This window comes from Clupea harengus, chromosome 8 (genome assembly GCF_900700415.2).
Source record: "Clupea harengus chromosome 8, Ch_v2.0.2, whole genome shotgun sequence".
NCBI classification, from domain to species: domain Eukaryota; kingdom Metazoa; phylum Chordata; class Actinopteri; order Clupeiformes; family Clupeidae; genus Clupea; species Clupea harengus.
Window position 1 is genome coordinate 7,227,972 of NC_045159.1, and position 119,551 is coordinate 7,347,522.

The window sequence follows — 119,551 nt, forward strand, 5'->3', positions numbered from 1 at the left end:
TGTCTGTAACAATGATCAGTCATGGACTGAATGACAACACTGTTAAAGTGAATGTGGTTGTGTGTGGTGCCACAAATGGAGATAAATTCATTGCATAAATTTACATGTATTAATCATGTCACTTGTTTATCAATAGCAACCAGGATTACTCTAGAAAACAATGATTGGTTCATTACTGGTAACAAGGGCAGGAAAAAGGGTGGGGTGGGGGCTGGTTATCAGAAGGTCAGAAAGTCCAATATGATGGCAACCATGTATGAGGTCACACAAAACAAAGTGCACCCCCATCCTCTATATAAAAGTTTCATTCATAACATAAAGGAAATTTCAGTATTTACTGTTGAAAAAAGCAAAAGCAATCAAGAGTTGTACTTTCTTCTTTATGGGCATGCAATACCTGTGTAGAAATCCCTGAAGGAAATCACTTGAAGTGTTCTTGCACATAATCACTGGATTGGTTTTAGTTAATGATTAGAGCCTCCTACTGGGCCTCTATCTCCTGCAGACGTTTCACCTTTCAGGTGGCGGGTGTTCTAAATGGCCCTGTGCTTGAGAGGAATTGCTGCCCATTCACCTGGTAACTACGGACGCAACGCGATGAGTGTTTATAGGTCCAGGAACAGCCAGGAGACTGATGGTAATCTCCAGTCATTTGTCTTTCTTTACAGGGGAGGTGTGACAGATTTCATTACTGATCCAAGTATTGATTCCGGCAGGCGTCCAAGACACAACCAAAAAATAAAAAATAAAGACGGATGCCTCCGATTCCTTTACAGACTCAGTAGCCTGTATGTCCGTGTGAGTGATTATGACGATGAGACTCATGACTGTGCTAAGAATACTGGAATTGTTCTCCCCCCAGGGCAACATTAGATGACTTCCCCTCAATCTTCACAACTACTAAACTCCTCCATCACAAAGGAAAAGAGCAAATGTCCTTAATCTTTAGATGTGTAGCACTTTACATTCTTCTTCTTCACATATACCCTACACTTAATAACTCGATAACTGCCGTCAAGACAGTAGTTGTGTAATTAATTCTACGGAAAAATCATAAAAACAGCATGATAGCACTAGCTTGATAATAAATATTGTCCTGAGTGACTGTAGACAGTCATCATCTGCAAAATATTCTCAAAAGTATTTCAGAGGCAGTGGAACTGTAATGTGTTAAATATCAGACCAGAAATTCCTGTTTATTGACTACTGTAGTGTGAACAGTATTGTTTTTGCACTTCCTTAAACTTATTCAAATTGAATAGTTTTGCTATGAGTAACATCCATGGTAAGTTTCCTCTGTAAAAGATGAGAAGCATAGCTTACAAGTCCAGCTATCTAGTCATGTTGTCTGCATGATTGCTGATTGGCTCTCAGTGGCTGTGATGTCACTGCTGGCTGCTATAAGCGTTCTGAGAAATAGGCTGAGAGGCACATTGAATCCAAGAGACCTCATGTGTTCAAGCGGCAGGACTCCTGTGTGTCTGTGACCAACGAGAGGACACCACAAACACAGGCAGAAAGAGGAATTGAGAGAGAGGGGAGGCAACAGGCTCGGTGGTATGAACACTACATGAGGGTAAAGCACTTATGTAAGCTACAAAACATATCGTTGGACTTTTTTTTTTGTGGAGACAACACAGTATTTCATTCGAAGGATTGTAAGGCTCTCTCCCGTTTCAAGTAAGTACATTTTATTCACTGTAATAACATTTGTTAATTACATTAGCAGGTTTACATTTGACCTTTTTATAAAGCTACATTCTTAATTTGACTTAACAACATGCAAAACAAACTACAAGCTTATTTCCTTTCTGATTTCCTGATCTTATTAATGGTATGATGACAAACCTGTACTGTCTGTTCAGCAGCGGCAGTAATTTCCTTGTCTTATGTGGCTGTTATGTGGTGGAGCTGCATAGCTTTCCAAGCGTGTGTGTGGTTTAAGGCTTGTTTGCTACTGACTGACTGACTGACTGTCCCAGTCTCTACTAACGTTTATTTTGTGGTTGGTGGCTGCTGCAGGCCATGGGGAGCACAAGCCCACAACCTCCACTGAACGTCTTAGTGGGGACAAACTCCTCGTCTGCAGACTCGGAGAAGAGCGAGGCTGAGACCGTGCTGCTGGGCATCCTGATGGGCCTGCTGGTGCTGGGCATCGTCTTTGGCAACGTGCTGGTCATCACGGCTATCATCCGCTTCCAGAGGCTTCAGACCGTCACCAATTACTTCATCACCTCACTGGCCTGTGCCGACCTGGTAATGGGGGTGCTGGTGGTGCCATTTGGCGCGTGCTACATCCTTCTTAACACCTGGCACTTCGGCAACTTCCTGTGCCTGTTCTGGACGGCGGCGGACGTGCTGTCGGTGACGGCCAGCATCGAGACGCTGTGCGTGATCGCGCTGGACCGCTACCTGGCCATCACCTCGCCGCTGCGCTACCAGTCGCTGCTGACCAAGCGCAAGGCCTGCGTGGTGCTGCTGACGGTGTGGTTGGTGGCGGCGCTCATCTCCTTCCTGCCCATCCACATGGAGTGGTGGGTGTCGGACGAGCCTGAGGCGCAGAAGTGCCTGCAGGACTCGCACTGCTGCGACTTCAACACGAACGCGCCCTACGCCGTGGCCTCCTCCATCGTCTCCTTCTACATCCCCCTGGTGGTCATGGCTTTCGTGTACGCGCGCGTCTTCCAGGAAGCCCGCAAGCAGCTGCAGAAGATCAACCGCAGCGAGGGCCGCTTCCGTCTGCAGAGCGGCCACTCCCAGGGCAGGGCCGGCGAGGAGACCAGGAGCAGCAAGAGGACTAAGTTCTGCCTGAAGGAGCACAAGGCGGTGAAAACCCTTGGCATCATCATGGGCACGTTCACCCTCTGCTGGCTGCCCTTCTTTGTGCTCAATGTGGTCGCGGCCATCTGGAAGGTGGACAACATCGGACTGACGTTTCGGATACTTAACTGGATAGGCTATGCCAACTCGGCGTTCAATCCGCTCATTTATTCCCGCAGCCTGGAGTTTAGGAGTGCTTTCAAGGAGATCCTGTGCTGGGGAGGGGGGTCGTACCCCAGACACAGGAAAGCTAATGGATTAATGTATGGCGGACACAGCTGGCGAGCTGACTTGAGGACTAGCAGCCAAAGCAGGGCATCACCAGATTTAGGTGATTTGGAGTTGGGGGCTGACACTCTCACCGTAACATATGAAACACAGATGGAAACCGTACTAGAGAAATAACATCTACCATCTATGACATAACATCTACCATCTATGATAATCTCAAGGTATTTTTGGTCTTTGAATGTCTTGGGGGAAAATAATTACTGGTACTGGTACAAACTGGTAAGTTCAAAAATGGATGGTGTATTATACACCAGATGTATTCCTGGATGGATGTTACACTGCTGAATTCTTTAAAAATTCTACCAGTATACAGTCAGGTGTGTATTCTCATGCATGAGGACATGAAAGATATGAGGCAAACTCATGCCCATCTTTGTCTCTGTTCAGCAATGAGGGTACTTACGGTGCACATATGAACATTAAAATGAAATGTGCATCGAACAGGAGAGAGTATACACCATGACTATTCTACCTACCTCATAAAATATGTTTTTCTGTTCTCATTTTGTTACTTTCAATTTTACATTCAGTTTACACTAATGTATATAAATGCATACACAAACACAGGAGAAGCATAATACATAACAAGAGGTGCATACAGCATGACAGAAGGAACGTGCTGTTTTGGCCACCTTTGTTATATGAAGAACACATTCCGGAGGGAGGGATGTACGTTTTTTTTTGTTTCTTTTTCATTTCCAAAACCAAGGGGCCCCTGTATGATGCAGATCCCTTGTCTAGAGAGGAGAAATCGAAGTCTGACAAGGGTCAGCAGGTGCCATTTGCCGCCTGTGCTTCATGCAGCTGCACTTTTGTGCAAAAGAGAAAAAGAGAAAAAAGAGAAGCGCTGAGCTTCTGACATCCTGTAAAACCTGCACTTCAGCTCTTCGCTCTTTACATTTCCTGTTAGTACTGTAAGGTTACTTGGTGACTTGGGTTGGGTGCGTCATGTGAGCCTCGACATAAACTAAAGATAGTAGCATTACAGAGATAGCAACCCCTGTCAGAGGCTATGGTTGTTATTGAAATCGGGGAGAGGGCAGTGAGGGTATTGAAAAAGCATATCAACATGTATAGCTTTTTCAGTGGGTATTACAGTATTACAGCGCTCAAAGCTGAACAATTTACTGCAATAGGTAATGTTGTCTTTGTGAGATACAGATAAATTGCCATGGTCAGAAAATATAAAGGTTGTAGGCTACAGATCTGCACTGCGGTATCTTGGGGGCTCGTAAGTTTGTAATTTGATGTCTGAAGTCATAGCTGACACTGAACAAATATCATTGCTGTCGATACAACACCAGACTACAGGTATTTATGTGTGAAAATATGAAAATATGGGTGTTAGCACATCCAAAAAGACCCCACAGTGCACCTTTAAACCTCTCACATGTAAGCACTTTCAGTGGAAGACAGAAGAGGTGAACTAAAATCTAAAATGTTATTTTTTTATGTTCTGTGTACTCAAAACGAATTGGTCTACACACATGTGTGTGTGTGTGTGTGTGTGTGTGTGTGTGTGTGTGAACGTGTGTGTGTGTGTGAGCGTGTGCATGCGTGTGTGTCTGTGAGAGGAAATTGAGAGATTTTACTGTTTTGCATAAGTGTGCACACCTGAACTCCTTTGACACAGTGGCATTTGTTCGTATGTGTTCTCATTGAAAGTACTGCTTTCAGGTAAAACTGTGACGTATTTTGAACTTGTTATTTTTAGAAAAAAAACCAGTGTTCAGTCAAATTTCTGAACTTTGTTGTGTTTGTGAAACACTGTTGATGTACAAAATTAGTGAACATAGCATGCCTTTATGTGGAAGTATAACTTTGAATAATGTGTTTATGTTTTCCCACTGATGAAGACCACTGATGGTAGTGCATTGTGATTGTTGAGTGTTGATACCTGAGATTCTACTGTAAAAGTCTGTTGTTTTATTGTTTGAACTCATTCCAAAGACCCATTTTTTCACAGTGACATGAAAAATTATGGGTGTAAAAAGAGGACTGTATTCAGATTGTCCCAGAAAACATCATCCACTTGCTTGATATTGCTTAACGAGTCACTTTAAGAAACAAAAAATTAAATATGGATTTGTTAACTATTGATTTGTAGTTATATACATGATTGTTTGAGATGTTTGTAAACACTGCCCTCCACTGGCCCTGCACAGCTTACAGTCATTCCTGGTTTGAAACACACTCAGCACATGGCACATTGTCCTTACTGTCCCCTTATGTCTGCAACCGGTTCGCTGCTCTATGTGCTTTTTGCTGTTCGACATCCATGGAGGGAGACCAGCCTTTTTTTACTGGACCTCCTTGCTTGCAGTGAGAACATTTTCTGAAGCAGATTATTTTTTTACAAACTGTGAAATGTTGGTTACAGACGTTGTATTGCACATTCTTTCATTTTCTATAACTTTTCATTTTTTTTCAATTTAAACATTTTCTATAATTTATCATACGCAGCTGTGGGAAAAAAAAGTTTCTCTGGTTTTACTAGTTATAGGTGTGTGTGTGAGTAAAATGAAAATTTTTGTTTCATTCTATAAACTACTGACAACATTTCTCCCAAATTCCAAATAAAAATGTTGTCGTTTAGAGCTTTTATTTGCAGAAAATGACACCTGGTCCAAATGGCAAAAAAAAAAGATGCAGTGTTTTCAGACCTCAAATAATGCAAAGAAAACAAGTTCATATTCATTTTAAAACAACACAATACTGATATTTTAACTTCAGAAATCAGTCCTGATCCACCACATTGCTTCCACATTGCTGTTGGGTGACTTCATGCCACTCCTGGCACAATAACTCAAGCAGCTCGGCTTTGTTTAATGGCTTGTGACCATCAATCTTTCTCTTGGTCACACGCTGCCATGACAAAGTGTTCATCTGGTAGTCCTCAATCCACCCACACCTTGACTGACCTGGCTTTGTGGCAAGGAGCATTGTCTTGCTGGAAAAAACAGTCCTCAGAGATAGGGAACATTGTCAGAGCAGAAGAAAACAAGATTCCTCCCAGGATAACCCTTTACGTGGCTTGATGCGTCCCTCCCAAAGACAAAGCTATCCAATTCCAGCCTTGTTTAAGCACATCCAGATCATCACCTATCCTCCCTTCATAACCTTCCAGTTAGCCTAATTTTCTTTCATTTTCACACTCTCTTTTATTGTGTATCTTGCGGGTCAAAGCCTACCATGATAATATTGCACAATGGTTGAAATGTGGTGGCAGACATTTCTATGGTACATGAGAGTGCTGTCATCTATATACTCTGCTCGTTTTGTGTGTAGATTTTAAATGAATGTGAGCCTACTGTCTATAGTGAACACACTAAAAGTTATTTCTGTGCCTTGAAAAACCTCTGTGTTATTTTGTGACAGGGGGTGTTTTTACCACTTTTTACCAGTAATGGTCTTGGCGCCAACGTAATGGTGCTTAATCAATCATAGCCCAACCAAAGCGCCATTATGTATAACTTCGCCTGACTTCTGTTTTCAAACTATCTTTGAAAACACTTCAGGTCCAAGCACAAGGTTTTTTTTTATTTGAGCTTTCACACAACAATTATAATTTTGCACGTCTGACTCACAGTAACAGAAAGATTATGAGTACAAAATACATCATTTGCAACAGAATCTTCTGAACATTAGATTCAACAGCAAGTAAATCTAATCATTGCCTTTTATTTGTGAAGCCAAAATATGATAATATATAATACAATATAATCAGCCTGTGTCAAATGTCCAAACTATTGCAACGTCTTACACTGTTTAAAAACATGAGGCAACAGTCAGGTTTGTCCAACAGGATTCAACCCTCGTCCTCACTCACTACTCTCTCCCCAGCTGCTTACAAATGGTCTTTTCAACTTAATCCAAACAGATTAAAGAGAATCAGCGGCTCACCCCAAAGGCTAATCAATGGCCTCCCAGAGCTGGACACTGACAGGCAGGAATGTGGGAGAGGGCTGTGGAATTAACAGCTCAGACCGGCCCGAGACCACAGGGGTAACCAAGTCCATCACAGATGCTGCCGTCAGTGGCAAAGGTCCCATTTCATGGACTGTGTTTATGTGTCCTGGGGTCCCATCTTGTCTAATGGCCATCGAGCTCTTGGTTTATGAAGTGCTAGTTTGTTTCTCTGGACAGCAGGAAGTTTACAGATCTTACCACAAAAACTGTGTTTCCCGTTAATCTTCCTCCAACTTTGAACTTTCGCCATCTGGTTCTCGTCCAAAAGGAGGACAGCACAGCTGATGGAAGAGCTTTCACTGAACTGCTGAAGTTCCAGTCTCAGCCGCCACATAGGACACATCTCAGCCCAGAGAAACCACCTCTGTATGTCTCCACCTTTCTGTTCCACTCAGCTACCCCATATACATGTAGTGCCAAGTTGTGTGTGTGGAAACCCATTATCTCTACAGTTTGTGATGTAACCGGAGATTTTCTCTGAAAGGAGCCTCGAGTTTAATGTCACTCACAGCAAACTCATATAGGCAGCAGGTTAGAGGCTCTCCTTGAAAGAGGTCCAAATGGCCTAAATGTAAGGAACAAGCCAATATTACCGAGACTGGGTTTGAGTTTGCATTATTCAGCGCATATCTCACACTCAATTTTATCCCCACCTTTTCATGCATTTATTATTCATGATGTTTTCAGAGTGCGTTAGGAGAACTTCCACTGATGGAATATTTTCTTCTTCTGAGTAATTGACGGACATAGAATATGAATATCATCAGCGCAGGATTCATAAAGAAAACAAACTGCCATGAGGCCCAAACTGCCAAATCTGGCTTAATCCTCCTAGGGAAAAGAAAGCTATGATCATTCGTGACTCACCTCTGCCCTGCAGTATCTCATGCTAATCTACAAAGTCTACCATTTGCACTGAAGGTGAAAGAGCAGAAAATCATATAAGCTCATTACTGACTGTGCTGAATCAAACTGAGCCATTGGTTTAGCTATATGTGAGAACAATCATTTTTGGTTCATAATATATCACCCTTGTGAAAGGAAATTTTTAACACCGGCGGTTGTTCTACGTTTCAGCTGAATATAAACATGTTGAGTTAGAAGTATAAAGTCAGATATTTTGAAAGAAATATACGTTTCAGGAGAGGACGAAGAGTTCCTGCTTCTGTACTTTACTGGGTTTCCTTTCCAGTCAATGAAAAAATTCCAAAACTCCTGACATATCTGTAACCTAATCATCTCAAGAGTTATACATGTTCATGGTTGACTAAAATAGGCCATCCAAAATAGCCCCTCATTTTTCTGTATATTTTTCTAACGTCTTTCATTAGCTAGTTAATGATCTCAAATTGAATCAGAAAAGAAAAGGTGAAAGGAAATGGTAGATGAGAAAGACAAACATTATTGGTTCCCACAGCAGATTCATTAAAGTACACAGCGAGGGGAGCAGGGGCTAGTGACTGGGTAATTTGGTGGAAAAGCTTTGGTGAAGTTCTCTAACATTTTCCTACTTTTGACTGTTAGAACATAAACAGTGGCAGTGAGTGAGTTAGAGTTATGGTGTAGAAGGCATGTAGTGATATACTAGAGAATACTTTTGGACTAAGTGTTTCTACAAGAAAAGCATAACATCCTCAACTATGGCTTTTTTTAAACTAGTCATTCAACGAAATACATTGCTCCTCTGCTTGATATCGGGTACCAAGGTTATAGTAACTCAACTGGTGTAACAAGGTGTTAAAAACACCATGGCAACAGGGAGCACACCTACTGATGAAATGTCTACCTGTACTATCTATAAAAATAAAAACATTTAAATGTCTGCTAAATTAATACATGAATTGCCACAATCAACAATAAAGGGCTTTGGGGTAGCGGTAGCGTAGGTGTCCCATACCATACACGGGGCCCTGTGCCCACAAGGCCTGAACTCTGGCCTGAGGTCATCTCTTGAGCCCACTCCCCATCTCGCTCACTCTCTTCCTGTCATATCTTTACTGGCCTGAGGTCATCTCTTGAGCCCACTCCCCATCTCGCTCACTCTCTTCCTGTCATATCTTTACTGGCCTGAGGTCATCTCTTGAGCCCACTCCCCATCTCGCTCACTCTCTTCCTGTCATATCTTTACTGGCCTGAGGTCATCTCTTGAGCCCACTCCCCATCTCGCTCACTCTCTTCCTGTCATATCTTTACTGGCCTGAGGTCATCTCTTGAGCCCACTCCCCATCTCGCTCACTCTCTTCCTGTCATATCTTTACTGGCCTGAGGTCATCTCTTGAGCCCACTCCCCATCTCGCTCACTCTCTTCCTGTCATATCTTTACTGGCCTGAGGTCATCTCTTGAGCCCACTCCCCATCTCGCTCACTCTCTTCCTGTCATATCTTCACTGGCCTATCGAATAAAGGCTAAAAAACAGGGAACGGACTCAGTTTTAGCTTGTGCACCACATTTTTAACCGTTTGGAGCATTATGACCAATAAAGTGGTTCGTAACCTGAAAAGTTGGTTCGCAGCTGTTTTTTTCCAGTGTGAACCGTATCTACATGGATCGCTTGCAGGTAATCAGTGGGATCGGGCATTTGTTACTTTTTACTTCAGTTGTGCAGTGCCCTCCTGACGCATCATTGACTACACTGGTTCTGCTCAAAACTGGTGGAAACAGGGGCTAGTTGGCAAGATGGCAGTCCCCCTCACCCAGGTGACCCAGCGCTGCACCATGGATCAACCCTCTTGATCCACAGCAACCTCTACAGCTGCGATTATGTCCTTGGTGGCTCTTCTCTCCTGCAACCCTCTGATGCCAAGGAGAGTGTCCGATGTAGAGACTGCCCTGCAAAGCCCCTGCCACCCACCTCAACGGGTCCCCCGCCCATGCCTTCTACATTCTTCTACCAGACTGGCATATTTGGCGTTCTTACGCTTGTGGGCCTCCTCTATCCGGTCTTTCTAGGGTGACAGTGAGTTCCAACATAACCGCTTGCTTATAACAGTCAGATGCTAAGACCAAATCTGGCCTGAGTGTCGTCCTTGCAATATGTTCCGGAAACTTCAGCTGCTTCCAAAGGTCAGCCTTCAGCTGCCAGCCATGAGCTGAGGCTAGCAGCCTAGGTGAGACCCTACGCTCCACCTGAGGTTTTTCCCCCACCCTGACAGAGGCGATGTTGTGCCTTGTTGGGAGCTGATGTTTGCTCTGATGGATTCCAGTGCAGATGGTGTCAGCTACTGCCTTCAGCACTTGGTCATGGCGCCACCTATATATTTCAAGCAGCAGCTCAGGATGTGCTCCAAGGAACCTCTTGGTTGCCAGGTTACAGTGGACATGCTGGGGCTAATTGCTGGACCCTGGCAATGCAGGTTGGATGGGCGTCGAAGGACATTATACAGAATGGATCATAAACTTGAGTCTGGCTGGTTCTGACATTCAAAGTTCTGCCAAGGTGATCTAACGGACAGTTGCACGGTCCCAATTAGTTCAACGTTCCTCTCCCATTTCAGCATTGGGGCTGATGTCTCTCAGATGTCAGATGATGTGTTTGTGTGTGTGTGTGTGTGTGTGTGTGTGTGTGTTTGTGTGTGTGTGTGTGTGTGTGTGTGTGTGTGTGTGTGTGTGTGTGTGTGTGTGTGTGCTGTTAAAATGGATCTTGAGAGAAACAGAGCGATGGGTGTTATAATGAAGATTGGCGCTGATTTCTGAGGGGTTATGGCATAGGTAGGACTACAGTGATACACTAGAGAACCATTTTGGACTAAGTGTCTTCTACAAGAAAAGAAAAGCATCAACTATGGCTTCTTAGACTAGTCATGAGTCATTCTACAAAATATATACATTGCTCCTCGCCAAGGTGATGGTATATAATGGTTCTACTTGAATAAAATATTCCAATAGCTCAACTGGTGAATAGGTTATTACTGTAAATACATCATGGCAACAGGGAGCACACCTACTGATGAGAAGTCTACCTGTACAATCAGTCACTTTGGATACAAACATCTGCTAAATGAAATGATTCAGCTCTCAGAAAGAGCATGCTCCACACCCAGTACCCACACTGCACTCCAGTAATTTGTTCTCTTTGACCTTTGAGCAAACTTGTGGATTTCTTCATCTCCATGGTAATAACCCCTTTAAAATTGTGCATTGATCTTTTTGAAGCTGTTGCTCATAAAATAATTTGATCTGACCTTGGAATCCTTGTTTGAGAAAATATATCACACATATTGACCTACCCTAAATCCTCAAATAAAGACCGGGACTCAATTAGAGGCCGGGCTTCAGATAGTAGCCGGGGGCGTGGTCGATACGGACAAATAAAGGCCGGGCCTCGAATACAGGCCGGGGGAAAAATGAGGTAGCCTATTTTACTGTAGCCTACCAGCATCAGTCCATCAGCACAAAACAGACATCACAATTGATTTGAATGCATTTCATAAATACATGTTCTCCTCATGTTAAATGTTGTTGGCTAATTTCATGGGCTGTTTTGCAATAAAAAAAGACATTTCCCTTTTCCTCCGTGACTGACAGTGGAGACCATAACTTCGTTGTTACGTTGACACTACACATAAAGCGCTAGGCGATAAACTTTTTATTTGGCATTGGAAAAGATCTGTAATAAACAATGTCTCTTAAGACTGACTGGTTTTTTACTGATTCATTTATACATTTTTAGCCTACAGAAAGTTGATTAGCCTATAGGCTTACTGGTTTCATTCTACCGGTAGCCTACCGGTAAATGGTTGCAGGAAGTGTTTAACACATATGCAATGAATGATATTAGCCTACTGTAATTATGCCCATTATTTGATTTAAATAATAAAATTCTACAACAGAAGATAAGTAAGGCCTGCCCCTAATACAAGCCTGCCCCAAATAAAGGCCTGTGCGCTGTGCAGCCTAAGTAAATAAAAGACCCCGGCCACAATTTGAAGATTTACGGTAATTATGATGCCTATTATAGAGTAATTACAGTATCTTATAGACATCGATGGAATTTCAACAATATGAGTGACCAGAAATCGATACACACACACACACACACACACACACACACACACACACACACACACACCATATATATATATATATATATATATATATATATATATATATATAATGAGAGGCATAGTTGGGCACAGTAGAACTGATCTAGCTTAGATCCAAATGGTTCTAGCCAAATTAGCAAAGACTGTGAATATCATGTTTTTCTTACAGATCTATGAATGCCCCTTTTAACAGTAATATTGAAGTTACATACCTGCTGACATGTAGAATTACTAGTGTTGCCTATGTTGCCTAATTGATGACTGACTGACAGAATCATAGGCAAAAGTCAATGTAATTATTAGCTTTCAACTTTTCTTCGTATATTCCTATGGCTTCACCAACACAGTAAAGGTGTCGTCACTAAAGATTACTCAATACAAAAAGAAACTTACAAGTACATATTCGAAGCATGATCATTTCATATTTACAATACCTTACAAATGAGTTTAATGCTCCAGTAACTGGGCCTACAATTTCCCCTTCCGCTTTTAAGAGGGAGCAACTAGAGTCAAACATGTGACAATGAGTAGGCTATGCTTTTGCAGGGCTGCTGAGGTCTTGTGACATGTCTAGAAAGTCCTTGTTCCTATCAGCAGAGTAATAAACCCTGAGTAATGTCACTTACTAAGACATTGCACGAAGACAACACAAAATAAAACATACATTTCAAATGTGAATAATTTAGTCCTAAAAATTGACAATGTTCTTCAGTGTTCACAAACTGGGTCTTGTTTTAGACACCATGTAATCAGAGTCCAACGAGGCCGCTGTGATTTGCCCCTGCCTGTGGCCTAAGCTTGGCTCCATTTTCTTCTCTCTGTCGGGTTGTAACTGTTGGCGTGTGCTCCCGGTAAATGGCCCCCAATGATGTGTGCATCAAGTGCACACACCACTGACTGATGGCTATGCCATTTAATGTTGATAGGAAATCCATATTTCTAACATCAGCCTCCACCTGCTGTGACTCTATGAGGCGCTCGACAGTGCGCCCCACCCCCACCCTGATCAGACACACTGTGAGGCCTGGGTTGCCATGGGTTACCCTGATGTCATCAGTGTTACATTCCTTGGGGGCATTGTAGTGTTACAGTAATAAATGAGAGTGTAATGTTGTAGCGACCGTGATGTTAAATCAATATGGCTGAATAAAGATATGCTCCCTTGTGGAAATGTCAAAAGAAATGAAGAGAATAAAAATACGGCGTTCCCCTAGGCTACTTTCAGTTCTGCACCTAGACTGCTGAGTATGAATAACTGACTAAAAATCAAAACTCTTAAAGCAGCTATACGGAGTTCTATTCCAAAACTAGTACGCTAACTACCTGCAAAGGCATGCAAAAACCTTGCAAACACCACCAACAGCCCAGCTGGCACTGATAGAAGCTTGCCAACACACTAACTGGTGTCTTTTGGCAGTATAGATTCCAATGTCATGTGTGTGAAAGCTTTTCTTCCATTTTTGCAGGGTGTTCCAGCTCGGTACACAGAACTACATAGGGCATATCCTGGATGGCTAGTGGGGAAGACACAGGTGTTTATCTGTCTTTCACATGACCATATGCTATCAAAATAAATTTGAGGATGGTACCAAAACTAGTTGCATATAAACCATACCTCAAAAAGTGTCAAATTGTTGCATAGTGTTACTTTTACAACCAATCTTAATAATAACTGCCGTTCTGTGAGACATGCTGATCTAAGACACCTGCATCAACTGTCATGTTTTAACACAGGACACAGAGACATCTCGAAGTAAAGGAAAGGGTTAAGTGGTTTTGGACGTAAATATATTTTAGGTAGTCCTGATTTGAACACAGTGTTTTTTCCACTCAATGCCCCTGCAATTAAAATAAGGGAACATTGTGAGCGTATAAGAGCATCACCTTGTTGCACACAAATGTACTCTCTTGAGGGGAAGCAATATGAATATGGTGCCTGTTGTGTATTCATATTGCCACTACAGCTCCCATGATCCTTCAGGTCATGGGGGAACTATAAAGGGGCTGCGCTCCCCACTTTCACCCTCTTGTACTCTGACTCTGCCTTCACTCCACTCTGCGCTCCTGATGAGCCAGGGCTACCTGTACTTACTAGTTAATAAATACCAGTTACATTAGCATCTCCAACGCCTCTTACTTCTTTAATGCGTGCCCCAACACGGACATAACAGTGCCTTGTATACATTTGAGGGTAAATACAGTTCAGGTCAGTTCAGTGTCTAATCGGGTATGCACAGGGATGTATGGGACATGTTAGGGAGTATTTAGAATACAACATATGAGTAACTGTACTCAGACGCAGTTACAGTATATATTGGTGGCAATCAGAACACAGTTCCATTGATCATTCGGGGAATTACTTTTTAAATCGCCATGTGTTGGCTCTCAGAATCAAATATTTCCATAAGCCAGCGTTGGCGAGGAAACTGACGGTCTGAAGAGCCCTGCCACAGTCATTGCTCGGTGCTTCTGTCACTCGCCAGGTCCCCGCACCCATGGCTGAACTTCTTGCCTCGTAACTTTTTATTTCCTGCTACCCTTGTTATAGTTCAGTCATGGCGTATTCAACCCATGCAAGTCTGGATATCCTTTTAAGGAAACAGCCAGCAGCTGACAATGCAAATTTAAATGAAGAATCAGAGGAAAAGAACATTGCCGTTTCCTCGCAATTACGACCCATCTTATATGAAATTTCATTTCATTTCTGGGGATAGCGTCCTTCCAAAGCCAATGTGTGGAATTTACCAAACCGTGCTGAGCAACGAAACCATTGAAATTGCGCCGGCATTGAAAATCAAAACATGTACATCTAAGAGACCAATCGGAAGACTCCTGTAAAAGGAAAAGGGATGAATTGGCCAATAAAACTAAAGTACCGAAAAACACTTTATCTGAAAATGAGAAATCTGCGAAAACTTAATATTATTGCAAAATACAGGAATAGACTCATCTCAGGAAACACAAGAGACCATGTCATAATGTGTTCCCCCTTCATCAATTGCAAGAAAGCAGGCGCACCTATCACATTAGAATGACATAATTAAGCTCTCTATTCATTGCATTTCCTGCCAAACCATGTTTTTAAATTAAGTCATATTTGTTTGGTCAGAGGTCAGCCTACAGTGTGCAAAAGCTGTCCAGGTTCAGGAACATCCTTTCTCTTTCTCTCTCAGGTTACAAGAGCCTGAACAAAATCTTCTCAACTTTGTGTTGGGAATGCAATATCAGTTTATCATGTTGTAGGCCAATATATCCAGCCGGTACGTGTTAGGCCAGTCATGGGTACAGGTTTCTTGCCACAGTGTTCTACAAAAAGGCTTATACGTTATAAGTTATTTGGACATTGTTAGGTTACAAATTACATTTTAGGACATGTATTATCTTAACTGTAGTGGAATACATTTTTAAAGTGATTCTCCCAAGACTGGGTATGCAAAAACGGGTAGGCCAATATTCCTAAAAGACAGTGCCAAGAAAAAGGAACACTGACATTTAGAAAGTAACTTAAGCTTAAAGTATATCTTTTCACAATGGATTGTGCTGTCCATGATCAGTTCTTTTTTGAGTAGCTTTTCACATCTTTATTCTATCATCATTAATTTACCTTTGATAATAATAGTTTTACTTTCATTCAATGTTCCTTGTTTTGACACTTTCGTTTCATAGCTGTACCATTTGATTACTTTTTATTTGAATAGCCTATTCGGTGTTTCCTTGTGTACACTGTATTCAGGGGTCTCCATGGTTTCATTTTTACCTTGTTTTCATTTCAAATATAAATACTATGCACCTGCTTGATGGATTGATATAAATTATAGACCTACTCTGCTATCAATAAATAAATAAAAAAAATATTTATCACATCTTAAGAATTTCAAACCTTTAACATTTGTAAGAACATTCTGAGAAGAAATAGAGTTCAAATGTGTATGATTTTCCCTGCTCATGTAATATTTCTCACATGGTGTTGACTGTGAATACACTCCACATACCACTACTGACACCATCTGGATGTAAAAGGAGTCCATGCTGTGCAACTGAGATAAAAAAAAAGTCAGATAGGTTGCCTATAACTTTGAATTTTAAGATTCATGAAAATGTTTAGCAATCAGTCGAAGAGGCTCCAATGTGACATGGTGGTATACCGATATTCATAGTTTTCCTTCCGTAACAAATTTTCGCTCCCAGGTACAGAGCTATATAACACTGTCACATATACACATATAAAAACTTGTGCCTGAGGTTTCAAACAGTAATAATAACTTTAGAACAAGCTATGCCATTCCATCATGTAGGGAATCTAGTACATACACCAAGAATTGTCCTCACCCAAACATCCTATGACTTCTTACAATAATTTATAGTACCACAAGATGTCAGTAAATGCTCTTGTGTCCACAACGTTCAGTTTGCATGATTATCATTGTCCTACCCATTACAGTAGTAAAATAAATAATTTCACATAGCAGAAACCGTTTGAACTCTTCAATGTCCAATATGGAATCATCAATGGACATGTGAAAAGCCAAAAATAGGTTGTGATTCATCACTGAACAGCAGTGTCTGAGACATCAACAGAAAATGTTAGTTAATTTGAGTGTAGTCTAATCTGCCCAAGAAGTTAAGTATCCAAAATCAACTGAAATCTGTGCTGTTTCTCTGTTTACTGTAATGTCACCTATTCATCCACCCCGCTGGATAATTAATTATAATGCAAAGGTCAAAGGGCATAGCCCATGAATCAGGGAAATAGCCTATATCCGAATCCTAAAAGGCAATTTTATGAGGTTAATCTCAAACACACATTAGCACAAACATTTTTAAATGCCACCACCACTGATGTCATTATATCTGTGAATACGTGCATCCCTGTAGGCTAATTAGTGTTGTTCTCCCGAACCAAATAAACCCCGGCTGGTTACAACTCTGAAGTATTGACGGGCATCTGCCGAGAGGTAAAGCAATGCATCCTTTGTCCTAACACAGCGAGGATTTCGGTCACCACGCCTGTGACGGTGTGAGTTTGATCCAACACCAATACCATGGTTTGATCGTGGCTGACGCTACATGGCGCTCGTGGGCCGTATCGCGGCAGCCAGTCCCTTAGCAGAGAGCCGCTCGAGCCCTCTCAGGTCAGAGGAGAAGCATCGCGTCGCAGATTGGAGCACAAGTGACGGCATCTAACACAGCGCTGAAGTAGCCTCCGCCTCATATACCATGCAACGGTGCTCTTTAGGAAGTAGGATGCTCTTGCCTGCAAATAGAACGTGACTGAACTACGGTGCACCACCAGTGCAATCCGGATTTAGTCAAATCCTCAACGAACAGCAGTCTCAACAAGAGCATTGTTGTAATCGGCTTCTCCACACAGGGAACACCCATAGCTCCATTCAGATTCCTGCTTTATTCCTCACCTTGTCAGGAGAGGACATCTTACAAGTCGGAACTGTGCACGGGGCTCAGCGCGCGTTCAGGAGTTAAGAGTTTATGAGGGTTTATTGCTGGCTTCTCAGAATTGCCAGCAACTATTAATTGAACAGTTCATTTTAAATATTATGCTAAAGACGCTGACCATGTGTTATACGAGAACTGAATAGTCGTTCCCCGGTGTAACTTCCAGTCGAATTCAAGGATTCATTTCATCATGAGTACCAACGGTAAGAATTTGATATCTCCTTTTTTTAACTAATAGATTATTGACTACTGTGAGCCGGTAGACCTTGTATTTCTAGAGAAGGATTATGCTATCACATGGCGACTCAGGTAAGCATAGGCTACTTTGCACCTGCCCCCCTTTCGCTCTGCACGTTATAGTCCACGTAAATACGATTCTGTTTGATTCAATATTTATGAAGCATCGATGTGCGATTTAACGGAAAATAGCGCATGTTACGGTTTCCGAAATACGCTTCATGAAAGCATTTTAAAAGCACAGGTAAATTAATTGTATGTTGATAAAGTTGATAAAGCAGAAGTTGCTCAGAGTAGTTTAGGTGATGAGGCACTTGACCAATATTTATAGTACAATTCCGGACAGTAGGCTCCCAATTAGAAACATCGCAAACATTTGCCATGCATTTGCATTTTGTAATCTTTATATCTTGTTAGTTGAAAGATTATGTTGATGACAGAGTGGGATTAGTCGAAACAATATTTTACTAACATGCATCAAATTGATACAGTGACACAATTCAAGTCGCCTACCTACTTTATCCTGTAATAGGGATGGTAAGGCTACTAGACAGTGTACTGCAATTTATGCAAAAAGTGATTCTTTATTTTATGCCCTATACACATTTGATACAACCTTCCCAAAGAAACATTTCCATGTCCATGCAGTGGGAGATAATTTCATCAGTAAAACTCAGAGGGTCTTGGCAGTTTCTCTAGGTGATAATCAGCACAGTCTGGCGTAAATACATTTCCCCTCTGGTGTGACATTTCTGTTTCTGTCATGTTGTAACAGAAGTTGTGCAAAACTTTTGAAGATAGTGTGTTTTGGGGTGAAATAGCACAGCTGAAGTTGTAGTGAGATATTACTACATAAAGGGTATTACAGCGTTTGATCTTAAGTCGCAATATTGACCCTTCATGGGTAAATAAAGAAGGCAGACATAGTACACACACACAAGGGCAGCACACAGTACACATGCACATGCAGAGGAGCTTGTACAGTTGGTCTATCAAAGGTCATGTACAACTGCATTCATGTCTGGGATTACTGTCCTAAATCTCCACTATTCTCTTGTATGAGTGATGTTATTTTGTCATGGTATTATTCTCCATTCTTGTGACACTGCCAAAAAAGTAGCTTTCGGTGCTGGCCCTCCACTGAAATGGTGGCACGTGTCTCTGCACTTCATGTTTGAATAGATCTATTGTTGACATTGCAGTGCCTGGAATTCTTTTGTTAATCTACAGAGCTTAGCTGACAGAAGCAATGTGGCAAATGTGTATAGTTTGTGGAAAACCATCAGACAAACATGGCCCATTGTAAACACTGGTACTTTTAAGCGTTTCTTTTCATAATTTAGGGTTTGCATAAGGGATAGTTGCTTTTACCTCATGCGTTGATAAAATCAGGGAAAGCATGTGAAATGGTAATTATGATGTACTCCAGTGAGTCATGCGCATGTTTGGAGTAACATCTCAATACGAAACAGATTAAGCAAAAGGAGGTTTGGAGCACTGCTGTCGCTGACCTGGTATGCCAGGATATAACTTATTTTGCTGGTGGAGGCAAAATGGATTCCAAACACCACTGGAGCCCAGAGACACCTTGTTGTGCTTCAGCAATACTAACCTCTATTGACCTCTGCTCCATCATTGCCCCCCCCCCCCCCCCCCAAAAAAAAAACACACACACACCTTCAGCCTTCAGAAAATAGACTCCAGAGAATAGGAATTGAGAAGTTGCGAGAATAGCGAGATCAACTTGATACATTTTGAAATCTAAAAATGGTGATTCAAGTGGACTGTGGTCAGTCAGTGACCGTTGCCTTTTGAACACTCAGCTAATCATAGAAGTATAAGTTGTAGAAGAACTACTGTATAAGAGTCCAGTGCGCGTATGTCTGACAGCCTTCTCAGGGACCGTCTGTTCAGTGTACTCTGCACTTCTTCATTCCCTAGTTTTACCACTCAGGATTTTAGGTGAGATGGATTGATGTTTGAATTAACTTTATTACTTGCATTGCAACACAATCCTGTTCACACAGTGAAAAGCGAAATTAAAATATTCATTTGATCAATCGTGTTAACCAGCTCATTATAGATTATACTCAGGCCTCTTTAACAGTAATGGATTTTGGTTAATGCTATAAAGATTTTATTTGGAGGGAAGAGTGTCTTAGCATCACCTTGCATTATTCTTGTCACGTTCAGTTAGAGTGTTATTCCTGATATACTTTCCCCATCCTCCAGCTGTGGTCCTTTGAAGATGGCCATTTTTCTTTGACGACCTAAAGACATAATAAGGAAAGATCTCATTAAAAGAAAAACACTGTGTCAGTAGATGCCTAGCAGTCTTGCATGTTTATGACTCTAGGTTAAAGGCTTTAACCCCTAGAGGTCAAAGAGTATCCAAAAGGATGCTGTCATGTTGCATTTTTGCAGAAACTTGCAACTGCACACATTCTTATGTCCTTCTGGAACATTCTGTGAGCAGCAAGAGGTAGAAACTTGGTAGAGATGTAACTTACACTACACTGTATTTATTTTGTGTAAATACTGGATGTGTGCCCTATTCAACATCATTTAGTCACTGCCACCTCAATAAAATGGGTCTTTGACCGTGAGGCTTAGATTTTCCGCTTCTCATGCTGCGCTGCCTGCCGATGCTAGTGAGATTATAATGGGATGGCACACTCTCCACAGACAGTTCTGTCTGTAAACACAAGGGATTTGGTTGTGGTTTAGATGGCATTAGTGGGGCATGGAGTCGGGCTGCATAGTTTCCATGCCAAGCCTTGATAGATCTAGATGGACATGTGTGATGCCACAGAGTCTCCGCAGCACTGAGTCTCTCTTCACCTCTACTACTCATTCTCTCCTTTCCCTCTCACTAGTCCCCTCCTTTTCCACTGTGTGTTGTGTGTCTGTCTATCTATCTATCTATCTATCTATCTATCTATCTATCTATCTATCTATCTATCTATCTATCTATATATCTTCTTTTCAACTGTGTGTTGTCTATCTATCTATCTTCTTTTCCACTATGTGTTGTCTATCTATCTATAATTTTTTCCACTATGTGTTGTCTATCTATCTATCTCCTTTTCCACTACGTGTTGTCCATCAATCTATCTATCTGTCTGTCTGTCTGTCTGTCTGTCTGTCTATCTAGCCATCTATGGTCCCTGATGACCCTTCAAATGAACTTGACAATTTATGTCAACAAAAGGATTTGTGGAATGAGCGGCAAATGACAAATGGTCAATTCAAGCTGTCGCTCTGGATTGTTCTGTGTTTTAAAAGATTTGACCCCCAAATCCCAACCACACAATAAAATATCAAGATGTTGAGTTACTCTATTCACATCCTCTTACTGTTTTATTTACTGTGTAAATCATTCAGTCTTGTCTGTGTTTTGTGTTTGGGCACATTGACCTGAAAATAAACAAAAGAAAATTAATAATTTTCACCGCCACAATATTGTTTCAGTTGTTGGCAATTGTTGGTAGTTTTCAGGAAAATTCCCCAATCTTTGACGCCAGCGGTTCCTCTCCCCTTGTTCTCAGCTGGAGATCTAAAAGATTCACTCCTGACTTTAGTCTGCATCCAGCCTCATACAGCACACATTGTGTTCCTTTTACACCCCTGTGCTCGCTCGTTGTTTATCGGAGAAAAGGCTGCATCAGCACTTATTCCCCCCAAGGCTGTCACTGCTGGTCACAGCAGACCATCACCAGGCAGAAATCACCTGCAGCCGTGACCCAGCTCACCAGGCACCCTCCTCTCATGTTACCGTGACCCCGCTGTGCAGAGGACAGTGCTGGCTTTATGGCCTCTTCACACCTGGCTGTACAGTACAAGAAAAGTGTGGCACAAGACTAACACAGAATATATTACTGTAATGATAGTTTAGTATAGTTCATTAAAGCCTTAGATGGCATATTTTCTAATATTGTTTCGTTGTATTGGTCACTTTGCCCGGTGTGCTTTTGTATATGTTTTCTGTAGGTTTCTTAGCCTCTCTAGCTAGTTAGGGCTTGTTGAGTTGACTACTAGAGTTGTGTGGAATGTCTAAAGCTGGGGTAGCTTAAAGGCAAATGAGTGCCATACACATGACACAGCATTGTTCATGTTCTGCAGTGGAATCCTCAGTGCCATACACATGACACAGCATTGTTCATGTTCAGCTGTGGAATCCTCAGTGCCATACACATGACACAGCATTGTTCATGTTCAGCTGTGGAATCCTCAGTCCCATATACATGACACAGCATTGTTCATGTTCAGCTGTGGAATCCTCAGTCCCATATACATGACACAGCATTGTTCATGTTCAGCTGTGGAATCCTCAGTGCCATATACATGACACAGCATTGTTCATGTTCTGCTGTGGAATCCTCAGTGCCATGGGCTCAGCACATGGAGGGAGCTTTGTGTGCGCTCATTACTCTCCCCTCTGCCCACTCCTACGGTGTGTTGCGATAATTACTGCCCATATGGGCATGGTTCATAGGGTCATAGTACACATGTGGCCTTCTCCCGTCCTTAATTCTGCAGTGAAATAGGCCCTTTTTTAGTTTGCCATTCAGCATCTGAGTGCAGTTACATTAAAAGGAACTTACATTCTCTTCCTGGGGAGTCAGTCCTGTGTGGTTCCAAGTGTATAGAGTTGTATACTGTATAGTGTCAGAATAGTTGTAGAAACGGATAGATGGATGGATAGAAGGAAGGGTGGGTAAAAAAGGAAAATAAAGCAGTGCACTTTATTGCTTCTTGCAGCGGAGAAAAAAAAGTTTGTTTGTTGAGTTGACTGATTTGAATCATAGCTAGCTGATGATGAGACGGCTATGGTGGTAGCTTGATACACTTGTAAGTCACTGTGTTCTGTTACTGCTGGTGGATTTTGATGAACAGCCCTGCTTCAGGAAAAAGAAAATTGCTTGATCTCTGACTCTGGTGCAGGGTAGTATATCTGCAGAAGAACTGGAATGGAACAGAACACCAGAGAGCCACACAGTACATAGTTTTTTTTTTGTTGCATGTCAGTTGGAAGGGATTGAAAACCTCTATGCGGTACCACTTCATCTTCATCTCATTCGTACCATCTCAGCTTCATCTTATTCATACCATCTCAGCTTCATCTCATTCGTACCATCAGCTTCTAGGCTTTGCTAATGGTCACTCCACTATGATGTAGTAGCCAAACCTTACCTAGCAACACTATTTGGGAGGCCAGAAGACAAATGCCGTAATGGGTTGGGAGCCAGTTCCGGAGGGTACACCCTGGATGCTGGCACAGGCTCTGTGCCCAGATGGCAGGGAGAGTGGCAGAAAGAATAGTGCTACGGTCAGAGAACTGTGAGCCACCTGGAGTGTGTGTGTGTGTTTGCGTGTGCATGAATGTGCATGTCTGTGTACAAGTGCATGTGATGGCTGAGCACATAATAAAGTAGACCCAGTTGTGTCATCACATTGACACGTATGTGCAGTTGAAGGCAGTATCACATTGGGATCAACTGGTAATTAGCCTGTGTTGCGTTTTGATTAGGCATTAGGTTCAAAAAGCTATTTTTATAACACTGTAGCTGGTTTGCTTCTTAGATGCTGCATCAGAAGTTGAATTGTTGAGTTACAGTAAGTCAGTTGAGATATTCAATACAATAAAAACAAATAGATAAAGACAGCATTTTTCAACCTATTGCAAGCAAAGCATAGCAGTCCTATCAACAGTCATTCATACCTAATAAATCAGTACTTCATGAGCCATTCAGTCATGCTTTCCGTGCCGTCTTCATTGTCTCTATAACCCCCTGAACAAGCTTTGTGAGGCTTAGGCATTCGCAGCCCTCCATTTTACTCTTGCTGACCTTGAAACCGCATGACTGAGCCAATCATTGAGACGCAGGATTGAGTATGACCCCTGTCAACCTACGCCTAACCCTGTCAACTGATGCAAAAAAATACCCATTAATCCCGTAGGGCTACCCTTGACATGTCGGAATCCCTCCGGAGAACGCCGCTGGAATGAAATAACAAGGACGGCTTGCATGTAGCTGCTGTCATGAGATGTATCAGCGTTGGGGTAGACAGAGCCTTTTCAGTTGTAGTATCATTGTAATAGTACCCTGGGGAGATTTTCAGAGGTGGTTATGGTGACCTGTTTAGTATGGTGACGATTTAAGGAAATTACTATCCAGAGTGAGCCAGCTGTGTTCAATGACAGTGAGAAACCTGCGCACTGCGTAGCTCCAAAATGATTGCTTGGTTAGTGAAGTTGTTGGTGTTTTGGCACCAAACGCCTCTTTCTGAACAGAACTGAACAGATATTAAAGGGTTACCATCCCTGAGACCTAGAATAGAAACGGTATCACCCAACCCCAATAGAATCGTTAATTAAATTCACTAGCCTTAATTCAGAGAAGCCAATAAGTGTCACTAAGAAAATGAAGGAGCACCACCTGAAAAGGCCTTGCAGAAACACAGAGTCAATGAAACACAGCAAGGTGAAGCATTGGCGATGATGGATGTGAGATTTTCCAATATGAGCAGCGCTCTGTAATGCTTATGCCAGCGCATTATAATCTGGTGCATAACTCCTGTCAGACAGTGATTTACACCTCTCATACCCTCAGTCAATGTATGTCACACCTGATAAATGCCTTAGTTGTCGCCTGAGTCTAGCCAACAGGTCTGTGGAAGCAGCCACAGCGAAGCCTCTTATAACCCCTGGAATCCTGCATTCCCCCTTTGAAAACAAATAGGCAGGAAGTCAAGTAGTATTTCTCCAATGTTACTGACCCTGGTCGATTTTGGGTGAATGGCCAATTATTAATATTACTGAAACAAGATACATGACAACAATCCAGCTCCAGCTAAATATTGCCAGACTGCCTAAAATGATATCGTTTTCTGACATATGACTAAAACTGTGAGCATCGACTATGTTGTTATTGGCTTTGTAGGTAGGAATAGAGCTGTAGTGGTGTGCTCATTTCATCCAAAGAGGATTTGTTTTTAAAAACACACACACACAAACACACTCATACACACACACACACACACTAACAAGCACACACACACACTCATACACACACACACACACTAACAAGCACACACACACACACACTTGAAACACTCACAGTGAAAAATCCTGAGCCAGGCCTGTCATCTCCAATCTTCACATCTAGGCGCATCCTCTTGGACATTAATCTTCATGGCAACGTTACGATGACAGTAAAATTAGCAGCAGATTCTTCTACTAATTGCTCTTATTTCCCTCGTGGCTGAGTCTCACTGAAGAGTAGATTTCTCCGTCTTAGTCGATGCTCTCTGTCTAGGGACGGACCCAACATTAGTATGGAATATACACAGATACATATATATTTATAGCTGTTGAAGTGTTCTAACTAGACCCAACGTTAGTATGGAATATACATAGATACATATATATTTATAGCTGTTGAAGTGTTCTAACTAGATCCAATGTTGGTATGGATTATACACACATACATATAAATTAGTGCTGTCAAACGATTAAAATATTTTATCGCGATTAATCGCATTTATGTCATAGTTAACTCAAAATGAATCGCGATTAATCGCAAATTTTTATCTATTCTTAATGTCCCTTAATTTATTTATTTTTTCCATCATTTTATTTTTATTTTAATGCCCTTATCAACATGGAAAAGTGGATTGGCTTGCTTTTATTTTATTGAAAACCAACATTGCCAAACAGGGCGGTACAAAATAAAATTATAAAGTGCACATTTCACATTTCGGGGACTTAGCCTATAGTGCAGTTAAACCATGGCTTAATATTGTTTTTTTTTTCAAGTTTGCTGGGAACATAGCAGTCAGGCCTCTTATTTCAGAAACAATGAACCATAACAGTTAGGTTACCAATAAAAGGTAAGCCTACTACTTCTTTGCTTTCAGCCAGCTGCCTGTTGACATTTTCAGACAACAGTGAAGCTTGCTTCTTTTGCACAACACAACTTTTAAAAGTAAACTTTCCATTCAGAAGCTTTCTATCATCCATTTCGCCGTATGGCGCTCACCATTCACTCAAACCGTAACGTTAGCCTACTAAACAGTTTGCGAGGCCAAAAAGAACGTTAATCTAAAAAAAATCGCGTTAATCTTGCGATAAAAAAATTAACGGCATTAAAATGGGTTTGCGTTAAGGCCGTTAATAACGCGTTAAACTGACAGCACTAATATAAATGTATAGCTGTTGAAGTGTTCTAACTAGACCCCACAATCCATAGCAGTACTCAAGGCTTGTTTATGTTAATGTCGTCATGGAATAAGTCTCTTATCCGTTAATACGCGGAGTGCGAATGAAAGACTTCTCCTTATCTAAGATGGATTTCCCTAGCCCCCCAGAGAGAATCACAACTGTGTGATCTTCTCCTGACACCCGGCCCGTGTCCTCCTCCCATCTCTGAGTCGCACTCGTGTCTCGGACAGGGAAGTCGAGAGAGTTCTAGTCCCCTGTGAGAGCTCTCGAGTCTCTAGATTGTCTCCCAAGTACAGTGAACACTTGGAAAGTGTAGTGAACATGAAATCCTTTTCAGCTCAGAGAACACCAGACCGTCGAAACCAAAACCTTGATGTTCTCTGCACCACAAGCTCCACTCTCCACTATGCTTTGGCCTCTCAATACACACTGAGGGCTAATAAAGTGGCAGCAGAGTGGCCATCTTTGGACCCTCGCCAGGCTCCTCTCGCTTATTTATGAATCCGCCTTTGAAATGGTCCTTTAGATGGTCTCAAGGGCTCGCCCTGCTCTGCGGTCATCTAACAGCACCTTTTATTGGTGATGATTTAGATCTGCTATTAGTTATGTGTGGGTCAACAAGCCAGTTTCTCCACAGAATACCCTAGAGAATAGGCTTCAATGGGTCAATGCGGTTCTTTTTTCTATAACTTCTCTCTTGTTGGGGCTCGTAAAGAGACCTCTTCGATATTCCCCAGTCTTCTTGACCTTTAATCCTTTCATTTACTCACGGTGTGTTAGTGCGGAGGGGACTCTGCCTGGAGTTCATGTGGGCATGCTGCCTTACCTCAGGCTTTGAAAGGGCCCTTGGTGATGAACTGAGGCAAAATCCCTCTTGATCCTCCGAAAGTAGGGAGCTTTTAAGAACCATTATTAATGAATGACAATAATCACCCAGACAGATGGCAAACAGCACAGTCTGCCATGATAGGTCTATTTATACCATCTTATTTACATCACTGTGTGTGTGTGTGTGTGTGTGTGTGTGTGTGTGTGTGTGTCGGCGTGTTGCTCTGTTCTTCTCGTGCGCCCTCAGAGCCACTCCTGCAGGCTCTCATCTTTAATTTTGCTCATTTATCTCCCATGGCACAGCTTTCACAAGTTCACCATCTCTCCCCACTGCTGGCCATCTTGATCTTCTTTCACAAGTTCACCATCTCTCCCCACTGCTGGCCATCTTGATCTTCTTTCACAAGTTCACCATCTCTCCCCACTGCTGGCCATCTTGATCTTCTTTCACAAGTTCACCATCTCTCCCCACTGCTGGCCATCTTGATCTTCTTTCACAAGTTCACCATCTCTCCCCACTGCTGGCCATCTTGATCTTCTTTCACAAGTTCACCATCTCTCCCCACTGCTGGCCTTCTTGATCTTCTTTCACAAGTTCACCATCTCTCCCCACTGCTGGCCTTCTTGATCTTCTTTCACAAGTTCACCATCTTTCCCCACTACTGGCCTTCTTGATCTTCTTTCACAAGTTCACCATCTCTCCCCACTGCTGGCCTTCTTGATCTTGCAAGCCTTTTGGGGCGGGACTTGTGTGTGAGAACTCAGGACTCTGACTCTGGCGCCTTCTCTCACTATCACATGTCTGACTACGCACTCGCACTCACACTCATACTCGCTCTTCACCACAGAGGCTGTTACGTTTGACTTCTCCTCAATTCTGTGAGTGCGCTCCGAAAATCTGCTAGCTGCCTCCGAGACATATATGCCTTCCCCTTCTGATGTTTGAGTTGTATGTTGGATATGGACTGCTCCGAGACATATATGTCTTGCTCTTCTGATGTTTAAGCTGTATGTTGGATATGGCCTGCAGGTGGATGTTCAGAAGAGCCTGCAACTCTGGTGAGCTCATGTTGTGGTGCTGCCACAGCTCACTCCTGGCTCTATGTGCTCTCTCTGTCTGGAGCTCCATTGCTGGCTTCTTCTGGCACTGATTGTGTTTGGTTGGCTTTAAGCATGACAGGTCAGAAGACACAGCCCACAAAGTGTGGAGCTAAAAACACAGACTAATAATACAAAATCGGCATTTATTGAAAAGAAAAATGTAAATACTTAAACATACTTTTTTTTACATAGGGTTAATGCATAGCTTGATATGACACTGTTGGCAGTTACATAACATTGTTGAATTTTTACATTATTCTGTAGTCAAACGGTACAACATTTCAATGTTGTTGCTGGATGACTTCAATGAATATTATGTTCATTTCGTACTTTGCTAATGGAAAAAGAAAGTTCTGTTAACTGTGGGTTCATTAACAAAGGAAAGTTCCAGATGAATGAGCATAAGATAATGCATGTTTGCCAAGGTCTCTGATGAACAGTATGAATCACCTTGTGACTGGAAACAAAGTTGTAGAATGTATTACGTTGTAAATTGTTGTTGGTGTTGGGAGTTATATGCGATTGTGAATTTTTTTTACATAATTAACATTTATCTTTTGTCAGAATGGGCTTGGATTTGTTTAATGTTGTGTTGATTTTAGGTCATTTTTAATATATGAAAAGTATATGTTGTAAAGTAATTGTGTTCACAAGTAGATGTTTATACCACATAGAACAAACCCAATTGTTTTTTTTTTATTATTCATCAGCATGTGATTTCTCAATGAGGGAAGGAATATCAAATCAATACTTTTTTTAAGGAATTGCTCCTTTATAACAGCACACAAAATTCTCTGTTGAGAAAATTTACTCTTAAAATGCATTGGAGATGTAAATAGTGATTTTTATACCTTGAAAATGCAGTTCCATTGAAGTCACTGAGAAAAAACAAACTTAGAAATTGGTATATAGTTTGACTATGGAACAACGTTCCTTAGTATGTCACGATTTCACAATCCCACCTAACTGCCAACACTGCCATATCAAGCTTTGAACTTATATGAACAATGTATTTATGCATTTTTACCATTTGAATCGTATTTAGACCTAATGATAATGTATTTCATTTTTATTTGTCTTATTGAGAAGTGGTCCTTTGTTTTGTTTGCCCTGATGTCAATATAGTTATATAGTAGATTGAAAATAAAAATAATATTCATTAAAGTCGTTGAGCGATGAAGTTGACATTTGGATAGAATAAAGACGTAGGTCACCAAGTGTACTAAATGCATCCTGTTCATCCTCAAGTAATTGTCAACACTGACATTTCACCCTTTATATTTACACAAGATTTGGGCAATTTTATTTCTTGTGTCATTCTAGACCTTCACCACAGCTCCAAACTGCAATTTATTTGGTATTATGATGATTATAAGGTTTTCAGATTTTAAGGGATTAGGCATAGAATGACCCAATAAAGAGCAAATGTAACAACCTTCATAATCAGTTTGGTTGTTAGAATGTTGTTGTCACCCTTGATAATCAGTTTGGTTGTTGGAATGTTGTTGTCAACCTTCATAATCAGTTTGGTTGTTAGAATGTTGTTGAATGTTCCGTGGGATTCCCCTTCTTCTTGTCTTCCCCCATGTCAGGCCACGCCCCCGTTCAGAGATGCATTGCCCCTCCCATCAAACCCCTTCCATGCCAAAACAGAGATCAAGTTGACATTGAAAAGTACTGACATCGAACAGTCTGCGTTAAAAAAAAAACACACACACTGAAAAAGGCTGACAAGAAGAAACAAAGAGAAGATTGTCATTGAAAAGGCACATGAGAATAAACAAAAACATCAAAATGAACAAAACAATAAGATGACAAATTATGGTCAAGAAGGATCAAGTGTGTTACATTTGTTCTTTATTGGAAGCTTGGATTAATGTAATGACTCTTTTCAGTGCTTCAAGTGTTCCAATAACAATGTTCTATTCATTATTTTTATTTTTAATCAACATACATTTTTTCAATGCCAATTTTAAAGTCCCTGTTTTTGATCCATAGCAAAGTGTGTTGTAGAAATGAGGTGAGCAGTGTCCATCACAGAGAAATGCACCATTGCAGATTCCATGACGAGCCCTCATGGCAAAGGTTAGAAGCATTCTGGGTGCGGGGGCAAAATACAGTACAAAGAATACCTACAGATACGCGTGTGTGTGTTTGTTTCTGTGTAATCAATGAACTGATTATGCATGTGTCCACTGAAGCACTGAATTGCTTTGTTACTGTAATTAACAAACTGTGCTGGCTGTTTAACCATAGCTGTGGAAGTAGATTTTGTTGTTGTTTTTTAAACTTGAACCTTCGGCTCCGTATAAACTCACCTCTATTGTGCCACTGGATTGCCTTTGTTCTGGTAATCTTTCCCTCTGGCTGCTTTGTCACGCACACTTTCATTTTTATGAGTTGCATTCTGCTTAATCAGGGAGTATTATGACACAATAGATTTTGGGGGCCACTCCTGTGCCGTCCACCACCGTGGACCTGCCAGCTTTGTGTGCGAGAACAATGGAACGGGTGATACACGATAAAAAGCTTCCTGCTGGTGCAGATGTGCATGGGCAGCAAAATTGAGCAAAAGCATCAAATCAAGACCTCTGAAAGAATACAAGTTGTCTTTCCCCTTATTATTTTGGGTGACGATCCAGTAACTGCAAGCGTGACGCTCACTGGCTGATTTAATTGCACAGCGCAAATGGAGTATCCATAAACAATAATATGCCCTCCGTGGGCCCCATTGGAGATGTGCTCATATGCTCTGGTCACATATCATGCTCTTTTGGGTTTAACTCACAGATGTTACCCATGAAAATAAATGGATTATGGTAGCCCGTGCTGGCAGTGATGGGTTGAGTCTGTGTCTGCGCGGGGCGTCTGCCGCCCGCCCTTCTGCCGCCTCTTGTCTGCGGGCCATGTAGTCCCTGGCCCCCTGCCCTGCTGCACGCTCGGCAGATTGCCCCTCAGGGTTGTTTGTGGGTGCAGATGTTTCTGAATGGCGCGGTCGGGTGGCAGCTGTAGCATGTAAATTTGGGTGGCAGGGCGAAAAAAGACGTAGAGACGCTCTGACAGCCATACCAGCACCTGGTATTTTTATGACGAGTGTAATTTCTCTCTTTTCTTATGGAGAGTGGATTAGCGGCAGAGGCATCACTGTATTGTCTTCCTCTCAGGGGTGGGAAAAGGATCTGTATGTTTGGACGGTCCTCCCATTCAAGTCTGCCCTGCCACACTAAAACGCATGAATAGCATCATCTGGTCACAGTGCCTTGAGACACTTTGTGGTTGAATAGCCTTGAATCTGACAGCTGGTTGCTGCTTCTGCTCCTGAGTGTACCATGCTTGGCGTGTGCACAATCACCTTGAAGCCTGATCTTTTGCCTGTTGGAGTCACGGTGGAAAGTGGTTGTGCAGTAGTTCTTCACTGTCCCTGTCCCCGTGGCTTTGTTTATTCTCTGTGAAGAACTTCTGGTAGACGCTTTAATGCATAATGTTAGCCCCTCCGAGGATCGCATCGCTTTAAGCTTGAATGAAGTGAAAGGCACGAATGAGCTTCTTTGGCTGCGTGATGGATGATGGTGTATTATTTATGCAGGGTGACGTGAGTTGGTTACCCATGTCTGTGTGTCTCCTCTCTCTTCTCCAGCAGGTCCTTACCATCCCAGCTCCTACAGCAGCAGCAGCAGCGCCGGCGGCGGCAGCGGCAGAGGCCCTGGCTCCTCGGCCATCCGCTGTCACCGCTGCAGGGAGGTCTGCAAGGGCGAGGTGGTGCGTGTCCAAAACGTCCATTTCCACGTCAAGTGCTTCACGTGTCAAGGTAAGATGGCTTCCTGTGACCAGTGGTGGTGAAAGGGGCGGCCTGTGCAGCAAAGTGGACAGTCCTGTGTGGGTCTAATCATCTGGTCCCTAATGCTTACATGGCATGTAGTATCAAGCATGTTGTGATCACTGGCTGATATCAGTAGCAGCATCAGTAGCGTATCTGGTCCCACAGAGTGTCTCAGTGAGGCAGAGCATTGGGACAGACCAGCAGTGACCCACACCATCAGTCTGGGGAAGGGGAAGAGCCCTGCGACTGATTGGACAATTCAATCTTGGGTTTTCTCTCTCATTCTCACCCAAAAAGGGTCGCTCCTCAGAACGCTCTCATGCATTGTATGCGGTCTTATTCAAACAGGAATGTGAGGGTGTCATGCTGGGAATTTCCCATTTTTTGCTTTTGTTTTTTATAAACATGAGATTTGGAATTACACTTGACACAATGACAGTTAAGCTTGCATTCTTGTTATTGTGCAATGAATGCATTTAGAAACAAATGGCCATAGGCTTCTCATATTTTTGCAGTGGTTTGCATATATTTAGGAGGGTTAGATGTCACAAATACCTGGGCACAGCCGTGTCCTGTTAGCACAGAGATGATTCTGAGGAGAAGAGATTGGTTGGCCACTTAGCCTTCTTTTGTCTGCCTCCAAACTGGTGGGGCTCACGTGGCCTTGTTTATTATGCAAGCTGTTGCTGTGGTAACCGTGTTAAGGGGCAACCTTCCTTGGGTGGTGGTTACACTCAGTGAGCAACAACCAATAGGAACCCTCTCCACAAGCCCTGAAGCACTGTAATAGGTGGGCTTTTTCTCTCCATCTCTCCCTCTCTCTCGCTCCCGCTTTTTCTATCCCTATCATTTCATCTGTCTCTCTCTCTCTCGCTCTCTCGCTCTCTCTCTCTCTCTCTCTCTCTCGCTCTCACTCACTCTGTCTCCCTCACCCCTGCTTATTCTCAGTCTTGTGCTCCCTGATAGGCTTGTTATTTCCCATGAGCTAGAATTTAGATATATTATATCTGGAAAGAAAAATGTCTACGAAGTGATGATCGTGAGCATCAGATATCCTCCCTCTAGGAGGAATACATCTGTGTTGGATTCTAGAATAGGTGCCAAACACAATGGGAAGGAAGAAGCCCTTATCACCGCCTGGACTGTGTGCAGTAATGTGGTGCAGTACAGATTAGACCATTACACACACTGCTGACCTACCTGCTCCACCCCTCGGTCTCTGTTAAGAGCTCCAGGGCTAAATGTGTGCTCTCCTACAGGCCGTGTGTGTGTGTGTGTGTGTGTGTGTGTGTGTGTGTGTGTGTGTGTGTGTGTGTGTGTGTGTGTGTGTGTGTGAGAGAGAGATATTCAGTTTGTCTGCCTCTCAGAACAGATGTACTCCTCCACTTGTGTGCTCTCATGTCCCTGGGCAGGGCATTCCAGAAATATCTGGCCAGTCTGACATGCACCTCCTCACCTGTGATTCTTCTGGCGCTCGCCGCTCGCACTTCCCCTTCCACTGACGCCAGGTTGAACTCACTACAAGGAGTTCACACGGAGAAACATTTAATTATCCCCCCCCCCCACCTCAGCCTCGCACCCCTTCGACTGGCATGAGGGCATTTGGGGGTAGTCTGTTTGGAGAGTGGCACTGGCTGTTTATACCCCCACCCCCAACCTTTCCATAAATGCCATCCACTCGTATGATGTCCTTTTGACACTTTGGTGAGATGGTGGCACCACACGCTGTAGAGCCCATAGAGGTGTGGATGCGTCCGTGCCAAGATGCCAATAAAGAATCTCTGTGGAGTGAGGCCCCCTGTCCAGCCGGGCATGAAATCATGTTCTCTCCCGAAACAAAAAGCCATTGATTGAGTCCCGTGGCTGTTGAACATGTGTTTGTCCCATATGAGGAGGACAAGGGGGGGGGGGGGGGGGGAGAAATGCACAGAGGAATTCTATTTCAGCAGGTTCCCCCTGAGAACTGGGTGAGAACTGGGGACCCCCAATCCAAAAACCCCCACTGTGTGTATGAGTGTATGCGAATAGTAACGACGTACAGCATTCGGTAACAGATCAGCTGGTCTAAGTCAGACGCGGAGTGTAACCAGTGCAGATAATGATCAGCCTCAGATGCAGGCTGACTGTGGCGGGAGAGAGAGAGTACTCCCTCTTGGCAGCACGGCCAACAAGACACTTAATGTGATGTTGTCAACTTTTCCCAAACTTTGAATTTCATACGTTTAAAAAAAAGTCAGCTGTTAGAATGCATTTGATGACTGTTTTTATTGCATGTTGAAATAGTACAGTTGAGCAGAATCTTGGTTGGTGTGTTATTTTTTTTCTGTGCAGCTTCGATTTCCCAATACTACAGCAGCTGTTACCAGCAGAACACAAGCAATTGATCAACTAATGCATATGTGCATCCTGGTCAATATGTGTGTGTGTGCAAAGACACCGTAGCAGTGTATTTATCATCATGTTAGCTTGCATTCCATGATTTGGTGCTCAGCATGACGGTTCTCTGCGCAGTCCCAGCCTTGAAAAGAAAAGGCTGCAGAGGGAGGAGGAAAATATCCATGATAAGATAAATTCTGTATTTATTTTGGGGTTTACAATTGCTCTGTAAATCTAGATATCCTGTTCAACTTAGTATGATTTATACATTTTGGACAGTAGACAATGTTTTAATAGGCATACTGTAATCACTTAATTATATCGATTCAGAATTTTTTTGCTTAATTAAGGGGTAATGACTCCCCCCCCCCCCCAGGAGTTGACATTCTGCTTTCACGGCACTTCCTTGAAGTTTAAGTGCAGTAATAAATTAGCTTGTCTGTTTCTGTATCCTCAAATGGTCTGTCCACTCTGTGTTCCCAGTGTGTGCACACACCACTCCTATCTGATCCAACACAATGCACAACTGTTAGGACAACAAAGCCATCTTTTGTCAGAAGCAATGATGGAAAATTTAGCAAATGTGCTTGGCCCTTCTCCAGGCCCCGGGTAGCCCAGGCCCCACTGCATTCTCTGAGTGCACTGATAAAACAATAGAGATGGGGGGGGGGGAGTGGCAGCTTCAGCCATGGGTGCCCTTGCTCTCCTCTTGTGGAAATGTCAGGGAAGGAGGAGAAGAGGAGTGCCTGCTGGGTGTTTCTCGCCACAACAGAGGCCGCTCCTTCCCTCACTCCCTCAGTCCCTCGCTCCCTCAGGCTACGGGGCGGCCGCAGTTGAAGGCGTCTGTCCACCCGGAAAAAAAAGAGTAGATAAATAAGCACAAGAGAGCAGACGACTACTGAAATAGATCTGCGCAGCCTGTGGCTTGTGAATTTCGGTCTACATAAAACAGATTTCAAGCTGAAAGCACACGGAGCACATTGCACTCACAGACTCATATTCTACCAAACAAACAACTCCCCCTCTCTGTTTCAGCCTCTCTCTCTCTCTCTCTCTCTCTCTCTCTCTGGTGGAAACAAGAATAATGGTGGAGTACACGCTCTACCAGCAAACGGAGAACGTGGCTCAGCTCAGGGAGAAATGGTCTGTAATGGATGGGATCATTTCCATTAATGGCTTTGGGAGGCTTGTTTTCAACTGGTGAAATAGACTGATTATTTTCAATGGTATTTCAGTGGTTTTCAAATGGTGTTTTAAATAAAGGGTTTCCAATATCAAAAAGTGTCTAATAAATTGACCAACTACAGAGCCTTGTCTCCCTGCTGCCTTTTGGAAGTTTACTAAAAGACTCGACACGGATACCCTTTGACAAAAAGTGTCTCTCTCTACTGTTTATTTTGTCCATACATCACAATTCCACACATATGCTAAGCACATAGGTTTTCGGACTGTACAGAAGAGGCACTTGACACAAATTACTCTTGTATCGGTTGGCGCAGTGTAACTGACCTTATGTATCACTATGGGTGAGTTCATATTCTGAACAGCCACTTGATTAAGGAGATAAGAGGCAGATTCATACAGAAACAGACCAGGGTTCCCTATGTTGTAGCCATACGCATACGTACATAGATAGATGGAGTATTCGTGTGAATCCTGTGTCTGTTTCTGCAGTTAGTCAATCCTCTCGACTCCAGATGAATTCCATCTTCGGATGTCTGGTTATTAAGTATACCCTGTCAGGAAATTTCCCCCTGAAAATGTTGACCCTATGATTTTATTCTGTTTATGAAGATTGAACTGCTGATGTCACTACTGCTGTTGCTAATTTTTGGTAAGAACCACAGACTGACATGGCTGTTCATTTCAGACAGATTGTGCACTACCTCCACTGAGCCATAACATTTAATGCTTTTATTTATCTGATCTCTCAGCATAGCTCAGGTATTGCTAAAGCACCAAATCATATCTTAGTATTGCATTGTAAGCACCATTAACTCCTCCATGTGCCAACCATGCTTTACTGAATCATACTCTGAATTATATATCTTTAATTAACTCGCTTTACACTTCCATGCCCTGATCCTTCAGAGGGCAGATGCATGTGATGGATACGGTGGCCTGAGCCCTGAGACTCAGTGGCCTGCTTCATGTCCGTGGGCATGTCTGTCTTTGGAGCCGCTGTTGCTGGTGGCTGGGGAGGGTCACTGGAGAGTGTATTTAAGTCATTGTTGCCTCTCCACTGACTGATCTGGTATATTTTCTATCCGCTCTCCTCTGCCGTAATGGCTACAGGCCCTGAGGTAACAATTCTGAGCCAGTTTCTAATTTCCAGGGTGCTGCTTTCTCTCACCGGTTCATCTCAAATTCAAATTCAAATTAAATTTCAAATTCTGTCTCTGTCTCTGCCTCTGCCTCTGCCTCTGTGTCTCCCTCTCTCTCTCTCGCTTTCTATTTTTCTCTCACAGTCCTGTCCACCCATAATTGCTTTGCTAAATGCCTAATGCACTTCGGCACCATAGCATCTCTTTGATAGGCCTGATAAAGCCAAAGTTAAGCCATTCTAGTGCCTAGTCATAAAGCATGGCATCCTACTCCAGCAGTATTAGGTGACAGTCATACTGGATTTACTTAAAGCTAAACTAAGGCTCCAGCAAACCCCTACACACAGTCCCTGCCTGCAGTGGAAAGAGACTTGCTCTCCAGCTTTCCCCCCGCATCATTTCCCCTCCGTCTGGCTGCCGCTCTTCCCACAAAATGAGAAAAGCACAAAGTATTCCAAAGAGATCCTGTCCCAAATTGTTCCGGCATGTTCCTCCTCTCTCTTGCCTTTGTTGTTCTCTCTCTCTCACTCTCTCACTCTTGTTTTTGCCACACTTCGACTAGTGTTATTTTTTTTCCCTGGGTACTGAACGGATGTGGATTGTTTGTTAATGTGGCATTGCTTTTCCCTGTCTTCCGAGAGAGCTTTGATGAGGTACACCAAACAGATCGTCTGTTAAATGATACATTAGAGCTGAGTTATTCTTTATAACCCACCTGGCTGTTCCCGCTGGAAACAGACAGTACAACCAAAATTGTCTGGATTTCCCTCCATATAAATGATTGTTCATGGTGCTGTAGATATACTGTAAACAGTGCTGATAAAAATAACAGAAATTGAAATTGAAAACAGAATAATAGAAATGGATCTTAGGATATGTTTGCAGTAGATTCCTATTACGTATTCTCTACTCCTTTCAGTAGGATAGTAATGGTTTGAGCCTGCTGCTGGGGTGGGCAGATTAATCTCGACGTTCAAAAATCATAAATGTGCTATGTGATCAGCTTTGGCCCTGTACTCCAGCTCCTGTAAATAATAGTTTACCCAAGCTGAATAATACAGAGCGAGCCATTTAAGAGGCTGCCTCAGGGCACTGTGATTAAAAGCAGACTCAAACACTTAATGCTAGGCTAATGGTGGCAGGCTCAGAGGGGAGCTGTCGGGGTGCCCTGAGTTATTGGCTCTCTGGAAACTTCCAGAAGGAAAAAAATAAGCCACTTTGGGTGGCTCAGTGCTGAGAGGCTTTTGGCTCTCGGAGGAATGCTGTCCATGGTTGTGGCATGTAAGAATGTGTGAGGGAGAACTCTGTGTTGGATTCACGGCAAAGCCTGGCTATGGCTGTGGCCTGCCATAGGTTCACTCAGAGTTGGGGGGGGTCACTCTGTCAGCTTCTCTGGTGACCTCAGCAGGTGGGTCCTCAAAGGAAAGCAGCTGTCCAAAGGCCTTTAACCTGCCACAGCACCTACAGACACATACCCATATACACACGGACACATTTAGATCTCAGCTGAAGCTAGAGGCTACAGTTGTTTGAAAGTCAGATAAGCTGCATGTGACCTCAAAATCTATCCACAACTGCAACCTTGTATTTCTTATTGGGAGATAGAGGTGGAAGGGAGGGTGGGGGAAGTATACCAACACAAATAGTGCAGTTTAGAGTGAGCATGTGGGGGGAGGGGAGAGAGGTGGGTAATGCTACTGTTCCCATGGCAACATGGTTTTTTTTTTTCTTATCGCGGAGCCAGACTGAGGTTTGGTGTGCTAGCGCACCAGTGTAGCCATGTAAAGTGACATATCTGTCCTCAGGAGGAGGAGCCGCTGGTGACGGTGGTAGTGGCGGTGGCAGTAGTGGTGGGCTTGCACCAGACTGGAGTGGCTCTTTGCTTAGCTCCTCACACAGATTTGGGATTTGGGAGGGACGGGATAATCCCTTTACTTTCCTGCACAGCGTGACCCACACCATTTTCACTTTCAGCCATCTGATAGAGACGGAGCTGCTTGGCCTAAAAATGTAAATGAACAGTAAAGGTGAAAAATACCCTGAAGATTGAATCATGTGCAGCCTTAGTCCTAATTTGAGTTATGTGTGTATCTGTTTGTGAGAAACGCTGAAGGCCACACCCGCTAACGCTCTCGAATGCAGCCTGTCTTGAGTCGTGTCGCTGCGCTAATACTATAATTGTCCTTTGCCTAATCTGAAGATCTCATTCCCGCTAATGGAATGGCAGCATGTTAACTCAAACTGAGTTTCCAGCCCCTTCGGAGGGAGGGAGGGAGGGAGGGACGTCTGGGCGCCCTGCAGACATGCAAATGGGAGAGTCACTGCAGTAAACACTATATCTCACTTTGGCCCAGGACTGCTGAGATGCACACGGCAAGGGAAGTCAAAGGTGGCGGTTTGAGGTCGTGTCGGATCAAGGGGCTAACGAAACTGTGGCGAGGGCCCGCCGTGCGTGCGCTCGCCCGTTTGAGAGATGAGGCTACGACAGCCCTGACTCTGCTAATCATGTAGCCCGCTAACCTGGGAGACACTCTTCAAAGCGCCGTGGTCGATTTCTGCTGACCTGCCCCGAGCGAGCGTGACTGAGGTGGGATTGAGGTGGGATTGAGTGCATTGACTTCATCTCGTGTCAGATGGTGGCAGCCTGTTGTCCTGAGGAAACGCATGTATGAGCAGTGGGACCTCGGCTGTTTACCCACAGATATCAGTGCATGTAGTTGCCATTATAAATGATTTTGAATGGGGTGGCGTTAAGGCATGCCAGCCTCTTTCTCACATAACTTCTCCCTTCACAGTTGTTGTCATAGACACACAGTCTCACACTCTTATATAGTACGTAGTATTATTTTATCCCATTTTCACCCCTAGGACATATATATTGTCCTGTCATATCCTTTTACAGTAATGTCACTTGTAGGCAAGGTTGTAAACATAGGCTAGCTTGCCATACACCTTGGCGTTGTGCTGCAGTTTCAGAAATAACTGAACCACCATATACTGGTCATTTATCTTTCAAGGATGTGGACAAGGCCTGGCCATGATCGCCTGCATATTCTATACGAGTGATGATTTTCAGCAGCCTGCAGCATGTTGAACCCATTAGATGTTAGCATGTTGTAAGTATGGTTGCATGTAGCCAAGGCATTAAGTGAGTGATTTCTTAAAACAGTCTGCCAAGTATCCGATTGAATTTCATGTTGTGTTTTTCACCGTGAACCAGCCAACAGAAATCTCGCCCTGGCATCATTTTAATTACGCTCGAGTGTCTGTGATCTGCCATTATAATTATCTGGGTATAAAAAAAAAAAAACGTATTTACTGTGTGCTGTGTGTTCTCTTGCCAATGTTAGAAAGATTTTGAGGTCGGTTCATGTTTCAGGCTCTTGAGTAAGTGTTGGGTTGTTGTTTCCCTTAAGCTTTTAATGGGCTGGCTGTGAGCCTCGTCACCCTCTGTAGATTCAGTGTTAACTGATGGGATAAAAACACAGCTACCTGAGCTGTAGAGCTTGTCTTCTACAAGTCAGTCTTTTAGCACGGGCTATGCAGAAGTGTGAATGATATGTTTTACACACATGGAAATTAGGGCTGAACGATTAATTGCATTTGCGATTTAATCGCGATATGATAGAACGCGATTTTCTAACCGCAACGTTCGCGATTAAAAAACGTTTTTTTTTTTTTTTTTTTTAAGATGGTAAATTTTGCACACAGTGTTTAAAAAGTGCATGCCTAGTGTTTATACTTAAAATTACTTTTTTTAAATTACTTAAATGCACAGTGGCAAAGCCACCTATTTGTTGTTCTTGTTTCTGTAATAAAACAGTTAAATAAAAATGTAAAATGTGGGAAAGAATATTTTACACTAAATGTATCTAATATTGTGTTGGTCATATTTAAATCATTCATTCCGTTTTGTTGGGGAAAAAAAGAGGATACAAAAAAAAATCGCATATTAAATCGCAATCGCAATATTTTGGTAAAAAATCGCAATTAGATTATTTTCCCAAATCGTTCAGCCCTAATGGAAATGACTAATCTGTGTCTCATCCACTGAATCGAATGCTGATTTTGTATTGAGAATGGTGTGAAAACTACAATGCAAACACACATATGATGTATATGTGTACGACGTATGGCGTATGATGACAACAGATTGACCAGTGAGTCAAATAAATTGAAGCTTCTCTGCCAGGAGATTCCTCTGCCTCTATGGTCTTTCAACAAGGATCCATTTTGATATTGTATGAATCTAAAGGTTTTGCAATAAGTGTGTAAGTGTACCGCCTCCTCTGGGTGCCATATTTCCTAGAGTGAAACTAAGGCAGTGTGCTGAGCAGTGTGGGATCAAAGAAAAAAAAAAACCGCACGCACACAAGCACACAAACACACACACACGCATACACACACACACACACACACACACTGATCATGGGAATAGAGGGGGATGGCGGCTTCAGCCTGTGCGTGTGCGTGCGCTCACACCCCCTCCAGCGGGCAGCAGCCAGATGGATGCCCATGGGATGAGGGGTGGCGCTGTGCTGGTGCCCCCCGAAGCATGTGTAGCACTTAGAGAGGAGAAGGTCGCGCTGGCATTTGAGGAGGCGTGGCGGGAGCAGAATAATGCAGAGATGAGGCTAAGATGTGCATTCAGATCCTCGCGCTCCATAACTCGGGTACAACAGTGTCTGGCGGAGCAGACTTGCCGAGCGCACGGGTCCCAGGCGACTGCACCCAGGGCTGCAGAGGCTCCTGATGTTCCTGTGCTGTTATAGTTCCAGTTCCAGTCAGGCCCAGTCAGCGCTCGCCTCTCAACCCTCAGTTCATTTACTTTTATCTTATCTTCATCAAAGAGTCCCTTTAGCTTTGTTGTTCTCCATATCCAAGGCATCTTGCCATTTCCTCGCTCGTGTCGGAGCAGTTTACCATTTGTTCCCACCTTTGTTCATCAAAAGAATTATGAATGCTTCTCTCTGGAGAGTGATATACCTTTGTCCAATTATCTTTAGTCATATACCTTAGTCAAATTATCTTCAGTCATATATCTTAGTTAAATTATCTTTAGTTTTATACCGTAGTCAAATTATCTTTAGTCATATACCATAGTCAAATTATCTTTAGTCATATATCTTTCTGGTTTGTCTGCATTCCAAACCACATGAAGCCACATGAGGTTTTAAACTAGGGGTGGGGTGCAGACTCTCCACAATGCACAATAGAGCCTTGGCGTGGGATTCCAAATAGTTTAATATTTAGATAACTGTCCTGTTGAACCTACTCATTTCTACTCCTCTACACACACACACACACACACACACACACACACACACACACACACACACACACACACTACCCCCATATCTATCTATCTATCCTCTTCTCCCTGTCCGTTCCTTCAGTAACACATGTATTGGGTGTATTGTGTTAAGTATTCAGATTGAGTGTTTTTGCCATCCTTCTAATACAATTCTATTGATCGGTCAGTTAGCAGCAGCCTCTGAAATACCATGGCATTTTACTCACTCTGCAGCTTATTATAGCATAGCTTGCAAATGTAGTGACTGTACACAACTAGATCCTGGGTTCGATTCCCGCATGCATGGGGTGCTGTTCGTACTGGGGGCAGGTTCTCCCCAGGCCTTCAGTGCTCAGGTGGGCTATCTCCCGAGCCTTTCTGTGTGGAGTTTGCATGTTCTACCCGTGTTCCCAAGGGGTTTCCTCCACTAAGAACCCCAACAGAAAAACATGCAGCAGAACAGAACACTCTCCTGTCCGTCCCTGACCAAGACGGACGGATCACTTGACTTGGCCCCGTGCGCCATAAAGGCTGCCCACTGCTCCTGGGGTCCTGGAGGAAGGACAGTCCAGGATGGGAAAATGCAGAGGAAAAATGTACTGCGACCTCGGCGTGTGTGTGTGTGTGTGTGTGTTTGTGTGTGTGTGTGTGTGTGTGTGTGTGTGTGTGTGTGTCTTGTCGCCACCCTAAATACACGTGTGTGTTGCTGTGTGTCGTTTGTGCCAATAAACTGACTTTGACTTTGAACAGTCAGAACAAAGCTACCAGTGGTCAGTGTTAAAGCTGCATAGTACATACCAGTACGGTTATGGAGCATACACATTGCTTTCAATTGCCGTTTGAAACGCCCATTCTATTATGAATTTCAGTTAGGAAACAGGACAAGATGTTAAATTGTTTGGGAACGACAGTAAATATTAGCTAAACCTACATGAGGTCCACAGGTACTACAAAATATTGTATTGTACTCTATGTCTGCATGTAAACATCGAGTCGCTTTGAATTAACTGTTCTTTGAATGTCTTGTGTTAGTCAGCTTCTTCTCTCAGTTGCCAGGCATGCTCACTATCTTCAGTGCCAGTGTGGATAGCTTTCCTAACGGGCAAAGGAACTTGTGGTGCGTGCTAATGCCAATGCCAGGTACTCGCCCGCATACTTAAGAAACGTAGAGTTTTCCTCAGTCGCTGTGATACATTGTCAATATAAAATGATATCCTGAAATTATATCCAAAATTGCTTTTTGTTGTATCTCTTTCACTCACAGTAATTTATCTAGCAAGTTGATATTCATGTCACTGAAAACAATTTAAATTCAGGAAGGCTCCAAGTGATTGTTGAAGCCTATCATTGCAGGATACAGAAAATCACTGGGCAGTAGCAACAAATACAACCTGTTGGGAAACAATGGGACAATCTTGCATGCCACATAAGTCTTTGAGAACCCAGTAATGTTATCCAGTCATAATGATCGTTGACATTTGACTTCTCCTCTCCTTTTGCCTTTGAACAAACTGTAACCGATGAAGCATATGGTTGACACATAATGACAATTGGTTTAAACCATTTGCAAGTCATGACTTACATGATGTATAGATACCTAGATATTTTGGAAGGTAAGACTAAACAGCAGATGATTTTACATATCCTTTTGTATGAATGTGCAAAAGCATTTGCAAAATGTTCCAAAGAATGAGAAATTGCTGTTATGTGATTAGACGATGTTCACTTCGAACAGAACAGTTTTGAGAATTTTAATTCTGATCTGAGAAAAGCACCAAAGGGAAAAACTGTAAAGCATGGTCAGAAGAGAGGCATATATGCTTAAAGAGGCGTGTGTGTGTGTGTGTGTGTTCATTTGTGTGTGCGTGTGCGTGTGTGTGAGTGTGAGTGTGTGTGAGTGTGTGTGAGTGTGTGCGTGTGCGTGTGCGTGTGTGTGTGTGTGTTCATGTACTGTATGAGTATGTGATATACTATTGTCTAGGGACAGGCACTGGTGAGCTGCGCCAGCCTCATGGATGTTTCATTAGCCCATTATGAGCATGGCAGGACTCTGCTGAAACAGCACAGAGAGCAAGAGAGGAAGTCATGTGAGGAGAGTGGGACCACAGCCATGAAACACATTTAATAGGTGGCTGCTTCAACACAGAGCAATCACACACACACACACACACACACACACACACACACACACACACACACACACACACACACACACACGCGCACACGCACACGCACACGCACACGCACACGCATATGCATGCCTGTGTGCACATCAGATACTCACTAAATCCTGCCCACTCACAAGTTAAATCCTTTCTGCTCAGATATTCCCAATGCATATAGGCCATTTAAAAGAAATAGTCTGTGGCTGTCAATCAGTTTGCCTCCTATTCCATCTTGAAGCCATTGTATGGCTGTTGGCAGATGGTGCTTGCGTCTTTGTATTTTGCAGTGTGTTTGAAGTGTTCCGTACATGCACTGATATATTCAACCAGAGAAGCCTGGGCATAGCAGGTGATCATTAATAATGGATGTGTGCCTAAAAGTCTGCTTTTCAATGGATTTCGCCCAAAAAATGGTGATGCTATACCACTAATGAATATAAGGGACATCCACTGTAGGCAGCACAGTCCCTCTAACCTCCTTTGTCTGCAGTATCTGCTCAGTACTGCACATCTTTCATCAGAGTATAATGCTCAAATAACAGGATGTTTGTCACACGCTCTCTCTCTCTCTCTCTCTCTCTCTGTCTCCCTTTCCATCTCTCTGTGTTTGTGAGCACATGATTCTTGTGAGCACATGATTCTTTCTCTCTCTTTTCGCTTGTGTCTGCTGCTCCACTCTTTGACGCCCGGCGGCCGATAAGAGAGGAGCTGCATGGCACGTCATTAGCTAGGAATTGGGGTGGGTTGGGGCGCTGGTCAGCGGTCCCTGTAGAGTGGAATTTTAATTGTGTCTGTTGGCTGTTGATAAACACATAATAAAAGCGCTTTCCCTCCCTCCTTCCGCCCCCCGCCCCCCCTCCCCCCCTCCCCTCTTCCGTTCCTCTGTTCTGTCCTCCTCGTCATGTCCTCCCATGTCTCTGATTCAACATCAGTGGGACTCGGCCGAGCTCCGCTCCGCACCGCACCGCACAGCACAGCGCAGCGCAGCGCAGCAGGGCTTTATTTATGGCGCCTGCTGCATTATTCATGGCGCCAGATAGAGAGGGTAAACTGTGGGGCGTACAGATGTCAGAGCCCCAACTTGAAAGGGCTTTCTCTGGCTGTGAATGGGGCCGGCCGACTCGGGGAGATCCGTCTTGCCAGCTCCTTGCTCAGCTTGGTCTGGGCTTCTGCCTGTCGCCACAAAGACCAGCGGTGTGTTTTGTACTGGAAGGACGTCCTCTTGTCTCAAGCTTTGCCCCCCCCCCCCACCCCCAATCTGCACTGAAGTGAGAGAATAGGGCTAGTTGAAGTGCTGGATCTATAATTATGGGGGGAAAAAAGACTTCTCTGGCAGCTCTGCCATTTTTACTGCTCAAGATTGACAGGAATGGGTTTGACATTGTCAGATGTGTGCGAGAAATGGATTTGTGTGTGGAATACTAATGAGGGGTGAGAGAAGTGAGGGTGGCAGACGGATGCCAACGCAGGGCCGAGGGCACCATGCCAGCCCTGTCCCAGCAGCATGAGCTAGTGGCACATATTACAGTAAGGCTTCCCTTACCTGAGCAACATCAGGTGTGTGTGTGTGTGTGTGTGTGTGTGAGAGTAAGAGTGTGTGTGGCAAAGTGAGAATGTGTGTGGCAGGCTAGTAGTCTCTCCCTACTAGTAGTACTAGGTTATCAACCCCTTGTACACAAACAGCACATACAGAACACTCAACCCTTGAGCGGAGCCCGCCCCGGCGTCTTGTGTGCAGCCTCTTGAGCTCAGGGCTCTGGGGCATGTTGCTGTGTGCCGGGGGGGGGGGGGGGGAGAGGCATGTACATGCTGCAGCGTGTTGCTTCCAGCCGGCTGGATGAGAGACGCAGCACAGTGGATCATGTTTCACACCCAAGGGGGAGGCAGACGAGCAGGAGGAGAGAGGGGGGTGGGGAGAGAGGAGACGGGGAGAGAAGGGGGTGGGGAGAGAGGGGGGTGGGGAGAGAGGAGACGGGGAGAGGGGAGTGGAGAGCGAGGAGGCGCTGGCTGCATGGGGCAGCACAGAGAAGCCTGCTCGTGGATGACTTTCAGTGCAGCAGCACTCTTACAAGACACACACACATACACACACAAATGCAAACACACACACACACACACACACACACACACACACACACACACACACACACACACACACACACACACTGGGAATGTGTGTTTTCACTAATTGTTTGTGATAGCAGCTCTCTGCACTGACCCAACATTGTGTGTTGACTTGTATTACAGCGAGCACGATGCCCCCTGTGAGCGTGTTGTTTTGTGGTGTTAATGTCATTATGCAGTGATGATTTAGACAGTGTTTGGGGTCAACGACGGAGCAATCACGACTTCCTGAGGGAGCGAGGGAGAGAAGTGGCCTGGCAGGGTTCACGCCAGCAGGGTGAGCCTGATAGCTCCGGGTACATGATTGTTGGAAAACAAATAACAAACAAAGTGTTAAGGGGCGTCACAAACATCTGTACAACTCACCTCCTGGTTTTGGTTTGCAGTGACTTCACGTGACCGTTAAAAGCTTTTATTCTGGAGCTGGGCTGAAAACTCAGCAGTGCTCATTTTTGCTCTATATTACTGGCAGAGTTCCTCTCCTTGAATTACACAACTGATTTGTTCCGGTGTATTCTGTTTTGTGAAAGGCTGAGCTATTCATTCCATTGTGTGCCATTACAGTCACACTTGTTGTGATAGTTGAATTTTAATATCGTTGAGATCCAGTGGCGGCTCCTGAAAAAATTCTCAGGGGGGGCAATTTTTTGGGATAATGATTAAGGCGACCCATTCAGTAGGCACATTAAGTTAGCTGATTAACTCATACAGCAATACCTTTTTGTCCACTATTGGCAGCACACAACAGTAATATGTCCCCTCTTGCTACATAGCTAGAGTAGCAAGTTACAGGTGGAAAGCTATGGAAGAAAGTTGCATCCAGGAGCCTTCATAAGCAAACATGATGTGGCTCCACATTAAATTATCCCACTTTTTCATTATCCACGTGTCTCAAATGTTGTATGATGTAACATAGCTTAACAGGACACATGATATGTCCAGTAACATCATAAAGAAGGGGTAACATAAGTCAAAACCAACAATATTTATTGACTGATCTTTAAAGTATTGGCTTACAAAAGCAAAATAAGTCATCACATAAAAAATGATTCAGTGTTAGTGCAAGAAGCGAACTGTGAAACACACTGTGAAACCTATGAAAAGTGACAATGGTATATGAAATACAGACCGCGTTCACGACCGCGATTTTCTTTCGTTCTAATTCTTGGATGTAGGATTTCCCTCCTAGTGGAGGAAATAACAGCAATATTTTGGGGGAATCGTTCAAATGGTGATACAAGCGTGAAATTTGGTACAAATCATCTTTGAAGGTCACTCTTCGATTTAGGAATTGGGGCCACTCGAAAATCCAAAATGGCCGCCATTTATTTCAAGATGGCCACCATGGTTAGACTGATTTTGCATTTCAGCATAATCTTTGCCTATACTTTGTAGATGTCAATAATATCGGACTCCCATAGTATGTTTTTGAACATTTTCAAACAGGAGTTACCAGTTATAACCATCTGAAACATTTATAAAACATTTCATAGGCTAACTGTGTTATAGGTCACGGGGAAAACTATGTGAAGTTTAGGGTTAATAAGAGGGATAGAGGTATTTGGGGGATATATAGTATAGGAGAACAGTAAAAATAGTAGCTAGATTTGTGGCTAGTTGCTTTTTTTTGCACTGTGGCATGCAACATTTCAAACCCAAACCCCAATAGTCGCTAGATTTGTTCGCTAGTCGCTTTTTCAGACATCGAAAAAGACTAGAATGAACGAACAATTTGATTGGCTGTCTGGTACTATATAAGGAGTAGCACCACCCTCTGTTCTCATTCCATATACAAACCAACCTTTAAGCTATGTGTAGAGGACAGTAAAAATAGTAGCTAGATTTGTCGCTATAGTTGCTTTTTTGCACTGTAGCATGTGACATTTCAAACCCAAACCTCAATAGTCGCTAGATTTGTTAGCTAGTCACTTTTTCAGACATCGAAAAAGACTAGAATGAACGAACAATTTGATTGGCTGTCTGGTACTATATAAGGAGTAGCACTACCCTCTGTTCTCATTCCATATACAAACCAACCTTCAAGCTATGTGTAGAGGATGTCTTTAGTTAAACTAAACTCAATCGATGCCAAACGGAAGACAAACTGGACAAAGTGTTGTCTTTGTCAGCAAGACACAGAGGAAAATTTGGTGTTACCAAAAAGAAAACTTAATAAAACAGATGCTGGATATAGCAACTTAGCGAAAAATATTCCCATATTCTATTCCCTCAATGCAATGCCACTTGGTTTAGATCCAGCCAGATTAGATGATGATGCACAGTATCATAAAAGCTGTAAGCTGTTATTCAACAACACAAAATTACAAAGAGCTCAAAAGAGAACTTCCACTCTCTCAGAACTCTCCTCTGATCCAGAAGAAGGCTGCTGCACAAGCAAGCTTCCCAGAAAAAGTCACGATCAAAAGGCAATAGAATGCTTTCTTTGTGAGAAACCTGACACAAAAGAAAACCTGAGGCAAGCCATGACCATGCAGCTGACTGAAAGAATAAACCAGTGTGCACTGACTCTAAATGATGGGCGTCTTCTTGCCAGACTAAGCGCTGGAGATGCTGTGGCTCAGGAGCTAAAATATCACCCTGGCTGTTTAGTCACACTCTATAACAGGGAGCGGGCCCAAAAGAATGCTGAAATCAAGAAGGAAGCACAAGAAGGAAGCACATCCAATTGCTTTTTCTGAGTTAGTCAGCTACATATGCGAGACAAAAATAGCTAGTGAAGAATCTAAACCGCCTATCTTTAGGCTCGCAGACCTTGTTCACCTTTACAAGGAGCGGCTAGAACGGCTTGGTTCTGTGAATGTGAATTCTACAAGACTGAAAGACCAACTGATATCGCACATTCCACATCTGGAAGCTCATAAACAAGGGCGAGACATACTGATGGCCTTCAAGAACGATGTAGGCACAATCTTGGCAGAGACAAGCAAGTACAATGACGCTATTAATTTGGCTAAGGCTGCTTCAATGCTACGACGTGAAATGTTGCAACATAAGTCGACATTTGAGTCATTTTTGGAAGGTGACACTGATGGTGCTGTTCCATCATTACTCCTTCAATTTGTTAGCATGATAGAGCATGGTTCAGACATCAAATCACAACTGGAACATGGGGCATCCAAATCTGACATTGCAATTGCGCAGCTATTGCAATATAACTGCTTTGACAAGTACAAGGAGGGTGCTCAAACTCACCGACATTCAAAAGATTGCGAGACACCTTTTGCGGTGTATATGGGTCTGAGCGTCTTTGGCAAAACCAGAAAGCGACATCTCATTGATATGCTTGATCAGAATGGTCTAAGTATTCCATACCATCGAGTTCTAGAAATCTCTGCCCAACTGGGAGAAGCCGTTGTGGCTAAGTATGTCGAAGATGGTGTTGTTTGCCCACCAATCCTGAAGAAAGGGTTGTTCACAACTTCTGCAATAGATAATATCGACCACAACCCAACTGCCACAACATCAAGTACATCATTCCATGGCACTAGTGTATCAGTCTTCCAGCACATAAACACAGAAGGGGAAGAGCGTGATCCACTCAAACTAACTGATGGAACAAAAAAAGTCAAAAGGTGTTCCTGAGCTTCCTGAAGCATATACCAATATCCGACCAGCATATATGGTCCAAAAACCAAATCCTCCATCAATAGAAGCCCCACATTTTCCAGCCCCTGATTTAATCAGATCACACTTGAAGGAAGAATAAGTATTTCTTACTGAAGAGGTGGGTGGTACTATCAACATCACTTGGTCAGCTTACCATGCATCACAAAAACGAGGCCAGGCAGGTCAGCATCGGCGCCTTACTGCCCCTGCTCAGAGATAAAGCAAATTCTGTAGCCACAGAAATACCATGGGGAAAATCCGTGAGACAACTGCTTTCCTAAATCCTGGACAGACACCAGTTGTTGCAGCTGACCAACCACTCTATGCTTTGGCTAAACAGATCCAATGGCAGTGGCCAGAAGAATATGGAGAAGACAAGTTTGTGGTTATGTTTGGGGGGCTCCACATTGAGATGGCAGCTCTAAAATCAATGGGGACGCTACTGAAGGACAGTGGCTGGACAAGCTGTCTTGATGAAGCAGCTGTGGCATCATCTGGTTCAGCAGAATCATTTCTGACCGCCTCACACATTACAAAATCCCGGCAAGTACACCAGATCACTGCTTGCAGTTTGTACAGGCTGAAGAAGACAGCATATCAAGAGTATTGCTCTGCTACATCTCAACCTATGAGCTTTGAAGATTGGTGTAAGGAAGCAAGACCAAACAGTCCACAATTCCATTTTTGGGACCTTGTTTTGAACATGGAGTTAGCAACATTCACACTGGTCCGATCTTTCAGGGAAGCAAACTTTAGTCTGTATCGTGTAGCACTCTGTGAACTGATCCCTTATTTCTTCGCAAACAATAATGTCAATTATGCACGTAGGCTCCCAATCCATCTTCAAGACATGATGACAATCGATGAGAAACATCCTCAAGTCGCTCAACAGTTTCACAGGGGAAATTTTGTGGTGCATAAATCTGAGAGAGAATTTTCAGCAATAGCCATAGATCAGGCCCATGAGCAAAACAATGCAGTTATCAAGGTTGATGGTGGAGCTATTGGACTGACAGAGAATCCTGCTGCTCTCAGACGATGGATGGTTGCTGGGCCAAAAATAAGCTACATCGTTGCTGAATATGAGGCTGCATCCATTTGAAAGGATGCAACAGCAGCCACCAAGCATCACGAGCAAGGTCTGAGTGCTCAAAAGTCTTTTTTTGGGAAACTGGATGCTCTTCACAGAGTTCTTCAGGCATGTGGCAATCCTTTCCTAGAGGAATCATCTGACCTAATGGTGTTGAACACAAAGGATATTGCTGACCCAGCCAATGCAACAATGGTCATTGTTCACCACACAAATGGAAAGGAACATTTCAAGACCTTTATGGAAGGACTGAAAAATCACAATGAATCAGCATTTTACAAAGCAATCAAGAGGAATCCAGTTGCTTTCTTCAAGCCTAAAGCTCCTACCATTGTTTCCAAAGAGAATGCCCTGAAATCAGATTGTCAGTTGTTTTCACGACTCTTCATCTCTTGCCAGACAAGGCAGTGTGACTTGGAAGAATTCTTCATGCATGAAAACCAGTCAGCTCCTGCTTCCCTGAGTGATAATGGAATGCTTCACTCATCCCAGAAGTCAGAACTGCACATACTGGAATCTGGAATAGCCAAGCCTGATGTAGAGCCACAGGCTGACGCTATCATTATTGATGGGTCAGCCTTCATCAATGCAAACCCTCCACGTGGATCAAAAACGTTTAGGGACTATGCTGCAGAAGACATCCTTCCTATGGTACAGGCATATTGTTCGAAGTACAAGCGAGTTGACATAGTCTTCGACGTTTACAAGAAGTCCAGCCTGAAGTCAGAAACCAGAGCACAACGTGGGAAGGCCATTAGAAGAAGGGTAACAGAATCTAGTAAGGCTCCATCAAACTGGAAAAACTTCCTACGAGATGATGACAACAAGACTGAACTCTTTAGCTTTCTGGCAAGCAAAATATGTCAAGCAGTAGCAGAAAGCACTATTGTGGTGACAAACGGAGAAGAGATAGTCAGCAACAAGAGTGAAATCACAGAATCTTCAGACCTAGGTCTAGCAATAGGTCTAGAGAAGCTGTGGATTGCTTTTGGTCATGGAGCCCATTCACGATGGATTCCAATCCATGACATCGTTTCAACAATTGGGCCAGAAAGATCCAGTGGCCTACCATTTTTCCATGCATTTAGTGGGTGTGACGTTGTGTCTGCATTTCGTGGCAAGGCTAAGAAATCTGTATGGCAAACATGGAATGTGTGTGATGAAGTGTCAGGGACATTTACCAAGCTCAGTCACTGGCCCACATTTACCAAGCTCAGTCACTGGCCCACAACCGTTGATGATGATGACCTCCAAATGCTGGAGAGATTTGTGGTCATAATGTATGACCGATCAAGTGCAGCCACATCTGTGAATGATGCACGACTGCATCTGTTCGCCCGCAAGCAAAGGCCATATGATGCCATACCACCAACAAGTGCAGCCCTCAAGGAACACATTAAACGTGCAGCCTACCAAGCAGGAGCTGTCTGGGGCCAAGCAACTGTCACTCAACCAGTTTTACCAAGTCCTGCAGAATGGGGATGGAAACTGCAAGGACAAAGGTGGTTGGTGAACTGGACAACACTTCCACCAATTGCTGCAAGTTGCCAGGAATTGGCAAAATGCTCATGCAAAAACAGCTGTACTAATGGCAGGTTCAAATGTTTTCGTCTGACTCTGTCTTGTACAGCCTTGTGCAGCTGTGAATGTCACTGAGACGTTTGAGGCCCAATTAAGTTCTTTTGACTTGACACTGAAACAATTGCATTTTCAGACTTATTCTAGCTAAGTAATCGCTTGTAAAAATCGATAAAAAAAACAACATAAATGACAAATAAAAGAAAAAAGAACAAAAAGACAACATAAAAAATAACAAAAAGTAACAAAATAACAAAAAAAAATGTCAAAATAACAAAAAAATATTTATCTATATCACAATAGGTGAAATATTTCCCCAAATATGCAAGAAATATAGTTATGACTTGATGATTTGGCGGCCATCTTGAAAAATGTTGTCCACTATCCCTTTGTAGAAACCTGTTGAATGGATACATTTGGTCTAGGAAGTCCTAATTGTTTTGTTGTCAATTTATCTTCATTAGTACGCCGACTAAAAAGGAGTTTCTGTCAAAGAGCGAATCGAGTTGAACTGAACAGGAGCCATCATGACAGAATATACCTCCGTCGAAGCTGTATGACGTTCGTATAGGCTTTTACGTCCACTACTTATGACACGACATGGAGGGGCGAGCCCTCCCGGAAGCCATAGAGAATGCATTGAGAGCTCTGTTTTGTGAAAAAAATGGATTTAACATGGGAGTCAATGGGAGAGGTCTGGGGCGATTTTCATTTCGCCCTAAATCGCCCCAGAAGGGGCGGGGCCATTTGAAGCACGACTTTAGGCTGACTGAACGACCTTAGGTTACCTGATTCGACAATGACATACAGAGGCAGATCAGACGGTCTAGTGGTAGAATCCGACAGAAAAAAAATTATTACATTTAAATTTACATGTCATTTACGCGACTTACAAGGATATTGCGTTTATACTTCAGGAGGTTTTTTTTTTTTTTTTTTTACTTTTCCCCTAGGCAGTGCGTCGCCCCAATCGCCTTTATGGACGAGCCGCCCCTGTTGAGATCTCTTACAGCACCTCTGCACTCTTTTTGCAAAGCGGGGGCCCGTGTGTCTCTCCTGAAGACTGATTGGCAGATCACTTTAAATGGATCAGTTAACATTTCAGGAAAGGTTGAATGGGAGCTGGCAAATTGATCCAATCCACTCAGATAGATTTAAAGGCCATTCATTTAATGGATTTACCTTAGTTTTCCTTTCCATAAATTATGCAGCGACATCAGCATTGCATGGCCTGCCACACATATATACCAAGCAATAGAGAATATGCTTGAGTGTTGTTAAACATCTAGTCCTGCATTAGCTCCCTTTCAAATCCACTTCAACAGATTACAGGATGTGAATCATTACTAATATACTGTATATATATGAAATATATATATATATATATATATATATATATATATATATATGGCATATATCACTGAGTAGCATTGCACACTCTCGCTCACAGTGCTTAGTGCCTTGATGTGTGATTTCTTGGTACAATAACATGTGGGAGTACTGTGGAGTCTTGTTTGGCTTTTGTTTGTGGTATGAAGAAGTGGCATCTCATTTATCTCCACCCCACTTTGCTATATTGCTTTGGCTTGAGGCTGTTAACCGTGTGTGTGTGTGTGTGTGTGTGTGTGTGTGTGTGTGTGTGTGTGTGTGTGTGTGTGTGTGTGTGTGTTTCTCTGTGCGTCTGCAGTGTGCGGCTGTGACCTGGCGCGGTCCGGATTCTTCCAGAAGAGTGGCGAGTACATCTGCACGGAGGACTACCAGCGGCTGTACGGCACGCAGTGTGACAGCTGTGGACAGTTCATCACAGGAGAGGTGGTCTCAGCCCTGGGCCGCACCTACCACCCCAAGTGCTTCGTCTGCAGCCAGTGCAGGTACATTGGCAGTGCATTATGGGAAATCACAACAGCACAACCCTCAGCTCACGGCTTCTATGTTAGCCTGATTCAGCAGTAATTTGGAAGTTTATAAAAAAGACATTTCATCTCAATGCTGTGATATGTTGCTAGCTAATCCTTTAGCCCTTAGGCACATCCTCAGCCACTAGACAGGGCTTGGCTCCATTACAGTCTCACGCTGCGTATGACACAAGGGGAAATGGGGCAGCTCAGGAAGGAGCGCAGACGATGAGCAGGTCAGCTGGGTTTACTCTGCAAGTGCAGGGAATATGCTCTCATGTTTCTTGCTGTCACAAAGAACTGGGGCACCTTGTGCAGTGCCTTGCAGCTAGAGGTGGTATTATGACGTTAAGTCTTTCTCCATATTGTAGTTAGCTAGTGCTGTGAACACTCCTCTCTGTCTGGAAAGAAACAGGCAGACTTCTATACAAGACTGTAGGACATAGAGACACTGTCTCTCTCTCTCTCTCTCTCTCTCTCTCTCTCTGTCTGCCTGTCTCTGTCGCTGTTTCTCTCAAACACACACACACACACACACACACACACACACACACACACACACACACACACACACAGGGCCCTAATTTCATAGGGCAACAAGCAGTGAGCTTCGCGTGTGACATTATGATAGTCCACAAATGGCGAGTCAAGAGTCGAGAAGAATTGTTATTTGCATGTTTGCACTCATAGGACACTAGAGTAGCAGGGACAGTTGACACGACATATTGAGATGAATGAATGGAGATGAATGAATGAATGGTGTGCTGGGCTACCGTGTTGGGCACACTGATTCTTGCTGCCTTGCCCTTGCTGCTTGAAAGCACTCGCATCCCAGCTGTGATAAAGGCTCACTCTGCACTCTGCCCCTAATGCACACAAACACACACACACACAGGCAGGCAGGCAGGCAGACAGGCAGGTGGGGTGGGGAGGCCTGCAACAACAGGTCTTTTGCCGAGTGGAGGTGGTGGATCCTCCCGGGAAACCTGTTACAGAGGCATTACAGGTACATTATTGTGTTCTTGCCAGAATGTGTCACTGCATGTGCTCGCAAACACATTGGCAGTGAACTTGGAGGCTGTTTGCCACACACAGTGTGTTGACTGGTGGCCAAAGACTATCATGCATACACTCAGGTATATCCCCGAAAGGAAAGATTATACAGCCTATGCATGTACGTGTGTGTATACTCTGGTGTGTGTGTGTGTTTGTGGTGTATTTATTTATACAGTGCATTCAGAAAGTATTCAGACCCCTTTTTCACATTTTGTTATGATGTAGCCTTATTCTAAAATCATTCAAATTCATTTTTTCCCAAATCAGTCTCCACTCAATACCTCATAATGACAAAGCAAAAAATAGGATTTTAGACTTTTTTGCACATTTCTTACAAAGGAAAATCACATTGACAAGGGTATACCCTTTTGCTATGACACTTAAAATTAAGCTTAGGTGCCTCCCATTTCTCCTGATCGTCTTTGAGATGTTTCTATACATTGATTGGAGTCCACTTGTAGTAAATTAATTTGATTGGACATGATTTTGGAATGGAACACACCTGTGTATATAAGGTCTCACAGCTGACAATGCATATCAGAGAAGGAGCCAAAAACTGTCTGCACAGTTCCGAGACAGCATTGTGTCTGGGGAACTTACAAAGACATTTCTGTCTGTCTTGAAGGTTCCCAAGAACCTAGTGGCCTCCATAACAATTCTTAAATGGAAGTTTGGAACAAGCAGGACTCATCCGAGAGCTGGCCACCTGGCTAAACTGAGCAATCAAGGGAGAGGTGACCAAGAACCCAGATGGTCACTCTGTCTGAGCTTCAGAGATCCTATGTGGAGATGGGAGAAACTTCCAGAAGGACAACCATCACTTGCAACGCCCCACCCATCTAGGCTGTATGGCAGAGTGACCAGACGAAAAACACAGGAAAGCCCACTTTTTGGTTGTATGCTCACTGTGAGTGTGAGAAAGATTCTGTGGTCTGAAGAAACCAAGATTGAACAGTTTGGCCTCATTCTAAGCGCAATATGTCTGGAGGAAGCTAGGCACCGCTCCATCACCTTCCCAATACCATCCCAACAGTGAAGCATGGTGGGGGCTGCATCATCACCTGCCCAGTACCATCTGAACAGTGAAGCATGGTGGTGGCTGCATCTTGCTTTGGGGGTGTTTCTCAGCAGAAGGCACTGGACGACTGATTAGGGTCGAGGGAAAGCTGAACTAAGCAATGTTTACATTTACATCTACATTTAGTTATTTAGCAGACACTTTTGTCCAAAGCGACGTACAAGGGAGAGAACAGTCAAGCTACGAGCAATAGAGACCTAGTGTAACAATAAATACTATTTTACATAAGAAAAAGAAAAAAAGTGCAGGAATGTAACTGCTGTAAGTGCAAGTTTAAGAATTTTCATTTGTATATTTGAGTGTGTGTGTTTCTCTCCACACTTGCTCCTGTTAATAACCGGCAGATACAGTACCAGTATTTACTGTAACATACTGCGGTGCAGTTCACAGTACTGCTGTTTATGACACCACAGTGCCCTTCAATACACTGCAGTCATGTGAAGAAGACAACACGGCTGTACATCCAGTGATCAGCAGAAAGCCCATTAACTGTAAGACACAGTGAAAAAGTGCAGGAATGTAACTGCTGCAAGTGGAAGTGCAATGTACAGAGAAAACCCTTAAGCAAGACCAGGTCCAGAGCGTTCAGGACCTTAGACTGGCCAGAAGGTTCCACCTTCCAACAGGACAGTGACCCTAAGCAAACAGCCAAGACAACACAGAAGTGGCTTAGGGACAACTCTGAATGTCCTTGATTGGCCCAGCCAGAGCCCTGACCTGAATGCAATCAAACATCTCTGGAGAGACCTGAAAATGTCTGTCCTCCGATGGTCCCCATCCAGCCTGGCAGAGCTTAAGACGATCTGCAGAGAAGAATGGCAGACAAGCCAGGTTTGCAAAGCTTGGCACATCGTATCCAAAAAAACTCGAGGCTGTAATCACTGCCAAAGGTGCTTCAACTAAGTACTGAGTAATGGATCTGAATACTTATGCCAATGTTATATTTCAGTTTTTCTTTTTTAATAAATTTGCAGAAATTGATAAAATCCTGTGTTTGTTTAGAAAAACATCACTAATGACAAAGCAAAGTTTGGGAGGAGACCAATTGATTGACGGCTGTCACTCACCCCACTTCTGCATTCTAGGTGATCTAATCTTTCCTGTCTAATGTCATTCGCTCTGGCATTGCAAAGCATCCCATATCCTCCCTTATTCCTCCATTTTGCTAGTAGCTCTAAGCTAACAGTACCTCTTATCCACTGGGGTTGTCCGTGGACATTGCACACATGTGAGCCATTGGCACCCCACGACCACGGCCCGCTACCAAGCAAAACATGCATATTATCAGCACTCTTAAGATGTCGTCCACATGACAACAAAGTGTTTTGAAAATGTTTTTACTTTGAGTCTTCAAAAAGTTTTCCGTCAAATGGTGAAAAATGAATTGGAATTATTTTAGCATAAGGCTGTGACATAACAAAGTGGGAAAAAGTGAAGGGGTCTGAATGCTTTCTGAATGTACTGTATGTCTCTCTGTTAGGGATGGGCATAATTAATCGACGATCGATTAATTGATCATTAAGAATTTCCTCGATGACATTATTTTTTTCATCGATAAAACTAATGCATGTTCTGTTGCGTAGTGTGCGTGTAATTTATTTATTTTAGGGCTGTCAAAGTGAACGCGTTATTCTATGAGATTATTGTGGCCGAGATTAATGCAATACAATATTTTAACGCAGTTGTTTACTTCCGGTGTGCGTTGACCCATGGCAAGAAACGGCGGCGTGTCTGCAGTCAGTTAGATAGGAGAGACCGAGACGGTAGTTGAAGATGGAGAGAGCTGAGGGATTGTTGGGCGGAACGTTTCTGTTTAAGAGGCAAAATGACAGAACAATTGACAAAACTAAAATTGTATGTAGCATTTGTCAAGCTGAATGTAGCTATCACAGAAGCAGCTCGTCTTTAAGTTATCACCTTAATGCAAAGCACCTGACAGAAAGCAGTCCCAGGTTAGATGATCGCCAACCCACACTCCACGACTTCTCTAGGAAAATAACTAGACCAGTCCGTGAAAAGGTTACCAACGCTTGGTTGCCGGTGACTGTCGATCCATCAACATACTTGAAGACGGTGGGCTGACTGAGGTGATTCGAATTGCTTCAGGGGACAATTCTTAAGATTTACCGTCGAGGGGCACCATTGTGTCTCGCATACATTCCTTGTATGACGGCAAGAGAGCACGAAAAAAATACAATTAAACAACAGTGTCTAAAATACACGCTGTCTGAAGTGATTACTCATTAATTTATAAGATTTAGTCTTTAGAAGAAAAACAAACTTTTAATCGCAATGAATTTCAAATTTCAAATGAATTTCAAAATGTGAGATTAATAAATTAGAGGAAAACGAGGGTCAGTTGTGTTTATGAGCACCGGCTTCTAGCTGTGGGCTCCGCTGCTTAAGAGTACAGCAGCGCATATTTTCAAGTGTAACCATTGAACGGATCCCGTTTAACTGCCACAAGAGTTGTCCATCTTGTAAGTTTAACTGCCACAAGAGTTGTTCCTCTTGTAATAAAGATCTCAATGAGGAAACACGCCGTTTTTTATTTTTATTTTCACTGCATTTTAATATAGCCTATAAATAGTGAATTTTAATATAAAAATATTAATGATTAATCGAAAATCGATCGTTAATTCTCCCGACGATCGATTAAGACAATTTAATCGAATGCCCATCCCTACTCTCTGTAGGTGCAAAGGGGGAGGGGTGTTGTGTAAAGGTGTGTGTGTGTGTGTGTGTGTGTGTGTGTGTAGCAGACAGCATCCTGTGTGTGTTAAAACGAGAGGTTGTAGACCGGCAGCTTGCCTGCGCTCTGAGGGGATTGGCTTTAATTCTCTCTGGCCTGTGGGGAATAGTCCTGACTGGTGTGAAAAATTGCTCTGTGAGAGCGTTTGCTTTGTTTCCTCCACTGTTTTTATTGCACAACACTGTAGCGCTGAAGCACCACTGTGTCTTAGAGTTAATTGGCTTTCTGCTGATCACTGGATGTACAGCCGTGTTGTCTTCTTCACATGACTGCAGTGTATTGAAGGGCACTGTGGTGTCATAAACAGCAGTACTGTGAACTGCACCGCAGTATGTTAAATACTGGTACTGTATCTGCCGGTTATTAACAGGAGCAAGTGTGGAGAGAAACACACACACTCAAATATATAAATGACAATTCTTAACTTGCACTTGCAGTAGTTACATTTCTGCACTTTTTTTCTATTTCTTATGTAAAATAGTATTTATTGTTACACTAGGTCTCTATTGTTCGTAGCTTGATTGTTCTCTCCCTTGTACTTCGCTTTGGACAAAAGCATCTGCTAAATGACTAAATGTAAATGTTAAATTCAAAAGAAAACCCTAAGCTGGATGAATATATATTTCTAGTGTGTAAAAGTGTGTACGTTATCTGCTCTCCCAGCAGTATGAGCCTGTTGGGGTTCTGGGCTGTGGGGTGGCCACTGTGATCTGCTCTCCCAGCAGTAGGAACCTGTTGGGGTTCTGGGCTGTGGGGTGGCCACTGTGATCTGCTCTCCCAGCAGTAGGAACCTGTTGGGGTTCTGGGCTGTGGGGTGGCCACTGCGGTGTCCTCTCAGGTTTCAGGGGTGGCAACCTCAGTCCTCTCCTTCGACACGCCACAGTTGGGTGTGTTGGGCAGTGAACAAGTGTGTCTGTGTGTGTGTGTGGGGTGGCTCAGGAATGCCCCAGGAAGGTCCCTGGAGAGGGTCACAGCCTGAGGCAGCTGCCCAGCACAGGAGTCACCAGCTGGGGTGTCAGTGTGGGCTGACCCATGGCCACCGGGGCGGCTCTAGGTGGAGTTCACACCACTCCCACAGCCGTTTTGTGTGTGTGTGTGTGCGCAGATGGAGGGAGGATGTGTACTGGGCTGTGTCTGTGTCTGTGAGGGAACCAGGTTACCTCTCACCTGTTTTCTGACTGCTTAGATTGACACACTTGAGACGGCCTGGAGCGGGTTGCACCAACTAGTCTTTGCTACGACTGTCATAAGTCCTAAGTCAGCCTTTGTTAAGACTGGTCTTAGGCCCATATCTAACGCCGTTTGCACCAACAGAATTTAAGACCAGTCTTAACTAAGACTGGCCGTAACATGCGCGTTCATGTGCCCGTGGAATTCTAGAATGGAACGTGCGTTGCCATGATACCTATTAATTACCGTTCATTCACTCAGTTCGCAATTCTGCGGACTTCCGTACAGTTAAAAAAAAATGGCAAGAATTGCTATCAAAAAAAATCTCAACCCTACTGAAAAGAAACCTTTGAATTAACTCCTCATCATTGTATATATCCAGCGGGTTAGTTCTGTCTCGCACTACTCTCTCACGTCTTAAAACACGTTCATTATACGGTCTATAAATTAGACGCGCCATCGTTTTACTTGTCGTTTTAGCTGCACTCAACGGTTTTGTGAAAATGACTATAGAAACCAACACAGAAAACGTTCTCTGTCTTAACATAAGTCTCCTCTCCACAGGGCGTAAAATTTAGGACTAGACTTAGAGAGAGAGCAGCCTAAGTCAGCGTGGTGCAACAGGCGCAACATCATTTTAGACATAGAACGTTGAGTTACGCCAGTCTTAGCTTTAGACTGGTCCTAAATCCTGTTGGTGCAACCCGCTCTGATGTAGAGAAGAATTTGTGTCAGTTACAAAAGATGTCGAGGAAGAAGTAAAATGTTGCTTTTATCAGTGCCTGTGATGGAAGATTCATGTGTGTGTGAGTGTGTGTGTGTGTGTGTGTGTAAGTGTGTGCATGCACATATGTGTGAGACGTACTGTGCTCATGAACTGTGTCCAGAGGCTGGTGTATCCCTGCATGCATCTACGCTGCTACTCTGTGCTCCATGGTACTGCAGAGTCATGGTCTGTGATTAACCCCTTAAACTGACTGAATTACAGCATATGGAGTTCAGTGCATCCTACAGCAGTAGCGTCTAACCTCACAAGACTGCCCCCTGTTGGTGATTTTCCCCCCCTGCAGGACTTTAGCCATTACTGCCAGGCAGAGACACTTTTATCAACGACAGACGTCTGAAGTACTCACGCGCCATAATTTGCATTTTAATGGAAAGTGTGATCTCACCTGACGTGCTTTTTTCCACTGTGTTTCTTTTTTCACTGCGTTCACCGCGTGTTACGACACATGTAGTACACTGTTAACACAAAGTGCTGTTGTCAGTTTGCTCAGCCCTCTGTGACTACATGTCATGTTTTACCACAAGTGCTATTAGCTTGTTAAGGGCTGTTAGCTTAGCATGTGACCTAAGGTATTTTTTTAAATGTCTGATTGCCCAGGATGGTCTCACTCATTGTCAATTTACACACAGTAAACTATTATGCTGTTTCCTGGAAAATGAATCTTTGGATGAAGATTATGGTAATGGTTATGGTTATGGTTAAGGTGAATATTCATTGTCAAAATGACATGCTGCCAGAAAAGACTCAGAGACTACTCTTGTTTCAAGATTAATATCAGTTCTTTTTCTTTTTTCCTTTGGCCACAGGAAGCCGTTCCCCATTGGAGACAGAGTGACTTTCTGTGGGAAGAAGTGTGTCTGTCAGCAGTGCTCCCACACCCTCGTCAGCACCAATGAACCTGTCAAGATCCATGGACCCAGCCGTAAGCATAAAGCCATGCATGCGATAGCACCCGCTCCATGTGCTCATCACTGCTGGAGAATACAATAAGTGGAATGTTTCATTTTTTTGGTGGGCAAAGGGATGTTTATTGCTGTTATTGCTGTTGTCCTGCCACACTGGCGTCCTGATTGATCTTGTTGAATTATCTTACATTCACTTTGCAGTGACCAAACAAACTGTCCAGAAATACACATTCTTGACTACATATCAGCAGCAAGTTCGTATCTGTTGGAGTAATTTCATGTCATAAAACTGTCCAGTGTTGACAGAATTCATTGCTGGCCCAAGGGAGTGTCCTTGGTGACCTTGAACTCTCTACGTTGTGATTAGTAGCCATTTGCTGTCCTGTGTGTGGGCCACGGAATGCTACAAGTCTGTGCAGGCAGCCAGTCTTTACAGGTAATCAGTTATGTCTGTTCTCAAGGACCTACCAGCGGTGGGAAGCCAGCCCTGTCCATGTGAGACGGGAAACTGCTTCACATCCCATAGTGTCTGTCAGTAGAAAGGGCCAGAAGCTCCTCCTCCCGTTTGATTGTTGTAGCGTCCTTCCAAGATGTGGATCAAGGTCAAAGGTCCACTGTAATCCACGGCTTCTCATTACGTTTTGAACCAGATGTTCCAGCAGCAAACCAGATGCTCTGTAGTCCGCGTAAGCTTTTTGAATGGACGTTTTAGGGGCGTCCATAGATCAAAGATGACAGGAGACTTCCAGAGTGGGCTGGGTCACCTGTGGCCGACCGGTAGGAGATGGCAGGATTTGGTGATGGAAGGATTTGGTCACCAAGTAAAAAGATTGACGCAGTACTGGGCAGGAAGCAAATCCCTCATCGCTGTCAGACAGGCCATCTTCTCTCTCCGGGCGGGGGGAGGTGAGGCATGGATCAGCCCACCACGGTCCCCCTAAATGAGAACAAATGGGACTGTGACCTTTTCCACTGTGAGTGCCATGTGTAGCCATGAATCATCTCGGCCCGTAAATCCCAGCAGTGGCCCACTTGGCCAGCGACAGACACAATTACACATCTGTGAGGCGGCGCGGCACAGCCACGGGTCATTCATCTCAGCCTGATCAACACAAAACTAACACAGCAGCGCCTCGGGCAGCCGACAGGACATTGTTTATTTATTTATTTATTTATTTATTTATTTGTCCTTGCCATGTCGTTTATTTAATTCATCATGATTCTCCCCCACAACAGTCTAAATGACAAGGAGAAAAGAGGAGTTCTTGAAGAGTGATGTATTCTCTGTGTGGTCTTCCTCTGGCAGATTGTGCGGGGTGCAACGAGGAGATCAAGCAGGGCCAGTCTCTGTTGGCCCTGGAGAAACAGTGGCACGTCAGCTGCTTCAAGTGTCAGACCTGCGGCACTGTGTTGACTGGGGAATACATCAGCAAGTAGGTCACCGCTTACCTGTCACCGCTCGTCATCAACACACTCTTATCGGGATCTAGAGCAAAACACCTGTACTCATTTGGATATCATTTGTGATGGTGAAGATAGTGGGTAAATTGCAATGGGACACAGTTTAGTTATATCACAAGAACACAGCACAGGCCTTTGTCATCCTGTCCTCAAGGAGTTTCGTCTGTCTCCATCAGGCCATTAGTACACTGTGCCAGCAGACAAACAAATCTCTACAGTCTTTGTAGTGTTGCACCTACCTAACAAATCCCCATGCTATTTGTAACTTTTGTGTGGCGTCTATTATTTTCCTTTCATGTGTGCTATCTGATGTGAGTGTCTGAAGAGAGAGTTTGCAGATGAATTCCTTTTCTTTTCTGTTAATTCCCTATCAGGGATGGGATCCCATACTGTGAGTCAGACTACCACGCCCAGTTTGGAATCAAGTGTGAGACCTGCCACAGGTACATCAGTGGACGAGTTCTAGAGGTGAGTGTTGATGCTGATTTTGTACCTACGATTAATGGAGACTCAGTCAGGAAATGGTAGAACAATCAGGAACGAGTTTTATTTTTTCTTTACAATGGTTAACACCAAGAGGGAGAGAGAGCATGGCTTCACGTAAAGATTCACCAGCTTCTCTGACTAGAACAGAGAAAGTGTCAATTTAAGTATCCTAGGTATCCCGGCCCAGTTCATGTAGGTCAGGAGAATTGCCAGCCTGCCATTATCAATTGTTATCCGGGCAATTAAGAACAGATGTCTAATGATGTAGAGAATGCAACGAGTAACAGTGATACACACACACACACACACACACACACACACACACACACACACACACACACACACACACACAGTCCCAGAAACATTTAATTCCCCTTATCTCTAAAGACACGGAGTCGCACATAGAAATGGCCTACTCAGGAACACAGATATTTACTTAACCTTATACATAATGGCATAAACCACATATGAATATAAGAATCATAAGTGTGATTTGCAACTCCTCAGTCCTGCAACTCCTTGCCTGACCATGCGTGCCACTATAGAAGAATATCTGTGATGAGCTGCATTGTACTGTACTGCACTATAAATATCACACTAGTTGCTGCCATGTTGGAGAATCCTCAGCTTTCACGTCTGGAGGAGTCCCACTGTGATGTTCTCCATTCTTCTGCACCTGCGTGTAGTTTGCTTCTGCTTTTTGGGCTCCAGGCTGTTGGGATATACAACTCAGTCCTGTTGACCTGTCAGTTTGTTTTTCTCTGGGTGTTTTGGCATCTGTGTGTCTATGTGGGATGACTGTGTGTCTATGTGGTATAAGTGTGTCTATATGGGATGACTGTGTGTCTATTATAAGTGTGTCTATGTGGTATAAGTGTGTGTCTATGTGGTATAAGTGTGTCTATGTGGGATGACTGTGTGTCTATTATAAGTGTGTCTATGTGGTATAAGTGTGTCTATGTGGGATAAGTGTGTCTATGTGGGATGACTGTGTGTCTATTTTAAGTGTGTCTATGTGGGATGACTGTGTGTCTATTATAAGTGTGTCTATGTGGGATGACTGTGTGAGTTTGGGAGGGTTTGTATTCTTCTTGCTGTAGCTCCATCCTGAGTATCATGCTTCTATTGCATAACTGTCAGCCTTCATGATGACTTTAGATTCCTGCCTTTCACACAGAATCACTGTTGAGTTGCTCTAACCTCCCCTTTCTCGACAATACATTTTTGACGCAGATCATAGGTGGTCTGGATCTATGCACTGGAAATGCAGAGAAGGGTATTTATTTCCCAGTGGCGTGTGTTCCATGTTAATGTCCGCGAGGGTCTGCCTCTCTGCTGCAGTAAAAGATGCTCATTTCAGATGCAGAGGTGTGTGCTGAGGGTCATGTTTTGCATGTTTAACACGCATGTGGAAACATGTTAAGCGAGTGCTTACATGCACTTTATAGGTTTGCATATAGAGCATACCAAGCATCCTCTGCACTGATCTATACGACACAGACCAGAGGCCGTATCCAATTACCTCTAGCCCTATGGGGAAAGACACGACACAGCAGAACACAAGATCCTTCCTGTTCAAATGGAAAGATTGCTGTGTGAAATAAAGCCTAACTGACCTGTCAAGTGACACACCTGGGACGATGCCCATCTGTCCATCCTCACCGGCAGGTGGGCGCTCATCGACGTGTCCCTGTGCCATGCGTGCAATCCTGTGCATTCCATTAGCAGTGAGGCCTTTTTCAAATCAATCCCAGATTCTTGCTGAGCACAGACAGGGAGGTGACGCACGCTCAGACCGTGTGCCTTTGGGCCACTAAAAACAGTGACCTTTTCCTTAATGCGCTGTCATCATCAGTAAATGTGTGGGGTCCTTCGACAGCTCTTGGGCCAGAGAGTGGGAGAGTGCAGAGCGTCTGAGAGGAGAATGCGCTAAAGCACAAAGCTCTCACGCTAACACACCGAGCCCATATGTCTGTCATAAAACTATGGCTACATCTTCTACAGGAAAACTGTGGCTGCATCTTGAGCTGTAATAAGTACCTTGATTCATTTGCCTTGCCCGTGGTCCTTTCATGGCAAGCTGTATGCATAAAGGGGCTGTGTATGTTCTCTCTGTGTTCACTCTTCATTGACGTGCTCACTGTGTTTGCCGTAGTCAAATTTTCCACCCGGACTCATCTCTCCACGGGGAAGTCTTTGAGATTTTGGAGGCTGTTTGAGTGTGAAAATGGTGTTTTCTTGAAAAGCACAGCAGGTGCGCGTGGCGAATCACAGCAGTTGGCAAAATTACAGGCTGATTGTGTGAAGAGAAGAGAGGAGAGGAGCCATGGTACTGTAGACCTGTTTTAGCTGATTGTGTGAAGAGAGGAGAGGAGAGGAGCCATGGTACTGTAGACCTGTTTTAGCTGATTGTGTGAAGAGAGGAGAGGAGAGGAGCCATGGTACTGTAGACCTGTTTTAGCTGAGAGTCTGCAGTCCTCTTCACGTTCTCTCTCTCTGCCCTTAGATCATGGCTGCATCTGCTGAATGCTGCGCCACGTGAATTTGTTTTTCAATGTACTTCAGCATCTCAGTTCATCACAGTATAAACTTCTGTTTCATCCTTCTCTCACTCTCTCTCTTTCTCTTCCTGTTGTAGGCAGGTGGAAAGCACTACCACCCCGCCTGTGCCCGCTGTGCCAGATGCCATATGATGTTTGCTGAGGGGGAGGAGATGTATCTGACAGGTTGGTTGGCCTCATCTCTGTTATAGTTCACCGCTGACTCCAGCTGCAGTGGCTGCATGAGCTCCTCAGGTCTCCCAGTGTAGCAGGCTGTGCCGCTAACGGCCCACGGTGTGTGCACTAATGAATCGCTGCTTGTGTCATTTATTATTTATATAATATTTCCCCCTGATGTGTTAAAAAAACCCAAACAGCTTCTTGAGGCTCAAGTTTTTTTTTATTATTATTTGTGTACACTGTGAGCGGTTGGAAGCTTCCTTGAACTATTACAGTGATCAATTTAAAGGACCATCATTTTGAAGCTCTGCAGTCGTTTGAGCAGCCTCTGTGTCAGTCCTGCTGTAAGTTTTATAGTGCATAATTTAGGAGAGTGGTTAAGAGAGAGCTCCTCAGGTCGCCCGGCGCCTCAGCCTAGCTCTGGGCTTTGAAGAGAGTGACTCAGCCTCCGCCACTGACCTGCGCCACACCAGCCGCTGTCTGCTCCAGACGGGCGATCTGCTCCAGACGGGCTATCTGCTTTTCCGTCAGTCTTATTGTGTCAGTGCTAGTCTATGAACCGTTTATTTGTTCAATGGGTCACATGTAGTAGGTAGGATGAAGGATGTTTTGTTGCTGTATCTCCATGTTTTGTCAGCCTTAGTCAGTTCATATAGAAGGCAATGCTCCTTGATGATAAAGTAAGCGTGCTCAGGTTGGATAACCAGTGAAACGCCTCTCTATATGCTGCCCCTCCTGTACACCAGCAGCTTCTAATGTAAGATCAATCATCACATCAGTCATTACAGAGGGACACAGAACTGTCAGGACTGTAGCTTACTGTTAATTTGTCTTTTAAAAACAGGTGGCCATGACCTTTTGGGGGGGCCAGAGTAACTTTCTTACTAAAACTGATAATATGTCTCCCTCCCGTCTCTCGCTCTCTCTCTTTCTCCCTCTTCCTTTGTCTCTCTCTCCCTCCATCTCTCCCTCTGCCTCAAAACGGCATATACATATTGATTTAGAGAGTGTGGTGAGACCCGTACTCTTGGTGAATGATAGGATTTATATTAGTCACATTTTATACAGTGGACATGAAGACCAAATTGATTTGAATTGATGCCAGAGGCAGTAAATTGCCCTTCACTGCAGCAGCGGCGGTGGCATCAGCAGCAGCAGGGAGTGATGCCAGGTCAGGAAGTGGATGTGATTTTCTCATTATCTTCATGATGCGCTGCAGAGGTCTCCTGTGTGCTAGTAAACATGCACAAGAGGAAGATCAAGAACAGCCCATAGTCACGGAGGTGTGTGTTCGATGTGTAGGAGGCTTGGTGCATTTGTATGTGTGCACGTGTGTGAGAGCCAGAAAGAGAGTGAGCGAGAGGGAGGGAGAGAGGGAGAGAGAGGGACAGAGAGAGAGAGAGAGGGACAGAGAGAGAGGGACAGAGAGAGAGAAAGGGAGAGAGAAAAAAAGAGAGAGAGAAAGACCTCAGACTATCTCAGCCCTCAAGCTCCTGCACTGTAATCTATGGGCCTGTGTGGATGAGTTGATATGTGGGTGTTGTTTGGAAGTGCTCATGTCCCAGTTCACTCTTTTGATCAAGTGAGATACAGCTGATGAATACTGAGAAGGGTGGGGCAGCTCAGGGAAAAGAGCACAAATTCCAGCCAAAGTGCTTCAGCTGTGAAGCAGCATCTGTTCTCCCCGTGTCTTGGGCGTACAGCCTGAACAGGCCTCAGACAGGCAGTGATCTGCCCCCAGACTTGAGTGGTCCCGTCGTGGCTCATCTAATCCCTTTTGTGTTGTATCATCGCACAGGTTCAGAGGTTTGGCATCCCACGTGTAAACAGTCAGCACGGATGGAGAAAAAACTCAGAGTAAGTCATCGAGCGCTCGCACCCTCCTCCGTCTCTTTCGCTTTGGCTCAGCAACACACACATACACAGACACGTGCCATCAGAAGAGGGGTTGGGAAATGTTTGTTTGAATTCCTCCTCACAGTCAGCCATTGAACAATGCAGTATAGTCTGTCAGTGGTGCCAAGCACTCTGAAGAGAAAATAATAGATGTCTTGGTCCTGTTACATCCAACCAGTCAGCATAAGGAGGAATCCAAGCAGACAGCACAATAATTGGCCTGTCAATCATGCGTCTTAGTCTTCGTATCACACATGCACAAGGGAGCGACTCTCAGGAAACCATTGAAGGGAGGAGTTGTATTTGTTTGACTGTTGAGTTTTAGCACGGACACCTTCAGGAGAAGAAACACTGACTCCACCTCTGACTCTCAGTCCTCAATTTTATCATTCTTAGGTTGGTTTACACAAAGTCAAAGATATGTGGTGATGGATTGCATTGGATATAAAGTGGATATGGAGGGATGGATTCTCTGTCTTTGTGGTATGAGAGCGTTCTGTAAAAAAAGCATTAATGTTTGTGCGTGGTGTGTGTGTGTGTGTGTGTGTGTGTGGTGTGTGTGTGGTGTGCGTTTGTGGTGTGTGTGTGGTGTGTGTGTGGTGTGCGTTTGTGGTGTGTGTGTGTGTGTGTGTGTGTGATTGTGTGCGCGTGCGTGTGTGTGTGCCTTTTCTGTAACAGCTAAGACGTACCTCTGAGGCATCTATTTCCCCTCCTGGATCCAGCATAGGCTCTCCGAGCCGGGTGATCTGTGTAAGTAGCGCTTCAGTAGCAGCTGTGCTCTTGTTTATAGTCTGTTGATGGTTTGTTGACAATCTCATATAGGCCATTGGGGGTGATCAGACCAGTCTTATAGAGGGCTATTTGATGGGCAACATAATTATATGTTTATGCGTGAAGGTGTTCTTTGTAGGTGTTATTGTTTTCCGTGTCTTATTTATCTTTGAAAAAGAGGTTTCAAGGAGATGCATCGACTGTAACTTTTAGAGGACTTTGATCACAAACACCCACAACATGATCTGTCTGCGGGCAAAAGCATCATTAGAGGATTCACACTGAGTTGAAACCGCGTGTGTGTAGTTCTGTGGTGTGTCTGTCTGTCTGACTGTCTGACGTTTATGATGTGGTTTGAGCAAACAGCCATCTTCTGTGTCACCATACGTTGCCGTCAGTGATGTATGCTCTCCTTATGCATAATATAACTCTGCACAGGGCTGCCATTATTGATATTATTTATGCTTCATGGCAAACTGTTGTACACATTACTGCCATGATTCATGTAGGATGAAGAAGTCACTGCTTTATATGTGCTCTGTGTGTAACCAGCAATGTCTCTCTGCTGTCTTTGTTCCTGATTGTGTGTGTATGGGGATGTTGTTTGCAAGTCTTCTGTGTGTGTGTGTGTGTGATGCATAAGTTTAATGTCTATTGGGTAGGGCGTGCTTCATTGCTTCAGTGTGTGATGTCTGTCCTCCTCATTCTAAAGCCTGTGGCTGATTGTTGACCTCAGCGCCGCCCGGACCGCTTGTCAGCATCACCACAAGCTTTAGCACTATCACTCACCACCGTTCTCTCTCTCTTTCTCTCTCTCTCTCGTCTTCCTTTTCTCCTGTCTTGTTTCTGTGTGCTCTCTCTCTCCAGGCCAAAGTGGAAAGCGAGATCCTAAATTATAAAGATCTGGCAGCTCTTCCTAAGATTAAAGCTATTTATGAAGTGCAACAGCCCGATCTCATTCCTTATGAGTCCTATCACAGATACTGCTCTGATGACAGGCTAGAGCGCTACAGCTATGGGGAGGTACTGAGATGCTGGTGTTACACTTAACCCCTGCGCACGTGTGTGTGTGTGTGTGTGTGTGTGTTTATGTGTACATGTTTATGTGTGTGTGTGTGTGTGTGTTTGTGTGTACATGTTTGTGTTTGTGTGTGTGTGTGTGTGTGTGTGTGTGTGTGTGTTTGTGTGTGTGTGTGGGCTAGTGGTCCCTTATCCCAGACCCCCTCTTGCCTGGCTGCTTGCGCTGCTTGTCACTGATGCCCCTGTGTAGTGCTACAGAATCCATGTGTGCTCCCTGCACTAATGTTTTTAAACGCAGTTCTCCTCCTCGTCGTGAGAGGGATGAGAGAAATATTACATTCATGTAGCGAAAAGGCAGGTGCCACTATTGATTCTGTGAGTCCTTTAATCCCTTTCTGCCCTAATTAAACAAAATGATGTAGTATTGTAAAGGTTAACAAGCACAAAGTCTATTCTTTTTTTGAATGCTCAGGAGTGCTTAAGTGACAATTATTAATACTTTAATCATAGTTTAAACATCATTGTACTGTGGTGTGACGTGTCAAAAGAGCCAGCAATGGAGACTGTTTTCCACTTCTCCTTGGTATAGATTGTACTAATCCTCTTAATTAGCATGGATTGCCCAGGCTTGGAATCGGGACCTTAGGATGGATTTTCATTCCTTTCTCTTTATGTTCTTCTTCTGTTATGGCCTTCCAAACATCAGTCTCTGGGGACTCTCTCTCCTTATTCTCAGGTAATTTTCTTGAACCGTGACGTTTCTTGATGGGACTTGTAGTGTTTTGTCACTCTCCAGTGTTTAGTTGCTCAGTTTAGTTGCTCAGAAGTTTTTGAAGATATGTGTTTTTGAATGAAGTACGTTCTGTTGTCATAGTTGGTGTTTCCAGCCTTCGGTTTTAGTGCTATGTTCTTTGCATCATCTTTGGTCAGAGGACATTTGATCCATAAAGGCAGTGTTGACCTTTGTTTGTATATTTATATAATATATTGATTATCTTGATTTGTATTGCATTATATTTGTGTATATAAAAGCATAGTCATGAGTGACTGATTGGCCGTGAGTGTAGAGATAAACACTGCCCTGCTGACTGCTCCATGACAGGACATCTACGACAGCATGGACATCCGGCACCGGCGTTCCTCCAGCCCCGGTTACATCGACTCGCCCACCTACAGCCGACAGGGCATGTCTCCCACAGTGCCCCGCTCCCCTCAGCTCTACTACCGCTCCGGTGAGTCGGTGACAGCCGCGTCCCTCGCCCTCAGCACACGGACACACCGGGAGGAACAGCATTCATGCGGCTAATGACAGCCATGACATTTGGGTGTTTTTTTTTGTATTAATATGGCAGATGAGGTGACATTGATCTTTTTTTTATATATATATATTGATTTTTTTTTTTATGTTGTTTTTTTTTGTTCAAAATTGTTTTGCTGTGCTTATCTTAATCGTTTGGAGACAACAAAAAAATAAAAATTTAGATTCAGCCTGCACACAAGTCACTCATACACTCACTCCCCAACCCTCTGCAGAAAAACCATCCACCGTTAACTGTGCAGTGTGTTCGACCTGCCTAACTGAAAAGACAGGGCACTTTCAGGCCCCTCCATCACCAACGATTAGAGGCAGACAAAACCTGACACGAGTTGAGTGTTCTGGCAGCGTGCGTGTAGACGATAATAACCTGTCTAGCCAACTCTGGGCGCAGCCTTAGTTCTGCTGTCAGATGGTGGTACACTGCAGAGGGTTGGCCTCTTATCCATCCTTTCACTACACACATGCCATCTCTCCCTCCTCACTGAAGAGCAGTGCCTAATGCACCCACTCTAGGCTCTGCTCTTTTGATTGACGCGCATGAGAATGAGACGCACACCTGTTATTGAACTTACGCTTTGCCCCCCCCATCATGCTTAGTGCACTCTCCAGAGAGGACCTTTTGTCTTAGAAGGAGTTCCCACTAGTTCTGCTAATGTTGCTGTGGCTTGCTAACGCCAGCACGACAATGCTAATGCAATGACAGTTAAGCTCTTGAAGAACTAAAATATTAAAACCATAAAAAGATATATTCAAATACCTGAAACTGCAGCACATTTATCATTAATAAACTGTGTACCTGCAGATGTGCTTGTTGTTGTTGTTGTTGTTGCTATGGTGTTATAGTAAGGCATGGAATGAGTCTGAGAGCTTGCCACTAATCACACATCCTCCCTGACTGGCTGCTGTGCACTGCAAGGCCTGAGCTTTGGGCAGTAGGTGGGTGGGGAGGGAGGGGGAGGTGGGGTCCTAGGGGGGGGTCCAGCCCACGCTCACGCTCTCTCATTGGTCTTGGGCTGACTGCAGGCACTGAGAGTGGCAGGAGCTCTCCCTATTACAGTCAGCTTGATGCCAGATCGAACACGCCCACCACGAACCAAGCACCCAAGCATTTTCACGTGCCAGGTAGGCCTCTGGATTTCTCTTCATCCATCCATCCACCCATCCATCCACCTAGTGCATAACATCCTCTTTGCCTGCCTCCCAGTCTGATGGGCTGCACAGAGCCTGAGCCATGTTTCCCAGCTGCACTTACTGCCATTAGTTTCCCATTTCAACCACTCTGTCCTCTCCTTATCCTTCCCCATAGCTTGATCTGTTCACCGTTTCAGTCCACTGACATTATATTTTCTTATTACATTTTGTAGTGGTCTGTATGTCACATGTTTGACTTATGATTATGTGTGTGTATAATGACTTTAGTTAATCGTGTGATTTGAATGTGTACATGACATATTTGTGGAGTCATTGTCCTGATTGATCTTTACTTGAAACACACGGACGGGATTGTAATTATGCACTCACTTGTCAACGACTGTATGTGAAGCTTAGACCACATAGGTAACAAAAGAGAGGCCAACATCCAGTCTCTGTACTCAGAGATCTAGGAGTCAGATGTACCATACATACACACAGAAGCACTATTGTGGATGTGGTTTTACAGTCTTTGTGAGTACATGTGGTTTTCTAGTCTTTGTGAGTACATGTGGTTTTCTAGTCTTTGTGAGTCCATGTGGTTTTACAGTCTTTGTGAGTCCATGTGGTTTTACAGTCTTTGTGAGAACATACATGTGGTTTGTTTTCCACGCTACGCCTGGGGGTAGTTGAAGTCAGCAGAACATGTATGTTGATGTCCCCTGGTGCAGGTTGGTGTGTTTGCTCCAGCTTTTGATCCGTAATGTCAGCCTTCCTCTTGTTCTCTCTACCCTCCCCCTCCTGCTTCTCTCTCTCTCTCTCTCTCTCTCTCTCTCTCTCTCTCTCTCTCTCTCTCTCTCTCCTCAAGTCAAAGGCATTAAATCAAAAACTACCATTGCCTCTGTCAGTTAAAGTAAGATAGATTTCAGTACCTCTGTGCAATAATTATGTAAACATTTGTCTTGTTTAATGGTTTATACCAGTGATGGTAGGTGATACATTTTTCTTAGTTTCTATTGAGTTTGAGAGTGAAGGGGGAGTAGGTGGTCTCTGAGCAAAGAGGTATTTAACCCAGTTTACCTGAGCAGTACTGCCCTTGCCACTGTCTCTTGCCTCTCTCCTCGTATCCTTCTTCCTTGTCTCATGTCCTCTGTGTCTCTGTGTCTGTCCTCAGCTACAGGGGAGACCAACATCTACAGGAAACCTCCCATCTATAAGAGACATGGTATATGTGTTTGAGTACCTCTCTCCAAATAACCCAGGGCTAACTCCTGGTGTGTTTGGAGATGAATGAGTCTGCTGTGCTTAACAGTCACTTGCGTGCTCTGTCTCCACTAAACTCCCAGCTGAATTTGGTAAAGCCTTTGTCAGCATATAGACGTGTCATTGTCAACGCAGGAGTGCATGTAGAATACTTAGAGCATCATGGGTAATTCTCTTCTGAGCGTTATGTTTATATATCTTTTAAGAGCATTAGGAGAGGTTCTATTTTTTTATTTTGCTCGTCATGCAATACTTGCAATAGTTTGTTCTGGCTATTGCATGCTTTCCTATGTGTTAGCACTAACCAGCAGTATGTACTTACTGGTCTTATGTATTTAAAATAACCATAGAATTTCCATAGAAAAAAATATACATTACATGTATCACGCATAAAATATTTTTGATTATTACAGTATATTAAGCATATCCTGAAAGACTATACTATATTCTATGTCAAAAACGTTTTTTTACCACAGAATATGTATGTGTCAAAAGCTGTTGTTTTTCACATTTTTGTTGGAATTGTGCTTTAATTCAGCTGGAGTGATGGAGAGTGCATGTATGCTTTTCTTGTAGTGAACAGCTTCCATGCCAGTATGAAAATGTGGTTGTATGTCACATAGTGCCATCATCCATATTCTTGGGGATCAAACACATACAGTAATGTTGGAAGTGCATATATATTTATATACAGTATATATATATATATATATTTATATATATATCTGTGTGTGTGTATATATATATTTATACATAGCATTAAAAAAGATGCTGTATATATGTAGGTATTATGGTATCCATTATACATCAGAAGAAAAGAGTTCTCAAAAGAATAATAGTTTGTTTTTTCCGAAACATTGAAAGTAGAGATTGAGTTTGATTCCTTATAACAAACTAGTCAGAATCCTCCAGAGGTTAGAACTGGTTATTCTTTAGATGGTTTTGAGGTGTTCCGAGTGTGCGTTGTTATTTGTTTTTTATTTCAGAGTGTGATGTTTTTGTGTGCCGTGCTGTGTGGTTTGTTGTGAACTTGTGTGTTATTTGCATCACAGACCCGTGGTCTTGGGCATTCAAAGACCTATGATGCTAGCCCACAGCCAATCCTGTTTTCACACTTTATAGATATCAAAGCAGATTTTAGTAACAGGATGAAATGATCAATCGTCTCTAATCAAGCCAGAGTTAAAGATGTGCTTAAATAGCAAAATATGTCAGATCTGATTGAATAATGTCATTTTGATGCAGTAAACTTACAGTATGGCTTGGTCAGACTGTATGATAATTAGTTCCTGTACATCCATGCCCTTCTGACTACTGGCCTGTAGTGCTTCCTGAAGCAATGAGCAAAGCTCTGTGCTGGCCATGTGGAGGAACTCTGATGAATTTGAGTAAAATTGCCTGTGAGTTTTATATATAATTGATTCTATTAGCCTTGAAGTGGAGTCGCATATGAAATGGAGGTAATGTGATGCATTAATGATAACCTCCATATGGCCATATGGCAGATCTGCCCTTCCTCAAAGTCTGCTGAGGGTGAACCGTTGAGTGTTTCATTTTCTCTTACTGTTTCTTTTTCCCGACCCTTCTTTTCCATTTCCCTGCCTCCTCGATCCTGCTGTCCTGGCTTTGCTGCCCTATGATCTGTAAGTATCTCTCTCTCTCTCTCTCTCTCTCTATCTCTCTCCTTCTCTCCCTATTCAGCCATATATTCACCTCCATAGCAAAAGGGCTATAAGGAGATCTGCCCAGAGTCACCCGCTAAGACTAAATAAGCTTACAGGATGATCCTTGTCTCAATCTGTCTATTGTACTCTAGTCTGGCAGCTTCACCAGCGTTTAGTGAAAGTCATATGCTGTTGTAGCACCAGAGCCTTGCTATAAAGTATGTTTTATGATAAGATATCTTTGCTGCAAAAGGAGTCTGTAAAAATGGCTTATTCTTCCTCATTTTCCTGTCATACGCATCCCTGCATACATCCCTCTCCTTTTCTCTCTCTCTCTCTCTCTCTCTCTCTCTCTCTCTCTCTCTCTCTCTCTCTCTCTCTCTCTTTCTTTCTCTCTCTCTCTCTCTCTCTATATATCTCCCATTCCCTCGCTTTCTCTGCTCTGGTGCATAACCTCATTAACCTGAGTAATGCTCAGTAGTCACTCCCTTCCCTCTGTGAGAGAGCCGTCCGGCACAAAGCCGCTTCCTGCTCCCACCACTCACTCTGTCCTCATTAAGCCCCCATGAGAACCCCACCCGCATCCATTTCCCCTCACCTACGCTTAGGCAGCGTGTGTGTGTATACCGTATGTGCAGTGTTTACATGGGCTGTAGGATGTCTCGGACTGCTGTGTCTGATTGACGGTGTGGTTTCACACAGATGACCTTGACCTTGAAGCCACGACTAGTAGAACCAGCGATGACATCCTCCATTCAGCTCACCTCTCCTCATCCTACTCTCCAGACCACTGCCAGCACTCAGAGTCTGATGACTACCACTACACTGGCTCCCCTAGAGGTGGGTCTCACTCAGGTCCTCTCACTCCGTGATTATTTAGATGCGGCGGTCCCAATGCGGGTTTTTTCAATCCCACAGGGTATGTCATTGTACTTGAAAGGGGTTGCAAGAATACTATGAATGGGTTAACACCACGGACATTGCCTAAAAGGGGTTTTTGGGACAAAAAAAAATCTTTGAGGGGGAGGGGAATGAAGTCAGAGATCAAATGAGATTGGCGGCTCCTGCCTTACTTGTGCTGCACTCGTTTAGGCGGAGGACTATTTCCCAGTTCATTGTGTTGCGGGCTATTTTAGCTGTTTAATTACCGTGCACAAATCCACTTGTCTGTTCTGAATCGATCTGACCTCTGACCCCGTTCCCTTCCTGCAGCCCCTCGAGCGCGGAGGTTCTCCTCAGGCGGGGAGGAGGATGGATGGAACCAGAGTCTGAACAGAGTGAGAGGATTTCATTCCCACTTATCTTCCCTTTCACACACACACACACACACACACACACGCACATACACAGGAGGATGGATGGAGCCAGAGTCTTAACAGAGTGAGAGGATTCATCCCCACTTCTCTTTCCTTTCACGCACACGCACACGCACATACACACATGCGCGCACACACACACACACACACACACACACACACACACACACACACACACACACACACACACACACACACACACACACACACACACACACATGCACATACACAGGAGGATGGATGGAGCCAGAGTCTTAACAGAGTGAGAGGATTTCATCCCCACTTCTCTTCCCATTCTGTGGAGATTAACAATTACCAATTACCAGTTACCAAAAAGTGCTGGAGCAACCCTAAGAGAAGTCATGGTCACTTACTACCATAATACCCATAAAATAAGAATGTCACAGTTGAAAGAGAAAACTAAGGTCCAACTTTCCAAATGTTCAGATGTAATAAATACCGATTTTATAGTCTATAAAATAATGTACATTATTTTGTCTTTTCATCTCAGCTTATTCCACTGATAATCCATCCAGTAACATGTACATGTACATCTGCTGTTTTGTTTCCTCCGCAATGTCTCTTTTTCTAGATCCAAGGCGGGATTGGTCGGATGATTCTGAAAGAGGAGATGAAAGCCAGGTCGGGCTCATATGATAACGATCCCTGGGGAAGCGCGCGCAACTCCCGCAGTGGAAGCAAGGAGGCGCTGCACAACGTCGGCTACAGCAACACCGTCAACGGCTGTGAGTGCTTCACCCTTACCATCTCAATAGCGAGAGATATTTCACCCAGTAGGAATGGTGTCGGTGGTCTTTTCAGTCGGGACAGTATGACTGCAGCTTGAAAAGGTTGTTTAATGTGCATGCAAATTATTTTTGAAGTGAAGCCAGAAATATAGGGACCTAATTTCAGGGCAATAACATGTTGTTAAGGTCAGAGGTTAGGGTTCTCTGAAATTAATGCAGGTGAATTAGAGTCTTGTTAGCACTGTACTTGTTAGCTAGTGACCCACCTGAAACTTTATTTGGATACAGTCAGTACATCACTACTACCTTAGCCCACTGACTTAATAAGATGACTCACTATATTACTACGTTCACTCACAGATCACTGTGTTTGGATAGAGCTTTCCATACGTTGTGCATCGGGTTTAAGGTGCTTATTATAGAATCTGAACAGAATGAGAGAAAGAACACCACTTCTCCCCATCTGTTGTTGTTTGTTGTTGTTGTCTTGTACAGTATGCGGGTTATGTAATCGCAGCAGAGATCCCGTTGGCATAGATAGAGACTCTAGCCAAAGAACGAGGCATGCTGTTACTTAAATGCCTACCCATGGCTCGCCATACTGGGCTGGAGTGAATGTCTTTGCGGCTGGGCTGTAGTCGTAGTTAGCTTTAGGACACGGTGGGGATTGATGTTCCCCTGTCTCTGCACCACAGGAGGCAGATGCTGTAGTACAAATTGACAGGGAGAGATAGTGTTGAGTAATGAGACTGTTTGTCCTTCCTGCTGTGAATGGCTCAGTCAGGGAAGCACAGGGCCAGGCTCTGGCTATTGGAGGACAGGGGACCATTGTGGAGGTAATCCCAACCCAACAACAGCAAAGGATGCATAGAACACGCTGACACTCACTCACTCACACACACACACACACACACACACACACACACATACACACACACACACACACACACACACACACACACATACATGCACATACACACTCCACATATCTACACACACACACACACACACTCCACATATCCACACACACACACACACACATGCACATACACACTCCACATATCCACACACACACACACACACACACACACACACATGCACATACACACTCCACACACACACACACATGCACATACACACTCCACACACACACACACACACACACACACACACACACACACACACACACACACGTGCATCCACATATATGCACGTATACACATCCCTGACCTTTGTTGGCTTCTTCTCTGATTGGTCTCCTTGCAAAGCAAGTGGGGGAGAAATATGACTGACTCTGACACTCCTCAATTTGACTCAGCGACCCACTGACCTCAACGAATCAGCGCCGTTCATCACCTTCTCCCTCGGTCTGGCCGTAAACACTGACCACAGGCGCGTGTCTTGCTTCCAGCACTAGTGTTATGTGAACTGAATGCATACCATGTCAGCTTGTGTCAAGGCAGAGCAAGACAGAATTGGACCCTGAAGGTATGGTTCCAGCCTGTAGAGTGAGGAGGTGTAGTTGTGTTGCAGGAGTGAGGAGGAGTGAGGAGGTGTAGTTGTGTTGCAGGAGTGAGGAGGTGTAGTTGTGTTGCAGGAGTGATCCACAGGCACAGGTGACGTCTCTGTGCACTCACGTCCTCTGCTCCACTCGGGCCTGATCAGTCATTCCCAGCCTGTGTCCCTGTCCATGAATTATGAAAGCTGCCTTGTTTTATGGATGCTGACATTACGTAGTCCTCCTGAGAACACAAAAACGAACCAAATGTCAAACATTAGTGGGCGGTCCACTGGACTTGGGAGCATAAAGTGTTGGGATTCTCTGTAGCAGTAGAAGCACAAGGCCTGGTTGAAAAACAGTAATGGAACTTTTTTTTATTTTCATTACAACTTACGTGTGGGAATAGTTCATTGAAATTGTTCCTCAGAAAGGACTCTTTTGAGTAACTGACGGGGTGAGAATTATCACCATTCCTTTTGCCAGAAATGTGGCAGTAGTAAAAAAGCATTAACACTTGAGAAGAAAGGCCTTAGCACATGTTAGATCATTTTGAGCTTCGAGACTTGAAGATGGTAGAAGTTGTGCAACACACCCATCCAGATGAAGTGCGTTAGTGTTAATGGCTTCCAGTTGTGCGTGTGTGTGTAACCCGGTTGCGAGGTTTCAGATGGAGGGTTGAGTAAACAGTTTAGGTGAAATCTCTGTAGCCCAGCTGTTTCTGTGACAGGCAGCCCTTATTCATGCTTGTGACCTTGACTTGACTAACACAGAAGCATGCCCCTGCCCTACCCTGCGCTGCGCCTTTTAAAGCAGGAATCATTATCAGGCCTGTAAAACAAGATGAAAGAGAACGGGCCTCGGGTTGCCTTGAGTGCCTCTTGCTCTGCCATTGGTTGCCTCTCCATCATCTCCACCTACCCCTTTTCCCCATCTTTCTCCATCTTTTCCTGTTCTGTTTTATTTTTTTGTTCTCTTCTGTCAACTGTCGCTCTCCTTTTTGTTCTGCAGCTCCAAGGTCTCACTACAGTGCAGATAGTGGTGAGTGACCCAGTGTCCTGTTTGCCCTCTGTTTGCCCTCTGACCTCTGACCTCCGTGCGTTTCTCTTCCTGTGTCAGGTGTGTGCATGGGCGCATGCTTGGAAAAGAACAGTTTGAAATGACCAGGACCTGTCCTTCCGTATTCTATTCTCATCCTCTACATGTCTGTCACTCATTAATCATTGATTTCATGTCATTAGCTATCCTGTTGTTGCATCCTAATCTGTGCCGGACAGGGAATATTTCAGACCTCTCTGCCGACGTAATCACTTGAATTGTCCTCGCAGACGTTGACAAAGCGTTTGTTTGTGCGTACAGGAGATAAACCAGTTGCTGTATCTCACATATTTTCTGCATGATGACCTGTGGTGTGATGTGTGAGCCCCTATTGTTCAGTCATCTCCCCTTTTATCTCTTTAAGAGCAGCTGGAGAGTGAGAGGGAAATATGTTTGCATCTTGGGCCCTCTGCTGGTTGTGATATGTATGTGCATGTGTGGTGTGTGTGCCATAACAGAAACTAACAGTGTCACCAGTCACTCTCGCACCTATTCACACCAAACACACACACACACACACACACACACACACACACACACACATTCATGTACAGGAACAGACACTTACATAGTGATACTCCGAAGGTTATGAACTCATAGCTTACTTGTTTGTGTGTGTGTTCTCTCTTGCAGACTCCTACATCTCCAAGTCGGCCTCTTTGCCAGGGTACGGCAGGAATGGCCTGAACAGGGTAAGAGTCCTAAGGGGGCACATAGATAGAATTAGTTGCGGGGGAGCGAAAGGCTTTCTTGGGCTATAAGCTTGCCCATAGTTTGGGAGGTGGGGGCTGATGAAAGTGCCTTTTTGTTTGCCAAGGCCTGTACACATCCAGACCTCCCACAGCGAGACAGTCATGGGGGTAACTCAAGGGTCCCCTCTCTTTTGTCTTTCCCGCTAGAGCCCCCGCCTCCCAAAATGTCAATGTGCAGCCGTGCTGGCGATAAACAGGCCTGAACTCCCTCTGCACTCTCTCCATGTTTATGCAGTAATGATGATAAATCAAGAGACGTTGCAACACAGTTCCACAGAAATGGAATTATTGTTATTATTGTTATTATTGATGTTGTTGATTTTGCTGTCTTTTTTCAGCCTCAGAGTGCTGACTATTACCAGTACGACAGCAGCAATGCTGTGAATTGGGGATGCAGAGGTGGGCTATGATGTCTCTGTATGATATTTTATGTTATGTGTATAGCTACTTCCCTTATGCCATAGCACCCTATATTGACTGTAAATTGGCCTTGGAGTGGCTCCACCTTGAGCTATTGTCAACATGTGAGGTTATAATACTAGCTTATAGGGAAAGAAGGACAAATACAAAAACTGGTTTATCTGTCTGTAGTCTTGCTTAGCTAGACATAATAACATATGTCTGGGGACAATCATGGGGAATTGAGTCTAAATGAACAATAATTAGTGTTTTATAAAGTAATAAAACTCGAACCCAATCCAATGCCTTATGGTAACATTTTAATACTTCGATAAAACTGTGAATGTGTTATGTGATAAACTATAACTTGCAGAGGCCTTCAGCTATGACATTTCTTTACTTGTATTATGAGTCTGTGTATGCTTACACTCGTTGCTAGGTAGGGATGAGAATTGATAAGAATTTAACGATTCCGATTCCATAACGATTATTTCTTATCGATTCGATTCCTTATCGATTCTCTTATCGATTATTTTTGGGCAAGGAAAAAAAAAGAGTACAAACGAGTTTATTTACATACATTTTCTTTTATATAATATTCTCTGAATAGACGATGCTCAGCATATACAGTATGTATGTATACATTTACATGTTTTAAATAACCAAAAACAAACCTAAGAATAGGTCAACAAACTCTCAAAGTAGGGTCCAGAGACCCATAGCCTAGGGATCCTTTTCCTTGATGGGGTGCCAGGGGGTCCCAACAAAGAAAATAAGTATTTGTTTTGACTATAATTCCAACCATAAGTAACAGAATGTATGACTGATTTGGTAATGGGTTTCATACATTTTTTGTAATAAAACATCTAAACTCAAAAATCTCATCAGATGGGGGAGCCTGGAAAATAGTCTTATCAAATAGGGATCCCTCCCTGGTCTAATTTGTGGCAGTTTAGGTGTCCTTGATATACCAGAGTTTGATTCACCTTGAACTAAAAATAAAACTGACATAAACAAAAAGTGAAAGCTGGTTTACACAATGAAACAAATGGCACTAACACAATAGACTGTTAGAGTTTACCTTCAATATTAACGTTATCTTCACTCCATAGCGCTAAAAAACGTGACATTCCTGCAAAGTTATTGCACGCAGTATGGACAAATGTTTCGGAGTAATGGTAGTGTGTCGTCGTCGTCCCCCCCCCCTTTGACGAAAGAGACGTTTTGCAAGCACTGCAAGTGGCCCAGTGGTCGTCTTTTTGCGTGAAATATAACCACACTTTTCAACGCCTCTGCCTAGACGCCATGTTGGCTGCAGTCTAAAACAAAACAAAGCTGCGTGCGCGTGACATACCTAAACTGCACTAACATCGATACCGGAATCAAAAAAAAAAAAATTCTAAAAATGAATAATTTTTTAAGGCATCTTTAGTGAAAAATTTATATTTATTCATTTATTTATTTTTTTTAAGTATTGATAGCGGAATCAAAAAGGATTTTGGCTAACGATTCCAAGGAATCGGTCCACTGGGAACCGGTTCTTAACAAGAACCGGTTCTCGATTCCCATCCCTATTGCTAGGCAACACTTTCAGCAAGCTAGTCTTGCAGAAATCGCACTTCCTGTTGCATGTAAGCATACACAGTCTCATAATAGAAGTAAATAAATCTCATAGCTAAAGGTAAAGGGTGAGGGCCTCTGCCAGTTACAGTTTATCACATAACACATTCACAGTTTTATCTAAGTATTCAAATGTTCCCACAGCTTTAGGAAGGTGGGGCGATTAGGAAAAGTGTAGCCACAAACACAAAACACCGAAGGTGATTGGAGCTTTTGTGAAGTTTTAGGTGGGCTGTACAAGTGAATAGGCCAACCTTGTTAGCTTGGGCTCTTTTTGATCTCAATATTAACATTTCTGTGTTGTCACATCTGACCCTTCAAGCCTAATGTCCCAGAAAATTAATTATCTCTCTTTTCCTTTTTCTTTTCAGACTACAAGGTAAATGCCAATGCAGTCCAACGCCCAAAGCCTTCAGGTGGCATCCACATTTCTTCACATTGCCATTTCAGCAACACAACTGTAATGTTTATCAGTGCACGCCAAGTGTACGCCTGAGGAAGTGACAGCCTATGTGTGTGACACTGTGTTGCGCTGAGGAAGTCTCATCTGCTGACAGTGCGCTTCGTGTCAGGGGACACTTCCTACTGTCAGGCCCACAGGAAGCGAGGCGCTCTCAGCTCTCTGAGATAAGAACCACAGGCTGTGGGTGGGTGCGGTTGGACTTCCAGCGCACTCTCGCTCCGAGGTGCTTTAGGATATGGTTCAAAAGAACCCAGGTGACTCAGACAGGGGCAACTTCCTGATGGGTCAGTGAGTGTCATGGTATGCCTTTGACTATCACCCTTGGCAGACACTCCGTGAATGAAAGGTCACATTACCATAGTAGGTGACCCGGGGCTTGAGGGGAATGGCTCTTCTGTGGTTTGTTCACTCCTGTGTATCATCGTCCTGTTTTATTTCCATTGACAAAATCAAATTAATTCTCCCTTAAGCACTTTCATTCCCGTATACTTCTCCCTTGTTTCCTTCAGATATATATTCGTATAAGTACGTAGGTCCGCTTCATTCAAATCTCCTTCTCTCTCACTTCCTGCAGATATATCCGTATGAAACTCTCATAGTGACCATGAGGGGGCGCAACCAGCTGCCCAGTGATGTAGACAGGACAATGTTAGAGGTGAGTCTGCACTGGGAAGTAGGGTTAGTGATGGCATAAGACCGATGGGATAAGACCTGACTGACAGTTTTCTTAAATGGTTGTGTGTGTGTGTGTGTGTGTGTGTGTGTGTGTGTTTGTGTGTGTGTGTGTGTGTGTGTGTGTGTGTGTGTGAGTGTCATCTCACTTTACTTATTACCACAAGGTGAACAAACAGTTCACACCATCTGATGCCTGAAGACCTTGCAGTACTATCTGACTGTGGAATTTTCCACCTCTGCTCAACCCATCATGTGTGGACCCTCTCATTCACAGCGCCATCTGTCTCCCGAGGAGTTCTACCAAGTGTTCGGGATGTCAGTGGCGGACTTTGATCGACTGGCACTGTGGAAAAAAAATGAGCTGAAGAAACACGTGCGTCTGTTCTGAGAGCTTACGCTCGCACTCCTCAGTCTCGCTCTGGACACGGTTGAGGGAAGGACCGTCAAAATGGGCCTTGCCACACCAAACCCCTCTCGGTACCAGTACTCAGTACCAGCATCAGAGTTTGACTGCTTGACACAGACACGGCCCATGGCACTATAGACCCCCAGAGGAGGTTCTGAGACACTTAGGGAAGCGCAGGGAGTTGGGGGAGAGGGGGGTGGTTGAGCTGCTGCTTGCTCCTTTTGAGCCACATGCACTAAGATGGATAGACTTAGAGACTATAGAATTCACTGAAGAGGCCACAGATGCTTTCAGTATTTCTGGATGTTTTGTGTGTGTGTGTGTGTCTGTGTGGTTGTGTGCACGTGTGTGTGTGTGTGTGTGTGTGGTTGTGTGCGCGTGTGTGCATGCGTGTGTGTGTGTGTGTGTATCACCCCACACTACACAGCAAGCTCAGTTGCAAGTTAAGAGTGATTGAAAGTTGCCTTAAAATTATCACTGAGTGTTAGCTAAGAACACCAGCAGCTGTGGAATCAGAATGTTTATATCAGCTGAACAACTTCAGTGTGATTGAGACTGCTTGGAGATGAGGGATGGAGCAATGAGACAGTCCATCAGCACTGTGTGACACGACAGGTTAACACAGGAGAGAGTGTTCTATGATGCTATATTTCACTTACAAGAGTTTAGTTTGAACTTAATGAATGGATTGATTGATACATTTACTGTGTTTGAAAAAGGAGTGATTTTTTTTTTTGTTCAATTGCAAACCAAAGTACTGGTAAATCAAACATATTAAAATGTTATTTTCTGTTTACTTATTCTTTGTTTGTCCAAGCCCTAAACTTAATGTATACAATTTGAGTTAGTCAACTCACTGACACATATGGATCCAAAGAATGTGTTTTTGACATAACTGCATAAACAAATAAAATGGAACAAAAGGAATGATACATTTTACATTTCAGAAAGGTTGAAATAATGGTAACTACTTATCCTTTTTGGAAGAGAAATTAAGCAGTGGACAGGTATGGATAATAATTTTAATATCCTCCTAATTGCAAAAGAGAACAACTCATATGGAGTACACAAGTTGTCTTAATTATTTACAAGAGTAAAATTGCAAGTTTCATTTAAAAAAAACTGCCATAGGTATAAATGTGTGCTCTGCTTGGCACTATTATTTGTAGCATTTCGAGAAACTGGCTAAATTGATCTGTAATTTGAAATTATGTTTCTCTTCTCTTTTTGTATCTTTCAGTGAAAAACAACTGATTGGCTTAGCTTGTAATGGCTTTGAGCAGACCGAATTCTGAAACTGAGATGAAACTAGAAAAGTACAGGATGGGAGTTGTGAGGTTTGAGTGAAATCTGTGGGATTATTTCATTGAGACTGAATGGAGTGAATTCTGTGGGATTATTGCATTGAGACTGAATGGAGTGAAATGTTTTGGAGGTTTGTGGAAAACACATAAAAACCTAAATTGTTCAAAAAGAGTAACTAGTATGTGAGATGAACAGTATGTAAAACCAAGTCATTTTAGTTGTGCTGAACACTGGTGCATTTTTCAGCACAGTGAATGAACAACTGACTAAATGCCTGAAATGACACTGTAGTGTTCGGTGCTACAGACGTAGATTATACCCTGAGAAAGTCTATCTAGTCTATCTTTGGTTAATGAAATGTAGAATATAGGGACAGGCTTAGTGCAGATCTCTTTCCTTTACAGGGGTTGTGTCAGTGTGGTTGCAATGGGACGTTGTGGAATAAGTATCATTTTGCCAAGCATACACTTCGAGCAATGTCATTTAGGGTGCAGAGCAAATTCAATGTCAATTTTGAATTTTGTCTGTGCAATAATAATGGATTTTTTCTTTGTTTGTTTTCAAGTAATCACATTGCACATTAGCCAAGTTTTCGGATATGGTAAAGTCTTTATTGTCTTTATATAACAAACAGAAAAGGCTTAAAGCTGTTCAGGATTTCTATCATCTACAGTATGATTACTAACTGCCATGTTTGTTTGTTTTTTTATGGTAAATCATTGTATTTCATTCACAAGGCGCCCCCACAGCACTAAAACTTGCAGTGAAATTGCTCACACCTTTTGTAGGTGATAGCATTGTTGAGGAGAGATGCCATGAACACAAAACAACTGTTAGAACATTTTTAAACTGGTTTCATTTTGTAACTGTACAACAATCAGCTAATAGTTAATTTAAAATCGGTAAGACATCAGAACAAATTGTGTACATGTATATATTTTATTTAAATAAAATGTGTTTTCATGTCTAAAAATAATTCCTGTGTGGAGATGTTTTTTATTGGTTTATTGTTATTTATTGGTATTCTGTGGTGTTTTATTGTATGTTTGGTGTTTAGTCAGTGAATGAACACACACATTGATAAGAGGATTGACTGTTACATGCAAGTGCTAACATGATTACGTCATCAGTTATAATATTGAGGCTTACTGAATGCAAATCGAGATGAATTCGTTTGCATATATTGTGAATGAATGTAGGAATGTAGGGGTTAGGCTATGATATATGCCCTCAAAGGCCAAGGCTTTGAAGACCCGTCTCTCTGAGATATGAAAAATGAATTTATAATAAATATATATAACAAACACTTTATTCAGTTACTACATGTCCACTCCTGTATTTGTATTTTAAACAAATTGGTTCGGAAGGGCTGGCACAAGGACCCAGAGAGCATGCAACGGGATGGTACCGCCCCATTCTCTCTCAGAGTTTTGATGTAAGTCACTTACGCTATTCGCAGGGCAACGTCCTGAAAAGGAATCTTATCTAGGATAATATCCACTCATTAAAAGGAAAATTGGACACGCCTGAGATGGACACCACTGATGCCAGCTGTAAGTTTCCTTTCGAATCTGTATGTCTTACAATTCGGGGTCGTTGTAATCAAATGTAAATGGGGCTGAGTGGATACTTTTCAGAAGTGCAGAAGTAATAAGCCCGTGTCACTACTGTGTCAGTCTATATCCTGTGGCAATGCTTAGTTATCTCTGAAGTGTGATTCATATATTCGTATAACCTTCGCCGTTGCAACTTTATCAGCGACAGATCCAACGTGTTACGGGTGATGCAATAGATGCTCAATCGGAGTGCCAACTGCACGGAGGATAGTAGACTAGTATCATTCCGTCATCTCAGCTGTGCGTGTATAAAGGTATTAGGCTAAGAGTTACATTACCCCGTCTCACAAAGACTGAACTAGATCTGCTATAAGAATAAGTAGCTTAAACTAACAGATAGACTGCACACAGGGTGGGTTACACATGAGGCTATTTCTCTTCTCAGTGCATATTCTACTTGTTAAATATTAGATAAGCCTGTTAGTGAAGGATTTGATTCTGCTATGCAAGACGCTGTTTGACAGTTTGTTTTAGTACTTGCTCTTCAGTGTGAGTATAGTTGGAATGTGGGTCATATAGCAACAAGGAAACACAGTGACACATGGAGCGTCAGTCCTGCACGAACACATTTCTCTGCTGTACAGACTTGTTCAGAAAAGGTGAATGCCTGGTTTGTGGTTTACATCAAGCCCTGTTTGCATAAAGTGAGATCTAACCACGAGAGTAGAAATGAGGCACAGGCATGTAGAAACACCTTCTGTATGCCGGGTTCTGGATTCATAAAATGAGAACAAATATTTTGCACACAAGAAACTCAAGCAGTGACTTCCCTCTCCTCTAGTAGATAACCTGTAACTGTGTTCGCTGAATACAGCAGGTGCTTGCAAACTGTGCTCACTCCTATGTGTCAATCAGTGAATCAGTTAATTATATAATTCAGCAAATTGCTCCTTGTGGACCTTTAGCTGTCCGTGTTTGGTGTTCGTGTGCAGTCCTGGTTCTATAAAGAGGGAACAAACATAGTGGCTCGGACCGAGCCATACACTATTCCAGTCAATCGACATCTTCAGGAGCACAAAAGAGAGCAGTGTAGTGCGATTGGCTGTTGAGCTCAAATATCAACAACATATCACGAGAACTCTACCTTTAAGATTCATCAATATTGTTTGACATAATGATGCTGCATTTTCATCTAGAACTATCCATGCCCCAAACAAAGTTGTGTCAGACATATTAGAAATTCATGAAACATTTTCCCCCATTCAATCAATGTAAATGTTAAGCATGAGAGGTTTTGGAACACAGAAAGCTGATATTTCCACTCATGTAAGGATGGTCAAGAATGTCTGTTTGTCACCAAATAGATGTTTCTGAAGTCCCTTAGTCCCTCAGACTTTTGACTTGTGCATGCAAAGGAGGAGATCTCTCCGTTAGGCTCTGCTCTTCCTTCACACCAGCTCATCGCCAGCTCTTCACCTCTAATCTATAATCACCTCCTCTCTCGCTCACTGTCTTTCTCTCCTAGTTCCCACTCTTCTATCACAATGTCCCTTTCCTTTCCCCATTTCTCTTGTCTGTCTATCTCTACCCTTTCCTCTACTCTCCTGCTCTGTCAGGCTGAAGGTCAGTCTGATGAGGATGCTATTTACGACTTTAGTGAAAACTTCCTTGCGCCTCGTCCGGGATATCCGCAGTAGTTAACGTGTATGACTGTGTTTTGTTTCTCGGGTTGCCAGGAAAAAACAGCCCATCTTAGAGAGATGTTGCTGTTTTTAGTCACTGTGACACGTCCCAAGGTTTTTCCTGGTTAGTTAGGTTCCAAGGTTAGACTGTTCTTTTGTCCCACCAAGTCTAACCTCCATGCCCTGAGTTTCTGAGTTACCTGGAACACTGCATAATGTATACTACATGGCAACACAGCATAATGTATACTACATGGCAACACAGCATCATGTGTACTACATGGCAACACAGCATAATGTGTACTACATGGCAACACAGCATAATGTATACTACATGGCAACACAGCATAATGTGTACTACATGGCAACACAGCATAATGTATACTTACATGGCAACACTGCATACAATATCTAATCCACCAATATAACCAGTGTAATAGTTCCTCTGATGTTACTCTGTACTTACTTAAGCTAGGAATAGCACTATAGAAGCACTGAAGCAGACTATGTTTATGTGAGACATTAATAATCACTTTGTTGTTGTGTGTTTGAACGAGAGCGAGAGAAAGAGAGAGAGAGAGAGAGAGAGAGAGTTTTCAGTGAAACATGCATTTCTTGCATGCATTTCACTTTGGGCTCTAAGCCAGCTACACCTGTGGGGAAGAGATGTTGGGGGCACTAGCAGAGAAGCTTGAAGACCGTGACCGCGTTACTGACATGCTTTTTGGTTGTCCCTTTAGTTTCTCCTTCCACAAGTATTTCAGCTGTGTCAGACGGCAGACATGACCTGAATTCAACTCGTATCAAATTCTGCTCCGTGATGAACTCAAACATCTCTAGTTGATGCTGAGTAGCAAAAGCATTTATGTAGTCTACTGCTGCAATTCACATTATGCTGTCCTATATCAAAGAACATGGACTTATTAAATGAGAAATATCCTCCTTAAATAAATAATATAATTATTATAGAAATATATAAACCTCCTTTGGCATTATATTTTAGATTGTTCCAATAGACTATTTTTTTAAATTTCACTCATCAGCAGCAAAGTACAATGGCAGACCTTTGGGAAACTTTTCCCCTTTGTGCCGTATCATGCATCACACTAAAGATAGTGTTTAGATCATCCGTCACCGTGAATTAGAGAACAAGAACCGTTCTACAGGAAGCAGTGTCTGTGTGCTTGTTTATATCTGTTGTTTGAGTCTCTCTGCGGTGTCTGAAGTGCCATATATCACACGTTGCTCAATCTACAATTATACACAATGCTCACAGTCATTGGCAGCGACTGTCTTCTGTCCTGTCTTGCCAAGTATGACCGAACATGGCCTGATGAAAGCCCCGTCTCTCGCACAGAATGATATATGTCTGCAGAGATCTTAATTAGTGGTCAGCAGTCATGGGGGTTGAGGCCTGAAGCCTGTTTGGTGAGGAGGTCTGTCAAGTTGAGATGGAATTTTTCTTTCCACCGCTGATAGTCCTGAAGACACCTTCAAGCTCCTATAAAGGCATGGGTGACACAGCAGTCTCGGGCTTGTTTATAATCCCCTGCCCTGACACATCTTTCTCTTATATGTTGAGCGTTGGATGTTTGGATTAGGCCTCTCCCTCGGCTCTGGGTGCACACACAGCGGCACACTTCTATAAATACTTTCAGCCCGGCCAGACAAAGACGCTACTCTTCTGCTGCATGCAATGGCTGCTGGGAGGACACACAGACGTGATAGTGTCTCACTGGAATTTCTCCTCCAAGGGGGAAAGACAGTGGGAAAGGCCTAGCCCATCAAGACAATCTCTTGTGCATGTCTCTCTTCAGAGAAACCAAGGGGCAGGGTGAGGCCACAGATATGAGCCCCTCTGTCGAGAGCTGAAACGGGGGTTTTGTCTCGGTGTGGGGCTCCCCTCCCTAACTCATGCTGCTGGAGAGCGGAAGTCAACGACCAAAGGTCACGGGGGGGCACAGGCGGCACACAACTGACCAGCTCGCACAGCTTCTCCCAAGAGAGGGTCAAGTGTTCCCCCGGTCTCGTTTGACTTTCAAAGTCTTGTCCAACTCCCATCTGTGGCCATTATGACGGACTGCATGCATGACTGAGAACTGGCTAGATAAAGACTTCTGAAGGCTTGAAGGTAGACTCCAGCTGGACAGTGGCTCGTTGCTCTAACTCCTGCTGGTGCCACCACAGGTTAATCATTGACTCCTGCATTCCTGTGAAAGTTGAAGGATTAGTTAATGTTTGTCTCTCTCTTAAAGGGCCCCTTGGAAAGCACTGGTCCAGGTTGTGTCTAGGTTGTTCAAATGTACAAATATAATTCCCATGACTGCCTGACTGGGATCTCATGACTGCAGCCCAGAACGAAACAGAGCAGTCCTCACAGAGGAGAGAGGCAGAGAGAGAGAGAGGGACGTACTCTCTGAGACAGCATTTCTTTTAGACTCAAGCTTTGCGTGGTGGACAGACAGCATGACCAAGACATCCCCTCCTTCTTAGGACCTGCAGAAGAGAATGACTTGAGCCTGGGTCAAGAATAAAGTTCTTTTTATATCACAGATGTGTACTGATAACAGCTCATTACCAGAGGCTTGCATTGTCTTTTAACATCCTGTTGATGCGTGACATGTGGTTGTTGCATTCCTCTAAATAAACAGCAGGGAAGAAACGACTGGGGGAGTAGTCGAAAAAAGGCACTGAAATAGCTGGGTTGTATTGTGTCCTACTCCACAGACTCGTGTCAAAGGCTATGATGCCAAACGTGGGCAGGTTTGACACTAGGAGCCTCTCTCTCAGAGGCCGGGCCCTTGTCTTCCCCAGCTGGAGCACTCTCTGTAGGAAGTTACTCTGGTATGTTTCGTCTATGACCGTGGCATCAGTGCCATCCCACAGCTCTGGGGCTTTCTTGCAGCTGATGCCGTGTGAACGTTTTCTGGGATCCTCAGCTCCTCTTGATGTCCGTGTTTTGCCATCCACCCAAAAACCCTCCACAAAATCCCCTGCCCACCCAGTGCCGCAGCATGACGCTTCTCTGTAATTGACACTACCCGGCGCGCCGTCAACCACCTAAATTGTCCACATTAAATTATGCCGTCCCCTCCCCGGTGCACATGTCCCCCGTTTGACCTTGACTGGAGCGCACAAAGGCCTTCTCTGTGATCCACCCCAGTATGTGCATGGTGAGCAGCCTAAGCACTCGTGATATCCAACCGTAGAATGGCACCTCGCTGAACAGCTGATGCGCTTCGGCAGGGAGTGTCTGTGGGTTTGTATCCAGGAAGGACATACCGGTATCATATCTAAGCAGCAGTAGATGCCGAAACAGAACCCCAGCGTTCTGACTGGTGAGAGTGGAAATGGAACTAGAAATAAAAAACTCTACGGAGCAGATGCAGATGTTACTTTATGGAGAAGGATTGGGGAATTGGGAATCTGGGAAGTTACTGGGTCTGTGTGGAAGATTTTTTTTGCTCATATGTATATAGATATAGGTGACCAGAAGTGAGTGTGTTTTGTGAGGCTGTGTTGATATTGTTTGGCCATATCTGCATATTTGTATTTGGAGTCCAGCGGGAGGGAGGGTTAGGAAGCAGAAGGACAGGCTTGATAGAAACTGCTGTCGTCAGCCCAGACAGGAAACCACAGCTGCAGGACATATCCTTTTACCCACAATGCCAATGCCATGGACTGCACAGCTGCACTCCAATCCCTTGCCCATATCAGGGGTTGTGTAATTGTGTGTGTGTGTGTGTGTGTGTGTGTGTGTGTGTGTGTGTGTGTGTGTGTGTGTGTGTGTATGTGCGTGTGTATCTGAGAGTGTATCTCACAGTTTCTTGTGAGGGCATTTCGTCATTTGTCAAGTTGTATTGTCCCTCTTTCTTCAAGAACGATGTCATCCTCTAAATTTGGACCAAGTCTTTACAATAGCACATTGTTGAGGTGAATAACAGCCTAAATGAATGGGGCTTTTGAATGAGAGCTTGAGAAAATGTGGAAAACATCTGAATGTTATGCATGGTTTTAAGTGAACCTCTTTTTCATTAATGAAAAATGTGAAATTTAGAGGAGGTGCTTAATGCTTTTTAAACCAATCAAGATATCACTCATGCCCTCTGTATAGTAGTCCCCGAGTCATATAACGAATTGTTCTGTCTAAAATATGAAAGAAATATACAACTGGAATATATGTGAAATACAGATAAACGCATTAAGAAATTGCAAAGGGAAATGAGTTTGGGTTCCATTCAGTCAGTCCATGCTTTTTGTTCACATTGCATTTTGGGCTTCTACACATTGAGTCACATTGCACCCTTCCACTATATACAAATTAGGCCATCAGCGAGGCAACAGATGTAACTAATTGAGGAGTATTCATAAAGATACAGATATAACTAATGGAGGAGTATTCATAAAGATACTGGTGGTTGTTGCACTGCAAAGCTCTTTGGAAACCCATCCCAGGTTATTTATGTACTCTTGATTTCTCCCGTGTGACGAGCAGCAGCAGACCTGACCAACACCCTGATCAGGCTCTGGACTCGTTTACGCCTACACACAACATCTCTGCCTCATTACTCCTTTGTCCTATTTCAAGTCTTCACCAGATGGATGAGTCTCCTACTCCCCCCATCATGGTTACTCTGTAGGTTAGCTTTACTGCGTATTCCCTTCAGGCTTGTATCAGCTGTGTCATCACCGAGCCATTTTGACATTTTCATCATCTGGCCCAGACAGAGAAGGGATCAGCCAACCTTGACTTAGGCCTCTGTTGGATTCTTTGCATTTTATAATAAGCCAGCTACCTCTCAGTCTGTACATGGATGTGTCTCTTAACGGTTACTGTATGTATAAATGAGTAATGAGCCTAATATAGCAACTATTGTGAATTTTGTGTGTGTTTGTCTCCATTTTATCAGAGAGTTTATTAAAAAGCTACAGACTGGTTGTGCAAACTGATGCAGTCAGATTCATGAAATTCAGTTTAAGCTTTCAGTGTCGCAGAGGTCACCATAAGTATTCACAACTTTGTGTGAGAGTGACAGTGGATTAGTAGCCCCGTCCTCAGTGTTGGGTGGTGATGTGTGAAAAGGCAACAGAAAGGTACCAGAACCCAGAACCCAAACAGGAACCAGAACCCAGAACCCAAACAGGAACCAGAACCCAAACAGGAGTGAGGCACCGACACGTGCAGGAGTGGACCTCCGTCTTTTACTCGTGAAACTTGACCCAGTTTCTTGAGTGGAGTGGGCCTTTGAGTGGGCGCCGGGTGGAGTGCTCTGTGTGGGAACGGGAGCACTCGGAAAACTCGGAAATGGAGAGGGACACTCCCTGTGCAGAGCCAAAGAGTTCACTCACAGACAATAGCTCTCAGGAGACCTGCAACTGCATCCACAATAACAGACACATCCTACTCTAGACTTCAGCTCTCTACCCTTCCTCTTGGGCTGCCTCATTCACACACACACGCACGCACACACGCACACACACGCACACACACACACACACACACACACACACACACACACACACACACACACTCACACACACACACACACACACACACACACACACACACACACACACACACACACACACACACACACACACACACACACACACACACACAAGCACACACACACACACACACACACACACACACAAGCACACCTTCACTGGTAAAGGAAGCCCGGTGTATGGAAGAACTCTTAAGTGTATTTGTATTTGGTGATATGAGATGAATTTCAAACTACTTGCTGGTGACAAGAAATTAGGTTTCTGTCATTACGCTGAGGCATTGTTTGTGATAGAGAAACTGGGAATAAGGGGCACAGAGGATCAGTAATGGCACCTTTGTATTGACAATGGTCTCTTTTAAAAAATGTATTGATAGGCTTTTCCACAGATCATCATTTTTAGTGTGCACTAAAGAATACTCAAGCTAAGAGTTTCTGGCAGTACGCTGGTCATCCCGGACTGCAGGGGGAACAAGTCAAACCCAACTCTCAGATGGAATCTCGCAGTGACATCATATAATTTAGCCCATATCATGCCTTCGCTTTGCACCGTGTGTGGCACTATTTCATTATTTTGACAGGAAGCCAAAAATGTTATTTCTTTAGACTGCAATTACGCTTTGAAGCCACTATATACACATCCACCTACATACACAGTGAGTATGGAGCAGAGGAGGGAGGAGTGAGAGCGAGAGAGAGAGAGAGAGAGAGAGAGAGAGAGAGACTGAAGATAGTAAACACAGCCGGCACAACCCACTTTATATCACTGCCCGAGTGAGGGAGTAACTAGTCACAAATGTGATGAGACGGCCATGCCAACCTGTGCAGACCTGTGTGGAAGAATTACATTGAAGGGGGGTGTTACTCTATATCTTACGAGGGGGGTTGCCACATCATTTATTCTTCAGTCGTAGGTTGGAAAATGGTTGTCCTCTCCTCTTCCTCATCCTCTCAAGCTGGTAAGAGTGGAATTGCTTGCTTGTTTTTGTCTGTTTGGCAATACAATTCTGTCTTGATTACTTGCACTAATCAACCAGGAATCAGTTGTTTTCTACCCACTTTTATTCCAATATGGAAAGGACATTCAAAACATATAGGAATCACATTTATCATGTACAATACTTGCAAGATAAATCTGTAAAGAGCTTGCTTATACATTTCATTTTAAAGTGGTATAATACCCTTCAACATGAAGGCTCGATCATATAAACTTTGTACTGTTATTGTACGAATAGATGATTTTTTTGTGGTAGTGGGTACTAGAGACTGTGTGAAACATCTCATTCCGTTATCAGTTAATTGCTTTGTTTACATTTAGCTATTTGTAAATGATTGCAAGTTGAGTATGCATAATTATTTTACGTCTTACACTGCATGTTGATAGCACAAGTTAATGTCAGTTTATATCTCAAATACAATTTAGCTCATATCATATCTTATTTTTTATTGCATGATTTATCTCAGTTTAAACCCATTGTTACACATTGCATATATGGAATGAGGAATCTGGCTAATATGTTGTCTGAGAACTACTGACCATGCAGACCTCACATTGAGATGACAGATACTAAAGGGGGTTTGGGGTGATGTGAAGACTTACCCCTGTACTTGTTTGAAGTCTTCTCATGCAAAGGGGAGATCAGTCTGCTCACATAGAAGTCCAGGGTTCCCCTTTGAAGTGGGCAATCTTTGTTTTTGGAGTGGTGGGGGTCTGGTTTTGAAGAACTATAAAGCATGGTAACCTGTGGGCGTTTTGTTCTGGTGTTGAAAGATAAAATCAACAGTGTCCCAACCAAAAGATACAGACACATACTGCAGTAATTAAGAGCAACAGCCGACCCCAGAGCAGCCAGCCTATCGGACTGCGAGGTGGATAGCCTTGGGAATTCTACCCAAGCAGTGACTGAACTGTGTGTCTGTGTGTGTGCGTGTGTGTGTGCGTGCGCGCGCGTCCGTGCGTGCGTGTCTGTGTGTGTGTGTGTGTGTACATGTGTGTGCATGTTTTCTCAGCGTTATTCCCAGGACTTTGGGTGCGGTGTGAGGCATCAACAGATTCTAGAATCCAGTTTGTTAGTTCCCCTTCACAGTGCAGGCCAGAGTCGGAGATCCTGTCTTCCCAGTTCTGTGGGAACGTCTCGCCAACAAATAAGAGAGTCCTGAGCCAGAACGTAACCTGTAAGCAAGAGCAGCACGTGAAGAGGCCTTCAGAAACATGTCTCATTGCTTATTTATTTTGACCAGTTTATCCACAGACGCGTTTCGGCCTAAGCCATCGTGATCGTGATCGTGATGGCTTAGGCCGAAACGCGTCTGTGGATAAACTGGTCAAAATAAATAAGCGATGAGACAAGCTTGAGACTTTAAGTTAACAGTCTTTTTCACTCGCCTTTATTTTGGAAGTAGAGCGCGCCTATCCTTACAAATACTTCAGAAACATGTGGCAGTGTGAACTGTATCAGTGCTGACGGCGCGCCTGCGGGCCACCATAGAGTTTGGCGTCGCACAGGTTGACGTTGATGTATTGATGCACAGGTTGATGTATTTCAGTGATGCCGTGGGATTATTGTAGTTACTTTTGCGACTGTAACTCATTTTGTGTATTTGGGTGTCATGGTTGACACTTGTTCCCATACATTTCGGTCTCACTGATGAGTACCAGCATGTTGTTAAAGTCTGACAGTAGCATTAATTTGTTTGCATAGTGTAATCCAGAACCCATGGCATCCTTTAACATGCAGTGCAGGATTCTATATCTCAATATAAAATTAAAGGTTATTTATCTTTTATTTTGTATTTCTGTTTCCTCCATTCCTGGTATTTTTATTAATTGAATAAACATTTACTGAGGAAGCTATTAAATAATGAAGTAGCTATCCCATGGCAAATCTATCTATTTTAGATTACATGACTTTATACACTAAAACATGACAAAAAAGTGCAAAAACTTGACGTACAACTTTGTAAAAAAAAATGCTTCCTTAATGAAACTTACTTGGGACTCCTTGGCATTTTACAATGGAATTTAAATCCAAAAATGTATTCTTAAGAAGGTTTTTTTTTTCCATCCTGTTTTTGTTGAAACAACAGTACAGCCATTGTTGCCTATGCATAGCTCTACATTGCAGGGTTTTTCATTAGAGACTATCATATGAAATCAATTCAGGTCATGCCCCTATCGCTGCCTGTTCATTGCATTAAGCCATCAGGACCTCCCATTAGATATTTTGGCCAGGTTTCTCCCCACAGTCTGCCAATTTATCCAGATGTCAAACATTAAATGCAACAGCTGAAGGCTCTCCCTCTTAGCCATGGTAGTGTCACCCCAGTGCAACTGCAACATGTCAACACCAACGCTAGTCTGTTTTTCACTTCTCAGGATCCCTACTCTACAGTGCTGCTTACAAGCTTTAAGTAGTACTCTGTGATACTCTAAATATAATCTTATTGGAAACAGACAGATGTGGCATGTTTGGGCGGTGACATCTGCCTGATGTTTTTTAAATGCACTTTATAAATGTTTGACTTGACTGTTTCCCTTCAGCGCTGATTAGAGCCATGCTTCTGTGAGTAGCTGTGGTATTGAGACGTGGTCGTTGTTTTTGAATTTGCGGTGGTTGTTGTTGTTGACCCTTGACCTTTGTGTGCCTCAGCGATGGAGCACTTTGTGACGGAGCTGAACGTCCTGCTGAAGCTGCTGGACCACGAGAGTGTGAGCTCAGCCACTGCGGAGAAGATGACTGTGGTCAGGAACCTGCTGAAGCAGCTGCAGCCCCCGGGTCAGTCCCACAGACAGACAGACAGACAGACAGACAGCTGGACTTTTGGCTCCTGGGATCCCTAAACCCCTTGAGATATCACAGTTTACATGTTGCACGTTGTTTAGTAGTAAATCAGTCTCCTTTTTGTTTAGAACACATACAAACCAGCGGCCTACTCATATGATAGCAAATTAGTACTTTAGCATTGGTTTTGTAATAAAAAGAGAGTTTGTCTCTTCTCTTCTGTAGGGAATGGAACGGACTTTATATACATGAACACCTCCTTGTATGGAAATGGTACCAGTTTTGTTGAATCCTTGTTTGAGGAGTTTGGTAAGTTTTTTTATATTTAAGACATTTCATCTCCCTTTTTGTCATATTTATAACTTATACTGTTACCTTTAGTCCACCTCTACTACTTAATTGTATAACTTTTGAAATCAGTGACTGCCTAGTAAAAGGCCAAGTGCTATCAGTTTTCTCCTAATGTAGTGAACTGTGAGTGACCTCATATGCTCTTATCACCAGACTGTGACCTGCAGGATTTGAGAGAATCTCCCGAGGAATTAAAGGATCAAGCGGAAGATACCTCCTCCAAGGACCCCCCCTCCAAATCTGTGAGAAATAGCCCCCTTCAAGAGTATCTATTGCCATTCTTGATGATTATTCAAACATCAATTTATCACAAGCAGCTCCCTAAATGCGGTTGCTGACTTCGGTTATGATATTTCACATCTAAGCTCAGTTTGCCAAGGATGCTATCAGCACCAACCCAAATAGTGTCATTTATTCTGTGGAAAAATCCTTTTACAGGCTATAATGTGTGTAATGATGTTTTTGTCCTTAGCTCTCTTGAGTTACTTTCTCTGTCTTTCAACTCAAGAGTCCAACAGACACCCCACCTCCGCTCCCAACCACCCCTATCCCTGAAGACTACTATGAGGAGGCGGTACCCCTGGATCCTGGAAAGTCTCCCCAGTACATCACCACTCAAAGTGAGCATCCCTCCCTACGTGTTCCCTCCCTCTATCCCTGTCATGTGTGCATGTTATTTCAGGCCCCTAGTCAGCATCAAAATCAGTGTCACAAATGGGAATTGTCAACCATGAAAAAATATAAGTAGGAGCTGGATAGTGATAGCCATTTTTTAAAGAATCAGGGGTAAGTTTCTTAACGCTATGTCATTCATAAATTAAGCTGTTCCTTAACGTTTCAAAGGGTTTCACAGAACGTCCTTAAATAAGTAGGTCTTTGCTTAGAGATAGTTTTATAAGGTTGCTCTGGACCACTCTTAGCTATACCTTAACATAGTTTTCTGATAACAAACGTTTTAAAATATTGTGTTAGTGTCTGGACGTAAGCACTGACTGTGATATAAGATAAGTGCTGCATTATGTGAAAAAAGTCATTTTTAATACCATGTGAAGACTTATCTATGAGCAACATCTAGCCTACAGCTGGTCTTATTTGGGAACTTTTTTGATTTTGACTTGCATTTCTTGTCTTCTAACAATGATCACCTGTGCTCCAGTCATACCTCAATTGAAAGTGAAGTGCTCACATTGTATGTCTGCTTTTGACCAGGAAACTCCAGCCCACCAAATTCCATTGAGGATATATATTACGAGGATGCTGACGACAACTACCCAACCACTCACATGAACGGCCCGCGCAAGAACTCCTGTGAGTGAACAGTTGCACCATGCCACCTTGTTCTGCCATTGGCGTTGACCTGCAAGAGATTGTAACGTTCATTACATGTTCTTAAGATAATGATTCAGATGCACTGAGCAGCTCCTATGAGTCCTATGATGAGGAGGATGAGGAGGCCAAGGGGCGGGCGCGGCAGTGGCCGTCGGAGGAGAGCCCGGTGGGTCCAGTGAAGGACTGCCACATCGCAGACTTCCTGCTGCGGAAAAAGCGCTTTGGCCAGTGGACAAAGCAGTTGAGCGTCATCCGTGACAATAGACTGCAGGTAAGGCAAACGAGGGAGTTGCTCTGTTGCCCTGGTGATTTTATATCATAAAGCAGTTTTTAAGTATTGGTACTCTTCATGCGTTCTTCTTTCAAAAAACTGTATGGAAGTAATAATGGATTTTTTTTCTTCTTCACAGTGTTTCAAAAGCCCCAAAGATTGCACCCCACAGTTCGACCTGCCTCTGAATCTGTGTCAGGTCATTTATGTCCCGAAAGATGGACGCCGCAAAAAACACGAGCTTCGCTTTTCACTACCAGGGGCTGAGGCCCTTATCCTAGCAGTCCAGAACAAGGAGCAGGCTGAGAGGTGGCTCAAGGTAGCCTAGCCAAGCCAACTTTTGAATGAAATGCATTATTATTATTATTATTATTATTATTATTATGATTATTATTATTATCAACTTATAATGTACACACAGATTACGATAACAGAGTTAGGACTGAATGAATTACATTTTCAGTTATACATTTTTGTGTTTCTACTCTGCATCATAGAGAATATTTCAAAGCATGATGGGGTGTTGGGACAGAGGGACTTTGGATTATTGATTATTGATTGATTATTGATTATTGTGTTAAGGGTATCAATTTATGTTTGATCAGGTGATCCAGGAAGTGAGCAGTAAAGCCATTAGCACTGATACTCTTGAGGGCTCCCCGTCTCCCATGATCCAAAGGAAAATGGATATAGAGAAAGTAAGTGTAATGGCTCCAATGAAACCCGCCTAACCCCTAACCCCTCACCCCTGACCCTAGTCACCCATATCACAAACCTGAACCACAATATATCTTTCTGACACAAGTCATAAACTAACATCTTTGCTTATTTTCCTTATAGATGCTTTTAGCAGACAAACATACCTCAGACTCTGACAGTATAGCGAATGGAGACGGCACATTATCCTCCAGCCATGGTCGGGACAGCTCTGAGCAGGGTAAGGATCCAGAGTTTTCCCTCTTTGAGTGTCTGATTTTTTTTCTTTTTTTTTTTACAAAAGCTGTGTGCTTTCAAGGCTGAAACTTTCAAGTCAGAAAGTCAGGAATTTTCTACTTGCCAGGTGCAGCCTTCCACGTTGTTTAGGGGTGGCATGATGTCATTTCCAGACAAAGGCAGGATGTGGACAGGAAGGATATATCTGCTTAGAGCCCTTCTTCCTGTGTCTTTTATGTACTCTCAGGTGTAACGCGCAAACACACACTGCCCATGGAGTGACCCCCTTGAGCAAAGACATCACTGGAGGACAATACATCTTGCCAGTGTTAGATCTTACCGTGAAAGAGATTCCATCAGCACTAAACTGTGTCACCCTCATAACTGTTAAGTTCTCTGCTAATACAACCCCCCCCCCTCCCCCCCTGTTGTTCCCTTCAGCAGGGAAGGCAAAGAAGGGCGCTCTCTCAGAGCTGACCGGCTCCATGAGCAGAGCTGCTGGCAAGAAAATCAACCGCATCATCAGTTTCTCCAAGAAGAAGCCCCCTCTGCCAGGAGAGCCCCACGCATCCTCCCTCTCCGACCCACGCTGTGGTAGGAACCCCCTCCGCCTTCTTACCCCACCACCACCCACTACCAGTGTGTGCTCCACACAGTGTCACTCAGTCGAAACACACACACCCACCCATGCTCACGTCCTGTTTTTATTGCGTTCAGGAAATTTAAATGTGCTGCTGAACCAGACCTGGAGGGAGCGCTGGTGCGGTGTGAGGGCCGGAACCCTGTTCCTCTACAAGGACCGAGGGGACCTGCACACCCACGTCAGCTCGCTCGCCCTCCAGGGGGCCGACATCGTTCCTGGGCTGGGCCCCAAACACCCTTTCGCCTTCCGCATTCTCAAAGGAGGAACTGAAGTAGCCGCCTTAGAGGTGAGTGGATTCGTTCAAGTGATCTGGGTTGATTTCTGGACTTCCTCACAATGAAGGGGATGTTTTAAGAGCATAATTACGCTTAATTATTTTAGGTCATAATTAAGCACATACGCATCATGTATATACATATTTAAATATGTGTGTGTGTGTGTGTATCAGGCAAGCTGCTCTGAAGAGCTGGGACGCTGGCTGGGTCTGCTGTTGGCAGAGACAGGAGGTGCTGTCACCCCAGAGGCTTTGCACTATGACTACGTGGACGTGGAAACCATTAGCAACATCCAGGATGCTGCTCGACATTCTTTCCTGTGAGTAACAAACATGGCAACTTACTCACCCGCCCCCAAATTAGGAGTGCTGTTCACTTCTTATGGGTACAGGAAGTACAGGCCTGTTATGTCAGATGTTTCATTTTTTTTAATAATTTTTGTCATTTACATGGCTGTTGTTTTTGGGCCATTTTCAAACAGATATACTGTACTTTCCAGGTGAGTTAGTGGGTAGTGATGTGGGGAAAAAAGGATTTTTCACCTTCAGAGGTTCATTCATTTGCAACCTATCATAGTTATTCAAGTATATCAAAGACAAATACCTGTAGGCAAACCACAGTGTGTGTTAGGTACTGCATGTTTTTGAGGATTGGCATATTTATATTTTCATATTGGTCTGTCCTTTTTTGGGGCGTGTTTTGCTGCTGTGAAAACAAGCCATCTTGACAATGTTTGGCATCACTGACTCTTGTAAATACCAGGCCTTTCAACAAGACAATGATCCTAAGCATACATCCAAGACAATGATCCTAAGCATACATCCAAGTCAAACAAAGATAAGCTCACGTATCAGCCCCAGAGTTACCATATCAGTCAACACATTTAAACCTCACTGAAAATCTAAGAAGCGTTCAAGAAGTTTAAGAAGCGTATTGTTTTGGTTGAGAATCAGACCAAATCAGAGGTTGGATTGTTGACCCTTCCTGCTTGGGTTTTGAGGATTTTTTTGTAAGAAGAAATAGATACAGTATCCTATGTTCAAAAACCAGACTGTTAGTTGATTGACCTCTTCTGTCCAGAGTTACAGCATTTCCTGTTTTGGACTTCGTGGGGCCACCTTTGTAAAGAATGAAAGTTCCAACCTTTATAATACTGAATTTCAAAGGTGCCCCAGATCAAAATGATCTGATAGTGAGTCAATGGGGATGGTAGAATACAACAACAGCATTAGTTATCTGGGACACCCTCCACCAGGGGCATTCAGAAAGCTCTCAACTTAGGGTCAACAAGGGTTATCTTGACATTTTAAGAGTATCCCAGGTGTTTTATTGTTGATATAATTTATGGACAAAGGCTACGGCCTTCAATTAACTACTGTTCCAAATATCAAATCAGCTTGTTTTGCCCACAGTTGCTATTCTTGTATTAACTGCATTAACTTGTCTAACAATGGATGATTGCATTTACTTTGACTACAATTCATTTCCTGTTGCTTTCTTCTTTTTTGTTGTCAGATGGGCAACTTCCTCCAGCAGTGCTTCTTCTGACTCAAGAACCTATGATGAGGTGCCATACGAGAGTGTGCTAGTAAGTATCCTGCTTCAGAAATCTTTACGCTGTCTATTTAAATTTTGAAGGGCACGAAAACACCTTTGGGTCTTCATACTCCCAAAATGTTGTTACAATGTTACAATCAATGTCCAATGTCGGTATGCACTTAGTGAGACTAGTTGTAGTTCTCTATGTTTAGGCACCAATTCCATGCAATCAAAGCACACCATGGAGAGGATGCGATGAACCATAGTTGAGTTTTAGAGTTATTTTGTTGCTTGTTCAAAGCTGAATATCAACCCGAAAGATGCAGATACAGTGAAGTGATTGGAAAGCTGCGCAGGCTGGGAATGTAGTTGCCACAAAACTTGCTAATGATAGACTACTCCTCACGGTGTCACCTCCCAAAGCATGCGGATAAATAAAGCCACTCCAGTCAAAGAAAGCAGTGTACATCAGGACACGCATCATTTTCCAGTGTCACTTACAATGACAAAATGATTGAAATTCTCACTGATAACTGATCATTATTCTCCACATGTAGTTTTACTATTATTGCTCCATGTTGAAAGAAGGACCACAAAGACTACATTTCTAAATAAACCATTAAAAACACTTTCAAAACATGAAAGGTATCATCACATCACTTCATCGCTCTCTCGTTGGCGATTACACTTACTACCAATGGAGGAAGAAATGCAGAGCTTTGTGAAAAATGTCTCCCTTAAGATAGTATGTAGGAGTGGAGAGAGCCCTACAGGGTGGGGCTCTAAAGTTCTTCTTATTGTTGAACAATGCCGATTTTTGTACCGTGTAGGCAGCATGGAGACCTCTTAACTAGTCTCTTAAGTATGACTGTTTAGAGAGCATCAGTCACTTGTATGAATTTAAGTGTAAGACCTCCGAAAGGGGCCTTCCAGTGCTCTCCAAAGTAATGAAGCTTCATGTCAAGGGTGTGATCTTGCCTTAGCCTCCACCCTGTGCACATATACTCTTAATGCCTCTCCTCTCCATAACCCTGTAACCTCTTATTTTCTTTCCACTCCCCTATCCGCCTGCACACTCTGTCTCTCTCTCATGATCCCTACATATGTCCTCCCTCGTGTCTTGCCCACATCCCACTTCTTCTTCCATACTCTTTTTTTTCCTCTTCTTCTCATTCTGTGCTTTTCTTAGCTGCAGGAGGAGGCCAAACCCAGACTGGGCTCCCAGGTTAAACGTCACTCCTCCTTCTCCAGCAACGACGCTCCCAGGACGGATTCCCAGGTCACGGTCAAACGTCACGGATCTGGTAAGTGCTCGCATGAAGGCTTGGGGATCGAGTGTGTTTTTTAGCTGTGGTTGATGATGCAGGATAAAGACAAGTAATGTGACGTGTGATGATTGTATCTCATTTCAAGCTGCGAACCAGTATGCGAAGTACGGGAAAACCAGAGCGGAGGAGGACGCAAGGCGATACCTGAATGAAAAGGAGGAGCTTGAGAAACGGAAAGACTTGATCAGAAAAGCACTGGTCTCACTGCGCAAAGAGAAGAGGGACATCAAAGAGGAACTGAAAACTGCAACAGGTTAGAGAGATAAAGGAAGACGCAACAATAGAAGACGTGAAGAAAACATTTGCCCTGCTTTGTTGATAGTAGTGCTTTACCATACCACCAATTCTAATGAAACCATTTTATTTCATAATTATGACATGGTTCTCTGTCTCTCTTCCTCTCTCATCCCCTCTCCCTCTCTCTCTTTCTCTCCCTCTCTCTCTCTGTCTCTTCCTCTCTCTATCTGTCTGTGTGTTTGTGTTTATTTGCACAATGTGTGTGTTGACTTATATTGCTCAACAGGACATTTTGTTCATATTTTGATGTTGTGTTGGTGTTTGTGTTGCAATCGGTATTTGTCACTCCAAATAAAATAAACAAGCGTCTGTGTGTGTGTGCGTGTGTGTGTGTGTGTGTGTGTGTGTGTATTTGCTTCTTTCCACAGCTAAGCATCAGAAAGTCCTTGAGCAGCGTTTGGCCCAGCTGGAGGAAAGCTGTAGGGGGAAGGAGAGTGAGAGAGTGGACTTGGAGCTGCGATTAACAGTGGTAAAGGAGAACCTGAAGAAATCTCTGGCTGGGGGCATCCTAGGAGGATCTACTGAGGGCAAGCCCAGTTGTAAGGTACTGTACATCAGCCAGTGCTGTCTAGTTTGATCTACAAGGGTTTTTATCTATCTGCAGCTTGGCAGTCTTAAGTCACATGTTAAAGCAATTGTTGTAGAAAATACTATATTGGTTGTACTCTCTGGCTGGGGGCATCCTAAGAGGACCTACTGAGGGCAAGCCCAGTTGTAAGGTACTGTACATCAGCCAGTGCTGTCTAGTTTGATCTACGAGGGTTTTTATCTATCTGCAGCTTGGCAGTCTTAAGTCACATGTTAAAGCAATTGTTGTAGAAAATACTATATTGGTTGTACTCTCTCTAAGGAATGACCGCTTTGTTGTTTTTTCTTTGTGTTATTTAGGCCCAGAAAAACAATGTGGAGAATATGTCCAGTGAATCATCTGTACCAGTGAATAGCGCATCTGAGATGAGAAAGCGTCCTCCCTCGATCTACAAATCAAGTCGAGGAAATGTTATGCAAAAAGCAAAAGTAAGTCCTAATAAGTCACCAGTTTTAGAATGTACCTGCCATATTTAAAAGGGAAAGAGGACATAATGAAACAGAATAGTAAAGAAAAATATCCTATGTCTTGTGAATTGAACTGAGGTTTGGTGCTTGATAAATGTCCCTTAATGTCTTTAATTCAACTTCATCAAAATGATTCTAATATAAAATATAATTTTTCACATGACTGGCGTTCACTATATGTTCATCTTCAGGAGTGGGAGTCCAAGAAAGGAACTTCATAACAACTGATCCTGTGATACGGAGACGCTGGACTGGAGGACATGGATGGCTGTCATGTGATTATGTCTGTGTGCTGGGGAAATTATGACTGTGTGTGTATGTGTGTGTGTGTGTGTGTGTGTGTGTGTGTGTGTGTGTGTGTGTGTGTGTGTGTGTGTGTGTGTGTGTGTGTGTGTGTGTGTGTGTGTGTGTGTGTGTGTGTCTGTGTGCATGAGAGAAAATTGATTTTTTTTTTCACACCGTCTTGCCCCGCTACATCACATTCACTTTTCATCTGAAGATTCTACAGCTTGAGGATAGGTGAAGAATTGATTGTCTTGGTTGTTTGAGACACCATTGGACTATGCCTGGTATGCCTTGGGACTTTTGATGGCACCGTATGTGTTGCTGTATGTGTGGTGAGAGAGAGAGAGAGAGAGAGAGAGAGAGAGAGAGAGAGAGAGCAAGAGAGAGAGAGAGAAAATTGGTTAGATAAGCCAATGCATGTGAAGGATAATAAAAGGGAAAGAATGTTTTGAGACAAAAAGTACTTTTCGAGACCACAAGATAAATGCCTACAGTCATATTTGACTGCATTTTACCAGGTGTATTACTGACTTTCTTTACTGGTTATAGTGTATGGTGCAATCTTTTTCAATCTTTTGTAATTATGTAAGTGTGTGGTTATAATGAATTATTTCATTTAGCAATTTCATGAAAATTATAAGATTGCAAAGGATCCTTATTCCCTCCAACTATGACAGTTACTGTTCTGTCTGTTTCCCCAATGTCAGTTGTATGAATACGACTTTATTTTAGTTTACAGATTCAATGTAAAAAATAATGAATGCAAAACTACTCTTAGCCTACTGTTGAACTCACAACTACTTACTTACTCTGGCCGTGCTTGTACTTGACCAATTCTATTTATTGATTTGTACCTGTGAATAAAAGCGTCTTTATTGTAACAGTTATTCTGCATCTGTTCAATGTTTGTGTACATTGAAAACAGTTCACTCATATGTTATGTGATGCGGCAATCAATATAGACTATGAACACTGTATAGATAGGACTGTAACATTTGCTACAATTGCAAACATTTACTCATTTCTAAAAGGTGGTCTTTGGTAAAAAAAAATACAAAATTATTTCTAATCTATAAGCCATTCATCTATCTATAATCTATAATGTAAATGCCACCTAGTAAAGGCTTTTGCTGTTTCCAGATCAAATATTACTTAGATCTTACTTTCTTCATGCAGACAATTTAGTAATTAGACAATTACTGGAGTTTCTGATATGGAAACCTAGTTGAGTCAGGTTATATATATATGCTAATGCTGTGGATTGCCAGCTTTCCCGCTTTTGGCATGAGACACATGATTTTATGTCCTGTCTCTCACTAGCATGAAAAAAAAAAACATTCCATTGACAATGCATTTCACGCCTGAAAATACACCTGTTTTGGTCAATCTCACCGATTCTCACGGCCAAGTCAGCCTTGAAAACTGCCAACTCTGCTCGTAGGAGTCGGCCAACATGTGATAGGACCAGGGTTCGAATCACACTGATGCCCTAATGCAGTGGGTAATTGTTGCGGTCATTGTTGCCTCTCCTACAGTATTTGCTCTGACGTGATTCATTTCTGTATCATCTCCCCATTTATGCATTCGTGTGAATTTATTAATAATGAATGCATCCTGTTTGTTATTATGGTGTACAGTAAACCAGAGGTGCCACTCATGAGGAAGCTACTAAAGTGCTTCAGCGCCCTCCATGCTCCAAGCTACACTGCATGAGAGTCGTGACAATGAAATACCCCCTTTCCACCAACGGCAACTAGGTGCTACTGCTGGTGTGCTTTTCCACGGCCTGTAGAGCCACGTCATAACATCACTGTCAAAGACCTGAATTTTACCTAAAAATTCAAGCGTTGTCATTGCTATTTGTTTTTATTCAGTTTATGTAATTCAACATGCCATTTTGAATAGATAGCATCTGGCACTGTTATACTTTAATATGTGTTTCAATGCAGCAACACTGTCAGAGCTAGCTAGCTAGCAGGACGTGGGAAATAGAATGTATGGAACCATGGAATGACTAGGGTGACCATATCCATAACACCAAAAAGGAGGACACTATGCGGTATTTCGTGAGGCTGTGAATAATTACATAGGACTCTGGCGTGCTCCCCTCTACAATACAACTTTGTGTGATTGATACATGATGTATGTGTAACAGAATAGGAAAAGATATTCTTGAAGAGTCAAAAAGTGTTTGTTCACAGCATTTGCATTTATTCAAATGTTGTGGTGTTCAAAAACTGACCACTGAGATGAATCTTAGTGCTGAGTGCCACAAAGCATAACATTTGTGGACTTAAAATGTACAAATTAAATCACAGGTCACATAAATAATAAATAATAAACAGACAAATGAATCTGAGTGAATGCATATGCAGACATGTATTTGACATCTAGATGAATCTGAATGAATGCATATGCAGACATGTATTTGACATCTAGATGAATCTGAACGAATGCATATGCAGACATGTATTTCACATCTAGACCAGACATCTCCAGTTTAGCCAGCAGCTGGTTTGTTATAGCCTCTGAAGTGTCGTTGCTGTCACTGTAAAAATCCAACAGGGCATGTTGTACACCTTCCTCAAAGTACAAATATCTCAGTACAATTGGTCGTACCTTTGTTTGATGCACCGGTTGCCACTGAAAAGGGCAAATTGTTTGCTTTGATGTAATCTGTATGTATTTGTAGGCTACAGAGTAGGGCGCTAGGACATTCGCACACAAAGTCTGAGCTTTAGTTCGGCCACACATCATCCCCTTAGCTATGGGCGAATCACAAAATATCTCTCGGTCCACCTTCACGCCGCAGTCTACACCGCGGTACTTTACTTTACAGCATGGTAAACCTTACACAGCTCAGCAGCGGAGATTTTGTTATCCAACGGCAACGTACCTTCTCGAAAAAAAATGTTTAGCGAAGAGATACCTACGGCGTCTGTTACTTTTATGCTTCTCTGTTCCCGCATGTCTTTCAATAGCAGCTTTACCCTGACTACTTATGTCAAAATCACAGCGACAGAGAGTGCAGAAGCCATGAAAGGAGTCTCGACTGCTTTTGTTCATTCTAGGTTGAACGACGTCTGACGTTTTGACATGTTTTCTTCTATGTGTTTACTTTCTGTCAATGTAGCCAGCAGCGTAGATATGACGTAGCAGCACACTAAGCCTTGTCTACGTTTTTAACCAATGATATAGGGTTATAACCTAACCTAAGCCTATCAGATATTTATTTGACACCGCTTTTAGCCATTCATTTGTTAGACTGAGTTCCAGCAAAATATTCTAGAGCACGGCTCTTTAGGCCCAGTGCAACTCCAAAAAGGAGGACAAATATGCGTCCGGCTTGATGCTGCGCCAGACGCCGGACAGTGTATTAAAAATCCGGACTGTCCGGCCTAAATCCGGACGTCTGGTCACCCTAGGAATGACCGATAATTAGCATTCCAAAACGCAGATAAAATAGACAATAACTAAATGGGAGTAATCATAATACATGCTACCTGCACCCTAGCTAAACTATTCCATTGTTTGTTTTATGAATGCAGGGACGGAGACATGCCTAGCCTGTCAAGGACCTGACTTCGAAGGACCCGTCCTACCAAGGAAGCATCCTTGACTTTGAGAAACACCCTCTAATTAATGTGTAGACTCAGTTAATCGGTGTGAAGAAATTCGTGGTCAGCTGAAAATATGAATAATCTTTCTGCCAGCAAATAAGACTACCAAAACCATGCTTGCTATGCATGCTAAAATGCACAGTACATGTAATGCATCAATGTTTTCAACAGATTACATTCTCTTTTGTGAAATTATTTAATTGTAGGGAGCACTTTGCACAGTAAACCTACAGTCAAGCATACCCTTCTTCTGCGGGTAGGTATGGCAACACCACCAGAACAAAACACATGCAGACCTGGGACACCACAACTCCAAAACACTAATACTGGCTAGGGCTGCTTGATTATGGCAAAACTTACATATTACCAAACTGCATTTCTACCTCTGTTACATTTGCCCAGACTAACAAGACGACTTTACTTGTTGCCAGAATCTGTAACTGTAACTTCACGTCTAACAGCTAGAGGGCCGTGCTCAAACGTTTGACCCCACCCCCGTTGGACACGGCCACGAAGGGCACGTCTGCAGACACTGGCTTCCCGAGATGGCCATACGCAGTCTTTTGTTTACGAGTAAATGTCTTTGTGATTCTTTTTGGTTGCATCCATGTATACTGAACAATAACAGGTAAACATGTTTAGACAAATGCTTTATATGACGTTCTGTGGTGATATTTCAGAACGATTTCTTATTTTGCTGGTAACTATTGGGGATGATTAAATGATGCTGACAACTCTGCTATATCAGCCTATATCTAACGTTACTTTCGCCTACGATGGTGTTACCGTATTCATTTCTGTATTACATTTTCATGTGCTTGAAGAGTAAAGTGGTGTAACGTTCCTCAAGTCCCACAAAAAAAAAGTGCACCGCTTTCACTAAGCAATATTTGCCGGAACGCAGCGCAGCTTGCGCCCTTACGTCAAATCAGTAGCAATCGGCGTGGTGGCTAACAAGAGCACTTCATGGCTAAACACAGTTCTGTGCTTCCTATGTTCACTTGCCCACCAAGGCAGGGGTGTTCTAATAAATATCTGACAGTTTAGAAAGTTTCTGTTCGAGGAAACTAAGAGTGCTACAGCAGCGTCATTGCTAGGTGACTTGCTTCAGAATAACTGGTTCTTCTAAACCTCCTTTTTTTGCCTCAGGTTCTCAGCTTGCTTCTTTAGCACAGCAGCCGAACAGCATAACGCAGGGGATGATTTTCATGGTGATGACTCAAATGATGATGAGAGCCATTCTATCACCCATGTCAGAATGCTGGAGATGAGGGCCAGCAAACTGAAAGAACAAGTTCGGGACATCACGGTAGAGTCTAAGACCACATGTAGTATGTGTTCTAAGACCCTCCATGTTTTCATAATGTTTTCTATTGTTTCTGATTGAGCTGTTGACATCATGTGTGCAACAACTCTTGACATCCCACTTTTACAGGAAAGATATAAGCGAGCCCTGGCAGATTCTGACAATGTCCGCAGAAGGACTCAGAAGTTTGTTGAGGATGCAAAACTGTTTGGTTAGTTGCATTTCACTCTACCTACATCATAAATTGCTTCTGAAAAATAACTTCTAAATTAAGTGTATGGGTGTGAATGTATTACATCAAAAATGTCAGCTTTGTATGAGTGGGGACCATCTATTATACTCTTCTATTGTTTGCTCACTGTCATGCTGTGATGTACTTTTCAGGGATTCAGAGTTTTTGCCGCGACCTGGTAGAGGTAGCAGACCTCCTTGAACAGACGGCTGGGTTGGCAGAGGGGTCAGAGGCCCAAAGACACTTCCAGGGGCTGAAACACATACAGGGCAGACTGCAGGATGTCTTCACTAAACATGGACTGGAGAAGATGAATCCAGTGGGCGGCACTTACGACCCGTACCAACATGATATAGCGTGCCGCATGCCAGCAGAGGGGGTAGAGCCTGGCACTATCACCGTGGTAAAACAGAATGGCTACACGCTACATGGGCGCACCATTCGGCATGCACACGTAGCCATTTCTGTGAAGACACAAGAATAGTCTTTGGTGGTGGTTTGACATGCCCCAGGGAGACTGGAAAAAAAGGTGTAACACAATGCCACCTTAGGAAGTTGTTATCTTTTTCCACATAATTTCTGCGTCAGAATTTTGTTGTTTCATTTTGATTGATATTGTTCGTTACCCTGAGAGTTGTTAGTACTCAATGGGTCATAACCTTCATGAAAATGTACCACAGCAAGACCTTCAACATGAGGCCTAATGTCCTACAACAACAACAATCAAAACATATAAAACTGTTCATTCATTTTGAAGGGAGTGACTAATAAAGTTTACTGTAAAATGTAAAATTAATTTTGTACATACAAGTGACTGACCGTTTAGTGGGTGTGCACAATTTTTTGTGTGTTATGAATGTGAACAGCCACTAATATTCAGATTGAGGTCAGATTGATGTAACAGTTTTAATCACAATCGAAGCATTGAAGGTTATGTTTTCAGTTTGGTTTGTTCAGTGGTTCCCAAACTTTCATAGCAGGCCCCTCTTTTACAATGAGAAAGATGTTGCATAGCTTTTCTTTAACACTGTTTCTACATTTGAACAGTTGATTGAAGCATTTTTCTTAAATACTTTTTCAGTGAAACATTTTTTAAGTTGATTAGATGAGAGCAATCCTGGCTGGATCAAATATGGTATTATCATTGGCTATGTATTGCTTCAGTCTTTGAAATGGTTCACTTTAGGCACATGTCTGTTGTATTAATATTTAGGCTACCCATCACTTCTAACATATAGGCTAAGCAGTTGGCCCTGACTGTATTATTTAAGTACAAAGTAGGCTATAATTGCCTCCTACTATGCTGCCATAGATAATTGGACTAGTAGTCGATTGTTTAGGGTTTATACTATAGTGCAAGAGCACTGCCATATATAATTGGACTAATACTCGGTTGTTTAGGGCTTATAGTGTAAGAGCACTGTCATAGATAATTGGACTAATACTCGATTGTTTAGGGCTTATAGTGTAAGAGCACTGCCATAGATAATTGGACTGGTAGTCGACTGTTTAGGGTTTTCTTTCAATTTTTTTCACCCTCAACTCATCCCCCTTGCTGCGGCTCCGAATCCCCCCTCTAAATAAAAAAAAAAAATTTATGGAAATTATATGCATATACAAAACTCTGATTTTTGAGAATGTGATGGGCTTTATTGTACTGGAGATGTGAGAATCTGCAGGTATCCCTCATGCTGAATGGTTTTGTATGCAGCTGAAGTGTAAGTGACATGTTGTGTGTGGATAGAAAAATAAACATTTGTTTTATTACATTGGAAGGCTATGATGTGGCAGGTTGTTTAAAAAATAAATAGTGGAATGCTCAAGTCTGTTACCTGATCATGAGGATCCACCAATACCCAAAGAGACTTTACAGAATGTTTTCATTCTTAGTGTTGCAGCTGTCCAGAATGTACCATCTCAGCAATTCATGTTTTTCATTTAAAAAGTACAACTATTTCCTATTTAAATTTGAGATTAATAATGAGATTAAAGATAAAACAAGAAGGTCACTGAATCAATGCAAATAGGGTGTTACAAGCTGATTTTCTCATTTTTCTCTCAGTTTTCAGATGTAACTATTTAGACTTGTCATTTGTACAGGATAAGTCCTCAACTGAAAATTCTATTTCTGACAATACGTCAAGAGAATTAGTCCCATATTTGTAGTAATACAATTACTAACACTCAAATTTAGACCATGTAGTTTTTCACAAGGTCGTCCACCAAGTAGGACCTAGTTGGGACGACACATGTGTTTATCTGTCCTTCACATGACAGTAAACCATCAAAATGAATTTGAAGATGGTAGCCAAACTAGATGCATATAAAAACACACCCCAGAAAGTGGCAAATTGTTGCATAGTGTTGTTTTAAAATGAACATTTGTTTTTCACAAGATTGTCCACTAGGGGGAAGTATGCTATCAAATACTGTCAGTGAGTGTGTCTCCACAGAGTGAATTTGGCTGTATAATGCGGTGTAAGTGCAGGTCTGTTAAAAAGTAATGCCATTTGTGATTTCAGCTGTTTAATACGGACAGCAAACCTCAGTTCTCTGGAGCTCTTAGATATCCACTAGAGGTTACGAGGATTGATCTCAGGTCTCCCGGTTTGGTGCTACTCCTGTGTTTGTGGAGGCAACATGCTGCATGTTAGCTGTTGAAACTAATAAACAGACCCCACTTTCTGGCTCTCTCATCTTTAACCCAGGCCCAGATGCTAGTCACTTGTTTTCTCTCTGTTGACATTTTAAATATTTCATGTGAAATGGCCACCAATAATCAAGCTCCCTGACTGTTTGTTGTTTTTTAGCTTGTACTTTCCCCAAATCATATAAAAGCAACAGCAGGAGATGTGTTTCAACTAGAGGAACACACTGCCAAGCAGTAACTGTTGATACTGTGCTATCAAATCCATTCTAGGAATACATCCTTGAAATGCTCAGGATAAGCATCTTTGCAACTGCAGAACCTGCAGTAATATTCATTTGGATGGACATATTTAGTAGCTGGTCATGTCTTGTGTTCGGATGATTTTTGGTGTGGATTCATTCTATCATGGAGTAAGAAATAAATGTCTAAATCCAGGATTTGCATCAACTGTGACCTACCTTTTTTTGGAGAAGACAAACATGATTTGGATGAGCTTGAGACTGTGGGCATGATAGTGTTGGATTGTTAATTGTTGTGATTTTCAATCTGAGAAATGTTCTGACAATAAGGAAGGATGAAAATCTAACACAAATCTGACAATTGTGTTGTAATATTGTTTTTATGACTGTTGTATTAATGATATTGTAAAACACAGGATTCTATCGAATTGTGTATGGATTTTCCATAAACAGGGAACTGCTTGAGCTATTTTGAGGAGCTTGTTTGCGCTTCGCTTAAGCCAAAAGAAAGATAGTTTGTGTAAGCCGTCTTGTTTGGGCAAGAAGTGTGTGGCTTGGTTTCAAAGAAAAAAACACAGTGACAAGGACATCTAAATGTGTGTTTGCCTGAGTGTATTTGTGAGTGTGTGTGTGTGTGTGTGTGTGTGTGTGTGTGTGTGTGTGTGTGTGTGTGTGTGTGTGTGTGTATTTGTGTGCATGTGACCTTGTGTGTCGCTGTTTATAGTCAGTGTCTCATGGTACAAGGCTATGGATATGGAGGATGGCACGAGTCACCTGTGTCCAGGGGCATGGTGATAGAGTGTGGGCCCAGTTCCTCCACAGTTTACTAAACAAGGCCGATTGGTCCTTTTCTGTTTTAGGAATAACACTTGCGTGCGTGGATGGTGTTTTATGTGGGTTTTAGATCACTGTTTTTTTCTAAAGGGCAGTTTCACTGCTAAAATTAGAAAAACAATAAATTAACTTGGCTTCTGAGTAAGAGTAGCTATGTCCTTAACCCATTACAGAACAACTTGCCTTTGGAGTAAGCCCTGTCCCAGGTCCAGAAACCTGTTCCTGACTGTCTGTATTTCACAGGAATGACAGAAGTTGTCAGAAACTGTGGTATTAAGATAGTAGCTACAGTTAGATATTAGCTATGTTGTTAATCAAAACAACCTAGACGGTTGAGGGCAGTGTTCAGTCATACTAGTCTTACTTTCTCCCCATATTTAAGTTCATCTTTATCTCTTTATCTCTTTCACCTGTATCTCTTTCTATCTTGAGTGTGCTGTCACATAGGGAAAGCAGTGGTGGAAAAACACAATGGGTTCAGTTTCCAAAGTGATGCTATGACTATGCTGTAGATGGCTCATCACATTGAGCTACCTCTTAACTGGCTGAATTCCTAGTTGTCTTGGCATTCGACGTTGTGTGTGTGTGCTATTTGGCATTGTCCATGTGGATGTTTATTGTGTCAACAAGCACCTGCTGCCTGCCCTTCTCCCCCTCCCCACCCCAGCACACGCCACGACGTCTTGGCTCCTATCCCCATCTTTCACCTAAACCTTTTCCTTGAGTGACTCCAGAACGCACATTAAGGAGTCTCAGAAGTACAATGACTTTGCTCAATCACTATTGCTCGATCTTTTTATTTCTGTTTCAGTTTTAATGGTCTTTGTTTTTAATGAACACACACGACTGACAGCCCATTTCTGCACTGTCACTTTTCTATCTATGTTTTATTGCAAATGGTTTAATCCGTTAAATTTGTATTTTAAAATGAATCCCCCCCCCCCCAATAAAATAATAAATGTAAATAGATTTGAATAAAATAACACAAAATAATATAGAAAATAAACCAGTTCCAGTTATTAATGCAAACACCAAGCCTTGACCTTTGCCCTCCTTTCAAATAACCCCTCTACACCCTTTCATTGTTCTATTCTTCCATCACGGACCTCTGTCTGGGCTTGGTGTCTCATCTAGACAGGTGCTGATGGTAAAGCAGGTGTAATAGCTGTAGTAGTTGATTTATTGATTTAATCACATTCTGTTGAGCAGTAATATCCAGCCTCGGGCACAAAGCACACATTACCACTCACTGGCTCCCACTTGCTGACTTATCGACGGGCAGGCATGCCGCTGCCGTTCTTAGTTGTCTGATGGAGCATGTGTATAGAGTCTGAAGTTTCGTAGAGCAAACTTTTACAGCCATATGCACTTGTCACTTGTCAAATCTTGTACTTTGTGTACTGGATTACCTGTGTTTTGCAGCAGTGACCCCCCTTTCTCTGTTTTTACACGTCGTGACGTTGATGACACCGAAGACGTTGAGCATGTCAGTCAGGCAAGATCCGGCTGAAGGGCAAGACTGGAGATAAAGACTTCTAACTGAAAAAAAAGATCGATTTGGAGGCACATATTTCATGACAGAGACGGCGAAGACAGAGATACAGAAAGGAAAATTTGAATAAGTTGGCAGTTAGGATAGATCAGTCGGAGAACTCTGACAACTCACACACGCATTAGACCACAGTGCCAGATGAAGACACCAGCGTGAATTTGATCTTCCTTTTTCAAATGTACAAGGAGGATTCCTGAAATGTTTTACTTTGCTCTTTGCATAATTTGCGCTTTTTATTTATTCCGTTTACACAAACGTGGTTGTTAGTAGAGAAGCCTTGGGGCAACCTGTTCTCCTGAATCCCCCCACCCCCGTGAACTTGTGGGAGCTTGTCCTCTTTGACAACCCCATAAACCTCTGTCAGCCCTGCAGTTTACACCTGAGTGCACTGAAAATTTCCACTGTACAGATTGCCTAAGATCTTCTGTTGTTGTAACGGGTACAACAGGAGAAGGCTACTGATAGCGCCTGATAAACAGCCAGCGGCAAGCCACTATCCAGACAACTTATATCACCCTGCAGTGGTACTATTCAAAGGACAGGAGGATTACGGAGAGACCTAGTATAATTAACTTTAAATAATTAAAGGATGTCGTGTCTGCATGTACAAGGAGAAATATAAATCAGAAGGTGCTATAGAGGTACACAGAATTACCTTATTCTAAAAAATGACTTGTATTTGAGGGTCCCATTTGTAATGACAAAACAACTTAACTTGTCAAAGAAAAAAGACGGAATGGATGAATGAATGAATGGGCTGAGGCTGTGGAACAATGTACATTTTTTTCCCAAAAAAATAAAAGAAAAAAGAAAGAATGAAAACTGATGTATGAAGCATCATAAGACTGAAGGAACTGGAAGGTGAGACAGTTGGGTTCACCTGCTTCTCTCGTCCTCCTGGGCCTGGCTGTGGTTTTACCCCACAGAGAGTCATGTAAGCTGCAGGCTCTAACTGCAATTAGGAACCCCCCCAAGAAACACACCCCGGCTGCAGATTCCCTCAGCACAGAAAGGGAAGCTTTCCCCCTTTTAGATTTATCTCTTGTCAAAAACTGATCCTTAGGATTTGGATCCTTAGGCCAGGCAAATTAACCCATTTTGGAGCCAAAAATAGAATTAATTGTAAAATAATTGTTTTCAGCATAGATCATTTATATGAGGTGTCCAGAACAACATACTGAAAGTCCTAAGAAATCCTAGTTGAGGAAATATGTTTAATTCTCATCAATCTGAGATGTGTGCTAATAATGCATGGCAAAAATACCCCTCAAAAATGTATTTTTTTCCTTTACTCCTACCACAATAAAACTTTATATAGTAAAAGTATACATGAAAAGTAACTTTTTTTGTATTATAAGTTTCCTTTGAAATGAATTTGAATATGCACGTGAGCGTCACACTTATTGAATATGTCCTAATTGCATAGGCAGAAACACCATACCCCTGGCAGGTATTACCAAGCCAGGCAGTTTTCAGGTAAGAGGCCAGTCTAAAAGCAGCATTGCCATCTCTCATTGGCAGTAGGATGATTGGATTAAGATTGGGCCGATGTATTTGTCATACATATGAATGGTGTTTCTGTCTATGGACATATTCAATAAGTGTGGAGCTCATGTGCATATTCAAATTAATTTCAAAAGAAACTTGTAATACAAAAAATGGCACTTTTAATGGGTACTTTTATTGTGTAAAGTTTCATTTTGATAGGAGTAAAGGAAACAATTACATTTTTGAGGTGTATTTTTGCCATGCATTATTAGCACACATCTTTCCTCAACTAGGATTTGTTAGGACTTTTAGTATGTTGTTCTGGACACCTCATAGAAATGATCTATGCTGAAAAAAATTCTTTTACAATTAGTCTGTCGTAAAACGCTATTTTGCCTGGACTATAGGTGGCATTCATAAAACTGAAGTAAGAACATTTCAAGCAAAAATGAAACAATAAAATATTGCTTCAACAGTATATTTTAATAGAATACTGTAATCTTTTTTTTTGCACTGAAAGTTCTCATAGTCTCCAGGAATGTATAATCCCTGAACACAGCTTTAAAAAGTTGTAAAGTATTAATGTGCAACGAGTTCATGAGTCATGCGGTGGTGGATCTCCTGACTTGATGAATTAGATTTGTGTGTTTTTATGTTTGGGTGTGAACACAGCTTGGTCTCCCTGAGTATCAGCAAGATCAGGGTGACACCAGTCAGCAAGTCGTCAGTAAGGCAAATCTCACAACGCATCACAAATATAATCCACTACCCAGACAAT

General features: G+C 43.1%; 4 protein-coding genes across 14 annotated transcripts; all 4 read left to right on the top strand.

Annotated features, from left to right (window-relative positions):
- The first annotated feature begins 1,392 nt into the window (after positions 1–1,392).
- On the top strand, positions 1,393–5,704 carry adrb2b (adrenoceptor beta 2, surface b). Its single transcript, XM_031571667.1, has 2 exons — positions 1,393–1,680; positions 2,023–5,704. Exon 2 carries the CDS (start codon positions 2,026–2,028, stop codon positions 3,223–3,225), a length of 1,200 nt encoding a protein of 399 aa, XP_031427527.1. The 5' UTR covers positions 1,393–1,680; positions 2,023–2,025; the 3' UTR covers positions 3,226–5,704.
- Positions 5,705–16,972: 11,268 nt separating this feature from the next.
- Positions 16,973–86,994, top strand: LOC105907393 (actin-binding LIM protein 3). 9 transcript variants are annotated; one of them, XM_031571673.2, is made up of 24 exons: positions 16,973–17,780; positions 31,605–31,775; positions 54,052–54,235; positions 61,909–62,024; positions 63,314–63,440; positions 63,843–63,936; positions 66,593–66,680; positions 68,473–68,531; positions 69,249–69,320; positions 70,209–70,364; positions 71,068–71,097; positions 71,464–71,593; positions 72,703–72,801; positions 73,500–73,541; positions 73,985–74,035; positions 76,458–76,577; positions 76,950–77,014; positions 77,646–77,799; positions 80,312–80,341; positions 81,032–81,090; positions 81,489–81,549; positions 83,541–83,548; positions 84,207–84,287; positions 84,472–84,559. In XM_031571673.2, exons 1-24 carry the CDS (start codon positions 17,768–17,770, stop codon positions 84,502–84,504), a joined length of 2,043 nt encoding a protein of 680 aa, XP_031427533.1. In that variant the 5' UTR covers positions 16,973–17,767; the 3' UTR covers positions 84,505–84,559. The 9 variants fall into 9 exon arrangements, with proteins under 9 accessions (XP_031427533.1, XP_031427530.1, XP_031427536.1 ...); XM_031571670.2 differs by lacking the exon at positions 84,472–84,559 and adding an exon at positions 84,582–86,994 and having other exon boundaries at positions 16,976–17,780; positions 31,608–31,775; XM_031571669.2 differs by lacking the exon at positions 84,472–84,559 and adding an exon at positions 84,582–86,994 and having other exon boundaries at positions 16,977–17,780.
- A 132-nt stretch (positions 86,995–87,126) lies between these two features.
- On the top strand, positions 87,127–106,919 carry afap1l1b (actin filament associated protein 1-like 1b). Of its 3 annotated transcripts, none has more exons than XM_012835731.3 (19): positions 87,127–87,571; positions 98,414–98,539; positions 98,771–98,854; positions 99,050–99,138; positions 99,405–99,516; positions 100,106–100,204; positions 100,291–100,496; positions 100,636–100,815; positions 101,102–101,194; positions 101,337–101,433; positions 101,871–102,023; positions 102,147–102,358; positions 102,521–102,666; positions 103,863–103,935; positions 105,076–105,190; positions 105,300–105,467; positions 105,880–106,055; positions 106,400–106,528; positions 106,759–106,919. In XM_012835731.3, the coding sequence occupies exons 1-19, from the start codon at positions 87,550–87,552 to the stop codon at positions 106,786–106,788; spliced, it is 2,310 nt and encodes a 769-aa protein (XP_012691185.2). In that variant the 5' UTR covers positions 87,127–87,549; the 3' UTR covers positions 106,789–106,919. The 3 variants fall into 3 exon arrangements, with proteins under 3 accessions (XP_012691185.2, XP_012691184.2, XP_031427528.1); XM_012835730.3 differs by lacking the exon at positions 87,127–87,571 and adding an exon at positions 95,505–95,722; XM_031571668.2 differs by lacking the exon at positions 87,127–87,571 and adding an exon at positions 95,505–95,722 and having other exon boundaries at positions 101,874–102,023.
- A 3,978-nt stretch (positions 106,920–110,897) lies between these two features.
- grpel2 (GrpE-like 2, mitochondrial) lies at positions 110,898–113,779 on the top strand. The gene is made up of 4 exons (XM_031572800.2): positions 110,898–111,100; positions 111,622–111,781; positions 111,908–111,989; positions 112,163–113,779. The coding sequence occupies exons 1-4, from the start codon at positions 111,018–111,020 to the stop codon at positions 112,492–112,494; spliced, it is 657 nt and encodes a 218-aa protein (XP_031428660.1). The 5' UTR covers positions 110,898–111,017; the 3' UTR covers positions 112,495–113,779.
- Positions 113,780–119,551: the final 5,772 nt, after the last annotated feature.

Excerpts from the sequence above, each read along its gene's own strand:
- grpel2 (XM_031572800.2), top strand. The coding sequence starts at position 111,018 with ATGGCCATACGCAGTCTTTTGTTTACGAGTAAATGTCTTTGTGATTCT. Across the intron at positions 111,782-111,907 it reads AACAAGTTCGGGACATCACG|GAAAGATATAAGCGAGCCCT; the intron begins GTAGAGTCTAAG and ends CCACTTTTACAG. Across the intron at positions 111,990-112,162 it reads TGAGGATGCAAAACTGTTTG|GGATTCAGAGTTTTTGCCGC; the intron begins GTTAGTTGCATT and ends TGTACTTTTCAG.
- afap1l1b (XM_012835730.3), top strand. The coding sequence starts at position 95,686 with ATGGTTGTCCTCTCCTCTTCCTCATCCTCTCAAGCTG. Across the intron at positions 98,540-98,770 it reads GAAGCAGCTGCAGCCCCCGG|GGAATGGAACGGACTTTATA; the intron begins GTCAGTCCCACA and ends TCTCTTCTGTAG. Across the intron at positions 100,497-100,635 it reads TCCGTGACAATAGACTGCAG|TGTTTCAAAAGCCCCAAAGA; the intron begins GTAAGGCAAACG and ends TCTTCTTCACAG.
- LOC105907393 (XM_031571669.2), top strand. Across the intron at positions 63,937-66,592 it reads TCAGTGGACGAGTTCTAGAG|GCAGGTGGAAAGCACTACCA; the intron begins GTGAGTGTTGAT and ends TTCCTGTTGTAG. Across the intron at positions 77,800-80,311 it reads CAGCAACACCGTCAACGGCT|CTCCAAGGTCTCACTACAGT; the intron begins GTGAGTGCTTCA and ends TTTGTTCTGCAG.
- adrb2b (XM_031571667.1), top strand. The coding sequence starts at position 2,026 with ATGGGGAGCACAAGCCCACAACCTCCACTGAACGTCTTAGTGGGGACA.